A 123,442-nucleotide genomic window follows, 5' to 3' on the forward strand; every position below is an offset into this window, starting at 1 on the left:
GAGGCCTCAAAGCCTGTTCCTCACCTCCTGACTCCCAGCAATAGTCTAGGGCTACCCAGTTTGCTTGTCTCTAATTGACCCCCATTATCTACTCTCCCCCTTCTTCCTTTTAGTAACAGCAACTGCTGAGTGTCCACTGAACACGTGGCTCTCCACTACAGACTTCATTTCCCAGACTCCCTTGCAGCTGGGCGTGGCCCTCTAAGTTCCCACCAATGGGATGTGAGAGGAAGTGAGGTGTGTCCTGAGAAGGAAGCCTCTTGCCCTCCCATTTCTCCTCCCCTTCCTGAAATCTTCCAGGGGGTCTGGTGGAGTCCTTTTCAGCCAGGCAGGTAAGCACAGTAGTCTAGAGATATGGTTCAGCACTGGAGCCGCTAGCCACATGTGCCTATTTAAATTAATTAAAATTAAATAAAATGTAAAACTCAGTTCGTCAGTCACTCTAGCTCCCTTTCAAGTGCTCAACAGGCACAGGTGGCCAGTGCACACACTGAGAAGACTTTCATCATCACCGAAAGTTCTACTGGACAGCACTGTTCGGAGGATGTGGAGCAACCAGACAGAAGGAACCTGGGTCCTTGGACAACTTAGAAGAGCAGAGTCACCCTACAGGCTCCCCTCCCTGACTGCCCATCACCTTATATTTTTGCAAGAGAGAAATAAACCTGCTTTTATCTATTTGTCAATGCAGCCAAACCAATATCCTAATAAACACTTTTAAAAATCATTTAGGGGCACCTGCGTGGCTCAGTCGGTTAAGCATCCAACTCTTGCTTTCAGCTCATGTCATGATCTAAGGGTCATAGGATTGAGCCCTGAGTCAGGCTCCACATTCAGCAGAAGTCTCTTTGAGATTCTCTCTCTCCCCCTCCCCCTCCCCCTCCCCTTGCTTGGGCACTCTCTCTCTCTTTCTCTCTCTCAAATAAATAAATAAATAAATAAATAAATAAATATTTTTTTAAAAAATCATTTAAGTTACCAGAGACAGTTTCTATTGCTTGCAACTAATAATGTTGACTGTTACAAAAACAAGTAAAACAAGAAAGGAAAAAGAGGGGTTGCTGATGTGGTCTGGGGGACCAGGGAGGGTTTTCTTGGGAAAATGCTATTTATGCCAAGCGCATTGCCACTTGCTCTGTCCACAGCAATGAAACTGGGTTTAGCTCTTTGGGTCATACAGTGCCCAGGCCAAAGTGGGGTATGCAATGTGAGAGAAGATGACCCTCCCCCCAGATAGACCTAGATTTATTCACCCACAGAAAATGGCGGATCCTGGTTCTGAGGCAGAAAATGTGTAAGATGGGCCATGTTATACCAGTTAGCAAGGACTCTCCAAAGGCCACAAGGGTAGCGTCCAAAGGACTCAGGACCCAACTGAAGTGCTCCCTTTGGACAAAGATGGGACAAGTTGGGCATCAATAATAAAACTAACTGCAATACATTTGAAATGCATCAATATGTACAAATCTATACATTCATAATGATACTAAAAGCAAACATAACCAGAAAAATGGTAGGAAACTAACTTGTTCTTTTGAAGACTGGGAAATAAAAGGACAAATCCAGCCTTATTCTACCTTTTCTATATCAATCGTACTCAGTAACCAAATGGTAGACAAAGAAGTTTCTCTTTGCTAGCAAATGAAGAAGGAATGATGGTTTTTGCAGCCCCTTATGAATTTATGGATCTAGGTATTGAATATCAGTGGTCCCTGTTATCACACACACACAAAAAGACAACCAGACGTTATGTGTCTCCTGAAGGAAGACTATATCACCACAGAGTAGGGGTGCCAAAAACAAACAAAAAAACTAAAACAAAACAAAACAAAACAAAACAAAAAAACCTAAAAACCCCCCAGAAAACCCTAAATCTTATCAAACCTCTAGCTCCAACACCCAATTTATAGGAAATTCAGAGTCCAGAAGTCCAGAATTGTATGTTTGGTAAACATACAATTAGAAAATTCAGGCTACGAGAAACTCTTCTGAACAACATTCTGGTTTCTTCAACAGATCAACCCCAGGGGAAAAGAAAAAATAGAGGAGGCACTTATGGGATTGAAAAAGACTTAGAGATATATCATTACCGAATCACAATGTGCAGACCTTATTTAGATCCTGACTCTGACAAACCAGAATTTTTTTAAAAGTATGACATTAATGAGACATTTGGAAATTCGGAAAATGACCAGATATTTGATGATCTTAAGGAATTACTGTTCTTCTAGGTGTAATAATGGTATTATCAGATGAAATGATGTGATGTGTGGGATTTCCTTCAATATAATCTGTAAAGGACAGAAGTATATGGGGATGTGGATGAAATTAAACAGCCATGCATTGATAATTGTTGAAGGTGGGTGATGGGTGCACAGGGGTTCATTATACTCTTATCTTTCCGCTTGGATATGAAATTTTCTGTTTGACATCTTCTTAAAGACCCCTTTGGTATCTTTATCTGTTTGAAATTTTCTAAAAATGTATATATTCTTCAATAATTTACCACACACAAAATTGCAAGGCACAGATGAAGATGACTGGACCAAGGCAGAATTTGGTTTCTGCTGCCTTCCCCATCCCACCCAGAGCCACCCCCCTCTCTACCAGCCAGCCCACTGGTCCCAAGCCTGTCCCATGATGATTTTATCTCAGGGACCTCAATAATCTTGCCTGCCACTGGGTCTTTTTGTTGTTTTAGTAACCACCTTATTGAAATATAGTTCACACATCATACAATTCACCCATTTAAAATGTACTGTTCAGTGGTTTTTGGTATAGTCAGAGAAATGTGCAAGCATCACCACAGTCAGTTTCCGAACATTGCCACTGGGTCTTTATCATACACACATTCCAAAAGTTCTTCATACCTTCACATCTTATACAGAAAGAGTGAGAGTCTTGGTCCTTTCTCTTCCAGAAGGCTTCTGCATGTATGCCAGTTTTCCTGCAATGATACAAGTCCCATGTATCCTTTAAGTTATACACACACACACACACACACACCATGCCACCTCACTGGCCACCCCACCAAGAATGATGGTCTTCCAAGCCCAGTCTCAGGATGAGCAGAGGCCAGGAGGCATGCAGCTGTGAGCACAAGGGATCCGTAGCAACTACTAGGTCATTCGGAGGTGAAAGAAGCAAGAGATGGAGAAATCCTGGCTGGGCAGAGGAGACTAGGGTGGGCCCCTAGCCACGAAGGGCCACAGGTGTCCCTGCCTACAGGGGTGGGGGTTGCTCCCCTCTGCCCTCCTCCCAGGCAGGAAAGCCCTGTGCCCTCACCACCCCTTCCCTGCCCTCCCACCCCACTCCCAAGGCCTGCAAATCACGCAGGCCACTAAGCCTGGGCAGTCACACCTTTCAAAGCCGTGGTTTCCTTTATTTGAGGACAAGAGACATTTCCACTGTGGGCAGGCCGGCCAGGAGCCCTTTCTCCTTCCTGTCCTTCCTTCCCAAGGTATCAATCTTCTTAAACTTTATCCTCCCAGAGACCATCTGGATGAAAACCATTCAGGAAATGCGGCTGGGTACTAAGCCTAGAGCTCTCATCCATCTTGCCCTGTCAGAGCCCAGCATCCTGGCCTTAAAGAATCTTTACAGCTGAGGCCACCATCGGCCTCCTGCACTCTGGGAGCCTTCCAGACAACTCAGGACTGCAAACTGCCTTGCGTCTTCTCCAGCCCTTGCTAGACCCTTGATCCCACTCTGCTACATCACCCAGTTATAATATTCAGAGAAACAGTGTGGTAGAGTGGGAAGAAGAGAGACCTGGGGCTAGAACCTTTCTCTGCTGTGTGACCTTGGCCAAATGACCTGACCTCTCTGAGCCTCTGTGCCCTCACCAGTAATGGTAAAGATCAAATCAGATAATGTACTTTAAAATTATTCTCCTCTTCATTTATTCTGCTCGAGCCTGCTTGCTATTCCTTGAATTTGCCAAACATCCTCCTACCTCAGGGCCTTTGCACTTGTTCCCTATACTTGAAAGCTTTTTTTTCTGATAGCCATATGCACAGCCCACGGCCTGTAGGTCTCAGCTCAAAATATTACGTTGCCAGAGAGGCCTTCCTTGACCAGACTTTCTAAAACAGACTCTACTCCCACCCCCACCACCTCCATCCCTCTCTCTCCTTTACCCTGCTTTAATTTTCTTCAAAGCCCCTTAATACACCTAAGGCATTAGAGAGTAAAGTGTTTACTGACTGCCTATCCTCCTCACTAGAATGCAAGTTCAGTGAAGACAAAGACCACGTATGTTTTGCTCCCCGCTGAATCCCCAGTGCTGGGACAGTAGCAGGCACACAGAAAGCACTCAACAACTACTTAACCAGTGCAGAAAAAATGGTGGATTGCAGGGACACATTGCACAGTAGCAGGACCATCACAGGTGCTCGGTAAATAGGAGTTATTATTGTTACTAATTCAGAGGCGCTCAGAGGGGCCCCCAGGGAGCTGAATTTTTCAGAATGGGTGGAGCTAAAGAGAAGAACTCAGAAAACTCCCTGGCCTGAGGCAGACCTCGAGCTCCAATCACAGCAAGCCCTTTTCCCCAGTGTCATCTGGGAGCTTAGTCTGGGGTAGTAGGGGATTGGAATGTCCTGAGGCTGGACACCTCCCACCCACACCTGGTAGGTGTCCAGTTAGCCCCAGCAATGGGTTAATATGAGGCTCTTTGTCCCCACAGGGAACCCAAGCAACAGAAGGGACTGGCCACCAGGACCGAATTTGTGACACCCCCCCCCCCAGGCCAGGTGAGGAATTAGGCCAGGTCCAGTCAGAGGAACCAGAGAACAAAGTCGTGAATGTACCAGAAATGTACCTCCAGAAATCTGGGTTTTCCCGCTTCAGAAGAGGCTGGGCCCCAGAATTACAGAGGAAAGAGCAAATCTGTGCAGAAAGCCCAGCTCCACCACTTTGACTGTGTGACCTCGGCAAATCACTTAACCTCTCTGAGCCTCAGCTTCCCCATCTGTCAGATAGAAATAATAATATCCATCTCAAGATGCTGACCGGATGATTATTAAGAATAATACTAGATAACATTTACTTTGCTATGTGCCAGCGGCATTGCATTATCTCCTTTAAACATCCCTAATGTTAGACATTTCTATTCCTACTTTACAGAGGAAGAAACAGGTTCAGAGAGGGTAGTGACCAGCCCCAAACCACACAGCCGGGAAGAATCAGGGCAAAGCTGGACACAAGTGTGCTGGTTGGAAAGCCCTGTATTCACCACCACCTGCAGGACGCACTGAAGCACCTGGCCAGGCACAGAGTCCCAGGCAAGGTGAATTTTCTTCTTCCCTGAGCCTCAGCTCTGGGGGCAGATGAGCCCCACTCCAGGGGCTGAAGGCACCGAGAGCCAGGTGGCCCTTACTGGACTGGTTTGAGGCCGCGGCAGCAGTCCCCACCCCCAGCCAAGCACTAGCCGCCTGGGTTGGCTTCAAGCTTCCAGCAGGTGGCAAGAAGCTCCTTCCCCAACACCCCCTCCCCAGCGGGGATCAGGCTGGGCTCACCCCTGCAGAGGAAGTTCAGCTAGGTCAGGCCTGCCCCTTTCCCACAGCCCCAGAGTGACCCTCCACAGCTTTTCCACTCACCTCTGGGCTGAGAATCTCCCAAGGTCCCCCGCCCAGGGCCTGCGGGGGTTATGCTGCCATTGGTCTCGCGCCTTCCATAGGGGACAGCCTAATTCATGCATGACCCACACCAATAAATCAGGGAGGGGTGGGGGGTGGGGACATTCATAAATCCATATCAAACAGTCCCCAAATTATGACAGATGACACGGCAGTCATAAAATTGCACAAGCAAAACTCACCAAGTCATTAATTTCATGGCCATAGAAAATAAACAGACACATTTTTTCGCAGCCCTAATAAATTTTTAAAAACTCAAAGAATGGTCCATCTGCTTCGAATAATTTTTAATTTCCTATTCTGTCTCATTCCCATTAGCTATTCCACTGAGATATTTGCTAAATTCTTTCATTTACCTCCTCCCATCTGTATTCAATTACCCTATTCCCAAATAGAGTGAGTTTTTGTTTCTCCTAAGCGCGGGACAAAATACCCCCGCCTGTACCTTAAAGCAAATGTTATGTGTGTTTTATTATCTGTTAGACCGTATGAGTCATTCTAACTCGATTGCCTGTGTGGAAAGGTTTGGAGAGCAATCTGATTTTGATGTTTTTTGGCTTGGGTGGAAAACACCTGCCCGATTCTCAAAGCTAATCTATTAACGTGGTAAATGCTGGAGCAGATGTTCCTGAGTGAGCGAGGGGCCGAGCCGGGCTGTGACCAGGCCCGGAGGGTCGGGCACACAGTGGAAATGCTCGGAGATCAGAGGCCAGAAACGTCACTGCGGGCCTGAGCTGTCACAGAGTCGTATTTTCTGGCGGCCCCAGGCTCTGGCTGTGCAGTGACTCCTCGCTGCCTCCCTGGGCTCTGAGCAGCCACTCAAGATAGAAGGACATTTCAAGGTCACCTGGTCCACTCCACCACCCTCCTGTTTTTTACCTAAGGGACACCGAGGCCCAGAGAAGAAACGTGTCTTGCCCCAAACCACACAGCATCCTGAAAAAGGACAACATCCTTTTAGGCTGATCTGATGTCAGGAGACCCTGCAAGTGAGCTGAGACCCATGTTGTGGAGCTGAAATATGGACAGGAGGGGGTTCTGCGAGCACACTTTCCCCCCAGTGCCTTCTACCCAGGAAAACAAGATCACTGACGGCCTTTCCAGTCTAAAACTTTTCTATTGCAGGCGTCTGGCTGGCTCAGTCAGTTGCGCATCTGCTTTCGGCTCGGGTCATGATCTTGGGGTCCTGGGATTCAGCCCCACATTGAGCTCCCTGCTGGGCAGGGACCCTGCTTCTCCCTGTCCCTCTGCCTGCCACTCCCTCTGCTTCTGTTCTCTCCCTCTCTCTTTCTCTCTCTCTTTTTCTCTGTCAAATAAATGGACAAAATCTTCAAAAGAAAAAAAAAACATTGAACTTTTCTATTCCATCTTTCCTCATCCTGCAGGAGTTGGGCCAGGCCCGCAGGAAGCGGGGTGAGGGGCTGAAGCCTTGCTCCAGGATGGGTTAGTTTCAGCACTAAGTACACACTGGGAACTGCGGAGCTCAGGAACCTGGACTTCCAGGCCAGGCTGCAGATCTGAGGGGGAATCAGGGTCTTCCGAGATGCATGGTATCTATGTAGCTGCACTCTGGGCGCCCACATCCCCTGAGCCCCCATTAAATCCACGCTTGCTAGTGACTTCCTACTATGGGCACCTACGACACTGCCTGAGAGCCTTCTCTGGCCTGGGATCATGCTCAGTAGACCCTCACGACAGGCCAGAGGGGCCAGGGACTTGATACCCCCAAGGGCAACCCTAAAACAATGATGAATGGGAGTTGGTGTGCAAATATCCCCGCTCCCTCCCCTCTTGGATGGGACAATTCTGAGACATGTTCTATACACCTGGTTCTCAACCGGGTATGATCTTGCCCCCAAGGGACATTGACAATGTCTGGAGATATCTTGGTGGAATGGGTGCTACCTGCATCTAGTTGGTAGAGGCCAGGAGGCTGCAAACCTCCTACAGTGCACAGGACAGCCCCCCAGCCAATAATTATTCAGCCCAAAATATCAGTAGTGTGGATGTTGAGAAACGCTATTCTATACCCTCTCCCAGAGGGTCCCAATGGGATTGAGCCTCAGATGCCCATATCAGTAACCTGCTCACTAAGGCACACTCTCCTGACTTCTTTCCCTCCCCTGGCTCACTTCCCCACTCTCCTTTCAGCACTTCCTAGGACCACCTCTCACATAACTACTTTTACTCAAATCCTCATCTCAAGGTGTGCTTCTTGGGGACCCAACCTAAGATCATCCATTACTACAGTCATAGCAACAACCTTGGAAGGTTCTCAAAGACCTGGGTTCCTATTTCAGCCATCTACACTCTTACCATGCATATTCGGTCCCAGTGACACCCACACTGACGTGGCCACTTAAGGACTCACATATGGGGGCACATCAGACCAGCCTGGCCAGGAGGCCCTTTGGTCCTATTCAGGTGCACAAGGTGATTGAAGCTGTGTTTACCCTGAAAAGTGACATAAGACTTGAGTACCAATTCAATATAACCCCTACCAGAACCTCAGCTGACTTCTTTATAGAAACGGATGAGGGATGTCTGCATGACCCAGTCGGTTAAACGTCAGACTCTTGATTTTAGTTCAGGTCATGACTCAGGGTTGTGAGATTGAGCCCCCACCATCAGACTCTGCACTCAGTGGGGAGTCTGCCTGGGATTCTCTCTCTCCCTCTGCACCCCCTTTCTAAACTAAATAAATAAATCTTTTTTAAAAAATGGATGGACTGATTCTAAAATTCATATGGAATTCCAGGTGAGCAGGAACAGCCAAAACAATACTGAAAAAGAACAGAGTAGGAAGACTCATACTTCCTGACTTCAAAACTTGTCACAAAGCAACAGGAGTCAAGGTAGTGTGGTACTGACACAAAGATATGTAGATCAATAACCTAGAATTGAGAGTAAATAAATACCCATATATCTGTGGTCAACTTTTTTTTTTTTTAAACGTAGGCTCAACACTGAGCATGGAAACGAATGCAGGGCTTGAACTCACAACCCTGAGATCATGACCTGAGCCGAAACCAAGAGTCGGATGCTTAACTGACTGAGCCACCCAGGCACCCCGACACTTATCCTTAAAAGATAAATTATCATTTAAGAAATCATTTCAGTCTTATTGGGAATTCAGGTATACAATTTTTGGTTGGTATAACTTTTTAAAACCCTTTAAATCTACTTCTCTTCTTTCATTGTTACTTTTAATACTATTATAACTAATCAGCCATTAGTCTAATTTCTTCTAACTATAGCAGTTGTGACCCACAAAAATTTTTCTTTCTAGAACTTTAAAGATCTTCTCCTTGTCCTTGGCATTCCACAATTTGACTATAATGTATCTTTGTATGGACTTGTTTTTATTTATCCTGTTTGGGATTCACTGGAATTCTTTAATTTGAGGATTCACTGAGGTTTTTTTTATTATTTTTTTTACAAATATTTTGCTTATTTCAATGAAGCTGATACAATGTCCATTTAAAACCCATATCCCAGGCTAAAAAGTACAGATAAAATTAAAAAGAGCAGTGTTCTGTTGAATACACTTCTGCATGAATAACTTTATTAACTGCTAATGAAAATTAGAACTTTTCTCAATCTACTGACAAGACTTTTCTTTTATCTTGAAATGCTTTCTCTTCAGTGAAGACATCTTTGGAATTAGTCATTACTCTCACCATCTCTGTCATCTCGACTCCAGCCTGATATTTCTCATCTTTTGGTCCAGACCCTCAAATTTTATAAGTACCTTCAAGTTAAGGAAAGGTCATTTTTTCACAGTTCAGTTCTCTGAAAAACTTTCATCTCCCACTGGAAGTCATAGTCCAGGAATGAAGCAATCACATACCAGAACTTCAGGGCCAACGAGAAAGTCATTATGGACACTTGCATTGGTCAATCTTATTTATCACAAGCCTGAAAATGCAATCCTGGAAAAGGCGGCCTCTCTGTGCACACATGTAATTTTTTAAAAAGGAGAGGGCAAGGGGGCGCCTGGGTGGCTCAGTCGTTAAGCGTCTGCCTTCGGCTCAGGTCATGATCCCAGGGTTCTGGGATTGAGCCCCACATCAGGCTCCTCCACCGGGAGCCTGCTTCTTCCTCTCCCACTCCCCCTGCTTGTGTTCCCTCTCTCGCTGGTTGTCTCTATCTGTGTCAAATAAATAAATAAAATCTTTAAAAAAAAAAGTTCAATATGAAGGGGGCTGAGGTTTGACCACCAAAAACCAGCACAACGAAAACAAGTGATAATGAATAACAGGCCCGAGAATTCAAATTACCAGATGTTTTAAGGAGATGGGGTGCCAGTTTTCAAATCCGTACTGAATACCATATTACAAAAGAACTATTTTTAAAAATAAAAAAGGATTGAGGGTAAAGAAAAAAAAATAAAAAGAATAACTAAATCACCGCATGACCCCCTTTTTAATCCTGATAAACTTCAATCACATCCCTTCCTCCATTCCCGGTTTTTTGCAGTGTGATTATCAGCAGTTCTCTGACCTTCAAAGAGAAACCCGAGTGCATTCATTGGCACTCCCTGTCTTTGACAGTACGATTCTTTGAGTTTCTGGAGACGTGTCGTCATTTTCACTTGGAAGTGAATCTCACTGCTATCCTGTCCAATGACTTTGAGTTTGATGTATTCTCCTTCCTTCTTATCCCCCAGGTCCTCAGTGGAAGGTTTTGCTTCCTGGTCAAACATAGTGCTGGTGGCTTCACCCACGGTCTCTGCATGGTAGTGGGCTCGGGGAGGCAGAACCTCACTCCAGGGTTTACAAATCCGCCTCTCTTCCGCACAGCATAACACCACGGCTGGAGGGACTTCCGGGCCACCTCACTCCCCCAGGATTCATGTTTTCTTAATAAACATAGAAAATTCTCAGCTACTATCTCTTTGAACATTGCCTCTCTCCCATTATCCCTATAATTGCTTTCCAAAAAGCTGACTAGACATATCTTAGAGCTTTTCATTCCATCTTCCATGTCTCTTAACCTCTTTTCCATTTCCATTTTTCTTTCTGTGCTGAATGATGTGTGGTATTTTCAGGTCTGTCTTCCAGTGTACTAATTCCCTCTCCAGCTGTGTCTGGTCTATTTAACTGATCCATTGAGTTTTTCATTTCAAATGTGATACACTTAAATTTCTAGAGCCTCTTTTTTTTCAAACCTGCCTGGTCAGTTTTTTGAATCCCTTGCTTCTTTCTTGTGCCACAGAAGCTCAGGGTGTGGAAGCTGTCAGCTGCCCAGCGAGGTAAGTGCCCCTAGGGGGCGCAGCAGCCCCAGCAACCACTTTCTTCTCTGGGCTGACATTTCCAACTTGTTCCTGGCCTCTCAAAAATCCCGTATTTTCTTACAGGCTCTTTTGTTTACTAAAGGGAATTTCAAAACATATTTCCCAGCATCATTAGATATTTTGTAGCTGACATATTTGTAAGCCTTTAGTCCTCATACAGATTTTAAATCCCTTTGTTCCTTTTCCAACACCCATGTGTTCAGAAAACAACTATTAAGAACCTACTGTATGCCAAGCACCATGCTGGGGATTCAGAGGAGAACAAGGAAGAGACTGTCCCTGCCCTCAGGGTTACTTATGGTCTAGAGAGAAGCCAAACACTTAACCAGACATCTGCACCCCACCGTTAATCAGCGTGCTCTGATGGGGGAGGCCTTAGTAAAGAAGACCGTGCCGAGATACGCGGAGGCCAGAAATACTCTAATAATCAAGTTGATTCTCTTTAAGTAAATATTCAACACTTATTTAAGGGACTGGAAATACCTTACAAAGCAAAATCCAAGCTCTATTCCTGCATTGGAAGGCGTTAGGGAAGCTGTCTATTATTATCAAAGCACATGTTGTTACTGGAACATGCGTCTTTCGGGGAAAGGATCTAGCCCCACCCCAACCCCAACTTACTTAGAAAATCATTTCCTCCAACCACATTCCTCTTGGAAAGATGGTCTCATAATTTTTCCATCTCCTTACATGTCTACTGGTGTTTCTATTGCTTCCCCAGCCATCCCTTAATTCTGGTGTTCTGAGAACTACTGCTGTATAACGTATCACTCTAAACAGTGGCTCAAAACAACCCTATGGTATAGAGGGTTGAATTATGTCCCCAACAAAGATATGTTGAAGTCCTAACCTTCAGAATATGATGTTATTTGAGAAATAGAGTCATTGCACATGTAATCAGTTAAGATGAGGTCGTACTGAGGTAAGGTGGGCCCCTAATCAAATACGACCAGTGTCCGTATAGAAAGAGGGAAATCTGGACCAGAGACATGGGGAGAACCCAACGCAGAGATGGAGGCAGAGATTGGAGAGATGTATCTGCAAGCCAAGGAATGCCAAGCATTGCCTATAATCACCAGAGCTAGGAGAGAGGCAGGGAACAGATTCTTCCTCAGAGCCCTGGGAAGGAACCAACCCTGCCAACACCTTGATTTTGGACTCTAGCCTCCAGAACTATGAGAGTATAAGTTTCTGGTTTTTTACCTAGTCTGTGGTCATTTGTAACCTAGGCAGTCCTGGGAAACTCACACGTGATCATTTATTCTGCTCCTGAATCAGGAGGCTGTCTGGACTCCAGGCAGTTCCCACTCTGGGTCAAGCATGCGTTGGTGGCTGGGGTTGTGGCCATCTCAAGCACTGGCATCTGGGCTGGGAAGACTCAAACAGCTGGGGCTGGATGCGCTGGGGCCCCTCGGGCATTTGTGTCACCTGGCCGCCTCGGGGAGACGGACACAAGCTCAGGCACACGCCCTCCCACCCCCCAGGCCTCTGCTCTCCAGTGGAGGCCGACCAAAGGTTTGTCCAAGGTCGCGTCCCCCGCCTCTCCAATCCTGCCTCTGCCCTCAGAGCAGCAACCAAGACCGTCAGAGCAGCGCATGCCCGGCAGGAGCACCCATTCAGCTGAGCATCTGCTGCAGGTCGGTACTGCACCCTCGGTCCTCGCCAACCTCCCTACAAGGGAGTGTTCTAGACTACTCCATCACAGGATGAAGCAGCTGAAGCTGCAGGAGGAGGGAACATTCTAGTCTGTGCCTGAGTTGAGACTCATCGTCATGTTTGTCTGAACATTTATCTCTAAAACCTAGACCCTTCTCTTCTCCCTTCCTCCTGCCTTCCTCCTGCCTTCCTCCTACTCTCCCTCTCCCTCTCTCACCCTGTTCTTCCCCACCTCTATCTGTCTATTTTTGTGTCTCTAGGCTCCTTCTCTCTCTCTTTGCTGTAACCCCCCACAAGTGTCCAGGACTGGTTAGAAGCTAGAATTATCTCCAAAATGGGTTCAACCTTCTCTTCAGTCTTTGGTACCAGATTTTGGCCACACTCATTAGGGAAACTTCAGGAAGGAATGAACGGTGGCTACCTGCCACCTTCTTCCCCCCACCCCACAAGGGACCTTTCCCAGGTCTCTAAGCTGAGACCCAGGCGGGATGGATGGGGGAGGGAATGACCAAAGACCAGAATGGTAAGGGAGGGGGATTATTCCCAGGGGTCAGACTACAATAGGATACATATGGCAGAGGAGACAGGAATTAAACTCTTATCAATAATCAAAATTCCTCCAACTTGAAACCTCCAGCCCAAAAGAATGCTGCCACTTGCCAGCTACGTGACTGTCGTTGTATCACTTAACCTCTCTGAGCTAGTAGTAATCCCTAATTTGGAGGATTGTTACTATGATTTAGTGTTGATTTGTTTGGAATGCCTTGGACAGCAAATAACAGAAAAGTCAACCAAAACTTCTTGAGCAATGAAGATACTCAATTCTTTCACACACTGAGATTCTAGAGGTAGGTGTTTTCAGGTTTTATGCAATAATTGAGAACGCCATTGAAAATTAGTTTCTTTCTATATTTCTGTTCACCATCCTTATTACCCTGCTGTTTTCATTTCATGTTGTTTCCTCATGGTTCAAAGATAGCTGCTGCAGCTCCAGACATCACGTACCACATTTAAAAAGTGGGGTTGGGGGAGGGGGGTTATTAATAATAAACACCCGTTCAGGCACTGGACTCTATTGCAGATGATCTAAGGATCCCACCTTGAGAAATTCTGACCTGCAGCATGATCTCCTAATGTGAAACTCATCGTCATCTCAAGTTCAGAGAAAAGGTGACGCCCCAGTGGTAGGTAAGGCTCCATGCACATGTGGGGATAGGTATGGGCAGGAGAAGCCTTCTTAGCATCTCAAGCCATATCACAGACCTTCAGAGCTGGAAGGGACCAGAGAGAGCCTCCCCCAACCCCAAACATACAAATGAGGAAACCGAGGCCCAGGGCACAGAAGTGATTGCCTCATTGTCACACAGCAGAGCCAGGGTCAAGGCCAAGGATTCCTGGCTCTGAGCCCCTCTTAGCCCTCTGGGGGAAGCCTCAGAAGGGAGGGCTTGGAGCAGGAAATGCAGGGTGTCTTAGGTGGGTTCCCCAGGAGCAGAGCCTGAATCAGGGACCCCTATTCAGATGGTTTCCTGGGAGAGGCTCTGAGAAAGGGAGTGAGGGGAAGCAGCAGAGGGAAAGGGTAAAAGCGAAGTCAGAATGTGGTCTCAGCGGGGGTCTAGCCGCAGTCTAGTCCCACTGAGGGCTCTGCAGCCTGAGCGACCTCACAGAGTTGGTCCTACCTTGAGGCGTGGCGTGGCCTGTTGTACTGCATCGGCCAGTCACTGGCCGCAGTCCGCCCAGCTTGCGTGCGGCCTTCTTGGGGTGGGGTGGGGGCTCGTCTGCCGGAAAGTTGCTTCCAGGGAAGGGGCAGCTGGGAGCCATTAGCAGCAACGCTGCAGCACCTGGGGGATGAGCCCGCCAGCCGGCCCGAAGGAACACAAGCAGCTCTCCTCCCCAGAGCCCTAAGTCATCCCTGGCATTCCCAGCCACAGGGCACAGCGTGTGACAGAACGGGCACACCCCCTCTGCTGCCTCAGTTTCCATGTGCATAAGACGGGCATGCGGGACCGAGGGACTGCTAGACTCCTTGCTAGCTCTTCCTTCCCAGCTTCTTTGATTCCACTTCCACCCACCCCAAAGTTCCAACCGGGCAGCCCAGGCACTGGAAGGACCAGTGAGACCAAAGTAGGGCCTCCACCGAATCGGGCTTAAACCCCATGAGGCGGGCAGAGCCAACAGTTTCTTGGCATCTGTACGTCTCCAGCCTGCTGAGCGGGCCTGGGGAGTCAGTATTTCTTGAAATGTAAGTACCGAGACCACACTGGGTTGTCAGTAAATTCATTATCCCATTACGCAGGCCTGAATTATTCAGCGCTCTTGAGGCCGCCTCAGGAACGTGCCCGAGCACAGTCGATGCCGGCATTAGTGGGATGGATGGAGTCAGGCCCGGGGCAGGGTTGGTGCCAGGATGACAGATCTGGGCCCAGAGAGGCTGCCAGTGCTTGAAGGCACAAGGGAGTGTCTAGCGAGCAGGACCTGGGCCCCGGGTGTTTCTGGGGCCTAGGAAGGGGATAATGCACATATCCACTGTCCGCACACACCCCCACCCCAGGAAATTGGCAGAGTGTGTCCTCGGAGCCCTATCTGTTCCACAGGGCCCAGGGACAGAAGGTCCAGGCTTCATCTTTTTTTCTGGCTGTGTGACGTGGTCGCCTCTCAGAGCCTCAGTTTCTTTATCTGTAAAATGCAGCTAAATGTTCCCAGTACCCATTCTCCCTTTTAAGTTTAATGAACTGATTTCTCTCGGAGAATATAATGCTCTAAAAGAAAGACTATTTCTAAACTGAAGTGTGGCCATATGACTAAGTGCTGATCAAATAATGCAAGTAGGAGTATCCTGTGAAACTTTCAGGAAGTGTCCTTAAAGGAGGGAGGTGAGTCCTGTTTTGTCCCTTTCTTTCTCCTGAAAATTAGGGTGAAGATGGGATGGCTGGAGCTCAAGCAGCCATATTGCTCAATGAAGAGAAGCCACATGATGAGGATGGCAGCACAACAGGGTAGAAGCCTGAATCCCTGTTGGCCCTGGAGCCTCCTTACTAACTCCAAGTTGCACCTCTATAAAATAGAAATCAAATTCTCTCTTGGTTAAGTTGCTACCCTTTTGGATTTTTCTGTCACTCACCACAAAATCCAACCCTACCTTGTTGGGCAAGTCTCAGGGTGAAATAAGACATGATAGGAAAAGCAGCCACCTCCATAGGAATTTCCTGTAGGACACTTCAGTGATTAAGAATTGTAAGCCCTGGGCACCTGGGTGGCTCAGTTGGTTAATCATCTGCCTTCAGTTCAGTCATGATCCCAGGGTCCTGGGATCGAGTCCGACATCGGGCTCCCTGCTCAGCAGGGAGTCCACTTCTCCCTCTCCCTCTGTCCATCCTCCCTGCTCGTTCTCTCTCTCTCTCAAATAAATAAATAAAAATCTTTAAAAAAACAAAACAAAACCTGTAAGCCTTGAAATCTTAGGATCAAAGATCAAATCCCACCTCTACCACTTACAGGCTGTGCAACTTTGGGGAAGTTGCTTAACCTCTCTGTGCTTCAGCTTTCTCATCTGAAGATGGGGATAAAAAATTATACCTTGCCCCTCACAGGATTAATGTGCGGACTAAGTGAGTTAATATGATGTTACAAGAAATGGCCGGAACACAGTAAGTGCTATATAAGTATCAGCAGTTAGTATCCTATTTTTACACATCTAAAAGGGATTCCCTATGTAGCTCAGGGACCTGGGTTCCCACAGCATCTCCCAAAGCTTCATCTCAGCTTGGCTTTTCGCCTGCAGGAGACTGTGCTCTCAGGGCAGCAATGCCAACGGTGTTCCGAGCTTCGGCTGTGACATGAACAGCTTTGCTCTAAGGGAGAGGACCCGATCCGAGCCAACAGAAGCGGGTGGCAGAGACTGGGCTGCCGGTGTGGCCCCTAGAAGACGGACGCTCTCCAGGATGCAGATGAAGTTCTTAGGAAGACAGACAGAGAAAAGAGGCTCCCTTACTGGCTACGTACCCTGCACAGATGTCCCTCCTCTCTGGGCCTTCGGGGAGTGCGTTAAATCAGAGGTCACAGCTCAGGTGCCAGCAGGACGGAGACCAGTATGAAATGCAGGTGAAATGTGTTGGGTCTGAAGCAGTAGGGAGCGGTGGAGACCAGGGCAAGGGCACCAATCCACCGGGGGCAGGCATGGCCCAATGCCAGTTAACCTGCCAGGCTGCAAAACGGGCCTACTGTTCTCGAACCTTCCGCCTTTTCAAAAGACATGGAAATCAAATCTGAATTCTTGTGAAGTTTTCTGATTGTTTAGTGTGGCTCCATTCAAACACACAAAACTCTGATAAAGGCACACACACTGTCCCCGGGCCAGCTTCAGGCCGCTAGATGTACACAAGCACAGAGAGGCGTCCTATGCCACCGTCTGAACCCTTGAGTCCCAGGCTGCCTCCCTGGAGTCCCCGGAGTGGGTGGGCTGACGCCGAGCACCGAGCAGAGGCTTTAACCCCACAAGTGCGGTCGTCCTCCTGTGCCCGTGCTGTCTGCGGGGCGCCTGCCTCCCCAGGCAGCCTTGGCCTCAACGCTCTTAAGCCACAGCTGCCGCAGGAGCCCCTCAGCCGCGCTGCTGAGCCAGGGGAGAAAAGCGCATGGCTGTTTTGGAAGCCTCGGCCGCTTGGGCCTGCTACCGGCACTTCTGCCGCAGAGACCTGACTGTGAGGCCGGGAAGAAGGCGCCTTCCCCAGCCCCACCTCCAGCTCACTGCACAAAATCTCCCAGCCTGTGCGGTCATCACCCACTGCCCCAGAAGCCGCTATGCCCTTTGCCCTGAGGCAAACACAGAGAATCCCCCTGGAGTGGGGAGTCCCCCAGGTTGTGGGCTGCGAGACCTTGGATGAGTCACTTCCCCTAAGAGTCACCTGTAGGGTGTGGGTGATCACGCCTACTTCACCAGGGATTGGGAGAGCTCAGTGACACGCCACAGGTCTGAGGGGGGGGATGGGGGAGTTGGGGCGGTGGCCAGTGCTGGTGTTTGTGCTCATCAGGATGGGAGGGACTGGACCAGCCACATGGGCGGATCGCCATCTCCTATGAGAAAGCTCACCCCTGAGGAAAATGAGGGCTCACTTTTGGAGGGCATGATTTTGAGGACAGTGGGGAATGTGACACTCTACACCGAAGAAAACGCAAACAGGGTTATCTAAACCACTCCTGTGAGTGCAGGCCACACTATTTGGAGGCCTGTATCAGGAATGCTTTTGAGCCTTACGTACAATATACAGTTAATTATGGCTTAAATACAACGGGTTCCATTTTCTCTTGGAACAAGGAGTCTGGAGGGAAACAGTTGCTGGCGTTGGTTCAGTGGTTAGATAATGTCTTCAGGGACCGACATCCCATCTTTCCTCTTGCCATCTTTACTGTTTCTTTGGGTTTTTTAAATCATTAATCTTATTGCCTCACAATCACAAGAGAGCTGCTATGGTTCCAAGCATTTCATCTTTACACAACCCCATTAACAGCTAAACAAGAGAAGGGAGGGAAAAGTCCTAGAAGCCCTGCTTTACCCCTGGCCAGAAATTCACCGCAGGTGAGGGTGAAAAAGCACGAATCTTCAAAAAAGGACTGCGTTGGTCCTGACAGCCTGAGACTAATTACAATTCATCCGCCAACGTTGGGCACATTGCCTGAACAAAACCAGGCTCCTGTCGGCAAGGCACAAGGAAGCAGAGGAGCTACAAGAGAGACCAGGCAGCCCATTAACAGTGTCACTGGAGGTGGGAGAATCAGTCCCACCGAAGAGTGCGTACCAGGCAGGACTCTTGACTGCGAACCTTACACGCTGCTCTGTGACAAACAGCAGATTTCACTTAGTTGCAAATAGTAAATTGCACCCTGTTGCAAACCGCTGGCTGGCAGGACCAGAGAATCAGGCTTGGGTGCTGTACGACCCGGTCCGCCGCAGCCAGAAGGCCCACCCGCTCCCCCCATGGGACAGTTCTAGCGAAAACACAGCTGCCAGCACAGCCCACCTCTGGGTCGAGGCTCCCCCGAACCACCCCAGCAGAACAGGCGCGGCCACCGCTCTCACACTTGCTTGCCAGGGATCCACTTCCTTCACGCGGCCCACGCACACTGCCCACACGGGCGCTCAAGTCTTGGGCAGCGCCTCTGATCGGCGGAAGCTACATCCCATGCTGGCAGGGGCCTCTGGGAAGTGTGTGTGTTTGTCTTCTTTTTGGGAAGGAAGAACACACAATGTAGGCCAGTGTCTCAATGTGGAGAGGTAAGAGCTGCAAGGAGGCTCTCTGCCGGTTCTCGGAGGGCCCCATGAAGTCTTCACCATTTGAAGGCTCCTGAGGATCAGCCAAGGTGTCCCGCAGAAGCCATGACACCCAGGAGTCACCATGACCACTGTCCACCGCGGCCACCCTGGCCATCCCCACTCAGACAAGGAGCAAAGAAACGGGTGGCGCCATGAGACACACACCTAGGTCATCAGGGGCTACGGCAGGCAGAATTTTGCCCCACTACTGCCATGACCTCCACCATCGATGTGAATCCTGTGGTTCGTATCTTCAAGGGGGCTTCACAGATGTAACTAGGGTTACTAACCAGTTCACCTTAGAAGAGGGACATCGCTGTGGATTATCTGGGCAGGCCAGTGTAAGCACGTGAGCCCTGAAAAACAGAAGAGAAGGCAGAGTGACTTGAAGCCCCCAAAAGATCCAAGATGTCGTTGCAGGCCTTGCAGGTGGAGCAGTTTCCTGAGATGGGAGTGAAGTCCTCCAACAACTAGTGGGCTGAGGGAAGAGCCCAGAGACCCACAGCAGAACTACAGCCCCAGCGATACCGCGACCTTCGCCTGGTGACACCTCGAGCAGAGAATGCGGTCACACCTCGCCAGACCTCTGCCCCACGGGACTGTGAGATAGTAAATGGGGGCTGCTTTACGCCCCTCCATTTGTGGTAGCTCGGCACAGCAACAGAAACGTCAAGACAGAGGTATCACCCCCATTTTCTAGGTGCCAGACTCTGAACTCACATAGCCACAGAGTGGGGGGACTGATGACAGACCCCAAGGCCACCTGATTCTAGAGCCCATGCCATCGCGTGGCCACTCGGCCTGTCCAGGTAAGGGAGCAGGGGCACCGGAGACTGGGACCTCGCCCGCCCCCGCTCTGTAGCCTCTCAGCTCAGTGGAGGCACAAGCAGGCCGTGGCTCTCCAGCCTCCCAGCTCATCTGAAGAGCCCCAGAAGCCCCTAACTCGTGGTCTATCTGCATCCACCCACTCGGCCCAGAACACCCCCCAGAGTCCTTGGAGTCAGGCACCGCCCCCTGCCCCGAAGGCTTAGGTTAACAGGTGCGGTTCTCTCCCCCAGCTGGGGTCAGACTTCAGGCGGCAAGTTTCTGTGTGGGGAGGCCTATGGAAGCAAGACCTGGAGGGGCGCCTGGGTGGCACAGCGGTTAAGCGTCTGCCTTCGGCTCAGGGCGTGATCCCGGCGTTACGGGATCGAGCCCCACATCAGGCTCCTCCGCTATGAGCCTGCTTCTTCCTCTCCCACTCCCCCTGCTTGTGTTCCCTCTCTCGCTGGCTGTCTCTATCTCTGTCGAATAAATAAATAAAATCTTTAAAAAAAAATTAAAAAAAAAAAGACCTGGAGAGAGGGTCAAAGGTGCCTCTGGGAGAGCCCACGGAGTGTAGGAAGGGGATGGAGGGCCCACAGGTAGGAAGAGGATTCCTGAGGTGGGGGCAGGGCAGAAGCGTCAGCCAGCCCCAACAGACTCCACTCCTATGTCTTAACTTCTCTCACCCATGCTCCCAGTCAGAGGAAACAGTGGTCCCTTGGGCACAGAGATCAAAGAGTTAGTCAGTTTGGCTGATGCAGGGCTAAAAAAAAAAAAAGAAGAAAAAAAAAAGTCTAATTCAAATGTTTAAAATTATGGTTTCATATTACCGGCCAGATTTCAACCTTTCTTGAGAAATCAGCAGCTCTGGCCACACTGCACCCATCTTCCCATATGGCGGCATAGGCCACAGCCAAGCAGCTGCCATGCCTGCGGATGGGGAGTGAGCTTTGGAGCGCCACAGTCGCCACTGCCCCCTACTGTCTCCCCTCACCTACCTGTGCTGCTGGTGAACACTTCCCCATTCTAATCCCTTAGGCCTCACTGGACTCTATGACCCTAGTCTTCTCCTCCTGCCCTCAGCAGCCCTGGGGGATCCTGGGGGAGAAGACCCGGCCTCTGCGATGTTAGCAGGAAGGAGAAGTAGAATTTGGGGGTACCAGGATAGAAATCCAGGGGCCTCTTCCAGACCCATTTTGTGGCCAGCTGTTTCCAATGGCCTGTTTTGGCTAAGAATTTGCCAGGGGTCATAGCCCTCCCTTCCTGGCATGGACCTAAAGGCATGAAGGGGCTCCCATGGTCTCTGCCCCCCTGAGCCTGAGGGTTCCTCGGTGCCTAGTGGGACATTTGAGCTACATTTGACCAAAAAGGCAACTGAGAGAGGTAGAAATGGTCTTCCCTCTCCCCAGCTCCTCCTGCCCCTGGGGGAAGCTGCCCACATCCACAGGGCCCTTTGGGGAGGCCCAGCTCCCCCCTCCCCCACCCCCACAGGGCCACCTCTGAGGAAAAGAAACAGAACCGACAGTTTTCAGCCCCCTGGAAAAGGCGCTGTGGGATCCTGGGGCGACGCTTTGCTCCCTTCCTTGTGAGCGGAGACACTGGTGCTGCAGCACGAGAGACAAGAAATGAGTAGCAAACGGGGGAGGGAGGTGGAAAAATTAAATTTTGCGTGATCAGCAAGGTTTCAAACAATCGCTCGCCAACTGAAGTGGGTGCCACGTCTATAAGTCATTCTGTTTTATAGACCATTAGGATCTCCAGAGAGAACCTGCATGGAGACCACTGCTTTTTGTTGAAATTAAAATGTCAGAGAAAAAGAAATAGAACAAAACAGGGAATCTGCAATTAATTACCAGGCCATAAAAATTCAATAATCAGGAGGCAGAGCGGCCGCGGGCCCAGAGGTATCAGAGCCAGCGTAACAAGAATGGAATACATTAATCTTTTCAAATTAGTTTTTTAATCTGACGGGGATATATGGTGACATGCCTCCCCTCCCTGCCCGCCCCCACCCCCACCCCCTCTCCGGGGCTCTCGCCTGAAGCCGGGCTCGGGGAGGGAGGTTCGGGTGTGAGCTGGGGTCCGGCCCGAATCCGGACCCCCAGACAGGGGAGAAAGTGCTGGTCCGCGGCCCAAGCTGAGCCCAGGGTCCCCATGACCGCGGGCCTGGTGCAGGGAGCCCAGCAGAGCTGCCGGGAAAGCGCTGCTCGGGAGTCCGGCTCCCGCGGGGCCCGGGTGCACGGAGTCAGCGTGCAGAGGCGGCCTCTCTGAGCTTTGGTTTCCTCCTCTGGAAAATGGGAATCCTATCCCAGCCTCACAGGCAGGCTGGCTAGAACGCCGGGCGCTCAGTAGAAGGCCCCTCCGGTTACGGTGTTGACTGCACCGGCAGCTCAGGCAGCAAGGAGCCCGACGCAGCTCCAACGTACTATTCAGAGAGCAATTATTGAGCGTTTGCTGTGTGCTCAGCGCCGGGAGAGACCAGCAGCCTCAGCCCTTACTCTGGGGAATGAGACTTACAGGTCAGAGAAACATTTACTGGGCCACCCAGTGAGGAAGCAGGCGCTTCTCCTCGGAGCAGGGCGCCGGCCGGGCGGCGGGGAACTGGGAGGAGCTAGGACCGCGGCCTCTGGCCCACCCGGCGCACCCCAGCCCAACCCCGGACGGCAGGCTCCGCCCCGCGCCCCGGTCAGTCCCGCCCGTGTGTCTGACTCGAGACGTCGTCGGCTCCCGGAGACTCCGCCGGACCGGGCCTCCTCCGGCGGGCCTCCCAGCGCGGGTCAGTGCTGTGCTTCAGTTTCCGTCCAGCTCGCTCTGATCCTCAGCCTCAGCCGCGCCGCGGCCTCATACCGACCACCCCCAAACCTCGACAAACCTGTCTCCGGGCCTCGGAGTCTGGGGGCCTCGCGCGTGGCCTCCCCTGGGCAGCCCCGGGTGCACTGGTCTGGACACTAGATGGATTGTGGGAGCAGCCACGCCGGGGGAGGTGACCTTGAGCAGCAGTCGGATGACCGTCTGCCCTTTGGACTTTGACTCCTTTGCAGTGTAACAGTATAGCTCACTGAGGGCCAGCTCTGTGTAAGTCCTTCGCTTGGATTTTCTCATTTCATCCATTAATGCCCCGGGGGGAGGGGGCATTAATAACCCCATTTTGCAGAAGAGGAAATTGTGAAAGTGGAGTTGCCCCATTTTTGTGTGTGCTATGCTCCCCGAATGCAGCTTCTCTACGAATAGGCGCCAGCAGTTTCTTTCCCCTTCCGCACTTTGTGTCACAGTAAGTGTCCCACCAATGCTCACTGGATAGTGTCCCTGCGCAACAGCCCTGCGAGGGACCTCACCTACCCTTCCATCACTTTCCTTACCCAAATGTCTCCACTCCAACGCTGCCGTTTCTTGAGCACCTACTGTGTGCCAAGTTGTGGGATCTGGTGCCTTTTGCGGTAAGAATGTGGTTCCTGCTTTACACAAAGGAAACTGAGGCTGAGAACGATGGCCCCAAGAGCTCACACCCATATCTGGCTCCTTGTCTCAGGAACCTTGTCTCAGAGCCCCATCAACGAGACCAGTCTCAGGACTCCCACGCCCCACCTCTGGTTTTGTCCCCAAACCAGGTCCTTCGTTCCTTCAACCAGATACCCTTACTCACCTCCCCCCCAAAAGCCCCCCCTAATTCTCTCAGTCCCTCTCAGAGCTCCCTCTCATTTCTATCACGTTGTACTCATTACTACCTTGTTATACCAAGGGCCCAGCCACCCACCCACATACGCCCCAGGGTCCCAGCAGAAACAGCAGCGGTAAGAGGCATACCCAGGAGGGGTATCAAATTCCTCCCTGACCCAGGACCGTAGACCTCAGGAGCGGGCAGGGAAACCCCGGACACCACGTGCAGGGCTAGCGCCCCTCTCCGGGCGCAGTTCCGAGTGCAGCCACCAGATGGCGCCAGGCTCGTTCTAGCGGGGCTTGCAGTAAAGCTGTGCGGTCGCCAGATGGCGTCCGAGACCTCACCTCCGCGGGCAGCGCCGGGACAGGGCGGAGACTGGAGGGCAGGCGGGTCCCAGTGCGGGCCCAGGAGCCCCAGCCAAGTGACCTGTACGTCGCTGCCTCCTGGCCGCACCATGATCCAGCCCATACCCCGGCTCTCTGTGCCCGCCGCGCTGGCCCTGGGCTCGGCCGCGCTGGGCGCCGCCTTCGCCACCGGCCTCTTCCTGGGTGAGTAGGGCGGGGCCTGCGGTACCCCCCGCAGAGCCCCGCAGGCGGGGCAGGTGCGGGAGCCGAGCCCCGAACTCCGCGAGGCTGGGTGTGGCTGAAGCTCTGCCCTGGCGCCCCGGAGTCCCAGGCTCTGACCCATGACCCCTCCCCGGCAGGGAGACGGTGCCATCCCTGGCGATCCCGGCGAGAGAAGCGCCTGCTGCCCCCTGAAGACAGCCCCCTGTGGCAGTATCTGCTGAGCCGCTCCATGCGGGAGCACCCGGCGCTGCGGAGCCTGCGGCTGGTCAGCAGGGCCAGGGGCGGGAAAAGGCGCCCACCTCGGACCCAGCGGGTCCCACGTGGTTGTGTGACCTTGGGCTGGGCCATGGCGTTCTCGGGACTTCCGGGACACAGCTGGCTGGGAGCGGTGGGCGTTCCCTGAGGGCCTGTCCCGGAGACCACGCCCACGGCCGCGCACCTGGAGGGGGTTGTGGACCCGGGGAGGAGCTGGGTGACTGGCAGTGCTGGCGCGACCCTCTCCCCTCCACCACCGCGACACAGCTGACCCTGGAGCAGCCGCAGGGAGATTCCATGATGACCTGTGAGCAGGCCCAGCTTCTGGCCAACCTGGCGCGGCTCATTAAGGCCAAGAAGGCGCTGGACCTGGGTAGGGCGCACGGCCGGGATCACTGGGAACCAAAGTCACCGGGATGTCCCCCGACTCTGGCCTGAGCCTGTCCATGTCCCTTGCCCCCAGGTACTTTCACAGGCTACTCAGCCCTAGCATTGGCCTTGGCTCTGCCCCCGGCCGGACGCGTAGTAACCTGTGAGGTGAACCCGGGGCCCCCGGAGCTGGGGCGGCCCCTGTGGAGGCAGGTGAGTGTCCCACACAGTTGAGACCCTCATCAGGCCCTTGGAGCCTGGCCACTCTCAGCTCCAGAAGGGCCTTGCTGGCTCTGACCCCACTCCTTCCGCAGGCTGAGGAGGAGCACAAGATCGACCTTCGGTTGAAGCCCGCCCTGGAGACCCTGGGTGAGCAACGGAGTGGAAAGGGCCTTGGCGCCATTTCCAAGTGGGGCCACTGGGCGCGAGCTAGTGACCAGGTCGCTGGGTGGGCTTGAGGCAGTGATAGCCCCCTGCCTCCTGGCCATTCGGCCACATGCTGGGTGGCAGAGCACCCCTCCAGGCCAAAGTCCCTGAATGGTCACAGCGCCTGGGCGGGCCCGGGCAGGGGCTTCGGACCGCTGGGGCAGCGAACTCATGCGCATCTGCCCCCCTCCCCCGCAAGATGAGCTCCTGGCCGCGGGCGAGGCCGGCACCTTCGACATGGCGGTGGTGGACGCAGACAAGGAGAACTGCACCGCCTACTATGAGCGGTGCCTGCAGCTGCTGCGCCCCGGAGGCGTCCTCGCGGTCCTCAGGGTAAGGGAGAGACTAGGGGGAGAAGAAAAAACTCGCCAGGGCTGGGTCTCCCGTCTTTTCACTCGGCTCCTCCCTTTGCCCTGCCCCCATTCCACAAAGCCCCGCCCAGTGCACGCATGTAGTCCCCTAGGCTTTCCCCACCTGGGGTCCTTGGTCTCCAGCTCTGGCTCTGCCCCTCGCTTAGGCACCTCCCCCTCGGCCCTGCGCCCCCCCCCCCCATGATGCCCCGCCCCTCCACAGGTACTGTGGCGCGGAGAGGTGTTACAGCCTCAACCTCGGGACACCGAGGCTCAGTGCGTGCGAAACCTGAATGAGCGCATCCTGCGGGACGCCAGGGTCCACATCAGCCTCCTGCCTCTGGGCGACGGCCTCACCTTAGCCTTCAAGATCTAGGGCTGGCCCCCAGCGGATGGCCTCTAGGGAGGGGACCTGGGAACCCCAGACACCAACCCTGAGTTTTAAATTCAACAATAAAGTGGGGCCTGGGACACGATCTTCTGAGCCTCCGTATGTTGCGCTAAAGTGAGGTAGGGAGGGAAGGCCCTGCACTGGTAGATTCTAAAGCAGAAGGGGGCCTTGAGGTCACAGATGTCATCCCCTCCCTGGCACAGTCCTAAGGGCCACTTGGCACCAGGTCTATAGCCCGAGTAGGAGCCTCCAGCTAACTGGAGGCAGGATACAGTTTTCATTGACCTGGCCACATACAGGACCCCAGCTCCTCAGGTTTGCCTCCACTCCACAGGATCTGAGGGCTGGCTGCTGCATAGAGCGCCCACCCCTTGGTCTCCCTCCTACTTCACTTCCTAGGAGGGGCAAGTGAGTGAAGGTCTTGTTTGGTGAAGCTATGACTGGAAACCCTATCTGGGGTCTGAGAGGAAACCGGCCTTGCAGCAGACCAGGCTTGCCACTGGGCACTTTCATAGGTTATGACAGTTCTATTTGCCCATATTTTCACAGAACTGTCAGCTCAACCTCACCTCTGCAGTGGAGGCTCTGCTCAGTGGACATCACCTCTGAGAACCAGGCCACTTGACTTAAGACCTGAGGACCTCAAGGTTGGAGTGTATATCCTGTCCTCCCCTGAAGTCCTGGAGGAAGGTGAGGGACTGGGTGCGATCACTGGCCAGAAACGTGTGAAATGGGCCTAGAGGTAGAAGACCATCAGTATGGCACTTTTTAAAAGTTCTGCACAGGAAGAGGAATATAAAATTAGGCTTTCCCACATCAGCATCTATGGGAGGTGGTAGACAGGGAGCCGAGTGCTTCAATTCTCTCATTTATTTGGGCCTCCCTAATCCCAATCCCACAGGAAGATCCTATCGCTGCGCCACAGATGAAGATCAGGTGCAAATATTGTGTTTTTCCGCTAACTGCATGAGCCTAGAATACAATTAGGTTTCCACCACTGGGCTAGGCCTGGGTGCTAGAAGGCTGGAAACTATCAGAAACAAGGCCAGAGGAGGCCACAACTGGCAACTTCCACATTCCTACACCTCCTGAAACATACCTGTCATTTTATGCAACCCTCTGGGCCCTGGTTTGAACCAACCTTCTCTCCTCCACATGTTTAAAACGTTATTAGGATGCACCTGGGTAAATACATCGTTTACTCTTAAATATATCTTTGACCAACTGGTAAGTCACTTGTGCCACACCCCAGTCCTGAGAACATGACCAGGTAATCTCCAGCCACACTGAGGGAAGGCCACCTGTTAGCTGTGGGGCAGGTCATCCAGGGGGCTTCAGGAATCACAGGCCTATGACCAGTTGCTCCCCACCAAGCAGAGTTTCAGAGATGTCTGCTGGTCTACTTCACACCTCTCTTGAGTATCCTAAAAGCAGATGTGCTTTCACACCTAACTTGCAGACATCTTTCCCTGTTTGACCTAGCAAAAGATCCTGACTCAAGCAAATCGGCTCAAATTCCAACTGTCTGCCATTAAATCACGTGTGTCTTATTCACATAGGCCATTCCTGCCAGTCCCCTTAGCACAAACAGATCATAAGGAGCCTTTTATCGCCACAGTGTGGAAAGCTTGCTTTTCTGATCTCTCATCAGATTCTTTCTGACCTGGAAATTTTCAGCATGTTTCACTTTTTTGGGTGCTGAGTCTCAAAGTACTAGATTTCCTTCTCTTAGGCTTCAAACGGTACCTCAGGTCTAGTAGTATAAATGTGTTGAACAAGGCTCTCCCTTCTCTAACCTTTGATCACATCCTTCAAACTATCTTCTCCCATCAGAAACACTTGCTCTTTCCTACTTTTCCAACCAGAATCATCTATTAATTTCTGTCATTCAGCCCAAATGCAGATGAAGGCCAGTGGCCACAAAGCCTGAAGGCACTGCTCTGGTCTCACACTTAAACCCAACCCTTTCAGCCAGTGTCTGCCTAGAAAGGAAAGACTAATGACCTCTCACGGAGGCACACACACTCCCTTCTCACAGTCCCTCTGGTTCCTGACACCTCACTCCATTTGCCTACACCTCGTCCCATCCCACCTAGGGCCTCGTTCACTTCCTGCAGCAACAGCTCACAAGGGTATGGTGTATGTGTATACAGCCGTCAGCATCACCCCTTCATTTTCCTTTCTTCATTACTTCCTCTCCAGCCCCTCTTGGGATCAACAATGATCCAATGGAATTCTGGACAAATTTACAAACTGAAGATATAAAGGCATATATCCTCTTTATTGTAGTCCAAAAAGTTCACGGAGTTACTTTAGGGACACAGAGGACTTTATGGCACAGATTTAGGTAAAAAGCAAAATGCTCACCAGAAAAATAATGTACTAGCTAGATACAAGGGAGATCTGACCCTGGCAAATGTTTAAACTCTGCAAATACTTGGAGTCATTAGTTATGTACACTTGTTTTTATTCATAATCTGTAATGTTTGGTGATACCAAAAGTAATTCTAATGATGGCTGAATTTAACAAAAAAATTTTAACCTCATCCTAAAACTTCCACTGATCCATCTCACTCAATGGCAATTTTCCATGTTAATAGGAACATAAAAACAAACATGCACACAATTGCACAGTTTTCATAAAGGTCTATTTCATTATTGGTGGGTAGCGCATTTAACAGTTAAATACATTTAAATAATGTATAGGTGACTGCATGACTGCAGCATTGGTAACTAGATAGATAACCAATTCAACTAGAAACCAGCTAACAAGTAACTGTCTAAATATTTAAAATACAGCTCTTGTTTAGATCATCCTGTTTTGATCACCTTCTTGGGGGGGAAAAAGCCTGCTGGTCACACTGGAAATATATTAAGGCCAAATCTTCTGATATCCATTCCCAGAGGTTTCTTTCAGCTGGATTAAGCCTCCAACTCCAGGGCAAGCCCAAGTTTGTGGCCTCCAGCATTAATGCTCTTCCCGTCTACCAGAGCAGACAGTGTAAGCTTGACACCTGTAAACAAAAGCAGGCAACCGTGATTTGCCTGAAACACCTCAAGAGTCTGCAGTCTTAATAATCACCCCAGAGCCTGCCTGTCCCTCCCTCAGCGTGTCAGGTGACCTACTAGTGCCAGCCACCAGAGGGCACTTGGGAGTCCCAGAGATACCAGAGAGAACTCAAGTAGTCCCATCCTAGATTAAGGGATCAAGTCACAGAGCATTAAAAATGTTACTGATAAAGTTCAAAGTGCTCTAGAAAATATAGCAACGTTCAAAACACTACCCAGACTATAAGACACTAAAAGACAATCATAATTGGACCAGGACAACTACAATGAGGAGACAAGTGGGGGAAACTGAACAGACTACATATTCGTATTGCTCAACTAATGGTAATTTCCTTAGCTGTGACAGTGCTATAGTTATGAAGAAAAATGTCTTACTCTTGGGACATGTGTGTTAGGTAGATATGTTTACATGTCCGCAAAACATACATTTAAATAACTGAAAAGGGAATATGGAAAAAGGAATTATGCATGCAGACATGGAGAGAGTTTCAAACAAATGTGGAAGATGTTAGTGAATGTGGGGAAGGGTATACAGGTGTTCTTCATACCAGTCTTTTCTTTAGGTTTCAAAAAGGCCAAAACAGAAGTCTGGGGGAATATCCCTATTTGAAGGGGGAGGGAGTTCCAAGTGCTTTAGAACTTGCTATTCAAATGGTGGCAAGAACCAGTGATGCTGGCATCACCTAAGAGCTTGTTAGAAAGACAGAACTCTTCACCCCAGATCTGCTGGATCAGAATGTGCACTTTAGCAAGAATTCCCAGCTGATTCACACACACTGAACTCTGATCAGTACTGCTCCAGAAAATACAAGGCTCAAAATACACATAAAATAAATGAGACTATAGAGACCAAACAATGAAAGCAGTGAACCTTGATTAGAGAAATAAACACTACTACAAGGCATTTCAGGTACAAGTGAGGAAAGTGACGACAGAATGGACAGTAAATAATATGGAGTAAGTTATTAACTTTCTTAGGTGTGATAATGTTATTATGGTTATGCAGGAGATCAGAACGTTCTTATTTCCGCGCAGACACACGCTGAAGCATTTAAGGAAGTATCAGGATAGCTGCAACTTCCAAACAGCCCAGCAAAAGAAAAAAAGAATTTAAAAAATTGTGGCAGAAGGTAAACGTGTTCATTGTACTCTCTGAAAGGTTTACAAAGTAAGAAGCTGACAAATGAAAAATAATTTTTAAAACACCAATCCTACTTATTAAGAATACTCACCAGGCCTCAGAGTCTGAGTGTAGCCCACTCCAATTAAACTAGAGTTGTTGACTTTTGCCTAAAATAAAATGCAATAACAGCTGTAAAAAATTTTTTTGAATGCAGAGTCAAAGCCCCTGCAGGTTTCCCTATTATGCTGTCAGTAGGACACAATGTTCTTGGTAGTATAAAGGTGACAGCCTCTGGGATCAAAACAGATTTGGGATCAAAACAGATTTGGAAATTATTTGATGCCTTCGCTCTTTTACAATGTGTAACATCGAAACAGTCCAGAGAGAGAAATACGTAACTACAGGCAGAAGTCACATAAACAGCACCTGTGTTCACATGGCAGTAGAGCCAAGTCTTCAGAAGCCACCAATGACCACGTGAGCTATTAGTCTAAGGAAGAAATGCCCCACTAGTGAACACGTTGTGCCCAACAAATTAAGAACCTGAAACAACTGGATACAAGTTTCTCCTATTTTAGAACAGAAATAAACCACAAAACTGATGGGACATTAAGCAATACTTTGGGGGCGATGCTTAATTGGGGGCATAGCAGCACTACTTAGATGGGAAATGCAAGATACACTTCCAAACACATCCTCAGAAGTCACTCAATGAGGGGCGCCTGGGTGGCACAGCGGTTAAGCGTCTGCCTTCGGCTCAGGGCGTGATCCCGGCGTTATGGGATCGAGCCCCACATCAGGCTCCTCTGCTGAGAGCCTGCTTCTTCCTCTCCCACTCCCCCTGCTTGTGTTCCCTCTCTCGCTGGCTGTCTCTATCTCTGTCAAATAAATAAATAAAATCTTTAAAAAAAAAAAAAAAAGAAGAAGAAGTCACTCAATGGCACACAGATACAAAGTTGCCTTCCCATTTTAGGCTATGAGAGCACTACACTGGCTGGCATGAAATCCGCGCTGCTGCCGTAAACATACACTTGAAGAGAACAGCGATGTAGCTACCAGGGAGTAATGTACTACGTGAATCCTAAGGTTTTCACTGCAACAATGCAGTCAGAAACAGAGAAGGGAAAATAAATTAATCACTGCCTTGCCAATGGGAAAAGCATTCCGGATGCCTCTCGTGCTCTCTGATTACAGCTGCTAACATAAAATAAGAATGGGGCTAAAAGCTTAACTGCCCAAATTATCAAAAACATTGTTCTCAGGAATGAATATCACTTTATGTAACAGAAATAACTCTTGTGGAAGGTTTAACTTTTTCATTCCCAGTACATACAGTACAGGCAGTGCCTGACCTGTAAGACTGACACACAAAACAGCTGCAGCTATGCCTGAAACTAGAGCCAGTGCCTCACACTGTCAGACGCTGCGCTCCCTCCTACCCCAAACCCACTATGACTGAAGGAAGAAGTAGCAAAAAAACCCAAGGACAGGAGTAGAGTGTCCATCCACCCCCAACGAACCCAGGATAGGTGGGAGGGAGTCCCTGGGGTGCAGGACTTGTAATGCTAAGGCTGGAATAGTCCCAGGCAAAGCAGGATGAACTCGCTGGTCACCCTAGACAGGAGGGAAATCAAAAGACATGCAAGCCCAATCCTGGCTCTCCCCCATTTCCCCCGCTCTCCTTCCCTAGCAGAGATCCAAGTCCTTTTTCTTCCAAGTTCTGGTATCTACACCTGCAAAATGGCATTTGCACCACCAACCTCTAAGATCAAATCTAAAAGATATTTTGTAAACCTTAAAGACAAAGTCAAAGTAACAAAGTATTATTATTCCACACAGAAAGACAAAGTAACAATTAAAATACTATTACTCCTGGCCTAGGGCCTGAAACAATGGCTTCCCTGGGCTTAGACAGGCTTGGAGCTCAGGGTTATTATCTACACTAATTGAGTAGCTTTTGAGGTTAAACAAACTGTTGTGCCCTGGATATCAAACACTGCCTCCACAGAAAATGCACGCAGCCTTACAAATTCTCATCTCCATCTGTGAGTAAACTAGGGAATGGGTGAGCCAAAGTTCAAATTTTCAGCACAATTCAATATACCAAAAGATGAATTCCCACAACGAAAGACCCCATTGTAAGCCCACAGTAGTACTCACAGAAATGGAAGCAGTGGGATCCAACTGGTATTTGGCTGCAATGCCAAAGCGAGTGCTGTTGGTACCTGATGTCCAAGCAAGGTTTACTGAAGTGTCAAGATCTTCACATACTTTTTGATAAATTGACCCTCCAAATTCTGTCCCATCATTCCTATAAGATATTTTAAATTTGTAAATCTAGAACAAACAATGTAATGTCTATGGCACTAGGTTGATATTGTAGCATTATAGTTAAATAAAAGGCATTGCTCACATGGGGCCGTAGTATTCCACTGAAAACTTTTAAAAGGTCTTTATATCCCAACCTATGCCCCAAAATAAGAGGTCATATAAATCATGATACATCCATCCAATAGAATTACCATACAGCCACTAACAATCATGTTGTAGAATACATAATGCTATAGTAAAATTATTAAAATGTATTAAGGTAGGAAAGAGTTATAAACCAGCCTGGTATGTATTTTATTTATACACACACACGATGAAACTCCCAAACATTAACAACAAAGAGTATATATCTAGGTGGTGGGATCATGAGAAATTTTGGTTTTCTTCTTTGTACTTCTGTTATTTACCAATCCTTTATTTTATAAGGGAAAAAAATTCTTAAGTCATTTTCACAGATACATCTAATTTGGGTTAGGTAAAAACACCAGACACTTTAGGCAATCCCACCAACTCAGTACCTCACATATCACAATTAAGTCAAATAAACACACTGGTAATTTGGTAACATCTTAGCCTTTACTAAAAATCTAAAGCACATCAAGCCTCATATAAAACAAACATCTACTCTCTCAGCACCAAAAGTCAGACTAACATTTTTTACTATATACTTTGAGAGGTGCCCAGAAATGCCCAAGGATGATGATCTATTTGTGTTAAGAGAAATCCTTTAGATTGTACCTAGATTCCTAAGAGATGACAGGTGACATCAGTATCATCCCCAGGTCATACATCACAATAATCCCAGAAAAGAAATACTCACACATTAGTGTGTAGTTGGAAGTCCCCAGTCCTGTAGCCCACTGCAAAGTTATTTCTTGTCAGCTTTGATTTGGCACTGTCAAAAGTCATCTGGTACCCGGCAAGCCAGCCCTCGTAACCAAAGACAGCTGAACCATGGATTGCAGGTCCAGCAAAATCAAAGTCAACATCACAACCAAGGTTTATACACTCCCTCTTGTAAGAAGACTTGATTTTACCACTTTTCTTTCTGGAAAAAGAACAAACTGACTTAAAACTGATGCCAGTGGGAAAGATTTACATACATAACTTCTGCACAAAGGGCACAAAACAGATTTATTAACAGCAGTATAACTGGGGGAGTAAAAGCAGTAGCATAATCCTAAAAAGTAAAGAAAACATAGCTCAATGAGCTAAAAAACAAGGGCACGGGGGGGGGGTTACTGGACTTTTACCACCACGAGAAGACTGCTTTTGCAGGACTGACAATCAGTCACAAAAGCCTATTAGAGACATGTTAATTACCCAAGTTAGTCCACAATGAAAAAAGACAAATATCTGAAGGGAAGCCAACAATAGCAACCACAGTACTCATGATGCTCCAAAGGCAGAAAGAGAAATTCACCACCACAAGGCAGTTAAGTAAGCTATCAAACAGTAAATGTGCATCTTTCCTAAAGAAACAAGAGAGAAATGCTTTTAAATTTAAAACAGATAAAGGGGCACCTGGCTGGCTCAGTTGGCAGAGCATGTGGCTCTTGATCTCAGGGTCCTGAGTTCAAGCCGCATATTGGGTATAGAGATTACTTAAAGATAAAAATGAAATTTAAAGCAAACAAAAATGTCTGTCCATGCTTACCCCGTGTTTGGTGAAAAGGTGGTATCAAATGTCAGTTTCAAACCTTGACAAATCTATTTTGAAAGAAAAAGAATTTGTTTTCAGCTTTATTTCCTTTCTGAAATACAAAAACAAACTCATACTAGAACACATGTTCAAAAGGTACCTGGTCTTCAATTGCGATTTCTGTTCCCAGGGTGTTATCAGTGTTCCATTTTTCTGTGAAAGTCAGACCATACTCACACCATTTATATTTGGTCTCCAAGGTTCCAGTAACTTTACCAGTGTCCGTATTAGATGAACCAGACGTTGAGAATTCCTAATAAGACAATAAATGACTTCATGAACTTTCTTGTAAGCCTAGAAGAATCACTGCCTAGCTTACACAAAAAACCCACTGAAACAGTAATTTTACTAATCCTTTTTTCTAGTTTCCCAAATACTTCTACACTCTGCTACTGTATGTACAAGAACAAATTAGCCTGTCAGTTACTACTAGCTGCTGCCTTATTTACACATACTTACATTTTCAACCAATCAATGACAAGTTAATCTGTATCTAATTCTCAACAAACTGTTTTAAGGGAACTTCCTTAAAAGGTGATTTTATTTGGAATTCCAGAATCAGGATGGGAGAGGGGAGGAACGAACATTTTAGCACTGTATCCAATCTGCCTGATATTAAATAAAACACTGTTAAAGGTCAGTATTGTTAATCACAGACCCCCATCACTAAAATGAGCACTCATAATAACTGACACACTATTAGGAAATGTTTCCTGAAAATTCTTTTTTTTTTTTTTTTTAGACTTTATTTATTTATCTATCTATCTATCTGAGAGCAAGACAGAGCACGAGTGGGGAGCGGGAAGAGGAAGAGGCAGGCTTCCCTGCCCAGGACCCGAGGATCATGACCTGAGCCAAAGGCAGATGCTCAACCCACTGAGCCACCCAGGCATCCATTTCCTGAAAATTCTTGAAAGGGAAAGCACCCCACTATAGGAGTTCATGTCATGAAAAAAGACTTAAAAACTTTGGTAACCCCAATATTCTGTTTTTCTGAGATAAAGAGTCTTCACCAGATTTCATACCTCCCCAACCATCTTTCACATTCTCATTTAAAAAGAAAAAAAGTAGGGAAAGGGAATTATAGGAGATTTACTCTACAGCTGATTTATATGATACATAATGTAAACTATATTCAGTACAACAGATAATATCAGTAGAAAAAAATCTATTTAATACAGGTATCAATTTGAAGTGCATTATATAATCTTATGTTTATAGCAAATACAAGTAACTTGCCAGTCCCTAATTGCACAGCAAGTGAAAAAGGCATAATATGGAGGGCTTACTGAAATTTAAAATCTGCTACAGAACATCTAGAAATCTAATAACCTTTCAGAGCTTGGTAGATAGATAGGCAAACTTCCAAGACGAAAGAGTAAAATACCATTTGAACATTCTGATTCACAATTTGTCTGCTAATGATGGCTACATACTTTGGCCCACTGACAAGGCAAATCTAAATAGACAGCTGATCCGAACTAATAGAGAAGAGAACTCGACCTCAAATTGTGATGCCTACAAGAGTGAAAAAAATATCAAAAACTGTATTAATAGGAGAAAAGGCCAATCATCCTTCACTTAGAAAATAGAACATTTGAATAACTATTGCTCTGCAGTGAGACAGACTCAATCTCCTGAAATAAGACACTTAAACAGGAATTTCAAGTCAAAGCTTGGCATTCAATGCCCATATTAAAAAGCACCGGATTATGTTAGGAAAAAATGCTGGATATAAAATTAGAGGAGTCCTGGCATCCAGTTCTGGCTGTCATTTGCTAAATGAATAACACTGAAAAAGACGCTTAACTCTTCTGGGTCTGTTTCCTCAAGTGTAATAACAAAATCTACCTCTGGAGGATTAAACTGGACTGGCACTGTGAAAGCTCTGCACATTTTCCTGTGCTCTATACAAAAGAAAAGCATTATTAAAACAATACATATGGAGCATGTTCTTCTAGCAGATACTTGGAATGGGAAATGTGTAGAAGTAGGTATTTTTAATCCTGAATGACAATGATTAATGACTCTTGAGGCCCAACCCCCTACCACCTATAGATTACGAGCCAGCCTATATACACCCAAGGAATCCTCAAGACACAAAATCAAGATCACACAGTGGGACCAGAATTGGGCCAGATGACACCACTGGCCAAGCTTACACCCTTCACTCCATCACCAAATACTCTGGCTTCTACATTCTGGAATGAACTGGACAACTCTGCAGTTTAGGTGAGAAAACAGAACCGGCTGTTAATAGGACTTATTTGGGGCCAGGCACATACTACAAGATCAGTACCACGCTGAGGTATACATTAAACAGAAATCAAAAAAACTATATGGAATCCAGATCATATACATCCTTCATGATCTTAAACCTAATTCCAAAAAACTTTTAACCATGTCCACAAAAAAAAAGTCTTTTCTCTCCAAAAAAAGACTTTGATTAACCAAACTAGTACTAGATATGCTTCTCTCAGTGTTCCCCAGTTTAAAATTTATTTTGTATCTCCAACCAGCAAGTAATAAGCTTTTTAAACACAATGATTGAGTCTCCCTTTTTTGGGAAGGCCTTTCGTGTCTCAACTAGTGCAGAGCGAGTGTTTATAAGGGACCTCAAGAGGGTAAGAGTGGGAACACAAAAAACAAACACTAAGTCACTGCTCTGTACCTTGTACAAGTAAGTCGCTCAACCACAGTGAATATACTCAGGCTTCCTTCCAGACCAAAGAAGCCAAACGACAGATATGACCAATATAAAACCCCAGAAATCCAAGTCTGGGCATTAAAAAACTACAACATGAATAATTTTAATAAGTATCAGTTATATGCACTGAGGGAGTTAACAACAAGAACCAAAATATAACCAGCAATATTCAATATTCACACACTATACCCAGTCTCAAAAAATTTTTGAAGAAAAAAATTACACAAAATTAAATTTTATTTTACTTCCTTTGAGTTAGGCAGAATTAAGACATCCAAATATCAAAATATTAACATCTTTAAAAATACTCAAATCAGGACTCTCTAAATTCACAAAATTCACATGGAAATCTTCCAGAGAAAGCAGCTAGAATATGCCCTTTCTATAAATGATTAGGACACTCCAATTAAGACTTACTGAGTATTTTTATGCCAAGAACTCACAATGCTTAATAGCATAAAAAGTAACGATTACAAAAGAGTGTAACAGGTTCCCTTATTTCAAGCTTGTAATCTTACAGAGTAAACAATCCAAACAACCAATCTTTTCTGAGTTCCTTGTGTGTACACAGTAATATGGCAAAAGACCACCTGAAAATCAGAAATTATATTCAAAGCCCAAGTAAATCAAGTTTCATGCAAATCCCTTAAAATAAAATTAACTTCTGCCTCTTCTTCAAGATAAAATGGGTAGACATTTTTCAGTGGTGACTCTTTTATGGGTTGAAAAATCATATAAAGGCTCATCAGAATTTATGAGATATCTAACACTCACCACACCACTGCATGACTTTGTTTTCACATCCAGTTTCACCAACCCAAAACCTTCAAGTAGAGAGCAAAAAATAACAGAATGATTCCTTTGTATAAAAGACGCATACCAATAGCTGACAACACATTAAAAAAAAAACACAAAAAACAGTAAGACTTCATATGTTCAGAGGGGCATAAAAATGTGGATTGATAAACATTTAAATGAAAAAAAATTTAATTATCCTATATAAACTAACATACACAGCATAGAACATCTCTATGCAGCTTTGCCTAGTGTTCTGGTGTTTATCTGGCACAAAAAATTTTGCTTTCAAGCCATTTTAAAAACCTAAATATCAGATCAGAAAATCAACTCAACTTAAATCTCAGAACAGCCAATAGTTTATTATAATACAGCCATTTAAAACAATTATCCCACAAAGGTAACTTCCTTTGGGATTAATAATCTAAATAACTAGGGAAATAACCTAAAGTGGAGGAGGTTTATGTGGAATAAAACCTGCAAGAAGAAAACCCAAATTCATTTTAAAAAAACTCATAACCCACTAGGAGTCACCACAAAAGCAAAACAGTAATACATAATTCTAATCAACCAAGGCCTAAGCTATATCCAAAGGAAATGAAAGCACAGTTGTTTTTTTCTTACAGGTAAAATCCTTAAAATACAGTTTGAAAAAACTGGAGGAAACTGAGCTAGAGGGAGATGTGGATTATTACAGTACTATTTTAAGAGAAATTCTATCTAAAATGTATCTCATAAATGAATACACCAAGATATTTACAATTTGAAAAAAATTATTAATTTCCCCCAAGCAATCCAAACACATTTCACTTTTGATATGAAAGAAAAAAAAATTCTTACCAAATCCTTTGTTGAAAATATCTCTGGCAGCTTTGCCAAGGTCAGCATACGATGGAGGAATACACATTGCTAGCGAGAAGAAACATTCCAGCGTTAACCTTCCTGTTCTTCCACTTTCTGTCCAGGAACTAGATTATGACCCACTACTATCCTTAAATTCAAGCAGTCCAACTTGTTGAAGACACTTTTGATACTACCAGGAGCTACAGTGAAACTATACTTTAATGATCCGTGAGATATCACCAATAAAGATTTATTTCTAAACCATAGGTGGCTACACAAACTTGGGAGATTCCTTCCAAAACACAAAAAACAGACTTTCTATTCCTAAATTTACCAACAGCCTCTCACTTCTTAGGACCCAACTAGTACAAAGGATCAAACACATACACATAAATATATCTATACACACATATCACAGATAATATCCCAAATTCACTGTAATGGGCTGATTTAACCAAATGACATAAAAGCAACACCTAAGACAAGGCCCTCTCCCCTAATATCTCTCTTAGTATCCTCAATGAGTTCTTAAACCAACATTCTGGAGTGGAAAGAGAAAGGTAATTAACACTCTGGTCGTTTAAATGCTGGAACTTAGAAAAAACACGATCATCTAGGTTTCACTAGTGTCTACATCAACTAAAAATCAAATGGCACTTCGAGCATATTAATATGACACTCAAGTCCTCGGCCAATGCTACTCGGCTTAAGGGCAAGCAATCTGAGGTGGTTACACCAGCTCATTCATTCTACAGAGCACGTCCACGCCCTTAGGAGCACATGTAATGACCTTGCGCTCTCACAAAGGGGGTTACTACTTCCTCTAAAAGAGTGACCCAATCCTCCAAAGGCCGAGGTAACTTTTTGCTTCTGAGTTCGTCAAAGGCACGTCCTGGAACTAAAGGTGAATGAGGCCAAAGACCAACTCCCCTTGCCTAGACCCTCCATCCGAAAACCCGCAGTCCAGCCCCTCCTCCGCAGAGGGAGAGGATCAGACCCTAGAGTGGCTACCGAAAGGGGGGAACTTCCAAGTCCCTGGCAGATTAGGGGAAAGAAGTTGCGGTTTTCTGGTCGACAGTCTTCGACTGTCCAGCCAACCCCGCCCCATCCCGCAAAGATCTCGGCTCTACTTACGCCGCGCGCAGCTCTGTCCGTAGGTCGCCATGGCGAGGCCACAGGAAGAGGTGATCTGCGGGAGGGACAAGAAGTGCGGTCAGCGGGGTTCAGAAGCAGGTCAAGGGGCCAGAAGGGGGTCTCACACACAGACAGGCGAGGAGCCACGGGGCAGCGCGGCCATCTTAGGGAGCCAGGGCCGACCCCGAGTCTGGTTCAGGCGTCCTGCTTGGCCGTCGGGGCCTAGGCAGTCAAGTGATGCGGACGCAGCGTACCTGGTGGTCTCCTGAGAGGGGCCGCTACCGCCGCTGGGCTCGCAGCTGAGGCCGCTGGGCTCGCTCACGGTCGGGCGGTAGCTACCCCGGCTGGAGGGCGAAGTGAAGGAGACACCGTTCCGCCCGCCGCAACCCTGTCCTCCCCCCGCCAGGACCCCGCCGATGCCCCCGCGGCTGTCCGCCGCGCCGGCCCCCGCAACGCCGCCCGCTGCCCACCCCAACCTGCTCCAGAACGGCCACGAGGACCGAAGACACCCCCGCCCCCGGTGTGGGCTGCTATTCTTCTTCGGCGGGGGCCGGAAAGGCAGAAGCTGCTGGACCTCGGGTCAGGCAGCGACGAGGGCAGCCCCAGAGGCGAGGGGGCGGGGAACGGCGGAGGCAGCGCGGTAGGGACTGCGCGTGCGGGGGATGGGGCGGAGGCCCCGCGCGCGCTCCTCACGGGTGGGGTGGGGCGTCAGGCGCGTGCCCGAGCGGGGCCCGGCGCCACTGGGCGCGGCTGCGCACCACAGGGGTCACGTACAACTCTCCAGCTACCCTTCTCAGCTGTGGCTATCGTGCTCTGCGGAGACAGTCTCCGTACGGGGCATCTGGAAGGAGTCAGCTGAGCGTTACCCGGTGTACACTGAGCACGCGCAGCGTGCGCTTCTGAAAGACTCTCTCTCCAGGCCCAGGGAGAGCGAATGCGGCACGGGGGCGCCACCTCCAGCCCCACGCGCACTCGCTTTCTTCGTCCACCTCCTACCGAGTTGTAATTGCCAGGCTGAGCCGGACTCCGCCGGAGAGGCTTTCCTGGGGTGACTCTCCCAGAGCAAACTTGAGCCTGCCTCGGGGTGCCCCGCCCCTTTTCCTCGCTTCTCGCCTTAGGGTTCCTCTTCTGCCGCCTCCGGGTTTAGAGGATCGTGCCGCTTTGCACACTCGCACAACCGGAGTTGTCTTGATGAGTCAAGCCTGCTAGAAAATTTAGGAGTCTTGCTGACCAGGCATTAGAATGTTGCACTCGAGTTCCTTGAGTGTGCGCGAAGAGTGAGGAAGCTAAGGGGGCGGGGGGGGGGGGGCGGAGGACGAGCCGTCTAATGAGAAATAGGATCAACTGAAGCTCTGGAATCAATCTCCAATCTCAGCATTTTATCTTCACAGTATCGCAGTTCCCTCATCAATAAAACAACACGTTTAAGTGAGACGAAGTGGTCTTTAATAGCCATTCAGCCACACACAATGAGCAAAACCTACCCCAACCCCCATCTCCTCTGGCTCAGAAATCCACCTCTACTCAAATGCTGCCGAGGTTCCACCTTCCTCCTAAACCAAACGATAGCTATATAGACTTCCACAAGGCGAACCCAGATTAAAGGTGCATCCTAGTGGACTACCTCCCATGTGCAAGCCCAGCCAGCAATCTTGCCTGGTCATGGTAGGAACTACTCCTGCAAGGGATTAGCAAAGGAAGAGTCTCTGCTCTGGCAACAGAAACACTGATTAATTCCTTCATTCAAGCTCAGACAGGTTGAGCTGAAAGCAGCCCAGCTGCACTAGAACTGGTTGTGTTCTCTTTTGTGAACCTGATGGCAGAGACCAAAGTCTCCTCCGAGATACAGCATAACACACCACCTTCCTGGAAAACCCAGTCTGTGCTCAGTTACCTCCATTACCTGCCTAGCGCTTATTCACACTGTGAACTATCTGTAGCATTTTTAACCCCCAGAGAATTTTACTTTGCCACAAAACACAGATTTGAGGCTTTCGCCTCTAGGAACACAAGGAATGTACACAATACCTAATAACCAGGAGAATGATGGCAATTTATTTCAAAGTTGGATTCAGTAAATATATTCTAGTGCTTTCATTCAAAGCTCTTTTGAGGTGCCTAGGTGGCTCAGTTAAGCAGCCCTTTTGGGGCACCTGGGTGGCCACTTGGTTAAGCGTCAGACTCTTGATTTTGGCTCAGGTCATGATCTCAGGGTGGTGAGATCGAGCCCCACATCAGACTCCGGACTCCGTGTTGGGCATGGAGCCTGCTTAGGATTCTCTCTCGTCCTCTCCCTCTCCCTCACCCTCTGCCCCTGCCCTGCTCGCATGTGCGCTGGCTTGCGCGCACTCTCTCTCTCTCAAAAACAAAAACACAACAACAACAAAACCCCCCAAAACATCAAAGCCCTTCAGAACAACATCAGTAGCAGCCAACACTTACAGAGCAACTAACTACCCTGTGTCACCCATGGGGAAAGCAGAGTTCACTCAACCACACTTGCTTCTCTCAAGGCACTTACGGTCCAGTGTGTGTAGAGGTGTCAAGAACTCTGAAGGGTCCAAGATTTTACCTTCTTCCAAGTTAATCTAACAAGTTAGTCTGCCATAATTTCATAGGTTCATAAATGCGGGTAGAAGACATGAGACTCGAAGGCCAGAGACAAAGGACTCTATTATTTGTAGCATGGCAGGCAACATAAGGTTCATGTTTGAATTAGTTCCCCTTGCCCTCTCTGTCCACAGGGGTGATTCAGAGCATCCTGTACAGAAGCTGTGCATACTATGTGTGTATGTATGAGACATACTTCTCAGTAAATAAAATCTGTCCTCTGCCCCCAGAGAAAGACATTTCCTCTACCTTCCAAGGCTGTTGGCTATGCAGACATCTTGAAAAGAGAGTTTGGGATAAAAGCAGTCACAAGACACATAGAAACTCCATGGAAAACTGTCCCACAACAAAGGATGGGGAATTCAGGAATTGCAAATACAATGCTAAATGCAAGCACAGAGATTTGTGGGCATTGTCAGACTGAGAAGACACTTGCCCTAAAGTCTGAAAGAAGGACTTACAAAATTAAAAAGCCAATAGGTCAAGGGCTGGAAAAGCAAAACTCTAGAAAAAGGCATATGCAAAGCCATACATGGTTCAAGGGGCAAGAATCATTTGGAAACTTCAAGTAATTAAGTAAAGCTAGAAAAACCTGTAGGAAAAGTTGAGAGATTAGTCTAAAGATATTGGGTGGAGTCAAATTCTGAAGGTCCTAAAAGCAGCAAGTGAAGAGGACTCTAGGATGGCTGGAAACAACATTTCTGACCTGAGCAACTGGAAGTTCAGAGGTTCTACCCAATGTTTTAAGGACTACAGGAAGAGGGACAGGTGTGAGGATGGAGGATGAGGAAGTGAGAGGAAAGAGTATGATTCCATTTCAGATAAGTATGAGGAGCCAGGAGCCACATCTAAATGGAGTTGTGCGGTGGACAATTATAAAGCCTAGGGGAAAGGGTAGGAGACACTGGTATGAAATTTTAAGTTTTAATTATGACTATCCATGGGTGTGATTAAAGTCAATAAAAGATGAGATAGCAGTAAAAATAGTAGAAGCCTTTAGGAGTATTGGTATTCCAGGGGCAAGCCAACTGGCCAGGAGACTAAAAGCAAATTCAGGAGGAAGTACCTTCCTGGAAGCCAAAGGGGGAAAGCGTGAGTGGAAGGTTTTCATATCTTAAAACAACAAACATTTTATTATCTGAAAGTTTCTGTGGATTAAAAATTGGCCTAGCTGGGTGGCTCTAGCTCAGGGCCTCCCACCAAGGTTGCAGTCAAGATAATTAGCTGGGGCGACAGTCATCTGAAGGGTTGGCTGTGCTATAGGATCTGCTTCCAAGATGGCTCCCTCATGTGGCTCTTGGCAAGAGGCCTCAGTTCTTCATCATGTGCATCTCTCCCTATGGCTGCTTGAGTGTCCTCGTGACATGGCAGTTGGTTTCTCCCAGAGCAGGTGATCCGAGAGAGAGAGACCAAAGCCTCAATTTCTTATATGATCCAGCCTCAGAAATCACAATGTCGGGGCACCTGGGTGGCTCATTTGTTAAGCATCTGCCTTCGGCTCAGGTCATGATCCCAGGGTCCTGGGATCGAGCCCCACATTGGGCTCCCCGCTTCTCTTCTCCCTCTGCCTGCTGCTCCCCCTCCTTGTGCTCTCTCTCTGTCAAATAAAAAAATAAAATCTTAAAAAAAAAAGAAAGAAAGAAATCACACTGTCATTTCTGCCCTATTCTGTTTGTTAGGAGTTATTAAAACCAGACCATGCTCAAGAGGAAAGAAATCAGGCTCCATGTTTTGAAAGGAATGTCAAAGAATTTGTGGATATATTTTAAATTACCACAATCTGGTCACATTATTTGCATTTATCCTACATGGAAAATATATTAACTCCCTCCCAAGACTCCCTCCCCCTCAACCCTCCAGCCTTTATAGCATCAGCAAGAGGCTTCTCAGGTCGATTTCTGGAAGTACAGCAACTCCAGTACAGTTCCTCTTGATCTGAAGACCTGTGAACTAAACAGACAAGCTGTCTGCCCCCGACACATACATACATCCAACACGCATGGCATAGGATAGGCACAGGATAACTGCTAAAGACACCCCTGGGCAAAAAGGGGGAAACAGGACATACACCATCATCCATAGCAGTTCTGAAATCCAGCCAGGCAAATTTTGAAGGTTTCCTTATTAGGACTCAGTCCTCTTGCTGCCTGTGCCAGATGAGGTCACATAGGGCAAGACAGCCCGAGATTCACATTCCCTCTTTTCCTGCCCCAGGCTCTGTCCCACAATGCAAGGGGTACATCCCAACCCACACGTCCACTCCATCCCCCCTCACATACACATACTCCTTGACCACTGCGTGGGCTTAGGGGTGTGTCACTGGCAGTTCAACCCATGCTCAAGAGAAAGGACTCTGGGAAGGAAATCTATGCAGGCCCCAGAAGCAAGCTCAGAACTGTTTCAGTGGGGAAGACGGATCTTCTATATCGAGCGTTTGGTCCAGGTATGGAGAGGGTGAGCGTGTGGGCATGTTTCTTTGGCCCTGCAGACTCCTCACCCCATTGGAACAGGCACAATCTGAGAAGGGTTTGGGTGGGGCCCTCTTAAGTATGAGGCCCAGGGTGGGAGGGCCCCCTTGCCCAGGTCTAAGGACAGTGCTGGGGCTAAGGACTAGGAATCTTCATGTGATTGAAACAAACACATATTGAGATGAGAGAGAGAGGACTGTAAGCTGTGGTTATAGTTAGAATGTGGGACATTGAGATGCGAGGTATAGCAGTTGAGCATTCTGGGCGGTGAGTATCCATGGAAGGGTGGAGTGGAAGTGAAGTTCACTGGAGTTGAGGAGGTCAAAGATGACAGGTGAGGCTAGGTTGTTGGAGCTAACTGCCCCGCACATATTCAATACACAATGGTGGGATAGGCACAAGTTACTGGCAGGGATACTGAAGTCACCAGGACATTGCTACGATAAGAGGTAGAGAGGAAAACTGGGAGTCAGGTGCCAAAGTCCTCAGGGAATACGGGGGAGTAACCAGGAAGCTGGTCATAAAGGATAACAAGTAGAGGATGGTAGAACTGATGATGGAAGTAATTTTATAGGAGGGTGATTTTATAGGAGGGTGGAGGAGTAAGAAAAGTGATCACCTTCCCATCCCCAGGTCCAGCCCTTGAGTGCAAAAGGGCATGGGAGAATGAGCAGGCTTCCCTCTGGGAAGACGGAACATCTGTGGGTAAAGGTCCTTGTTTGCTAAGGTGAGAAGAGTGAAAGAGCATTCAGCGGTGAAGCTGAAGACTTAGGGTAGTTTATTTACATTAGAACAAGATTCTAGAGGGCATCAAGGGAGAGGGTGGCAGGAAGGGCAGCAGTGAGAGGACAAAACAGAAAGAAGGACATGCAGATAGGACTGGGGTGAAAACTAAGGAGGGTACAAGTGAATAGAGGGACTTAAAATATTTGGGGGAATTAAGATCCATGGCTGGAGGTGAGGGGCATCCTAGGATTAACTGGGCTCAAAAGTAGAGCCAGCACCTGTGAAAAATCCCTGAAATGGTGCATAAAGGACAGTGGGCCTGGTTTTGTGCACACAACTTTGGGCTATCATTCTCAGGTACACCAAAGCATGAAAATCACTGATCTGAACTGCCTATCAAAGCTGAGCAGTGACTAGGGGAAAGGAGAAGGATTCTACAGCTCTCCGGATCACATGCAGTGTGGTCTCGATTGCGATTTCGTATTTAATATAAGATGGGATGATTAAAGAAAATAGTGGAGCTACAGCTTAATAATCAGAACACAAAGTAAGTGCAAGTTTCATAAGGTTCCTCCCAGTTACTATTCTGGTGGAATGATCCTGGTTTGATGCAGAGAGTGAGATAAAAGAACTTTGCTATGTATCATGCAGTCAGCAACCTGTGCTCTTGCTCAGAGCTCCAACTAGAACACTGGCGAAACATTGTTTGTTCCTTGGAAAAGTTCACACCTTCCTTATGGAAAAGCTTCGCCCAAAGTGACAGGGAAAATGAAAAGAGGCTTCTGCCCAAGAAATGTCAGTGACTCCCTTTGCCCGTGGCATCAGGTCCCTGGTTTAAGGAATAGGACCATGACTCTACTCTGCCTTCCATCACAGTCATGTTACCTACCTGCCACCGGCGCTAATTCAGGTCACAGACTATTCCCAAACCACAGTGTTTTCAGTCTCACTCCCTTTGCTTACGCTGCTCATCCCACCTAGAATCTTCCCCATCCCCACCATTTTGAGTTAAACCCTCCGTATCCCTTTAAGCCTGAATCCAATGTTCTCCCACCGCAGTGTTTTCTGACTTACCAGCTTTTACTTTCTCTGAATTTCTATGGCGTTTGTTACTTTATGGCATTTATTACATAGTTTCCCAATATTCTATTATGAAAATTTTCAAACATACAGAAAAGTTGAAAGGATTGCATAATGGGTGCCATATATCTACTATCCAGAGTCTACAACTGCCATTTTGTTTTTATGCCATATCCATCCATCTATTCATCAATCCATCTTACCTTTTTGATGCGTTTCAAAGTTAGTTGCAGACATCAATACACTTTACCTGTAAATATTTCATTATGCATATCATTAACTAGAGTTTAATATTTGGTTTTTTAAAAGATTTATTTATTTATTTGAGAGAGAGAGAGAATGAGTGGGGGAAGGGCAGTGGGAGAGGGAGAGGGAGAGAGAAAAATCTCAAGCAGACTCCCCACTAAGTGTGGAGTCCGACTCAAGGCTCAATTTCACGACCCTGAAATCATGACATGAGCCGAGATCATGACCTGAGCCAAAATCAAGATACGGACGCTTAACTGACTGAGCCACCCAGGTGCCCCTACATATTTTTTTTTTAAGTAAAATTTACTTACATATCATGTCAAGTTTTTTTAAAAAGTACTCTGCCGTCTGCCTTCCCTCTGAACCTCTTTAATGGTGAGAACTATTTCTTACTCAACTCTATCCCCGCCCACCCAGTATCTAATAATGATGACACTAGTAATCAAAATAATCATGGCTAACACGCATCAGGAACTTTCTCTGTGCCAGGCACTGTTCTAAACACTCCATATGCTTTTTAAAATTCTTTTAACAACCCCATGAAACACGTAGTATAAGGAGATCTGTTGTAGATAAGAAACATAAACGTACAGAGGTTAGGTAACTGGTCCAGGATGCATAGCTAGTTATTTCAGTGAGTGGAGACAGAATTTAAACCCAGCTCCATCTAAGTCCAGGGCATACGCTCTTAACCACCATTCACATTGCCACCCTATGGTCAAAACCTTACCCGTTGAGGGAAATTAATCGTATTTATGGAACATTCAAAAAGTCCACTGCTTTGGACCATCCTTGTCACGGTGCATTGACAGAGATAGTTGGCTTCAGAAATTTTCCCTGGTAAATTTATAGTAGGGGCACGAACCTCCACAATGAAGAGAGAAGAAAGCTGGCTTCTCCAAAGACTTGTCACTGGGTCACTGCTGAGACTGTCTCGTGACTCAGATCCCACGGCGGCCTGCATCTACCGTGTGGCTGCCCTGTATCTTTTGGACCGGTGTGGGAGGCAGTGGAAGGAGGGTGAGGGAGAGTCCTGAAGCCAGGGAAAGTCACGAGGACAGTTTGGCTGGCAGCCTCCTGGACACTCAGAACAGAGCGAAGCTGATGAGGAAGCCAGAGGCACAATAGGCCATTATTTCTGGCTGTAGGAGGTCAGTCAGTTTGCTACTGGGTGACCCACCATCCTCCCACCAGTTGAGTTCTCCTAGACCTTCGGTTGGAATTAAAGCAATTATATTTCAAGTGATTCACAGGCTATGTCTGGAGACTGGGGGAAATCCTGAGGGTCATGATGGCTGTAAATAATCAGGGATCAACTTTGAGGACCACCCTCTTGCTCCGATCCTCACCACACAGCACCTCCAGAGAACACAACTGAGAGCATGACTGCCCTCTTCAGAGCCCCTCCATAAAGCTACCAGTGCACCAGGTTAAACAGGCTAACGCCCTCCACAATATGGCCTAACCTAACTTTCTAAGCAAGCACAGAGTTTTGTTGGCCACTATTTACACAGTGCAGTAATAGAATTTACATATATATAGAAAGAACTCTGTAATCAAATGGATTTGGGAGCTGTTGGATTAGTGACCCCATTCTTTAAGTGGAACTTCTCAGAACCTTGAAGTAATGTGCACCATGAGTCTCTGAAAGGAGAATGCAATATGTTCCCGGTTTAGCTTTTTCAAGAAGTATCACAAGAGACCAGTGTTCTATAGAAAGTGTGCTGTCTCGAATGTCATTCTCAACATAGCTATCCCCGAACTTTACCCAGTTCTCTTCAGCGGCCGCCGTGAAAACGTACAGTGCAGTCTGCCGCAGTGCCCAGCACAGACTCCCGGCTCCCGCTGCGGCCCTGGTGGATCCAGCGCGGTTACGCAGTCACGCAGTCATCCCTGGCTTGAGACCGAGCTTAACGATGAGCAGGGGTCCTCATCCAGATCCCTCCGCACAACGTGGGACTCCTCTGATAGGTGACTTTCGCTTAAGGATGTCCCTTTGGTCTGGCTGAAACTTTCCCAGAACTGTGTTGCCATCCGAGACTTCCTACCCAATCCTCTTTTTTTTTTTTTTTTTTTTAATGACAGAGATAGAGACAGCCAGCGAGAGAGGGAACACAAGCAGGGGGAGTGGGAGAGGAAGAAGCAGATTCATAGCAGAGGAGCCTGACGTGGGGCTCGATCCCATAACGCCAGGATCACGCCCTGAGCCGAAGGCAGACGCTTAACCGCTGTGCCACCCAGGCGCCCCTTCCTACCCAATCTTCTTTCCTGTGTTGAACTCTGAAGCTTCTCCAGCTTTTTCTCCTGTCTGTCACAGGCGTGTCCCTCAGTAGATCTCCTGCACATTTAATTCTACCTCAGCAGCCGCTGCTCAGGAGATGTAAACAAGCACACCTATCTCGAACGTGTTTCTAAAGCCTTCCCAGATTCAGCTGGCATCTGCCTTTACGATCTGCACCGGGACAGTAGTGCAGCTCCTGGAAGACGCAGGTTTGAGTACCAACTTTGCACTTACTAGCAGCATAACCTTAAGGAAATTCCTCCACAAGCTGTAAATGGGGGACGATACGACTATCTTACAAGGTTTGCAAGGATTAAATGAAACGTTACCATTTAAAGCACCAGACATATAGCGGGTGCTCAAAAATAGAACAATGATCGTTTATAGTCATTTGTGTTTTTTCTACTTTCCCCTATCAAATTATAAGGACTTGAGGGTGGGCAGTGTGATTTTCATCTTTAACTCCCCCGAAGGGCCTGAGACATAGGTGTTATTCACATGGATCAACAAACAGCTGTTAAACGAAGTGGGAAGAAATGCAGAAGGAAAGGGGTATCTCAGAGAAGAGGGGCAGAAGAGCCGATCAGGAGAGTCAGCCAATGGTATAGGAATGCAAATAATCAAAATATATAATACACGTATAAAATAGAAAATGTTTACACATACATGTATAGCATATATATTTCATATATATGTTTTAACGTATATTTACATTTAAATATATGAAAGAACCATTATTTCAGAAATAACTGCTCAGAAGAGGGCCAGGAAGACTAAAGTTGTGCTTCCAGACCCCTTTGCAGAGGTTTGCACTCTAAGCCCTGTGAACACAATCTGGAAGGAGAGTTTAGCAGTGAAATCCTCATACCTAAGCTCAGTGCAACGAGGAAAACCCGGCAGGAATGCAAAGCAAGGAAATTGCAAAGATGGATGAGAAACAGTGTGTCAATGAAGAGACACAAATCGAATATACAGAACCAGGGGTTTCCATCCAAGTTCAGAGTATTGCCTTCCTGTTCAGGGTATCAGGCCACCCTGATTTTGGCCTGGCTCGGGGGGGAAACCACAGTAGTGGTAGCCCCCAGAATAATCTTCTGTGGGTCTTTGCAGGAGGAAACTACTGGAATTCCTAGATCTTATGTCTATATGCCCAGCTATGGCTCCACCTCTGGGGAAGCTCAGGAAAGGACATCATCTGTCTCGGGAGCCCAACATTGCTCTCTGATGGGAGGGGAGGCTTTCATACTCACCTCAGCTTTTCCCAAAGCCTCACTAATTCCTTGAAACACCAGCTCCAGGAAATTTTTAGTAGAGTACAAAAATCATAGCTGGAAGAAATGCTTAAGGCCCTGTTTGTGGAGAACAGCCCTGCATTAATGGCCTCTTTGCTTTCCCAATAGACGTGTGTTTATGCATAGCAAGATTCCCTCCCCAGGTAACACCCTTCTGTTCTAACAGCATGACCTTCCATGACTGGCCTTATGCTTCCTTTATTTAAATCCCTTATGCCACAGGAAAGCTCTATGGGTATATGTGTATAGAAGTTGGATTTTTTTTTTTTTTTTTTTTTTTTTGGAGGACAAGGAGGAGGGGCAGGGGCAAGTTGGGAGCGGTTGCCTGCTGAAAGTCAGGGCTGTTGCTACAGGTCCCCTACAAGTAGTAAGTCACCAAGCTCACTAAGGTTCAAATCTAGAGGCCAAAGTGTATTAGGGACATCTCCTTTATCTCCTTCAGAACAGCATCAGTTTTCTCTGTTTCCAGCAATTTTATGAGACAAGCTACAAAGACACACCATTTGAATGAATCACTCTGCTCTCAATCTGTAATGCCAAGACTTCAAACATAGTTAATTCAGATTAACTAGGTCCCGCTGACAAGAGTTGGCTTGACTGAATCATAAAGCATTTTAAAAGAAATTCAGTTTTATTGCCTTCAGGAATCTAGTGGAACTATGCTAATAAATTGCTCCTCAGTATAGATCTTAAGGGAAGTCTGTTTTAATGAACAGACGAGAATATCTTCTAATTCAGTCCATCAATTGTTTATATAGAAAGGGTTCCTTGGCAAGTGTATAATGGTTACCTGAAATGCTTGGTCTTGTTTATATCACGTATTTAAGTTGAACAAACTGTTGATAAGGGGTATAAAATAAAAGATCCAATTTATTATTCCTTCAAAATTAGCAAAGTCCCAATTAATGCCACAATGGCTCTGTTAGCCATGAAATCAAGCGAGTGCATTCATCACTGAGAAGGAACACTCAGCTTTTGCGTAAGCTATTCTTCCAGCTCCGGGGACATCCCTGTCCTTTCAGATTTTGTGACACACATTCCTTCCTCTCACACTTCCTTCTGTAAGTGTTTATTAAGCAACTAGTGTGTGTCAGACATTGTAGTAGAGACTAATCTCAAGTCTAGAAAGGGAGACAAACATGAACAAATATTGTAAAGTGCCGTAGGCACAAGGATTGTGATATCAACAGAGGACCATGGATTATGAAGGAGTCAGTTCACCCTGAGAGCATCAGGAAGGCCTCAGATTTAAGCAGATTCTTCAAAATGGAGGACATGTTTATGCGGCCAGCTAGGAGGGAAAGGGCCGCATGCAAGGAAAGATGCCTATGCATGATAGAGCATGGCATGTTGAACAAACTGCAAATAATACGGCAAGAAAGGTACAACAGATGGGATGTCAGCGGAGGAAATAGTAGGAAGAGGGGTTACTCAACAAGGTCAGGCTGGAGAGGTCAGCGGAGGCCAGATCAAGGGAAGTATGGACTGGCTGTCCTCCGTACTAGGCCCACATCACATCTGGAGTATATTTAGGATGATGGTGACAAATTAAGGGGCAACAATGAAGTGAGAGGTTAAATTTGATCCCTATACTCCATCTTGGCCACAGGCAAAAGTCTAAATTTGTGATTTCTTAATAGAAAATTTTTGAAAGCATATGTGTTGGTCTATTTAATTCCAGGCCAAGTCAACTGAAAATGCATCAGTGACTCACCCATGAGATTGCATTTAAGATATACAGCCTCAGAGCTGAGACCAGCCTTGTGAGAGCAGACTTCAGGACAATATGGGACTGGATATTGGCCAAGAAGCCTGGAAAAACACATTCTGACCTCTTAAAGAAAGCCAGGCCTTTCAAAATATAGAAGACCAGTGGGAAGGGGGATTAGAAGGAAAATGTTAGGTCTATCAGTTATCTATTGCAACCTAACAAATACACTAAAACTTAGTGGCTTAAAATAATTTATGTCCAGGATTCTGCACATCAACTAGATAGTTCTCCTGAGCTCTATCGGGCTTACTCATGCAGCTGTCTCCGCTGATGGGTCAGCTAGAGGCTGGGCTCAGCTGGGATAGTTTGGTCTGCTGCACCTCTCTCTCTCCTTACAGATCTTTTTTTTTTTTTTTTTTTAAGATTTTATTTATTTATTTGACAGAGAGAGAGAGACAGCCAGCGAGAGAGGGAACACAACCAGGGGGAGTGGGAGAGGAAGAAGCAGGCTCCTAGCACAGGAGCCCGATGTGGGCCTCGATCCCAGAACTCCGGGATCACGCCCTGAGCCGAAGGCAGAAGCTTAACGACTGCGCCACCCAGGCGCCCCTCCTTACAGATCTTTCATTCCAGGTTCCTTTATGGCATGGCTATGTCAGGCCGGCATCCCAAGAGGGTGAAAGTGGTAGCCTCATGAGTTACATATCAACACTTCCACCACATTTTATTAGTCACAAAGACAGCTTCTGTAGAGGGGTGGGGAAATAGACTTTGTCTCTTGTTGGAGGGAGCCGTAAAGTCATATTACAGAAGAGTGTGAGTCTACCACAGAGGGCTTGATCCCTACTGCTAAAACACCTGTATGATGTGGGGGAGTGCCAAAGGGCTGCCAAGCAAAGAGAGCCTGACCACACTGGAAAAGCTGAGTGGCAGAGGGGCCAAACTTTGACCAAAGCCTTCAATGAGTAACACTTAGAGGGTCATCTAGCAGAAAAGGCTAATCGGGGCAAACATAAAGGTCAGCAAAAGAGCCCTATGTCAAAAGAGGGCATACTGCTTGGTGTTGCAACTTAACTAAACAAAAAATGAATGGGGGGCGCTTGGGTGGCTCAGTCGGTTAAGTGTCTGCCTTCGGCTCAGGTCATGATCCCAGGGGTCCTGGGATGGGGAGTCGCCTTCTCCCTCTTCCTCTGCCACTCCCCCCTGCTCGTGCTCTCTCTCTCTCTGTTAAATAAATAAAATCTTTAAAAAACGAAAAAACCCCAAACTGATGGTTGCCAGAGGGGAGTGGGGGGGATGGGAAAAATGGATGAAGGGGAGTGGGAGGTATAGGCTTCCAGTTATGAAATGCATAAGTCACAGACATGAAAGGTACAGCACAGGGAATATAGTCAGTGGTACTGTAATAGAGATGTGTGGTGACAGATGGCAGCCACACTGGTGGTGAGCACAGCATAACATACAGAATTGTGGAATCAGTATGTTCTACTCTGAAACATTATGTCACATTATGTGTCAACTATACTTCAATAAAACAAACAACCAAACTCCCCCCCCCCCCCCAATAACAGCCCTCCTCAATCTGTAGGCCAAGCACAACTAATTCGACTCTTAAACAGCTTTGGTAAGGTAATAGTCAGAGAGTGGATATCACTTTTCAGTTTCAAAGTACTTTCACACTATGAGCTCAACAGATCCTTATCATGTGATAATGATACCCTATACTTCTGATGTTCCAGATACTATTTTATATCCTTTGCATGTATTAACTCATTAATCCTCATAATAGCCCTATGAACTTAAGTATGATTAGCAACTCAAAACTGAGAGACAAAAAGCCTATACAGCTAGTAAGTAGAGGGGTCGAGATTTAAGTCTGGTCACCTGGCTTCAGAGTCTATGCCCTTAAACCACGATACTATACTGCCTTCCAAATATTATCATCCTATCACATCAAATAAGGAAACTGAGGCAGTGATTTGGTGACTTGCACAAACTCAGGCACAGTACCATTGTATCACATGTAGGAGACGGAAGCCAGGCTTTCCCCATCAGCCAAGCCCTATTACAGTGTAACAGTTGAGGTTATCAGCCATTTCTATTTGAAATGGTTTTCCTAACAGGAAGGATTATATGGGGGGAGAGAGGTGGAGCCCAGAGCGGGAGGCCAAAGGCAGTACAAATTTTTAATCTATTCCAAAACATGCTATACTACAGCTAGGGAAATGAAAACATAATGCATTTTAGACATGCTATTTTCCTTGAGAAGACAACGGCTACCTTTAAGTTTTGAAGCAAAGGAAGGATGAAGCTGTGAAAATGGGAGCTACTTAGTGAATAGACCCTAGAAGCTAGTCCCCAGGAAAAGGAGCTTGACAAAGGGAAGGCCGAGGAAGGTCATGCTCCCAGTGCCAATGTATGAAGGCACCAGGCAGTGTACAGGGAGAGACAACCAACGAATTACATTGCTCCCCGATGCCCTTTATCCCCATTCAACTACTACGCAAGAAATGGCAAACTTCCTCTAGTCTGCTGCCAAGGTTAGAAGCCCAATCTGTTGCTTTCCTTTTGGAGCCCTCCATGAGCATGCAGTTACCAATTCCCATGACCTATCAAATGGGCTGAGGTCTACCTTCACCTCTGCCAAGCCCTGGTCCAGCCCAAGGCTTAACCCAAGAGTCCCCTTGGATGCCGCAACTCAGATACCTGACCCACACAGGAACTCCTGGCTTAGAGTGGCAGGACTGTGCTAACGGCTAGACTCTTCCCACTCCTGGCTAGAGCCTAACCTCCCCACTGTAGGAAGGTAGGGTTCTACTCTTTAGCTCTGGCCAATGAGAACTATTTCGAGGCTAGGTCTCTCTCATCTCAGGGCCAACACCCTCACCATTATTTCAGATGTCTTTCCCCTAAGCGTCCTCAGTAGTCACGTAGAATTCAGAATACTGTCAATTGCTTTGTGACTTGGTGTGTTAACTGCTCCTGAATATCATGACAGAATGGGGTCAGCAGATCTAGTTCTGGCCACGAGAGAAACAAGAATTCAAGATGGAATGGGGGAAGGATAAAATGTCACTATTCATTGGTGGATGAGATTGTCTATGACTATGTGCAAAATCCTAAGAAATCTACAAAAGAACTTCTAGAACTAATACAGTACATGAATTTGGCTGTGTCACAGGATAAAAGGCCAACATCCGGAGCCAATTGTGTTTCTGTACACTTCCAAAACTGGAAACCAAAATTAAAAGATGGAATGAGAGAACAAAAAAGCTAAGCGTGATGCTTATGGCAACTACTTGTATAGAGCCTCAGGGGACAGAGTACTTTCACAACCTAGAGGAGGGAGGAAGGAACTCAAGCCAGAACTCTTGCATTCTCACTCCACCCCCTTCTGAAATGCCCTTAGGGGAGGGCGCCTCAGACTGTTGAAAGGCTCTTCAGGGGATTCTTATCACCGCCAGAAAGAGAAATAAACTCACCGGGAGTATCAGCATCTAACGTCTGCACCTGCATCTAACCTGGGAACCTGTTAGAAACAGGAAGGGGGAGGGAAAGCCAGGGGATGGTGATGCAATTTCTATACTTCATTCTGTGCCTGAGACCAAAGCATCCAGGCTGCTGAGGTTTATAGCACCCTCTGCTGGTGCCTGTCTGCAAAGGCCAAACTCTGAACCAAAAACAAGGCTCTCATAACTAATTTGCCCGCCTGTGAATTTTTTATTCAAGTGAAGGAATGTTAAGAAAAATCCTGTTTCCTATTACATCCACTGACGCCTCATTATACCATAGAATTTCTGAGATCATGGTGTATTTTCCTTTGGTTCTGCTGTGGCTTTCACTGCCTTGTGCTTCCTTCCTTCTTTCGGACTTCTAATAAAGGACCCAGAAGAGTTTGATGAAATGTTCACAGACAACGGTCTGCAAGAGGCCAGGCAAGTCACCCGCATAGGAGGTCTTCTCTGTCTTAGCCTAAGGGCAGTGTCACTCTGGCTACAACGGAGTTGTGAGTCACTCGTACACCAACCCAAATTTCTCAATGGCTTCCTCTAACTTGAAACAAAATCTATCTGGTCTTCACCAGGACCTTCAAGGCTTGCATGACTGGAGCCCTGGCTACTTCTTTCTAAGTTCACTTCCAATCATTCTTTCCCTTCCTCACTCTTAAGCTAAGTTGGCCTCTTAATTGTTTGGAGAACATACCAAGCCTATTCTAGAGGTCAGTGCACTCCCTTTGCCCTCAGTCCCTAGATATCCACATGGTTCCTCCCCCATTTCATTCAGGCCTCTGCTCAAATGTCACCTCTGCAGAAGGCCTTTCAGTGCTGTCAGATGGCAAGTGCTCCCATTCTCTCTCTATCCTTTTATGTTTTCTTTCTTTTTAAAAATATTTTATTTATTTGACAGAGAGAGAGTGTGAGCACAAAGCAGGAGGAGTGGCAGGCACAAGGAGAGGGAGAAGCAGGCTCCCCACTGAGCAGGGAGCCTGATGTGGGGCTCGATCTCAGCACCCTGGAATCATAACCTGAACCAAAGGCAGATGCTTTAACTGAATGAGCCACCTAGGCGCCCCTCCTTTTACCTGTTTTATTGTGTGTGTGTGTGTGTGTGTGTGTGTGTGTGTGTATCCACTTTTGGCTACCAAAAGTTCAATTCCCACCAAGCAAAGATCATGGCGGGGGGCGGGGCGCATTAGTCAAAGTTTTTTAAAATTCACTTAGCAAGAGAGACAAAACACTACTGAAAAGTATAGGAAAACTCAGTAAGAGGGTGTTAGGAGGGGCTTACACAGGATTTGGGCTTGAGTTAGGAGATGCTACGGAGGGTTCAAGGAAACACGGAGGTGGGATGCTATTGTGGGTTGAGTGTTTTTAGAAAGCTGGGACAATTCAGTATCTTAGTTACTTACATTAATAGGGAGGGGGTATCTGGTTATTTTTGTGTTGCATATGTCTATCCAGGCCTGTTTATGAGTGAAGATGGTCCATCACAATCATGCAGAGCCCTCATCTGCTGTGATATTCTGTAACACTGTCCGTGTTCGGGGACACCACTGCCAGTTACTACTTGACACCTGTCACATGCTTCTTTCTTTCTCATATGTTATTATTATTTTTTAAGATTTTTATTTATTTATTTGACAGAGAGACAGCCAGTGAGAGAGGGAACACAAGCAGGGAGAGTGGAAGAGGATGAAGCAGGCTCCTAGAGGAGCAGGGAGCCCGATGCGGGGCTCGATGCCAGGACTTGGGGATCACGTCCTGAGCCGAAGGCAGACGCTTAAAGACTGAGCCACCCAGGCGCCCCTCTTTCTCATATGTTATTGTTTAGAAAGTAAGCTTCCTGAGGGCAAGGACTTTGTTTCATTTACCACTGAAGCACCAGTCCTTAAATAGTGCCTGGCATATGGTAGGTGCACAATAAATGATAAATATTCATTTAAAACATCTTCCATACTTCAGGTCCTACATATCTAAAATGGTACCCTCTATCTGGGACAGGGTAAATTCAGATCCTTGGAATGGCTCATAGGTCGTGGCAGAGCAAATAGTAGCTGCTGGTGGGCAGGCAGGTATTAACATTTACCTTTATAGAACTTTAAAATGGAAAGCAACTGAGTCGTCCAGACTCTCCCTTAGACTAGACAGGACTTAGCTTCCTTCGGGTGCTTGGGAAAACAATTATCACCCCCCCTCCCCTATGCAATGACAAGAGATGGACAAGGTAAAGACTATGCTATAAATAAAACGGGAGAAACCCTTCTAAATCTGTTAAATCATCTTCCTTTTCCCTTTCGATATTTTATAGTCATATGGGCTTTTAACAAAATATATGACACAGTCTGCAATGCAGTTAGTCCTCCAGAAAGATGTGCACCCCAATAAAGCTGTCACGTTCCCTTACTATATTACTATTTAAAAATACCTCTGCAGCTTATGTAGAAAGGAAATTAAGGTATCATTTTTAAACCTATCAGATTGGCAAAAATGATAAAGTTCAGTAATACATTATTTTGGCAATGGTGTGGATTAACTGGCAAAGTCATACATTGCTAGTGGAAGAATAAATTGGTACAACTTCTATTAAGGTCAATCTGACAATATCTAACAAAATTTAAAATGTACAAATGCTTGGACCCAACAACTTCACTTTCAGCAATTTATTCTACAGATGAACTCGCACACATGCAAAGTAATATTTATTGCAGCATTGTTTGTTTTTTGATTTTTTATTTTATTTATTTGACAGAGAGAGAGACAACCAGCGAGAGAGGGAACACAAGCAGGGGGAGTGGGAGAGGAAGAAGCAGGCTTCCAGCGGAGGAGCCTGATGTGGGGCTCGATCCCAGAACGCCGGGATCACGCCCTGAGCCAAAGGCAGACGCTTAACGACTGCGTCACCCAGGCGCCCCTGCAGCATTGTTTGAATAGTAAACAATCTAGAAGTCCATCTTTCAGGAAATGAGTAATATATTATGAATGACATCTATACAATGGAATATCATGTTGCCATTAACAAGAATGAAGCAGATTGCATTCTTTATGTACTTATGTGGAAAGAACACTAATATATCACGTGGGGAAGAGAAAAGCAGTTCTTGACATTGGGGAGCTGGCCCGGTACCATAAGCTAGAACTTGGATATTGCTAGAAGCTGGCCTGGCACCCACAGCTAGGACTATTGTTTTCTTGTTGAGCATAAAAAATTTCATGGAACACCAACATATGACAAGGAGACCTGTGACCACGATAGAGTAAGATAAAGCAAGGCTATCAATAATCATGTCTGAACACAGATAAAAACATGAACATTATTGAAACCACAAAAACGACCAAATATTCCTCTATCCTAATATGAGTGATTTTTATTTCTTTACCAACTATAACATTTGCTTCAATTCATTCTTCCTGCCTTAAGATTTATAAAGATACCCAATCATAGAATTGCCCCAGCATCCTGAAAGCATCCAATCCAGAGCAAATCCACGCTTTCTTAAATCTTTCCTCCCAAACCACCGAATCCAAACCCACATTCTTTAAGTCCTTTCCCAACACCCTCCCGCTGAGATGCCCTACAATTCACAATGGTGTGCATTCTCCCTCACTGCATTGAACAATAAATCTAACTTATTCAATTAAGGTGTGTCCTTGGAGGGGAAGGCATTGGCATATGTTACGTGAAATAAATAAGGCACAAAACCATGTATATATGCGCATATAGGTATATATGCTACAGTTTGTTTAAATGATATAAATAGAAAAAATATGTATTTGTTTGAATACGCATGGAATGCCTCTGGAAAAACATACTAGTTAAAAGTGATTGCCTCTTGGGGCGCCTGGGTGGCACAGCGGTTGGGCGTCTGCCTTCGGCTCAGGGCGTGATCCCGGCGTTATGGGATCGAGCCCCGCATCAGGCTCCTCCCCTAAGAGCCTGCTTCTTCCTCTCCCACTCCCCCTGCTTGTGTTCCCTCTCTCGCTGGCTGTCTCTGTCAAATAAATAAATAGTCTTAAAAAAAAAATAAAAGTGATTGCCTCTTGGAAGGAGAACTAAACGCTGGGGCACAGGGGTGGGAAGAAAAGATTTCAGTTTATATAGTTTGTTACCATGCTCATTAATTACTCACAATTAATAACTTTTTAAAAAGATACTAAGAATCTTGGCGCCTGGGTGGCTCAGTTGGTTGAGCATCCAGCTCTTGGTTTTGGCTCAGGTCATGATCTCAGGGTCATGGGACTGAGCCCTCCGTCAGGCTCTTGGCTCAGTGTGGAGTCTGCTTCTGTTGCTTGGCCCTTCCCTTTCACCACCTGCATGCGTGCGAGCGCGCTCTCTCTCTCAAATGAGTAAATAAATCTTAAAAAAAAAAAAAAGATAGTAAGAATCACAGGTACCCCTATGACCAACAGTGACAAATCATAACCTTGCCTGGACAGTTAGGCTTATCAAACTTCTGCAGATGTGATTTCCACCAGGTTGGAGTCCCTCAAATCACATCACTACTGCCAACTGCTCTCCAGCTAGGCCTAGAAAATCAGTCTTTGTGGAAAAAGAGGATCAAATTTCAGGTACAGTGACATCTTATTGATGAAGGCTGCTAATCTGATCAGTCTGTACTGAAAAGCCATTAGGGGGTGTCTGGGTGGTTCAGTTGATTGGGCATCTGCCTTCGGCTCAGGTCATGGTCCCAGGGTCCTGGGATGGAGCCCCGAGTCTAGGCTCCTTGCTCGGTGGGGAGCCTGCTTCTCTCTCTCCCTCTGCCTGCTGCTCCCCCAGCTTGTGCTCTCTCAAATAAATTATTAAAAAAAAAAAAAGGGAAAAAAGAAAAACCATTAGGTACACGTGTTTTCTTTAGAGTAGGAACCAAGACTCTTAAGGCTGGAATATGAACAGTTCGTGGTGGTTTTATACTTCTAGCTCTCATAGGGGCCCTGTCAGCTGAGAACATACAGCATTTAAATACCATGCTGCTCTAGCAAGGCCTTACAGCTATCAAGTGGTCTTCAAAGTTACAGCTGATGGTGGTCACTGAGCTCCTCTGAGGCATTCTCTTGCCCCAGCACTCATCTCAAGTCTCTGCCAGAGCTGCTCCCACTCCAATTCATGCTGGCTGCCCAGCACTTAGATGGGTGGGTGAGCTACTTGACCATAAAATAGACCATTTTGGATACAGGGTATATTATATCCTACAGTCATATTACACAATCCAGTAGCACTTGGCATTTCATTTCTGGGGGTCTTGATCTTCCTTCGCTAGGTGCAGAGGCTTCCTACAAGCTGTGCCCAGGCCTGGTCCCGTGACCTATTATATTGGGGTCTGTAGCCTTTCCTTTATCTCCAGTTTGATCTTTTGTGTACTTTCCATCATCCTACCTCTCTCTTTTTTACTTATATTTGTGCCCTTAACTAACCCGTTTCATAAAACTACGTATACCTGTCCCAACAATTCACATCCTGGCAACAGGCATTCCAATGCTCGTATTAAAAACACATACCCTGTCAGGGCACCTGGGTGGCCCAGTCAGTTAAGCATCTGACTCTTGATTTCAGCTCAGGTCATGATCTCAGAGTTGTGAGACTAAGGCTCTGCACTCAGCAGGGAGTCTGCTTGAGATTCTCTCCCTCTGCTCCCCCCCACCTCTGCTCGCTCTCTTTCAGATAATAAAGTAAATCTTAAAAAAAAAAAAAAAATTAAAAAACACATACCCTGTCCACAGTTCCCTAATACATACACAAATCCAATTTTTTGCATGACAATAAGTTTTCTAAACCTTTCATCATGTTCTTATGAATTTTTCCTTCAGGGAAGGCTCAGTTTAAGTTTTACATGCTTAGTAAATTCTGCTTGGACCCTCAGTACCCACTGAGCCCAAGCTATCATTAAATGAAGACAGTAAAATTATCTATTGACTCAGCTGTTTGCCAACATATCCTTCCACTATCCTCAACTCTTTTTTCAAAGGAAAATCAAATATGTAAAACACCAACTCTGCATGAAAATGGTACAAACTCCCTACCTCCCTTTCCCCTATCCCTGAAGATGTTTAACCAGGCAGCTTTAAAACTGCAGGTTTATTCTACCAATGAATGTTGTTGGCTACCTTTTCATGTCAACTTCCCAGCTAGATTATTAATTTCCTGGGGGGCATAGGCCCTTTATTATTGACCTAAATTCAACTAATATTTCAGCATTATGTACCAGCTACTAAGCCAGGAAGGGTAGAGTTCTTTTATATATGGCCTTTAATACAACCTATGAGAAAGGCATTTTTTTCTCCCCTTTTTACACATAAAGTGGAGCTGGAAGAAAAGACCCAGTTTAACCAGTGGCAGAGATGCAACTCATACCCAGGCCTTCAGAGTCTAAATCGGTGCATTTTCTGTCCCACCAAGTAGCCTCTAGGTCTGTCCTGGACTATTCTTTCCCAGAGTTCCCGAGAGACACTAGCTGGGGCCACCACCAGAGAGGCTACAATTAGTAGTGGTCATGAAAATAAGTTCAGTCATGGATTCAGTTCATCTGGCACTATGACAATGCTTAATGTTTCAATTACTCCATGGTTCTGGGCTACTGAGCTACCTTGAACAGCTGTTTTCCCTTCTTTCCCTGTTCATCATTATTTCCAAAGCTGACCTGCCAGGATGATGGCATCTTCCCATATAATCTACAATTAAATCAAAACCAACCAACCAAACAAAAACTTTAATGTGTTTAGGAATAATTAGCTATTTGCTTCTTTTCCCTCCCTCTCATCTTAAACTACAGTCATTCTAATGCCCTTAGGAAGATTACTTTTCTTTCCTCGTTTACACAAATGAAAGGAGAAAGGGCAAACGGCTTATCTGATAGACAACTAAGAAATTAGCCAATGCCAGGAACTAGATACTGTGTTAAAATTTAAAGTTGCTGGGCCCAATCATTTGCAAAAATAAAAATTTACTGTATAAAAAATAGATGAGCTGCATTAGTAATGCAAAGACATTCAAATAAGAGACTGCAATTCAACTTTCAAATGTTTTATTTTTAGTGTTTTTAAACATTTTAATACAACAAAGATATAAATAATATATAGTTAAATCTGGATTTAATTTAGAATCAAGATATTTACTTATATACAACACTGTGCTTCAAGGTATGGCTACCACAGGAACGTTCACATCTTCAAGTAATACTAGTTTCTCTGTGGACAGAGTTACATTTAAGTAGAGTTCTTTAAACAAAACACGCCCACTTTAGTCCAAGCTAATTTTGCTTCCCCCACTAAGTACCAGTTTCCACTTCCTTTGTTCCGTATCAGAAATATTTCAATTGTCCTAACAATCATAGATTCTCTGAATAAAAAAGTATTAAAATTCAGCATTCTTAAGACGACATTAATAACATGGCTTGGCTACCATTCAGACAACCCAGCAGTTCATATTGAAACCGCCCTGAAATAACAATGAAATTATCATAGTATTCCCTCTCCCTTCCTATCAGGCACAAACCTTCCTTATGCTTAAACATGGAATGCACTGAATAAAAAGTTCTTTGGCTAATTTAGGGTAGAACATATTCTAAAATCAACTTTACTGGTAGCTGAATTATGGTTTACAGATTTCATAGATATTTTTATTGAACTTGATGTAAAGTAATAGGCCATTTTAGTTACTTGAAATTGGTGGCATTCACTGGGTGTAAGGGGTAGGTGAGAGGGGAGACCAAAACCTACTTTCATAGTAATTTCAGTCATTCAGAGCCACTCAAACACCAAGAGGGAAAAACCCTCAACCTCTTTCCATTCTCATTGGTCACCTGAAACAGTCTGACTTTTGATGTTACTAACAAGTCTCTGTAGAGGTACAGGGGTAATTCAACCTACACTTTCTACAAATGCAAACCATCTTAACCGGCCAGTGAAGATGGCATTAAAACTGACATGCTTTGTTGGCTTTGAAACTATCTAAGAGAAACCACTACTGTTTAAGAAAGCTATTGGACTATTCTAAAAGAGAACTTTCTTGTCTCAAATGCCTGTATACCTTAAAGAACTGACACAGGACGATTACTGTCACTACTCTTTGTAAGGGATAACTTAAGTCTACAAAAAGATTATCGAAGAATACATTTATTAGATCACGGAGTTTAAAACAAGAATATGGTTAACGTTCTCAAGCATTTTGGAACAAGAATCTTTAAAAAATGTTTACTATAAAACTCATGATGAAACTGCCTTTTGCTGAATACAATCAAAGCAGGTTAGTGTTACATGACTTTGAATATATAAATAACACTTTCCAAACAGATGACTCTAAAACAGACTGTTTCATATCAGCTATAAAAGGATTTGGCTTCTCTGTTCTCTGTTTACAAATTGTAAGATTTTTGGAATTCTAAGTAACAACACCCCGGCAGGTACAGGGTCAGAAAGAACACTACTTGCAGTGTCAGAGTTACACAACCAGCAGGTCTTCAGTCAATGGATTTTTTTCTCGTGAACAGTCCACATTTCTTTAGCTGACTGGTTCTAAGGCTACTCTCATTACTTTCCGATTAAAAAAAAAAAAAAAAAAAGACTAGTAAACAGACCCAGCATGTGGAAGTTGTATTTTTACTCTAGCAATTCTAGCCACTGAGAACTATGGAGAGGGTAACCATTTGAGAATTCTGGATCATAGCCAAGAAAGGTTTCTCCCAAATTATTCAGTGGTAACAGCACACTTGCCTTCTACAAAACCTCCTACTCTCTATGAACTTCAATTACCCTTTAGTAATAATGCTGGGCATAGACTTAAAAAAAAAGAAGAGAAGAGAAGAAAGGAGAGGAGAGGAGAGGAGAGGAGAGGAGAGGAGAGGAGAGAAAAGAAAAAAGAAAAGAAAAGAAAAGAAAAGAAAAGAAAAAGGAAAAAGAAAGGCTACACTACCCCCAGGAATATAGAGAAATGCATTGAGGACTTTCAATACAACCTCCAGTTTGTAACCCCAATCAAAAACCTTCTTGGTTCCTTCTATACTAAGGTCTCAGTATTTAAGAATATAAGCCTCTCATAAATCTGCAACTGTAGACAGGATCAAAAAATATGTACGTAACTTCTCCACCTAGGCACATTCACAACCAAAATGTGAATATAAATACCACCCTTCCAATGGTTTACACTTTAACAAGATAAAAAAATACAAAGACAAAATCTGGAAATTTCTGTACAAAACAAAAAAACAACTAAAACATAGGTTTCATATTAAAAAAAGAAAAGAATTTTGTGTTAAAGTTTTTCAAGAAAGAGACTTGGAGATGATGAATTTATGTAAACACTGCCTTGTATTAGTTATAACAATAAATTATAAATCTAGCTTACCTTTTTCTCAAATCAGATATGATAAATGCAAGGCTGAAAACTTATTTTACAATCCTCACTGCAGTCTGCTATTAGGACTCAATATCAACAGTTCTGCAAAGTTACTTGCATTTTTTTTTCTATTTTGTTCTGGAATTGAATCCATATGAAGGAAAGAAGACTGATGCTAGGAAGTTTACCATTAAGTAGCTATCTAACATTCTTGAATTAATGTTGCCACAGATTTGCTGTGTCACTTGGAAAGAATGGCAGTTACAGGGCTTTGACCTCGAGGGTCAAAGTACTCTAAGTGGTATAGGTATAGGAAACATCCCTTATCCTTCATGATTATGCAATTTCCTTAGATGAAATGTTGACATTTTTGTTCCTAGCATGTATTAGAATCAACAATTTAGGATATTATAAGATTCTGAAGTATGAGATTTAAAAGCATAATAAAACTTGAATTGCCTTGTGCCATTTCACAGGTGAGAAATAGAAAACAATATTCAGAGTAGACTCAAATTGGGGTGATTTAGCCCTGGCTGAAATTTGTTTGCATAATATTCTTCTCCTGCGCAATCCATTCAAGCTCTTCTATAGCTTATACAGGGGTAGGAATATGACTCAAAGTGCAAAAATAAATATTTCACCCACATTCGGAGCGAGTTTCTGCTAAGTGGCCTAATTTTGGACCTCAATATGCCAGCACTTTTTCTAACTCCTTGCTTTAAAATGGAATGTAAAAACTACACAATTAATATTCCAAGTAGCTAAGCTCAATTAGTTGGGGCTCAAAATCCAATCCCATAACTATTCTACCATCATTACTATTAACCAAAATCATTAAAAGTAAAGTGACAAATGTTATCACAAAGGTCAAATACTTAAGGTACTAAACTTCTGGTGTTGTAAACAGCAGCTAAGTTATATCACTTCCTGACTGCCAAATTAAGACTAAATAGAAAGAATGTATGTACACAATTGTAATTAAAAATGAGAAACAACAAAACCTTTTTTCATATCCAAATATGTCTGAGACTGTTTACTTCTGATGGCCAAGAATGACAAATTTCAAAATCCAAAAAGTTGTATTATGCCTGCAACCATTATAAATTTCTTTTCAAAAATAGAAAAAATATTCTTTGCATGCATACCTCCCTACTTACGGACATAAGAACTTTATTTAACATTTGGTAAAACACTCCACTATTTTGCTCATTAAGTAACATCATTTAAAGGCATAAAATTGGGCTGTCATATGTTTAACTAACAACTATAGCACAACATTGTTCCAGGTACCTACCTCACTAAAATTAAGCCAATTTTATTTTTATGGACGCAGCCATTTTCCCCTCATAAACACTTACTGACAGTCATACTGAATCCTTAGAACAAAACAGGAACCGCATCTTTTGTCGCAACTTTGGTAAAAAATGCCAGTACTATATTTGTACCTTGTCACCTCATGTATGGCCCCTTTCATCCTGGGATGTTCAGTATACTTTTCTTAAAGATGGTTCAGAAGGCAAAAATTATTTGTTAGTAACACAGATCACTTTTCTAGAGTAGCATTTTTTAAAAAGACAGAGATTAGTTCAAAGAACAAGTACTGCTCATCTGGTAGGGGTTTTTCCTTTGAAGATAATAAGGACCTTAAAAAAATTATTTCTTGACTAGTGTCCTAATGAAGTTAAAAAACAAAACAAAACAAAAACACTTTCAATCAGCAAACTGCTTAAGTTCAATAAGCAAGTACTGAACAGGTGAGGGTGACAGCCTGACTTCAATTACAACATTAAGTCTGCCAAAAGAGAAGGGTAAAAAACATCTACTTAAGCTTCCTATTCAAATGGATGTGTAAGGACTCTTGATTGCTCTTTCTTGATTTCTATAATCACAGCCTTACTCAGAACATGGAAACTCACTTTGTCAACATATAAGCCAAAAAGCAAGGCATCCAGGAACAGCTTAGGGGGAGAAACAAAGTTATTCACTTTCAACAACTACTGTATATTTAATCAGGAACCCATTACAACGATAGACTTTATCCAATTAATCTTTTCATTATTGCTGGTTTTGAAAATGGCCAACAATATTCATTAGGTACTGTACCATTCACATTGCATTCAAAGAAAGAAAACATCGGAAACCAAATTCTTGCTCTCCTACTCTGCTGATACGCTCTAGTATTGGCTAGAGTATGGTAGTACAAAAAGAGTCTTGTTGTGATATAAAAGGCAATAAACACATCAATGGAATAATGTTCATGAGCAGCCAAAATGAAGAAGATTCCAAAGAGGTTGAGAACCCAGGATAAAGTGTGCAAGAAATTCCAGCTTCTTGGTGTATCTGGGAAAAGGACAGAAAGCTCGTTTTAAAACCACATTCTTTCCAATGCTTCTAAGTCACATGTTTCTTAGGTCAGTCTATTACTCTCATTCTTCACAGAACTTGACACCCTTCCCACAGCCTCCTCTGCAGCCAGTCATCTAATATGCATGGAAGCACTAAAGAGATACTTACATTCAGTGACAAAGAAATTCAGCATAGTTAGGACGACTGTGTGGCCACTGAACATGTAATCTCCACAAGTGTGAACACCAGTTAGGGTCATACCAAAGCCACTCCAAATGGCAAAGGCCCGGTGCAGTTTCTCCCATACACTGCCATATATCTATAAAGAAAGCTACAAATTAGTGCTTCAAGAGCTTAGAGAGGTCGGGGCTTCCAAACATCCACTCACATTGAAACTGAAATGCTGAATGACTTAGAAATAAGATCTAAACAAAAGCAACCAGACTCCCAGTCTAATTAATTCCAGACATCAAGAAAGGATGGTCAGAAATATTCTGGTAATGACATGAAATCAATGTTATTCAAATTTCTCTATTAAGAGTTCCTTTACAATGAAAAGGTCACTATTACACAAAATATTTTCAAGTTTTTAATCCAATAATACAGTAGTATTTATTTGCTGGTTGTTCTTGCCAATAAGAAATAGGCTATGACAGAGACAATAGCTACTTTCAATATCTATTCTCCCCTTCTTCACTGGTAACAGAATGTCAAATTTATTTGAGGTAGCAACGAACTCAACCAAAACACTGCATTTCCTAGCCTTCCTTGCAGCTTGGTGTGGTTTTGTGACTAAGTTCTACACAATTAAGATGTAAGTGGAAGTGTAAAAGAGTTCTGGGAGGGCTACTTACAAAAGAAAGAGATAACAACTAGGAGGAAGTCTTTCACCTTTCCTTCTTTGAGCCTACAACTCAGACATGATAGTTGAAGCTTCAGCAGCCATCTTGGACCACTAAATGGCCTTGAGGATGCAAGCCAAGTGTTAGGACAGGAGAGCAGAAAGAAGAATCATGGGTTTTGGTAACTCCATACAGAAGTGTTAGGATAGGAGAGGAGAAAGAAGAATCATGGGTTTTTGATAAGTCCGTACAGTTACACATGACCTAATTTCAGATTTCTCTTATGAGAGAGAGTAAACCATTGTTTGTTTATTAAACCATGCCATCTGGAATTTCCTGTTATTAACAGCCAAACCCAATCCCAACTCCCAAACGTAAGCTTAAAAAAGCAATCCATTTTGAAGAAGAGTTTGAGTAATGGTCCTTCTTTTTAAAAAAGACATTTAACATGTAATAACAGGACAAAGAATTCCTAAAATTTTACATGCATTTACTATGTGTAAGACACGCTAAGTGCTTTATGTGCTCCTGTATTTAATTTCCACAACAATCCTATGAAGTGATTCAATTATGCAGCTGAGGAAACCGGCTTAGAGAGATCACACAGCTGGTAAGTAACATAACCAGGATGTGAATCCAGGAAGTCCAATTCCAAAGTCCTATGTCTTAGAGGGCCTCTCTACTTGCTAGATGGGGTGCTGCCCAGTTCATGAATCATTTAATAAAGTCAGATCTTAAAAACAAAACAAAACAAAACAAAAAACAAAACAAAACAAAAAAAACACTTCACTAAACAAAACAAAAAAAACAACCAAACAAAAAACCAAAGTCCTATGTTTTAAAGATCCTACTATGGCTAATTAACAGGAACAACCTCATTGGATAACACAATTTCATTAGAAATCTCACCTGCTGATTATATGCTACCTAGCTTTCCCTTTCTGCCTCAGTGAAGGGGAGGACAGGAAGAGGGATTTATTATTAGAGAAAAGGAAAGAAAAGTTACTAAAATACACATGGTTTGATTCTATTCTATTCTTTGATTCTTCCAAGACCTCTAATAAGAATACGGCAGTGAAGAACAGAGACTGCTAGGAAAATCTCTCTCAGACAAGGGCAGGAAACAAGTGATGCCAGTCAAAAGAAAACAATCATTGCTCTGTTACTCAAATATCCTTGTCCCTTCCAATTTTAAATGTCTCAAATATTCTGTATTTTCTTTCCTTAAGGTGGGCCCATTGCTACATTTCAAAAATAGGTAGGTTCTTGGTTCTGTCCCTAAACCTCCTACTTCTGGGAATGAGATTTCAAGCAATTACTTTATTTCAATGAAAATGCCCTACGGAGTTTACTGTAAGGGACTTGATTGCTAGTTACTATCACCTTAACTTTCTATTTTTAACAACTGCTACAAATAATACAGGTCAATAAGTAGGTTATATTGTAATGTAAAGCAATTAACAGTATTTAGGGCAGATTTGAATAGAAATGTCCATATATAACTAACTGATGATGAAAAACAGTCATTAGCGACAGAAAAAGGGCTATCCATACTGTAGAGGAATGGTATCTAATTTAATTTTGTAGCACACATTACAGGCCTATGCACATATAACATTCTTTTTAGTGGCTGACCCACAATTAAATTCCTCAGCTACAGGAAATTCTCTTTTCAGTGTAATAAGCTTATATTTTTATTCTTTAAAACCTAATCAATTACCATACTACTTGGGGGGAAATTGTTCTATCCCTACTTCACACCATGTGCAGAAATAAATTCAAAACAGTAAATATTTAAATATAAAACATAAGACTGTAGGGGCACCTGGGCAGCTCAGTGGCTTAAACTTCTATCTTCAGCTAAGGTCATGATCTCAGGGTCCTGGGATCAAGCCCAGAGTTGGGCTCTCTCCTTCTGCCATTCTCCCTCTACCCCTCTCCCTCAGCCCCTCCCTCTGCTCATGATCTCTAATAAATAAATAAATAAAAATCTTTAAAACATAAAACTGTATAAGTCTCATATCATCACCTTTCATTAATCAGAATGGCAATGACTCCAATAATTGATAGTAAGTAGTGCTGGCACGGGAGTGGGAAAACTGACATGCATACAGTGTTGGTAGTAGTGAAAAATTTGTTTTTTCTACTGGACATTTGTGCAATGTGTATTTAATGTGCATATTCTTTGATTTCATAATTCTACTTCCAGGAATTTATCTTAAGTAGATGATTAAATAATGAAAAATGCATAAATGCATAAGAACATTTACAATGGCACAATTTATAAATAGTAAGATTTGAAAACAACACAAATGTACATGATTTGGAAACTGGTAAATCATACAATGTAACACTGGTAAATCATACAATGTAACATATGGCTACATATGGCTATATGTATTTCTTCAGAAAAAAGTAAACTACATACTATTAAAAAAATATAAACCAAAGAATCATGTCAGCAATATAATCTTATCTTTTATTTAAAAAGTATCTATTATAGGGGCGCCTGGGTGGCACAGCGGTTAAGCGTCTGCCTTCAACTCAGGGCGTGATCCTGGCGTTCTGGGATTGAGCCCCACATCAGGCTCCTCCGCTAGGAGCCTGCTTCTTCCTCTCCCACTCCCCCTGCTTGTGTTCCCTCTCTCGCTGGCTGTCTCTATCTCTGTCAAATAAATAAATAAAATCTTTAAAAAAAAAGTATCTATTATATAAACTTATGTGAGTGTGTAAACATGCTTAAAAACAGTCTATGTGGGGGCACCTGGGTGGCTCAGTCAAACGGGCAGCTGCCTTCAGCTCAGGTCATGATCCCAGTCAGGGTCCTGGGATCGAGCCCTGCATCAGGTTCCCTGCTCAGCCGGGAGTCTACTTCTCCCTTTCCCTCTGACCCTCCTCCTTGCTTGTGCTCTCTGTCTCAAATAAAATCTTAAAAAAAAAAAAAAAAAAAAAAGTCTATGTGGCTATATACCCAACTGTTAACAGGATTATTTATGGGATGGGTGAAAGAAGAGGGGATGATGTGAGCTTTTACTTTTTAATTTATATATTTTCAAAAACATTGCCTTCACAATAAATCCTAAGTGTCATATTGACCCTTCTCCCTTGCTTACTGTCAGTCTCCTGTTCCTAATACCTGGAGAAAGTTTTGTCACCCTTCAGCTCAGGCTATATTTTTAGTTATTGATCTCCCTTTGGCTGTTTCATCTTCCCTTGTTGGCATTTCAGCTGTTTATACTGCAACAAAACGGACATGTAATTTTGTTTTACACATATACAAACGATATTAAAATAACAACAAAGGTGCTAACACATATACTTGAATATTTGGCAATACATAACTAAAGCATGGAAGGTTAGAAAAGTAGGATAATAAATTCTTTTGTCCAAATTTAATGAGTCAACAAAGGCCAATTCTGTATATAAAGTACAGGTGATTTTCAGGTTTTTAAATGTATTTGTTTTTTTTTTGTTCCCATCTGCATAATCTCCACTCTCTCAATTTAATCAGAAGAGAAGATATTGTCTATAATATACCAAAACAAGCTACAAAATTTAAAACAAAAATAATAAGTAGCCATTATTTAGTATATCCCAACAAAGAGTCAAGTTTAGAATAGTGGGTACTTTATTTTAAATGGAATATGGTCAAACTGAAATAAAAAGGAGTATCATGATAAGGACATTGAAGGGACCACAGTCATGTCATATTGATGTGGAGAACAAAGGCAAAAGAAAAAAAGTTAAATTTCCTTGCAACTTAACAGCCCATTGACAAGTCCTTGAGAGAGGCAGAGTGACCTTCCTCTAGGAACTCAGGGGCCTTGATGTTAACACTTTGCTAAGGGCAAAAGGCAATTTTAGTTTAACATTATCCTGACCTCCAAGATCTTTTAAGTCTCCTTTAATATATAAAAATTCCTTTGGAAACTTCCTTCCTTTATCTCTATCCCCCAAGATACATGTTAGTGGCCATCCTCCAAGATAATGGACCCCTGATATGCATATGAAGGGTCTCATGACTAAGGTTTTACTAGACAGTAATAAATGACCTTTCCCTAACAACAGCTAGCCCCCTCAATGCCCTGGGAACCTTGCTTCCAAAATTCCCTAGAGACTTAACACTATCCCCTAACCCCCTCTCAACTTGAAAGCATATAATCAGTCACCCATGACAACCCCAGTGCAGCTCTTTCTGCCCATGGGTCCTGTCCCTGTGCTTTAATAAAACCACCTAACTACACCCAAGATGTTTCAATAATTCTTTCTTAATCATGTTCTTCGAACCCCAACACTTCCACATCAATATGAGGAACTAAAGATGCTCAGGATGGTGGGAAAGGGAAAACGATAATTGAAAGAAACTTGTTTACTGCAGCTCCACAGCAAAGAACCAGTATCAATGGACAGATGTAACAGGGGGGTAGATTCTGGCTTAAGATTTCTACCAAATTATTTCTAGAGGTTTATTACAGGTATTGAAAATACTAAAAACGCACATTTTCAACATTTCATTCATTCATTCACTCATTCCTTAGAAAGAAGAGAGAGGCAGAGGGAGAGGGAGAGAGACAATCTTAAGCAGGCTCCATGGCCAGCTTATGAGCCTGACGCAGGGGGCTCAATCTCACAGCCCTGAGATCATGACCTGAGCCGAGATCAAGAGTTGGACACTTAACCAACTGAGCCACGCAGGCACCCCTAAAAAACATTTTAGTATTAAAAGCAAAGTCTTAGCCCTATTACATATATGGTGCCATCAACCCACCAAGAATAAGAAAGAATGATAAAGAAGGTAGCAGGCTACCTTTCCAGTACACTGCAGGTGCTGTCCTGGCACGGAGAGGGAGGTCACAAACATGGTAAAGCAGCGAAGCAAGAATACAGTGCCCATCAGACTACAGAGCCTTCGGAGAAGTATTGACCTGTGAACAGAGCGACCAAAAAGAGAGAAAGATCACAAGAAAGCAAACCAAAAAACTCCAGGCATCAAGTGTTTATGTAAAAGGAGAGCATGCAGGAAAACCACTAGAACTAGATTCTCTGAAGAAGACAGAAATCTTAGAGAAATCTTAGATCTGAAGCATCACTGTCCAAGAGAACTTTCTGTAATGAAGGAAATGTTCTATAACTGCACTGTCCAATCAGGTATCTACATGTGGCTCTTGAGCACTTAAAATGTGACTAATACATCCAAGGAACTGAATTTTAATCTTATTTCATTTTCATTAATTTAAATAGCCACATGTGGCTAGTATCTGCCATGTCAGACAATGCTGACCTAAGAGCGTCATTTTCTTGATAAGAAAATATGGCTAAAGAGAAAGTAAAAGAAATATGCAAGAAAGAAGTAAGACTAGTACCTATCTTGACTCTTAATGTTAGTGCTGTTATTCATATATTGCCCATAAATTATTTACTTTACGAGAGGTAAAATTAAACATGATTCTAGGGAATTTCTGCTCATAAATAACATTGTAAATTGATTACTGATAGTAGCTATCCTAAACATTCTCTAACTTGTCCTAACTTAAAGTATAAAAATATTGTTTTTTTAAATACCAAGTTTTATATTAAGTATACCTAGCAAAAATTTTGAACTGCATTGTATTATCACTTGTGCTGTCATATTAATTTTTTAAGATGTCCAAACCAAAACAGACTATAATCATCTTAAGCACAGGGACTATGCTTTACATGTTTTCAAAATGCTCTTTCCACCCTCAAAAAAGCATTGAACACAAGTTAAGAGATCTCATATTTTAGTGTGTATACCTGGGATGGAGCCTAGGAATCTACATTTTAACAAGAAGCCCGGGGATTCTAATGAAAGCAGTACAAAGGCCACATTAGAAAGAAACACTTTCTTCGACCAATTAAACACCAAAACTTGTATTTAACTGGCCACAGCTATGCTTTGCTAGACCTACCGGGTAAATTCTTCCTTGGTTTGAAGAGTGGATAAACTCAAATTCAAGGGGTCTTGTGAGCCAAAATTAAACCAGAAAGCAGCAGTGATGTTACATGTTTTTAAACCACCTCTGGTTTTAAGCAATCCAGAGTTAAAAATATTGCTGGAAAATGGGAAAGAATGAAACACAATACAGCCTAAAAGTGTGACAACAATAATGATCGACCTTTCTTTTCACCTTCAAAGCAATGAAATAACTGCTGCTTAGGACCTAAAGCACATCGCTGGTTTACCTCAAATACCTCCTGGTGAGGAGAAAGGATAAAAAATTCAAGAAAGTGTCCCTATTCCTCATCAGTGTCCACAGACAATGGAGAGCAGATCCACAAACTTTACAGTTCTTCAAATTTTTTCATTATGCCTGATTTTTTTTTACTTAAATCAAGTAATTTCCCCTTACTAAAGTAGGAAAGAAGCCTCCCCTTACATTCTTTCCTTTATATTTCTTAGTGAAAGTGCCAAAGAAGCACTTTCCCTATTCAGCAATTTCCTGTATCATCTTAAGCAAGCCACCTAACTAGATGTATATGGTAGGCAAAATAATCCCTTTTCTAATGGGCCTCCTCCAAGCAGAGAATTTCTTTCATCCAAACATTGCCCTTGGCCAAAGACTGTTCTTGGAGTAGTTTCTATCCTTCTACAGAAAATGACATTTTTGATTTGTTTTCAAAGAAAGTTACGGCTAGACTATTTGTGGTTGGCTCATGGCTGAACATCACCATCTCTGATCTTTGCCTGCAGAATATATTCAGAATACTACTAAACATGTAGGTATTACCTCACAGTGATTTTCTTGTTGATCAAACCCAAAACATTTTCCATAATGACTAAAGAAGGAAATTAACAGGGTAACTACAAAGGAAGAGACAAGGTTTGATGAACTTTATCCAAGACAGTCAAAATACTTTGTCTTTTAATGGAATAACTGAGGTACCTGTGTTTGTGAAGAAGAAGAACCAGGAGCCAAATATAGCACAAAATCATGCCACATACTTCTGTCATGGCAAAGGCCCATGGGATTCTAGGAACACTGGAACAGAAAAAAATTACATTTTGGACTGACAAGAAGTGTATGTACGTAAATGACACCCTTTGCAGTAAGATACTCTTCTAAATTGCTTCCTATAACTTTTATCTCTTTTAGGAGATGGTATTTAAAGAAACTGGGGGGAAAAACTGTTTCATAAAGTATTCCATTTATCAAAACCTCTTTGCTGTCTGTGATTCCCAATTAATGGTTGTCTGTGAAGAGGTAACAACCCTTTTCTTCCTCCCTGTAGCACGGTAGACCTGGGTACAGAACTGCCCACAAACACCAATGGGAAAAGTTTCACTTCTTGCATGATGCGCTAATTGAAGAATCAGGGCTTGAACTTGACTCTTTTTTTTTTTCTTATAATAAACTTGGTTTTGTTTTAGAGGCAGTAAATAGTTTTTGTTTTGTTTTACTCCTTTATTTCTCTCTGCTCTCCTTTGTTTTATATCCCTGTTTTCTTCTCTTTTCCATTGATTCCTCTTTCTTCACCAACTCCACAACTCCAGTGGTTATTCATTAGCCAAATACATGTCACATTTCTTAATTTAGAAAGAAAGAGAGAGGGCGACCGGCAGGCTCAGTCGGTGGAGCACGCAACTCCTGATCTCAGGGTTGTAAGTTTGAGCCCCACATTGGGTGTAGAGATTACTTAAAAATAAAATCTTAATAAATAAATATATACATAAAAAGAGAAGGAGGAGGAAAAGGAGACAGAGGAGGGAAGGGAGTAAAGATGAAAATGAGTTAGTGCAAACAGGTCATCTGGTAGGATTATTGTCTTATTTTTATTCTTTGTACATTTCCACTAAAAATTCTTGTACAATAATGTGTTAATTTTATAACTAAGGAAATAAAGGTATTTATTAAAAAGAAAACATGAAATCTGAAAGAATGATATTAATAGTCTACTTCAAACCTTATTCAGAGTTAAGTGAAGAGAATCAATCATCTTTAGTCAGGGACTTATCTTTTATTTATTACCTCAGAAAAAAAGACTCCTCTTCTGTATTTTTAATCTATTGGTGCCTTATTTATCTGGCATTACTGGGGAAAGGGTTATTTCACATATCAAATTTTCAGATAAAAGAAAGATTCCTGAGGCGCCTGGGTGGCTCAGTCGGTTGAGCATCTGACTCTTGGTTTCAGCTCAGGTCATGGTCATGGTCATGGTCATGTCTCGGGCTCTGTGCTCAGTGTGGAGTTTGCTTGAGATTTTTTCTCTCTCCTTCTCCCTTTGCCCCTCCCCCCTCAAATAAATACATCTTTAAAAGAACGATTCCTTTAAGTGACTTTTAACTATATACACTTTTAAAATGAACATTTAAAAAAACTCTATGTGTATAATACATACATACATACATACATATATATATATATATGCATGTCCATATGTGTGTGTATGTGTATATATAAATGTATACAAATGTTTCACAATGTTTAGGATGAAAATAAATTTTCTGCCCCAACCCTACCTAATTCTTGCTCCCCAGAGGCAATCACTTTCACTCTTCTGTTTTATTTAGCATTATATCTTTTAGTTAGTCCCCCTGCCACCCACTCCCACCATTTTTCCTCCCCTATTCTCAATATTGTTTCACAATTTTTTAAAAAATAATTTCTGGCTTTTACTTAACATATGTTGTAAATATCATTTGCAGCTGAGTCAGTAGAGAACAATGATTAAATCCCTTTCTTGTAGTAGACATTCTTAGAATTCTCTAAAGCTAAAATACAACTTTTTTTTTAAGGTTGCTCTGTTTTTTGTGTGCCATCACATTTCATCTTCAAACTATTCTACAATTCCAATTTTTCTTTTTGGGGAAATTTCTCCTAGAGCTCTTCTTTTTTTTCCAACTTAGTATGGTTACATTTTTTAGTCCTCCTATATGGCTCTTTTCTGAAATAAAACTTGACCCTCATCTTGGAAATTCCTCTTTTCTGTATTAGATTCTTTGTTTCCTGAATCCATGTTCTCCTCTTTTTCAGTTTACTCCTTAGTTTTGATGGTGTGTAACCTCCAGTTATTTTCTGAGAAACACAGGCGAAGGATAAACTTGGTTGTTGTTGTTTGTTGTTTGGGTTTTTTTTTGCGGGGCGGGGCGGGAAGGGCAGAGAAAGAATCTTAAGCAGGCTCCGGGTCCAGCTCGGAGCCCCATGCAGTGTTTCATCTCACAACCCTGAGATCATGACCCAAACAGAAACCAATAGTCGGGACGCTCAACTGACGAGCCACCCAGGCACCCCCTAAACTTGTTTTTACTGTTAGTTTTATTGAGGTTTAATTAACAACCAGAAAAAAACCACCCCTGTTGGTGTACAGTTCAATGAGTTTTGACAAACGTATTCAGTCATATAACCACCACCACAATAAAGATTTATTTTCATCACTCCAAAAAGTTGCCCTGTGTCCCTTTGTAATCAATCCCCTCTCTCATTTCTAGCCCTGGGGCAATCATTCAACTGATTTCTGTCCTATAGAGGTTTGCCTTTCCCAGAATGGCATATAAATGGAATCACACAGTATTTATTTACATACCTTTTGGATCTGGCTATTTTCACTTGGCATAATATATTTCAAATTTACCCATGTTATTCCATGTATAAGTCTTTATCCATTCTTATCTATAATTTCTTTGGTTGATGGATATTTTGGATATTTGATGGATATTTGGATATATCCAGTTTTGGGTGGTTTTGAATTAAGACCATGAGCCATGAAACTGTTGTGTCCTATGTTAAGGGTATGTTTAACTTTTTAAGAAACTGTCAAACTGTTTTAAAAGCCGTTCTGGGGATGCCTGGGTGGCTTAGCCATTAAACGTCTGCTTTCAGCTCAGGTCATGATCCCAGGGTCCTGGGATCGAACCCTGCATCGGGCTCCCTGATCGGCGGGAAGCCTGCTTCTCTCTCTCATACTCCCCTTGCTTGTGTTCCTCCTCTCGCTGTCTCTGTCAAATAAATAAATAAAATCCTAAAAAAAAAAAAAAAAAAAAAAAAAGGCAGTTCTGTCATTTTGCATCTCTACCAGCAATATATGAAGACTATCAGGTGCTCTGGATCCTCATCAGGTGTTGTTACCGATTTTTTTCATTTTAGCAATTCTAGTAGCTGTGGGGTTGGAAAGTAAATATTTTAAGAATTGCAAACTTAAAAATTTCCTTGGGTCTAGCCTTGTAACTAATTGATAGTTTGCCTGGACAGAGAATTCTAGGTTAGACCTTATTTCCTCTCAGAAAGTTAAAGATAATTGCTCTTGTCTTCTAGCTTCCACTGTTGTAAAGTCTGATGCTATGTGGATTTCTAATCTTCGTATGTTACTTGTTCTGCCTCTTAAGAAGCTTTTAGGATCTTCAGTCTATACCCAGTGTTCTGAAATTCTCCATTTCTGGGTGCTTAGTGGGCCCTCCATTCTCCATTTCTCCTCCAATTCTCCATTCTGGGTGCTCCGTGGGCCCTTTCAATCTGTAAAGTCACATTCTTTGAATTTGGGAAATTTCCTTGTAGTATATCCTAAGTAATATCTTCCCTTTCTCTCTGTTTTCTTTCTAGAACCCATATTTGTTTACTGTTGGGCCAACTGGACTAATCTTACTTTTTCTCCTCTACTTTTTTTTAAGATTTTTTTTTTTTTAAAGTAATCTCTATGCCCAATGTGGGGCCCCAAACCCACAACTCCGAGATCAAGAGTCAAATGCTCCACTGACTGAGCCAGCCAGGAGCCCCTCTCTGTTACTTTTCATCTGTTCTACATACTAGGCAATTTCATCAAATCTATGTTCCAATTATTCTGCTGGATTTTAAATTTCTACTTTTTTTATTTTCCAAAAGCTTTTTTTCCTCTGAGTTTTCCTTTTTTATAGCCTACTGTGACTGTCTCATAAAATGTAACATCTCTTATCTGTGAGAACATGCTTATTTTTTTGAAGTGTTCTTCTGATCCCTATTTTGTGTTTCCTACTTTGCTTTTTTCTGTTTGCGTTGGTCTGTTTTCCTTAAATATCTGGTCATTCTTGACTGACCATTCATATTTAACAGTGAAGTACTAAAAAACCAATTTGATGCTCTGTGTGCATAGATTGAGTTTGTCATGTTGTGGGTTCCACTGTAGAGTGATAGAGATGAGATAGGGATATCTCCCCTACCACAATACCTACAGTACTTTTCTCTTGTGCAGGTTTTCCAAGGTGAGGAATCTGTTCTCCTGCTTAGAGAACTGGCACTGGGTAGGAGTGGGGATGGGAAGTCTGGCTACTTAAGGAAGGGAGCTAGAAGTCTCAGTGATCAGTATGTAAATTTACAGTAATCACCTTGAAAACATACTGAAAACAAGCACCTCTGTTTTCATTCGAGCATGGTATCCCAGAGACCCTCACATTTAACTAGTCTGGAGAATATACCACCTATCTTCCGTTGGAATCGAGAAGGTCTAAAAGCTTCATAAATTGCTTTTCAACCAATTCTCCCATATTTATCTGTACCTGGTCACGAAAGATGCTTGGTGCCACCTGTTTTGAGAGTTTTTCTGGAGCTCTGAAATACAAACAAACTCACCTCTTGGACACTGCTAGTCCCCATTCCCAATCTTTTTTTTTTTTTTTTTTAATTTTATTTATTTATCCGACAGAAATAGAGACAGTCAGCGAGAGAGGGAACACAAGCAGGGGGAGTGGGAGAGGAAGAAGCAGGCTCATAGTGGAAGAGCCGGATGTGGGGCTCGATCCCATAACGCTGGGATCACGCCCTGAGCCGAAGGCAGATGCTTAACCGCTGTGCCACCCAGGCGCCCCCCCCTTCCCAATCTTAAAACAGGCATTCAGCATTCTACTTTCCAAATTTTCATCATTATCATTGTTTTTGCCTTCATGGGATTATAGAGTTCCCCCTCATCTCCTTTTACTGTCATTTTAGTGAAGTGTTGTGAGGAAATGTTTACTCAATATCTCATATTTATTTTGATGCAAAGTTTTCTAAAATGCATTACACATGGATACGCCTCTTTTTTCTGGATAAAAATTTAATTTTCTTTGGTAATTTAGTCATGATTGTGAACACTGATTATTGCATTGAACATGGTAATGACCTCAGGGACTATTGAGAAGTGAAGGTTAAGCTCCTGACTGGAGTAGTTTCTCCTTTATTTATGTTTGCTTTTTATAGTGCTTCTGGTTCTTCCCTTGCTATTATGGCTATCAGCCATCTTCTCACTGTTGTAAGTGGGATGCCTATAGAGGCATCCCTTTCTCCTTCTAATTTTCTATTTATGATATGCTGAAGGTTTTGGAATTGTGTGACACAAGTTTAGAAAACAAACTCTGAAACAAAGATGGGTGTTAAAGTGAGTAGCAGTGTTCCCAAGAGAAACCTTAGTATAGTGAGGAAATGAGATCAGGAAGGCGAGTAAGCAAGGCAAGAGTGAAACATTAAACAAAGCCTTGTGGAGTAAGTATGGCAAGGGTTAACTATGCTTCAGTCCTGTGTGGAATTTTCGAAACAGTGTAGGTCCGACCTAAAAGTTGTCCCAATTAGAGTGAAGAAAAAGAAAATATTTATACCCCATCTCATCAGTCATTGGTTAAGGGCTGTTGCGGGTGGGATGTAAAGTCCTAAGTATGTTTGCCTCTCTTTCCAAGCAGGCAAAATGTGTTCAACGGCCCAGATGTAGCTCTCCAACAGAGACACATTTGCTGGATATTGGGAGTATCCGTGTGCAAGAAAATGAAAAAGAGATCTGACAGTATACAGGAAGAACACTGACAGTACCTGCTACCATTCTCTTATGAATAAAGCATACTTGCTCAAGTGCATGAAGATTTGTAGTGGGAGGCACAATAGAGATGGAAAATTTGGCTTCAAATCCCCATTGCAAACTGAAAATCACATATAGGTCTACACAAAACTTTGTACATAAATGTTCATATGCACCATTATTAACTGTAGCCAAAAAGTGAACAACCATTCATCAACTGATGAACAGATACACAAAATGTAGTATATCCATACAATGGAATATTATTTTGTAATAAAGAAGAATAAAGTAGTGATACATACTACTATATGGATGAATCTTGAAGATATTATGCTAAATCAAAGAAGCCAATCACAAAAAAGGCCACATATTGTATGATTCCATTTATATGAAATGTCCAGAATAGACAAATCCACAGATACAGAAAGTAGATTAGTGGTTGCCAGGGAATAGAGGGAGGGGGGAATGGAATGGGACTGATAATGGATAGGAGTTTCTTTCTAGGGTGATGAAAATGTCCTGGAATTAGTGGTGATGGTTATGCAACTGTAAATACACTAAAAACCACTGAATTGTACGCTTTAAAAATAAGATCCTAATTTTTCTTCCAGGCCAGTTTTCCTCTTTTCTCCCACTATGCCTTGGTTATAGTCTATATAAAACCTCAGCCTCAGAACTGTTCCATGTTCTGGATTTGTCTTATAATTTCCTCATGATCAGATTTAGGTTATATTTTTGGAGGGGGCAAGATTATTATATAGGTGATGTTGTGAACATCACATCCAATGCACATAATGTCACTTTGTCCCACAGCAATGCTGCATTTGATCATTTAGTTAAAATGATGCATGTCAGATCATGCCATTGTAAAGGTACCTTATTCTCCCTGTAATTAAGTAATATGTGAGATATATTCAGATTATGTGAATATCCTTGACCTTTCACTTAATGATTTTAGCATCTACTGATGACTTGCCTGAATCAATTACTGTGTTGGATGTTGCGAAACAGGCCATCTATGTTTATTCGTATTATTCTTGAAGAATTTCCCCTCTCACCCCACCACTTTTCATTTATCACTATGGATTCACAGATTCTCTTACTCAAAATATTAGAATCCATTACCATCATTATGCTTTTTGATGTTCCAACGGTCCCAGTTTGATCAGTGCAAGCACCTTCAAACCAACTCGAATGCTCTTTTGACATGCTTTCATTGGTTGTGTGCTCTCCCTTGCTTTACGGAACAAGAGCTGTTTTACTCATTTTATACTTTCCTTGCCCCACACTTAAAACCAGCTCACATCAGTTCTTAGAAATCTTCCTCACTCTTCTTTATGATTAAATAGTACTCTGCTATACAGATGTACTAGTATATTCAACCAGTTTTCCATGGATAAGCATTTAGATTATTTCCAATATTTACAATTACTACAAATAATGTCACAATGAATAACTTTATACATATGTTGTTTCATATTTGTGGATATATATCTTCAGGTAAATTCCAGTAAGTCTCCTATTCTCTTTTGAACCCATAACAATCAGCTTTTGTTCTTATTAACTCTTATGAAGGTCACAGATGACCAACATGTTGCTAAATCCAGTGGTCAATTACCCACATTTTACCTGATTCCTCAGCAGAACTTGACACAGCTAATTATTAATTATTCCTGCCCTCTTAAAATACTTTTTTTTTTTTAACTGGCTTCCAGGATACTACTTTCTCTTTCTGCCCTGACATCTTCAGTTCTCTTTGCTTGTTTTGCCTTTACTTCTCAGACTTCTGTTATTATGTTCTTGGGCTTCATCTTCAATCTTTCCTCTTCCAAACTCATTCCCTGGAAGACCTTATCTCATACCATGTCTTTACCTATTCTGGCAACTTCCAAATTTCAGCCTGTATCTCTCTGAACTCCAGCTCATCTTTGCATCTCTTATGTGACATCTGATTTTGTGTAAAAGATATCTCAAATTTGACACGTCCAAAACCAAATCCTTCTTTTTCTCTCCAGCTCAGCTCCTTCCACAATCTTCCCATCTCTGTAAAGGGCAACTCCATCCTTCCAGATGCTCAGGTCAAAAATCTTAGAGTAATCCTTGACTTTTCTTTGTCTTACACCTTACATGAAAATCTATCAGCAAATCTTGTTGGCTGTGTTTTCTAAATATATGACTAGAATTTGACTCTTTCACACCATCTCTCCCACTACTATCCTCATCCAATTCACCTCATTTCTGTCTAGATGAATTCAATAATTTAATCCCTGCTTTCCCATACCCACATCCACACCCAGGCTATTCTCAATACAACAACTACAGTTACCTTTTAAAATGGAAGTTAGATCACTGTATTCTTCTCCTAAATACTTTCCAATGGCTTCCCTTCTCATTCAGAATGAAAGCTAAAGTCCATAAATGGTCTACAAGTCTCTACACAATCTGGATTCCTGTCTCCTCTCAGACTTCATCTCCAACTGTTCTCCCCATTTCTCACTTGCTGTTTCTTGAACATGCTAAGTATACTACCAATTCAGGATTTCTGCACCTTGCTGTTTCCTCTGCCTAGAATACTCTTTCCTCAAATAGCCACATGCTTTCTTCCTTACTTCCTTGGGTTCTTCTGTTTATAGTTGGGAAAACTGTATAGAATAGGCGAGGAGATTTAGGGATCTAACAGCTTTCTTAAACAGTTCTCACTCTATTCTTATTTTAGCACCACCCTTTCTTTCACCTGCAGTATCCAGAACTTTTGAGAAATCTGCAACATAGACTGATTGGTTTTGTTTTCCTAACTGCTGTACTAGAATTATGTTATTTTAGGTCTGTTGGTTGCCACTCATCCATCTACTTTCAAACTTCTGAAAATGTATGACTGTTTTATCCTCTCTTATCTGCCCCATCCTTGTAGGCTTACAACTTAAGCAAACAAAAACCTCTTTACTATACTTTTAGTCAGGGTTTAAGAGGAACAAAATGTGATATGTATGCCATTCTACCATCTTAACATGGATACTTTGATTCATTTCATTTTAAAAAATATATACTATAAGGCACTTTCAGAAGGGTAAAACATTTTATAAAAACAAACAAGAAAGCTCTACAAACTTTAAAACTTAAAAAACCACAAATATAAAAACTAATAGTTTATAATTTTGTTCTATTCTTATTTTTTATATGCATATACTATATTCTTTTTCATGCACTCAGCATTTCATAAAAATAAGAAGACACTACCAACGAATCAGTTTGTACTATTCGTGATAATTGCAATTTATGTGGTGATACAGGAGCCCTCCCCCTACTTTTAGAAAAGCTAAACCCCATTCATCATTAAAAAAAGTAACCAAATTTCATTTATTACAGACAATATTCCATGAAACCCTTTTATAATCTCAAGTGCCCAAGGAGCTGTAATATAGCTATAAAAAAAATAAACTAAGCAGCGGCCTTTCCCACTCACATAGGCTTAAGATCTAATTTACACTAGGACAAAAAGGCAATTTCAAAGCGTATCTTCATATATTACCAGATAAAGTAAACAGAAAGTGTATATCAACCAAAATAATAATAAACAACATAATTACAATACATTATTATCATCGCTGTTATAGCAACATTCTACAAACTTGGCAACTACAAACAAAACTTACCTGTCTAAGAAGATATCTGGGAGTGGTGGGTAGGTCTGCATATCAGGCACTCGCTCGTGGACTATAACCATAATGAAAGATGTAAACCCAAATACTATAAAAACATATATACAACTCAATATGGTCTTCCAGTACTCTGGGTCCAATCTTCGAATAGAATGTTTGTTTTTACCATTCATGTACTGGTACTGATCAGAATTCAAATCAGTGATGGGTCCATCACAGTCATGTGAAGGCTCCCCATTACAGAGCCACTCTGTGCTCTGAAGAGCACTGATGAAAGGTGTCATGGAACCCATGGGACTGTCACTGTTGTATCCCATCTCTTCTAAAACATCAATATGTATTTTCTGCAATTTTCGAACTGAAAGCATTAACCTTTTAATGTCCCCTAAGATTTTGATTTCCAGAGGAGGAGACCGGAGATCATATTCAGTCAATGTTAATAATGTGATTCCATCAAGTCGATGCTTATTACATAAAATGTCCACATATTCAAAAAAGCCTTCATCCTTCAGCCAAACAGCTACATGCTTGGTAGTCCAGCGACGAATGCAGAGGTGATTAGGAACAGCCATTTCCTCCTCCACTGCCTGTCCAGGGAAAACAGGAAAACAAAACAAAAACTCAGTGTGTCCTAACAACTCCTTTAAGACCAAATACATATAAACATACCAGAAACAATAATTTATTTACATTGATCTATTGGCTTCTAGAAGAGAGTAAAAGGAACAAAAATTACTCAGTGATTGGTTTTCAGTAGATTAACATTCTAATAATTTTATGCATATAAACCCAAGAGCAGAAGGAAGGCTAACTAAACATTTTTACAAAAAATTACTCTACAAATGGCTTCTCCACACCACAGCAACCATAACTTAATTTAAAAAAGCCTACTGTTGAGAATAATTGAGAAAAATCCTCTATTAAGGCTTTTCATAAAATGAGATATAGAAAGATATGTAATACATAAAAATAAATCAAATTTCAGAAATCTTCATGTTTGATCAAATAAGTATCTCCCACTTCGTCAAGATTAGAAAAAAAAACCAACACAAAGGCAGATAACTACTTTTAGGAAACTCCTTAAACATATTTCTATCTACTATACAAATAATGATTTCTATAACAGATATAAAAACCGTAAACTAGATATAAATATCTATAAATATCTTAATAGCTCGTTCTTTCTATACCTTGAATATACCATTATAGAACTGAGTAAGCAATTTCCTTCTTAAACTATCACTGAGATTTCAGTGACAAATTTTTTTTTAAAGATTTTATTTATTTATTTATTTGACAGAGAGAGAGAGAGAGAGGGAGAGAGGAGGCAGTGAGAGAGGGAACACAAGCAGGGGGAGTGGGAGAGAGAGAGGGAGAAGCAGGCTTTCCGCTGAGCAGGGAGCCCGATGCAGGCTCGCAGGCTCGATCCCAGAATGCTGGGATCATGACCTAAGCAGAAGGCAGATCTGACTGAGCCACCCAGGTGCCCCTCAGTGACAAAATTTTTAAAAGGAAGCTGTCATTTCGATGTACTTAAAATTTGAGGACCCAAACTTTATATTGGCTTATATAAGGCCAATAACGTACTGTTTCAAAAAGCACTAATGATTTTTACTACTTTGATCCACACAGTTCTGTTTATGTTCTTTTTCCATTTTAAAACTTTCAGTATCTTGGGCCTCCACCAGGTTATAAGATACACAGGAGACAAAGGCCTACATTAAAAAAAACCCTATTTCCCTGAAGTACTTTTCTCAATTACTAAAGCATGTGGGTTTTCTGGCATTTTCCAGATGATTTTTTAAAAAACACAGCAGGCAAACTTTAAAGCATAACAACAACAAAGAATCATACAAGAAATACTCATATGCTCATTACCCAGCTTGAAAAAATATAAAATACTCCCAATACAGATGTTCTGTTTCTTAATCTGGGTATTAGTTATACAAGTATGTTCACATTGTAAAAATTCAAGAAGCTGTATACTTATGATCTACACTTTTCTCTACATGTGTTAAACTATGTTTTAAAAACATAGTTTTGGCTTTAAAAAGCCAAAAACTAAAGATCAATACATGTGAATGTCCCTCTCTGATATCGCCCCCTTCCCCCCCTTCCCAGATGAAATAATTATTGATTTTGGTACTTATCATTTATAACATGTATATTTGGCTATGAAAAACCTTCTATGCTTACTTATGCTGAGAAAAGTAAAAAACTGCTACTGTCCTACATTCTGTCCTATCCACACAAACTCTTGCCATGAAGACTCATAATCACTTGAAAAAGGCAGACACTTAACTACATGAGCACCACTTACACCATCAGAAATATTCAGTCAGCAAGAAACACTCACTAAATATTTCTCAATTGCTAAAAAGCAATCCCAGTTTTTGGAAGCCTTAAATCATATTTTGTTTCCAAACAGAGTTTTTCATATTATCAATCCACAACAGCTTTTCAGTTTTAGGAAATTAACAGCACATCCACCTGTAAGGATCTGTATGTTTTAAAAGGCTAATTCTTTTATACTGTATAGCTACAAGAACTCTTACTCAGCTCTTTTTAGCTACATTGCCATCCCTAAGGCCAAGGAATTACACATCTTATGCAGTTTAACACTGAATTTTATACATGCTAATGTATATCATTTTATGTTATTACATATATATAAAATTCCATTAAAATATGATTTTGCTATTTTAGTTCATATATATACCCAGATGGTTTCATCCCACCCACTACATAAATCTTTTCCCCGAGATATGCTCTGAATAAATTACTTCATCTTTGAATATCCAACAAGCACATGCTACAAACTCTGTAGCAGTTGCAATGTAGCAAATTTTGGAAGCTCATCTCACACACAAAAAGGCCAGATTTCTTCTGTCATTTTTCTATTCTGTTGCCTTTCTCCTTTCTCCAACAGCTTACCACCAATGGGTTCCAAGTCACTCCCATCCTTGTAGTATTATCCTTCAGTATGGTTTTGTCTCAGACACTGCTCAAAATGATCATCTCTCTCATGGTAGTTTTTTTTTTTTTAACCCTGTCTTATATCACCAGTTCTCCATGCCCTCAATCAGGCTAACAAAGAGGCTTTGAAACTGGTGTTTCAGCTGCTAGAAAATATGAGTTACACAAGGAAGCCTTCTGGAAGTCTTTGAGCCTGCTGTGGCAATGCCCTAAAAACATGACACACTCCACTAATGTGCTTCATCAGGTCAGGACATGTCCTTTAATTGGATGCTACTACATATATTTAGAGACCTGTATTTTGCTAACACTGTGAAAACCTGCTCTAAAGAGGTATATTAAAAAGATAATAAAAGGCTTTAGGGCCAATTTAATATTTATGTTGTGCCACAGAAACTACATGAAACAGGAGACCTTGAACAAACATATGACAGCTATACGTTTCATACAAATCCAAAAAATGAAGAAATTAGGTTAGTAAGTTTTTAAGAACACTTCTGGCTTTTTTTTTTTTTTTTGAGGGGGAGGGGCAGAGGGAGAGGGAAAGAGAATCCCAAGCAAGCTCCATGCCCAGCATACAGCCTGATGCAGGACTCTATCTCATGACCCTGAGATCATAACCTGAGCCAAAATCAAGGGCCAGACACTTAAACAACTGAGCCACCCAGGAGCCCCAGGACACTTTCAACTTTAATCTATAATATGAATAAAGTATCAGTTAAAAGGACTCTGTTTCTGACCAAGACATAATAAGAGGGACCAAATTTATCCTCCCATCTCTAACAACCAAACAAGAGACAAAATATATGGGGGGAGAAAAACCAGCTTCAAAACATTGGGCATCAGACAAAAAAGATCCCCGAGAGACGGGAAACAAAGTGAGCCCTACTGCCCCAGCTTACTGCCTTGAGAGTTTCCAAGTGATGTGTGGCACAGGGCACAAAATGGGTGAGGCCTGGAAGACTTATTGAGGGGAGAAGATGGAGCTGAGAGTCTGGGGAGATCCAGGTGGCTAGTGCTCACGAAATAGAATACTGGAGAGGAGAAGGATGCACAGAGAGACTTGTTATGGACTAAATGTTTGTGTCTCCCCAAAATTCATATGTTGAAATCCTAGCCCACAATTAGAAGGTGATTAGGTCATGAGACAGAACCCCCATAAATGGGATTAATTCCCTTATGACAGATATCCCAGAGAGTTTTATCACTCCTTCCACCACCTTCCAGTCAGCTACAAGATGAAGCAGGAGGCAGGCCCTCACTAGACACCAAATCTGCTGGGCTTTGATCTTGGACTCCTCAGCCTCCAGGACCGTGAGAAATAAGTGTGTTTTGTTTAAGCGACTTAGTCTACAGTAAGTTTGTTACAGCAACCCAAAAAGACTAAAACGGAACCCCAGAGACCTGCAGAGACTCTCCCTTGAATATGCAGCTAAATACCGATCATCACATATATATGAGGAAACAAGACAGGACAGAAAAAGAACCATCCAGCAAGATTAGGGGAAATAACATCCAGTATATAAATAAGACCAATAAACGTGCCTACCCCAAACAGCCAGACTGAAAAAAAAAAAACCCTCAAAATCCATGGGGCATTGGGTAAGGCACACAGGAAGATCTTGCCATAGTAGTGAGACAAAATTAATCCTAAAGCAGTAGTTATTCAACTGGGGGCAATTTGCCACCCCTCCCCACATTTGGCAACTTCTGGAGACATTTTTGGTTGTCACAACTGGGGGGTCACCTGAAGGGTAGAGGCTAGGGATGCTGTTAAATATTTTACAAAGCACAGCATAGCCCTTCACAACAAAAGAATTAACCGATCCAAAATGTTATAGTGCTGATATTGAGAAACCCCGCCCTAGAATGAACATGTCTCTGGTCCAGCCAAACAAATCTTAAAAGCAACATCCAAAAGGATCAAATTGTTTTCCAGTAATTTAACTACCTCCCACAACAAAGTTCAAGAATATTTCTAGGAATACAAAAAGTATTCAGTACCCAACAGATAAAATCCATAATGTCTGGCAGCCAACCAAAGATTGCCAGACATGTAAAGTAGGAAAATTCACCTATAATGAACAGAAAACCAATCAGTCAAAATTGACCCAAACTGATACAAATAATAGAATTAGCAAACAAGGAAATTAAGTTATAAGAACTCTATTACATATGTTCAAAAAAGTTAGAGACATGGACAAAAAGAACATCCAATTCAAACTTCTAAAAATGTAATGAAAAATACGCTGGATGGGATTAACAGCTGATTCTTATCTGTAAGAAGGTAAGAATAATAAACTTGAAGATATAACAATAGGAATTATTCTAAATGAAACACAAGAAAAGATTATTTTTCCCTTTCTTTTAGAAAAGGAGAAAACCAATCTCTCTTTCTTCCTCCCTCCCTCGCTTCCTTCCTTTCCTTTCCTCCCTCTCTCCCTTTCTCTCTCTTTTTTTGGGGGGAGGAGGATAGAAGGAGAGGGAAAGAGAGAATCCTACCATGGGGCTTAATCTTACCACCCTGAGACTATATGACCTGAGCCAATATCAAGAGTCAGATTTTTAACCGACTGAGCCACCCAGGTGACCCAAGGAGTCACCTTCATGAATTCATTCCATGAGGCCAGTGTTACCCTGATACCAAAACCAGGCAAAGACACCACAAGAAAATAAAACTACAGCCTGATAGCCCTTTAAGAACATAGATGCAAAAATTTTAAACAAATCTTAGGCAATCAAATCCAACAATATTTAAAAAGGAATTAATACATCATAACCAAGTGGTTATTTATCCCAGGAATGCAAATTTAGCTTAACACTTGAAAACTGAAATAATTCACCATATTAATAAGCTAAAACAGGGAAACCACAAGATTATCACAAAAGACACTAAAAAAGTTGGGGTGCCTGGTTGGCTCAGTTGGAAGAGCATGTGACTCTTGATCTCAGGGCCGTGAGTTTCAGCCCCATGTTGGAGATAGAGATTACCTAAAAATAAAATCCTAAAAAAAAAAACAAAACACTAAAAAAGCATTTGACAAAAACCAATATTCATTCCTGATAAAAACTCTCATCAAACTAAAAAATACAGGGAAGCTTCATCAATTTGATACAGGGCATCTTTGAAAAACCTATAGCTAACATCATCGTACTTAATGATGAAAGACTGAATGCTTCCCTCTAATATGAGTCACAAGGCAAGACTATCCATTCTTGGGTGCCTGGGTGGCTCAGTCTTTTAGCGTCTGCTTTTGGCTCAGGGCGTGATCCCAGGGTCCTGGGATCGAGCCCCACATCGGGCTCCCTGCTCCACTGGGAGCCTGCTCCTTCGTCTCCCACTCCCCCTGCTTGTGTTCCCTCTTTCGCTGGATGTCTCTCTCTCTGTCAAATAAATAAAATCTTAAGAAAAAAAAAAAAAAGACTATCCACTCTCACCATTAGTATAAAACATTGGACATTCTGGTTAATAGGATAAGGCAAGAAAAAGAAATAAAAGCCATACAGATTAGAAAGTAAGAAATAAAACTCACGATTTGCAGAATTTACAAACAATATGATTATTTATGTAAGAAATTCAATGGAATTCACACATACACACGAAAACTGACTAGAACTAGTAAGTTAGTTTAGCGAGATTGATGGATATAAAATCAACATACAAAAATCAATTGTATTTCTATATACTAGTAATAAAAAATAAAAAACTGAAATTTATAAAATACCATTTATAATAGCATCAAAAAATATCAAATACTTACAGATAAATCTGACCAAACATGGGAAAGACCTGTACACTACTTAAGAGAAATTAAAGATCTAAATAAACAATGAGAGATGGGTTGGTCAGAAGATTCAATATTGTTAAGATGTCAATGCAATGCCGATCAAAATCCCAGCAGACTTTTTTTGTAGATATTGACAAACTTATTTCACAAAAGCTCATATGGAAATGCAGAAGATTCAGAATACTGAAAAAGAACAAAATTTGGGGCACCTTGGTGGTGCCTGACTCTTGATTTCAGCTTAAGTCATGATCTCAGGGTCCTGAGATCAAGCCCCAAGTCAGCTCTGTGCTCAGCTGGGAGTCTACTTGAGACTCTCTCTCCTCTCTCTCTCCTTCTCCCTCTGCCCCTCTTCCTGTGCAGGTGCACGTATGTGCACGCTCTCTCTCTCTCCCAAATAAATGAATAACTCTTTTTTAAAAAGAACAAAATTAGACAGCTGATTTCAAGAATTATCATACAATAATTTTTTTCTACTGATATGTAGCAAATTTCCATAAACTTAGTAGCCACCCATATTTCTTGCTATGTGGCCTCTTCTTATTTTGAAAACCAGCAGCTTCTCCTGTGTTGAATTCCCCTTGTGCCTGGAATCTCTCCAAGAAAAGCACATTCCTTCTTAAGGTCTTGCCTGATTAAGTCAGGTCCACCAAGAATAATCTGTTTCTTAGTCAACTGCGCCATATAACATAACCTAATTACAGCACTGATAGCCCATCATATTCACAGATCCCTTCCATTATTATACAACAGTCACTGGAGGTCATTTTAGAATTGTCTATCATACTACACTAAATCAAGACAAAGTGGTAGCAGCATAAAGATAAACAAATGTGACAGAATGGGGAATCTGGAAACAGACTTACATAGAAAGAAAGATATTTAATTTTCTATAAAGGTGCAAAGGCAATTTAATGAAGAAAGAATAGTCTTCATCAAATAGAATTGGAAAAAATGGATATCCATATGCAAAAAAAATCCATCTCTCACTACATATAAAAATTAACTCCAAATGGATCACAGACCAAATGTAAAATCTAAAACTAGAAAACATCTAGAAGAAAACATAAGAGAAAATCTTTCTGATCTTAGGTTAGGTCAAGATTTTCTTAGCTATGATACCAAAAGCAAATCCATAAAAGAACAAGTTGATAAACTGGTAGGTAGGAGACTGAAGGACTTTTATGGATTTTAGTCTGCAAATTTCTTCATTGTTTGAATCTTTTATAGCAAAGTATTTCTATAATAAAAAGAGAAAATACATAAAAGCAATATATTCATTGAAGAACATTTAAAATATAATTTTAAAATTACCTTTGAGAACTATTATTTGTAATTTGTTATATACCTCTCTCACACAGAATTTTCTATAAAGAGAAATCATGCCATAGATAAATCTGTCTCATTTTACTTAACATTATGACAAGAATCCTACCTAGCATTATTAAATTATCTTTTGAAAAGGACATTCCATTCTATGGCTATACAATAGTTTGCTCATCTCTCCATTGTTGGCAATTGTTCACAATATTATTACTATTACAAATAGTACTGCAGAGCTTGAGATAAGATTTCTAGGAGTGGAATAACTGTATCAAAGAATCTGAAGTGTTTACATACTAATGTCATTAAAGTTTGATTCACATTAAAAAGCACTGCATGCAAAGCTAGTACTTGTCCCAAATGTTAATTAGTATGTATAAAGGAAACATTCCAATTTGAGATAAAATTTTAAAGTTTATTCTGAAATCACGAGCTATTAAGAAATTAATTATCAAAGTACTTTACTATCAAGGCAGTGAGAGAATAAATAGTCCACCCCTGCAGAAAGAACCTCACTATCAATAAGCTTTAGTCAAAACAGTTTCAAGTCCTAGATAACAGATAAACAAAAAGAGCTGATTGGTCTGTACAGAGTGGAACAAAAGATATCTTACGGGTGGACTCTGGTTAGAAATTTTTGAAAACTATAAAAAATGCTACTTTCAGCACACCAACTCTTTTGTTTACTAGCATGTTTATTTCTTTTCTCTCTAAATATAGTTCCTACTAATTAGCGATTTCACCACCCCCAGAGCAAAAGAGGTCAGTACATTTCCTCTGACGACCTTATCTCCATACTTAAGAAAATGAAAAAAGCTTATAAGAACTTTAAATCTGATATTTCTTAATAGAAGCATAGCTATTCTTTAATAAATGAGCCTTTAAGGCATGCCATTAGAGTGACCCAAATATCTTCACAGTAATAACTCAGTTGTCTTCTACTATATTAAAATTGCAAATACTGTATGTTAGTTCTGACGAACTGAGTACAAACGGTCCAGAACAACAAAAGGAGATAATGAATTATCAATAAACTCCTTCCCTACTCCTCCTGTTGAAGCTATTTGTTGTGCTCCACCCTAGCTCCCTATCACCAGCTGCAGGACAGTCTGGCCACCACTGAAAACCACTCAACTAATACTTTTAGAGCATTATCTTCTGTGAATCACCAGTGACTCAGTATCCGTGACAAATATGATATATTTGGCACTCAGTATCTTTTCCAATCTCCCTCTAGTTGTTTTCTGCTACTACAGAGTTTGAAAAGCTAAGAGTTAATCCCCAGGATCCCCTGCAACTAGGGTTCTAAATGTGAATTAGGTTCGGCCAACTAGACCCTCTGATGTGAGATACAGAAAGCAGAAAGTGAAATAGGAGCCGTTTTCCTAAAGTTTTGGCTATTCACAAGACTATGTAACTGTTGATTTTGTGTGTATGTGTGTGTGTGTGTGTGTGTGTACACATGTAATTCTCCAGCTTTCAGTCACTAACAGTTGAGTGTAAGGAAGCAGTTGCAGTTGTGGAGAAGCGATACTGGCTTTCTAACACCTGCATCACAGAAATGATGGTATGTTCTTTGTTTTGTTTGTGTGTGTTACACTATACACAAAACTTATGATTTTAACCATTTTTAAGTATACAGTTCAGTGGTATTAAGTACATTCACATGGATGTGCAACCACCACCACCATCCACTTCCAGAACTTTTCACCATCCTAAATGAAAACTTTGTATTCATTAAACAATAACTCCCCTCTATCCCCTCTTCCCTCACCCCACAACAACCACCAGTTTACTTTCTGTCTCTATAGACTTGATTATACTAGGTACCTCACATAAGTGGAATTATACAATATTTGTCTTTTTGTGTCTGGCTTATTTTCCTTAGCATAATGTCTTTGAGGTTTGCCCATGTTGTAACATGTGACAGAATTTCCTTCCTTTTTTAAGGCTGAATAGTATTTTGTTGTATGCATTTATCAAATTTTGTTTATCCATTCATCCATCAACAGACATGGGTTGCTTTCAACTTTTGGCCATTGCAAATAATGCTCCTACAAAAGTGGGTGTACAATATCTGTTCAAGTCCTATTTTTCCTTCTTTGGGGTATATACCCAGAAGCAGTCATCTGGGTCACTTGGTTATTCTGTTCACTTTTTTCAGGAACCACCATAACATTTTTCAAAGCAGCTGTACCATTTTACATTTCCATTTCCAATATGATCTTTAAAAAAAAAAGTATATTCTTAAAAAATTTTACATTTTCCCTTTGTTTAAGTATATTTTAAATTATACAACTTTATTACAAATTCTTCAGGGCTTCAGACAGTTTTACATCAACAAATTTATAATGTCTAATTACCAAGAGATAACCCCTGGTCACTAATTTGATAAATTCATAAGGAATTAGAATCTGGTACTCAGCCTCAAAGATTCAAAACTTGATCTTGTCATTACCCCAGAGTTGATAAAACCAAGGGAGACTAAGAGAAAACTTATAAGGTACTGATAAATAAACTAGAATGCCTCTTAAGTGACTATGAAGGATAGTCAAGAACCTTGTCCCAGGCAGACTCTTTCAAATCTCTGAAGTACCTACGAGGCTGATTTAATAATCAGAATGTTACTTATAGAATAAGTAATCAAAGCGAAGAAAAGCAGATGATTTTCTAAAAAAGATTTTATTTATTTGACAGAGTGAGAGAGAGAAAGCGCATGAGCAGGGAGGGGCAGAGGAAGAGGGAGAAGCAAGCTCCCAAATGGGGCTTGATCCCAGCACCCTGGGATCATGACTGAGACTAAAGCAGACACTTAACCGACTGAGCCACCCAGGCACCCGACAAGCAGATGATTTTAAGCAAAATTTAATCCAGATTCTTGTGAGACTTAATGTATAATGTCTGTGCCTCACAGAGTATCTTTCTAGAAAAAGTTGTTCACATCTCCCAGTTTCTCTATCTCCTACACAGAGTAGGATATAAAAGCCTTTGACTCTGGGACACCTGGGTGGGTTGGTCGGGTAAGCAACTGCCTTCGGCTCAGGTAGTGATCCCGGATCCTGGGATTGAGTCCCTGTCGGGCTCCTTGCTCAGCGGGGAGCCTGCTTCTCCCTCTGCCTGCCACGCCCCCTGCTCATGCTCTTTCTCTAACAAATATATAAATCTTAAAAACAAAACAAAACAAAACAAAACAAAACACCTTTGACTCCTCCTTTGCCTACGCGCCAAGGAATTGATATATACAACGGTTTTCAACCTGACTACATGTTAGAATAATCTGAAGTTTAAAAACATGCCTGTTCCACTGCCCATGCCCCACCCCAGAACAACTGGATCAGAATCTCTAAGGGGACAAAAGCTTGACATCTGCATTTTTTTTAAAAGTTCCCCAAGTGATTCTGAAGCACAGTATTACACCATCCAATCTAATTCTGCTTGTTCTTCTATTTCTGGCTTGGCTAACATTTAATCTTTCAAGTCCTTTCACACACATCTTATTTCATCAATTGTATGCTGATTTTGTGTTGAGTAGCTGTCTCTCCTATAATATAATCTACATGACACAACTGAATAAAACAGCTAAACATATACATAGAACTGCTGGTAAAGAAGTATCACACTCTAGGGTTGACTGCTGGTATGTATTAAGAAAAACTGCATTTATTTTACGTTAATTCTTTAGAGTCTATAGTACCAAAACCTAATACCCAGAAAACCCAGAATTTTTATTATTTTATCTTTTTTTTTTTTTTAAGATTTATTTATTCATTTGAGAGAGAGAATGTGGAAGAGTGAGTGGGGGAGCAGCAGAGGGAGAGAATCTTTAAGCAGACTCCTTGCTGAGCAGGGAGCCCACAGGGCTTGATCTCATGACCCATGAGACCATGACCCGAGCCAAAACCAAGAGTCAGATGCTTAACCACTGAGCCACCCAGGTGTCCAGAGAATTTTTATTATTTTTAAATAACTGATCAAATTTATCCACAATTTATGTATTTCTGATAATTATAAGAATAAGGAAATAAGTCTTCAAAATATAGTAAGAATGCTAAAAAATATATCTATAATAAATATTTTTAAATCTGTAAGTCCCTGGTAGGATTTAATAGTTTATTTTCAACCTGTCCTTTGGCTTTAAGGAAAAGCAGCATGATATCGTGAAGAGCAGTGAACTGGTTGTCAAAATTCTTGGAGCTTAAGTTAATTAATATTAACATTTTGAGTGACTTAAAATAGTCTAAACTTTTTGGCATCTAAATACCTTATCTGTAAAATGAGGAGGGAAAGAGCAAGCTAATAGAGGGAAAGCCAGGAAGTGTTCTAAGTGTCTTACTTGCATGCTCAAATAATTTTCACAACCATATAAAGCAGGTATTGTGATCGTCCTCATTTTACAGATGAGATAACTCAAGCAGATGGATTAAATAACTTGCCAAGATAAATGTATACTAGTAACTACCACAGACAAAATTTTCAACCCAGGCAATCTCATTTCAAAGTCCATGTTCTTACTATACCACACCATCTCACATAAGCTGAAGGCTCTTGTACTTCTGTAGGGACTGAATCTCATAAATATTAAATATTTTCTAGTTATCAGCAGAGGAATTTATCAAAGGTTTTCAGTTATATGACATAAAGATTACATAAATGAGACTGCCTAATGATGAAGGCTTTTTTTTTTTTTTGATGGAAGCTTTCTGAATCACAAATTTTGCACTGTTCAGTCTCAAACATTTACTGCTATATGCGGGTGTCAGGTAATAAGGCACTGGGGATACAGACAGTATTAAAATGCCCTCATGTTATGTTTGTTCACCTATTAAATATTTATTGTGCACACACCATGTGAAGGGTATTGCACTAGGCACGTGGCACTTACCTAGATGAATCTGAAATAGATCCTGCCCTCAATGATTTTAATCTAGAAAGGGATATTAAAGAAAGTCATTTTTTAAAAAAAGGTAAAATGAATTACAGCCGCTAGTTCTTTATATACATTAGATCACTTAATCCATAAAACATTAACAAAGCAGTTTACTTATGAAACGTGCTTAAAAAATTAGAAGGTTAAGGGAGTTGGAAAAGAGGTTATTTCCAGTTGGTGAGATCAGAAGAGTTCCTGGAAGTGACATCTGAGCTGAGTCTTTAGGGAGAGATGAAACTGTGGATAGAGATGGAGAAATAAAAGTATACTAGAAGAAGAAAACTGCATGAGCAAGGGTATGAAGACAAAACAATGGAGAACCATTAGTTTTCACGGGACATAAGGGAGTACTGGGATATTAAGTTGAAAATATGAACTGGGGGCGCCTGGGTGGCTCAGTTGGTTAAGCGACTGCTTCAGCTCAGGTCATGATCCCAGGATCCTAGGATCGAGTCTCACATTGGGCTCCCTGCTCAGCGGGGAGCCTGCTTCTCCCTCTCCCTCTGCTTGCCGCTCCCCCCGCTTGTGTGCGCTCGCGTGTGCTCTCGTTCTCGATCTGACAAATAAATAAATAAACTCTTACAAAAAAAAAAAAGGATATATGAATGGCAGAGAAGTACATGAAAAGATGTTCAGCATCACTAGCTGCTAGGGAAATGCAAATTAAGACCATGGTGAGGTATTACTACACACCTGTTGAACAGGAAAAATAAGCTGTGCCAATGTGGAATGCTATCAAGGATGCAGAGAAAAAGGTCCTCTCACACACTGCTGGTAGAAAGTAAAACTGTACAGCCATGCTGGATGATAGTTTGGCAATTTCTTTAAAAACTGAGCACGCACTTACTATACAGCCTAGCAACTGTACTCCTACTCCCAGGCATTTATCCCAGAGAAATGAAAACTAAGGTTCACACAAAAACCTGTATACAAATGTTCCCAGCTTCATTACTTGTCATAGCTGAAATGTGTATAAAAACAAAGTATCTCACAATATATGAACAGTTAAGATGTGGAACTGTGGTACATCCATAACATGGACTACTACTCAACAATAAAAATTAAACTATGGATACACACAATCGATGGGTCTCAAGGGCACTGTGCTAAGTGAAAAAAGTTGATCTCAAATTGTCACATACAGTATGATTCCTTTTATAATCTCAAATGATAAAATTATACAGGTAGAAAATAGGTTAGAGGTTGCCAGAAGTTAGAAAGAAGCATGTATCAGGGGTGTGTAGGTTAACCCGAGATCTTTATAGCAATGAAATAATTCTATATGTTTTTAAAAATTTTTTTAGGCTTTTTAAGTTTTTAAATTTATTTAAGTAATCTCTACACCCAGCGTGGGACGAATTCACAACCCAGAGATCAAGAGTCACATGCTCTTCCAACTGAGCCAGTCAGGCGCCCCTCTGTATCTCGACTGGTGAAATGGTTAAACAAATCTACTCATGATAAATGACATACACACATTTTGAACCAATGTCAATTTCCTGGTCTTGATACTGACTGTACTCTAACTATATAAGATATAACTAGCAAGCTGCACCACATTCTATACCACATCCAGAACCGTCTCAGCTCAAAGAGTAAGAATCTAATAGATAACAATAGATAACAATGCCCAGTTTAAACCCTCAGTTACAGTAGAAGTTTTTACACAATGATGAAAATTTAGTAAATCTGATGAAGGGTTCTTGATCTGGCTGCATGCCAGTACAAAGAAATACACCAGCAAAGAAGCATATAAAGTTCCAATTCTTATTCTAATCACTAAAATGATATTTAGAAAGGCTAGTGGTTTGACATATTGATTAGTAAAATTTTTATTTTTAAATATGCTATACCTCCAAATCAAAACAACATAATGGAAAATGAGAAACTGGCTCAAGATTTCAAAATCTATTACAATATTGTGAAAATATACTGGACTTGGACCCCAAATTTAATGTATGGTTTTGGCGGTGTTTGACTTTTATGACAATATTTTATTGATGAAACTAACATTGATTTAATTCAATCTCAAAGTTCCAACTAAATCTCATTTGCAGGCATTTTCAGTAACTCGGTGATACAGTTTCACTTATAAGAAGACCCGAAATTAGTAGAATTCGTGGTTCTCATCTCCTACTAGAATGTCTTACAGGTCACGAATTTTAAGAGAACAAAGGGTCAAGATAATAGATACATTACTACCTCTCTTGACCTCTGGCACAATTCAAATGCTTAACTAAACCCACAATAAAAATTTGAGACAAATATAAACATAGGTCACTGACTTCACAACATCCTTTTTAAGGACAAATGATAAAAAACAGTTCTATGGTGAAACACTGTGATTAAACTATTGTAACAAAGTTTTCCCAGTTTCTACTATCCTAAGCAAGAGACAAGACAGACTCATGTTACATTCTGCATTGAAGTGATTTTATTACTGGGAGGACCCAATGTGTAGTGAAGTAACAGAACAATTCAATATGGAGGCATGAAATCTAGAGTCAGCTAGAAGGGGTCAGGCTTAAGATTCAGTGATGATGGTGCTGTGTGTATGGGGGGAGGAATATTGACACCACAAGTCTGTCACAAATCCATATCCCATACTCATATGACAAATTATGAACCAGTGACAGAGGCAGCATGTAAACACTGAATTGATCTCCAAGCAAGTCTGGCTCACACTCTCCAATTTTTGTTAACTTCTGGATTTCTCAAAGCTAAGACGACAGTAAGACCTAAAGTAAGAATCACTGTCATGATTAATGGTCATGTTAGAATCACACTACTATTAACGTCATATATTACATCAGGCCTAGAGGTAAGAATTTTCAAAGAATATCTAATTAATATGGAAATTCTATAAGAGAAAATAACAATAATATTCATTAGAACATCTGTGATACAACAACTTCTCAAAAACAATGTTCAAATTTCAATTCTCAAAAAAGCAATGAAAATGTCTCTAAATCAGCTATGGCAAAGTTTTGAAAAAGCAGTGAAGATCTGGTGGTTAACAAAATAAGAATGTTTACAAGCAGTTGTGCAATGTGAATTAGAGTCTTTACAGAATGGACAGTACTACTGAAATCAAAACTGATTTATCTAAGTATCTGCATGTTCTGCCATGTGGTTATGATGGCTTCTTCTTGTCTTAGGGAAACTGCTCAAGCACAAAACTGATTTTCTTTACGACTAAGTGTGAGAACTGTCAAAGGGAAACAAAAATAACTGTTAGACATGCTAATATATTAACTGTAAACTCCATTTGATGGTTTATTTAATTTCATAGTAATATTAAGATGTAACCTTAATAGAGAGTTCTATTTCAGTTCAATTCCATACATTTTTAAATGCTGACTTTTATTTAGAGCTAAGTATGAAGACATGGTCTTTAGAGAATCTCAGTCTGGTGTCGGTAAGCAGAAACATAAATAATAGTAATACTATCTTCCAACTAAAGATCATCTGTATTAAGTTAAAGAAAAGGGAGTTAATCTTTTGACAACAGTTAAAGAAAAGAGAATTTATCTCTTCTTTGAAGAAATAATTAATGGAGTCCACTGAGCATCTGAACATATGACACAGTCTATACACATAAACTAATATTGAAAAGATTTTGCAATCCATACATTTTCACTGCATTAAGATTAAACAGTAAATACCCGTTTAGAGAAGAAACACTTGATTAAAAGTTTGTTTTGAAATGGCCAACAAATTTGCAAAATGTATAATCAAATAAAAAGCTGAAAAAGTAGGGGCGCCTGGGTGGCACAGCGGTTAAGCGTCTGCCTTCGGCTCAGGCCGTGATCCCGGCATTATGGGATCAAGCCCCACATCAGGCTCCTCCGCTAGGAGCCTGCTTCTTCCTCTCCCACTCCCCCTGCTTGTGTTCCCTCTCTCGCTGGCTGTCTCTATCTCTGTCAAATAAATAAATAAAATCTTAAAAAAAAAAAGCTGTAAAAGTAATTTTATGAAACATAGCTAAAGTTAAAGCCATGTTGTAATTTAACAATTACAAAAGGAAATTAACTTATTTCTACTAAAATGAATATAAGTATTGCAATCATTTTTCTGGTACAATTATTGTTCCGGTACTATGTCTTCTATAAAAAGTATCTATGTACCCACCTATCCCAGTTCTGTTTATTGCCTACAAGCATCCTCTATTCTTATTTTTCTAGATCACTCTATTAAAAATATTACTCATACAATATATGCAAAATTGCATTAATATTCGTCCCGCAACTTTGTCAAAAGTACCCCCTCCAATTTTCAAGACACCCCAATCCAAGACACTTATGAGTGAGTGAAAGAGCTGGTACACCTGGACTGTGGTGATTTCACATATAGCTGACCCTTGAACAACAAGGTTTGAATTGTACAGGTCCACTTACATGCAGATTTTTTTCAATAAATACAGCACATTCTGTAAATTTATTTTCTCTTCCATATGATTTTCTTAGCATTTTCTTTGTTCCAGGTTACTTTATTATAAGAATATAATACATAATACACATAAAATGTGTTAACTGTTTATGTTATCGGTAAGGCGCCTGGTCAACAGGCTATTAGCTAAGTTTTTGGAGAGTCCAAAGTTATAGGGGATTACGACTGCATGCTTCTGAACTCCTGTTGTTCAAGGGTCACTGTAGTTCTATAAATTCTTTTAACCCAGACACCTGCACCGACCATATTTTTACCCTGTAGGAAATATGTGTCAACTCAAGTTGTCAAAGTGTAACCAGTCAATACTGAGTATCTGTAAAACCTAAGTGTCCAAATACTCGTTTTAATTTTTTTAATTTAAAGGTAACATATTAAATCTTTTCTTTCTTAAAGATCTAAACTTGTCTGGTATTTAAAGTAAACTTTAAGAAAAAAAAAAAACCCACACTATTACTGATAGAAGAAACCCAAATGATATCTTTATTGTCAGAATATCTTTTCCGAACATCACTTCCTTTTTACTACTTCCCCCAGCCGTTCCGGCAAATCAGTGTTCAACACCGCCCCATATTCTTAAAAGGATCCACAGAAAGCCCCACAATCCAAGCATATTACCCTAGCGATCTTCGGTGCTTTCAAAGACACCTGTGAAAATGCGAAAGCCTTGAATTAGATCCCCAAGGGCTCCTTTTCTTTCTTGACCCCATTTCTCTTTTTTTCCCCTAGCCCTTCAGGTCAGACGACTTCCTAACCGACAGCCCCTCCCTCTTCCAATCAAACCTAAACCTTCTCCTAATTAGCAACCCCCCACCCCCACCCTTCGGTCAGCTACCTCGTCATTCACAACACACGGTCCCGTCTCTCTCGCCAGGCCGTAATACCGACCTTGGTCCTGGCTGCTCGGATCCCTCACCCCCACCGCCACATCCCAGAGCATCCCTTCCTCCGGCCCGGCATTCTCGCAGGACCCCTTCAATCCGCTTCCCTCACTACTCGGCTTCCAAACCCCTCCAAGCCCTTGCCTCTTCAAAGCCGCCTCTCCTTCAGGTCTCCCACTACCGTCGCCCCTCCGCCTCCTGCCATCGCACCCCCCCCCCCAGGCCCTCGGCTCAACAGCCTCCATTTCCCACAGATTCCATTCTAGAGCAGACTCTCCCCGCTCCCTCAACTGTCTCCTGTGGCACCTCCGGATCCCAGTCCTCCGCAGTCCGGCTCCGCCCCTGACTCCCAACTCATCCTCGGCTGCCGGCGCCCCCCAAACTCCCCTCTCCTCAGGCACTGCTTCCGCTCACCTCCGAGGTCCGAGTCGGGCTCCCCCGACCCACCTCCGAGTCGGCGTCCGAACCGCCGTCGGAGTCCCGGGCCCTCCGGGCCTCGCCGGAGTGAAGCGCCTCGGGCGGCGGAGGCGGAGCCCGGGGAGGCGAGCCCGAGTGGAGGCGGGGGCGGTGGCGGCTGCGCGCAGGCATCGCTTCAGCTCGTCTCTGCCGCCCCGGCAGCCGCTGGAATCCGAACCGGAACTGCTTCGGGAGGAGGGGCCCTACGGGCGTGAGGCGGAGCCCTACGGGCTTGAGGCGGAGCCCTACGGGCGGGGGCGGGGCCCAAACCGGAAGGGACGCGGCATTCAAGATGGGCGGGGGAAGGAAAAACCGCAGCGAGGAAACCCGAGAGCGCATGCGTCAGCCCCAACGCGAAAGTGGGAGAAAATAAGGTGCTGGTGAAGATGGAGGGGGGCCTATGGTAGATGAGGGGGAGCAAGAGGAGGTCACCTAATTCCTTTGGAGGGAGCCAGATACTCCGCAAGAGCCAGCATCCAATGATCACCGTTACAATTTATTGCCCCTTTAGTTTCTGACAGCCCTTATTCCAAATGCTATATAAATATCTCACTTACTCTTTGTGCCAACTCTGCAGGGTGGTATAACACAGAAGGGCCAAGAAACCTGCTTGAGGTGCAGCAGTTAATATGTCCTAAAGCCAGTCTGCCTACTTAAATCTGTCTAACTTCAGAACGTGTGCTCTTCTCCATTATCGGAAAGTCCCCAACACAGGCTTAGAATTGGCATAGACCAAATCCAAAACCACCTGCGACCTGGCTCCAACCCCTCCTTGACCTTCTTCCTCATCAAGTGCAGGGCAGATTTCAGGGGCTCTGATGGGGTGGAGGCAGGTTCTAGGGTGGACATGAGTGCATACTTCTCCCACCGGGTCCCCTGGTGTAGCCTTTACTCTCAGGCTGGACTACTCTCTTTACACTGCAGCTTATACTCCTTCCAGCCCGTCTGGACCTTCACAAAGTCGCCTGAGAACAGGCAAAGCATCTTACCTCTTCTGCTGGTAACTGGCTCTGACAGAAGGACAGATATAGACCTTTCTCAGTTTCTGTTGTGGGGACAAAAGCCCTTGTAAGCAGGGGAATCTCCCTCCCACCTCAAAAATGTTTCTAATGACAGTTAGTCCTTTGGGTCTAGGGCAACATTCACTTCCCTTCTCCCCACTTTGGTATACATGGCTCATTTCAGCCTCTCTTTTGAGAAATCAGCTATTTTCATTATAGAACCATTGTTCAAACCTTCCCCCACAAACCCCGTGGGAACCCTTTAGATGAAGTCCTCCATGCTTCCTCTCCACATTTCTCTGACTCTACAATGCAGGAAACTTCCCTTGAGCCACATAATCCAGAGGCTCACTCAGCAGCCATATGGTTCCCCCCCAGTTTGTGGCCCACCCAGACCTGCAGAGCTTTTTTAACATCATTCATTGTTGGAACCAACCACCCCCCTCCACCCTGGATCTCCACTTTAACTCAGTCCTCAGAACTAAATAGCCTTATTCAGGGCCCTAAGCCTCTTAGTTCAACAAATGTTTCTTAAGCATCTACTACAGTGTTAAACACAGAATATCCTTTGTTTTATTTAATCCTCATAATTCTTTGAGATAGGTATAATTACCCTTACTTCACGGATGAAGAAACTGAAGTAGAGAGGTAAAGTGACTTGCAGAGATATGACTGATTCCATGTTGTCACGGAGTTTGGGATTAGGGGGGTGACTTGGGGAGAAAAATGTTCTGTTCTTTCTGGAGGCCTCTGTAACTTGCTGAGTCACTTGCTTCTGTCCCACCTGTCCCTGCCAATCTCTGGGAAGGAGAAACGACACTGGAGAGGCAGAGAGGAGTGACCGCAGAGACAGAGGGGTGGGTGGGCTGGCCCATGGCTGAAGCCTCGGTCCCAGAGCTGAGGGGAGATGCCGAAACCACGCCTTGTCCCAGCGTTCTGGAACTGGAGGAGCTCCTGAGGGCAGGGAAAGTTTCTTGCAGCCACGTGGATGAAGTTTGGCCCAACCTTTACATAGGAGATGCGTGAGTGGTAGCTGGTTGAAGGGGTGCGGGGAAGGGGACAAGGTGAGACAGTTCTTGGGCTCTTTACCAGAGATGGGAGCTGGGTGGATAAAGGAGAAATAGTTCTGCTCTGCACATCCCAGGCGGGGGACTTACTCCAGGACCCCAGTGCGCTGGGGACCATGCAGTGATCAGGTGTGACCACCAGGGGGAGCAGGGCTCCTGCCTGCCTGGATGACTGGAGCTCCCAGAGGATCCTGAAGTCTTCTTATATATCCAGGACAATTGGCGAGTCTGGGGGACAGAGGCCTGGGGAATGGTGCTTTCAGGTAGGACACGGGATGGACAGAGAGCTCCCCTTCCTGGTCCCAGCCTCCCTCCTCTGGACACAGAGTGGGTGAGAAAGGTGAATCAGGGAAGGTGTCACCATTAAACATTTGTAAATTAGAAGCAGGTATGAGGTAGTGACCAGGAGACGCCAGATGTGGGTGGGAAGGCATGGGGCAGGAAAGGAGGGGCAGCTGGATTCCAGGGCTGAAGCAATTCTTTCCTTCCTGTCTTGGCCAAGGCAGGAGCAGATGGTGTCAGGAAGTGAAGAGAGTCTAAAGATAACTCCCTATACCACCAACTCTTCCACCAGAAAGCTCTGAGGGTGGGGCTCAAGCTTACTGGGTTCCTTGTGGCTCCTTTTGGACCTGTGTGGCTCTGTCCCTCTGAAGCAGGGGGCCAGAAAAAACCTCCTTCCTGGACCCCGTGGCTCAGCCAGCATCCAGCCCTATTCCTCCCCTTCCTAGGGCCACGGCAAATAACCGCTTTGAGCTATGGAAGCTGGGCATTACCCACGTGCTGAACGCAGCCCACGGGGGACTCTACTGTCAGGGCGGCCCTGACTTCTACGGCAGCAGTGTGAGCTACCTGGGGGTACCAGCTCACGACCTCCCCGATTTCGACATCAGTGCCTACTTCTCCTCAGCAGCCGACTTCATCCACCGTGCCCTCAGCACACCCGGGGGTAGGACTTGGGTCTGAGCCCACATCCCATCATGCTCACTCATGGGGGGCAATGTCTAGTTTCCCCTCAAATATCAGTGCCTTCCCATCTCTACTTTGTTAAAAAGCCTTCACGTTTTTAAAAATCCTCTGCTCAGTGTTCCAACAATTTAGCCAACCTTCTTCCTTCACAGACAGGGAAACTGAGGCCTAGAATCCAAGGTCATGTCGTGAGTTAGGAGCAGTCCCGGGACTGGAAGCCAAGTGTCCCAAACAGCAAAACAGTTCTTTCTCTTCATCATTCAGCCTTGAGAAATTGTCATTTAGTACCTAGATGTCTGGCTTCCATCCCAAAGTATTTTCGAATGGAAAAAAATAAAAAAAACCCAACCCAAACAAACAAACAAAACCCCTTCTACTACCCAGGGTAGAACAGAGGAGCCTGGGGAAGCTGGAGCCCCTGCTTTGTGTTCAACCTGCTTTGTGAGCGCCGTGGCCCTTGTTGCCTGCCCCTGGGTTAGCCAGTATCCCTCTCTGGACTTCAGTTTCTCATCTACGTGACAGGAAAGACAAGACTATGGCTCACAGCACGTTTTACTGTCCAGAGCACTGGACAGTCAGTTGTTCGTGATCCATTCGTTTACCAGCTGTTTATTATCTTCTCTGTGCCAGGCGCTGGGCTAGATACTGAGCTGCACTTAGACAAGGCAAAGTCCCTGCTCTCATGGAACTCGTCCTTCTATGCTTCGTGGAGAGACAGTCAAAATTATGAGTACTAGGCATATGAATGGGTACATGTGAAGAGATCTAGGAGAACAGGAATAGGGCAAGGGTGCTCAATCCAGAGGACCAGGGAAGTGAGGGGCCCACCCTCTAAAACAGTATTCACTGGGCCACATGCAGAAAGGATGAGCTGCTCTGTGATTCAAGTGATACCATGAGTGGTCAGGAAAGACTATACAAGGAAACCATGTCTTAGCTGAAACCGGACAGATGAGTAACAGACATTAGTCAGACCAAGAGCAGGGGAAGTTTTACAGGTAGTTGGAATAGCATGTGCTAAGGCTGGAGGCCAGAGTCCAGAAGAACTTTAAAGAACTGAAAGTTACCAAGTGATCCTCAGGGTAAAGGTCAGGGTGGGGCGGCCTAAGATGAAGCTGTAGGGTCAGCAGGGGTCAGCTCACGGAGGGTCTTGTAAGCCACGTTGAGGAGTTTGGACCCTATCCCAAGGGTAGGCTAAATAGGTGTTGGTTACCCATTTGACAGATCAGGAAACTGAGAACCATAAAGGCTAAACAGTTTGCCCAGGGTTACAGAGTATACCTTGGGTCCCTACCCCTGCCCCTGGGTGGGCCAGCAGGTGGGAAAGGGTCTTTCACCAGGATGTCTTCCTCAGCCAAGGTCCTGGTGCACTGTGTGGTAGGGGTGAGCCGCTCCGCCACGCTGGTCCTGGCCTATCTCATGCTGCACCATAGGCTGTCCCTGCGCCAGGCAGTGGTCACCGTGAGGCAACACCGATGGGTCTTCCCCAACCGAGGCTTCCTTCATCAGCTCTGCCAGCTGGACCAGCAGCTGCGGGGTGCAGGCCGGAACTGAGGGGCCAGGTGAGGGCTGGGCAGGGCATGAGGGGGTGAGGGGGCAAGGCTGGGTGCAATTAGAAGTGAGAGGTCAGGTAAGAACTGCGCAGGGAACACGGCAGGGAAGGCCAGTGAGGGCTGGCAGGGGATGTGGAATGGAATCAGTTCAGAGGTGGGTTGCCAGGGTTGTGTGGGGCCAGAAGTGAGGGGTGAAGGGGGCTTGGCCCACTCCTCAAGCTGCTGGGCTCCCTCACCAGCTCAAGGCCTCAACAGGGCCTGGCAGAGGCAACCTTCCAGAAGGACCTGCTCTCCCCAGCCCATCCACATGCTTCAGACCCCAGAGAGGATGGAAAGGCCAGGGAGGAAAGAGGTGGAAGGCATAAAATGGAAGAGGGGAGGCTTTCTTACCTGGTCCTGATGCGGCGCTGCCCCGAACCCCACCACGGCAGCAGCACAGCCCGTCCTGACACCCGTGGGCTGCCTGGACCCTCCCACAGCCCTGCATCCCTTCCCCTCGGGTCCGGACCCCAGCTACAGCTCTGGGGGGACAGCATGGCTGCAGCTGTCACTCCACGCTCAGTTATTTTCAGGTCAGCCCTGCGTCTCCTTCTCACAATGGGGAAGGAGAACAGGGGCTCCTGCCACCAGCCACGGCCTCCTCTTGATACACAGTTCTCCTGTCATCGTGTCATTCCATTCCCTGCCTTGGACCCAGCGCCCCACTCCTTACCTGCCCTCCCCCAGTCAGTCTGATCTCAGAGTTCCAAAGAAGGAGCCTCCCTAACTTTGCTCCCTCTCTGGTTCTGGGGAATCCCTGTGGGACATAAAAGTCCTCCGGAAGTCTACCCAGCTCCTCTCTGCTTCCGTTTACCCCCTGCCCTGCTGCTCTTTGTTCGGGGCATTGGAGCATTAGGAGACGTCCCTAAGTTGCACATGAGGAACAGACCCTCAACACCTCCTCCCCTAGGTCTCCCCATTCCTGCTGGAGGCCCCAGTGTCCCCAGCTGCCTAGGAGAAGGAGTTGCTCCCCCTGCCCCGAACCACACTGCTGCTCAGGCTTCCAGACCGCAAATGGTCACCGAGTGCTGCTTCAGTTTCCTTGGCATCAGCCCTATGAAAAGTGTTCCTCCAGCTCCTACCCATGCTGCCCCTCCCCTCATCTCTCCTCAGCCCTGACTTGGGCTGTGTGTCCCACTGCCCCCTGGCTCAGAGGGGCTGCCCGCTAGGGGTGGGTGACTGGCCTAGGCTCTCTTGGGAGTTGGAAAAGTGGCAGCTTTCTCCTGCCAAGAGCTTCCCAGGGTGTGGATGGAATTTCCCCCAGCCCGATCCCCCACCAAAAGCTGTTTTTGTCTCTGAATACATAACCAGTGCCGCCAAGGGAGAGCACTTTAGCACCCCGCCCTTCTTCCTGATGCTGTCAGGAGGGATGGGGATTAGGGCAGGACAGAGAGCCAGGTTTAGAGTTTGGGGGTGAATGTAATGGAAGAAAATCAGGGTTATAGCTGGGTTTGCGATTAGGCCCAGGGCTGAGCTGGGTGGGAAACTGTTGTGGGGAGCTCTGCAGGTATGGGGAGCCAAGAGGGAGACAGGAATGGCATGTTGGTTTCAGGAAACTGGTAGAACAGCAGATCTCTGATTATGCCCAACTGCCCCACTTCCTTGGCCTGCAGCCCTTAAATACCCTGACCTCTGGCCTCCACATCTTTCCCATCAGGCAGCTGGGTTTGGGGAAATCAGTTGGGCTGCAGCATTGCAAAATTCCTGGAGGTGCCATCCACCAAACATCCTGTGCAACTGGAACCCCCCGGGAATTATGCAGTGTGCAGCCTATGCGGCTGTACAGAGCAGCCCTTGGGACTCTGAAAGATGATGGGGAGAGGTCATTTCTCTCTATGAGCCCTGGACCCCAAACCTGCCTTATCTCTCTCAGCACCCATACCCACATGACCTTACACAGAGGGCTCAAGGCAGAGGCAGGTTTAGGTGGCCATTCTTGCCCCTGTCCTAACAAGTCCCAACCAGTGTGGGCCTTGGGTTGCCAGCCTATAACATGGAGCTCATCTCTCCCCCAGAGCTGGTCCTTCCTCCTGGCCACAGAGCTGTGCCATTTTGTTTCGCTGGCATTGGCCCTGTTGGTGCTGTGGGAGGCTCTGGCCCAGGTGGATACCAAGAAGATGGTGAGAACCCGGTGTGCCGTCCGCCCTAGAGCCCGCTACCCCATCTGCTTCCTCCTGCTGCCTGCGTTCCCTGTCGGCCACTGTCTTCAGTCCCCACAGGTGGGAATGGGCTGCCTTCTTAGCCAATCCCAGAGGCTCCTCAGTCTGGGATTTCAATTTCCCTGGGGTGGGAGGATGGGAGGAGAGTCGGGGGCGGTGGGGGATTCTAAGTGTTCATGAGAGCCCTTGGCCCCAGCTGCCTCCACCAGCTCTCCCCAGAGCTCAGGGAATTCCAGCAGGGGTGAGCCCGGCTCCCTGGATTTCAGACTTCAGAGACCCTGTGTGGTGTGGTTGCAGGTATGCGTATGTCTCTGTGTGTGTCAGTCATTGGGGAGTATGAGTGGAGAAGAATACTGAAGTATATGAGTATATGAGGAGGGTCTCTGGGGAGCAGGAAGGGTTCTTAACAGGCCCAAATCCAAGGTCCCGAACTGACCCCAGTGGCCTTGGGAAGGACCTAAAAGACCATTTTGGTGGCCTCAAGGGACAGTGATGTCTGGGTTAGGAATGCCTTCTAGAGGAGGGAGGAGCCTGGCAGAAGGCACAGTGGCTTCTGGACACACAGCTTCTGACTGCAGGCCAGGGCAGGTCTAAAGTCCTGCTCTGAACCTCACCTACACCTTTGTAAGTGTACCCCCACTTTTCTCAGCCTGGGTCTTCTAGATCTGAATCCTGGGCTAGTCCTATAATTGTCAGCTCCCAGCTAAGCACCCCTGGACCTGGGTTCTGATGTTGGCATTGCTGCCAGTTTGCGTGTGGTTTTGGCTAGTCTCTTTTCTGTCCTCCTCCATGGAAGATCGTTCCAGCTCCAACCTTCTGCCCATGCTTCGCACCACCCTTGAAGGCCAAGGGAGCTTTGAAAATGGCTTATTGGCCCTTCCTTCTCCCTGCCCCACAATCAACATATGCATACACACAGACCACAAGCAGACCCCTGTGGGCTGCCTCCACTCCCAGCAAGGCCAGGTGCCTGGCTGGGCTTGGCACTGACCATGCCAGGGACCAGTGGGTGAGTTGGGAGTGTCAGGGGGAGGCCAGAAGAGGGGAGCAGCACATCATCCTTTATAATTAAACTCAAATCAAAAAATAGAAACAGCATCAAGTGTGCGGAGACAGGGAGCCAGAAGCAGACAGCACAAAGTGCCCGTCAGAGAAGACCACAGCCTGGGCCAGATACCCCCACAGGTGGGTGAGTGCCCCTATTTCAGGGGGGCCACGGAGCATGCTGGGTCATGAGGGCCAGGGCTCCTGGGCCTGTGTGTGTTGTGGATGGACTGGGTTAGATTGGAGGACAGACTGGATTAGACACAGAGGCACAGACAAGGCAGAGTAGTCAGAAAGACGTGGTCTTGAATCCTGGATCCCGTGCTAATTGGCTGTGTGACCTTAAACATATTGGTTAATCTCTCTGAGCCTCAGTTTCCTCATCTATAAAATGGGAATGATAATATTATCTGCTTCATAAGGGTACTGTGAGGATCCAATGAGAAAATGTAAGCATTTAGCTCTGTCTAGTACATAGTACATCCTTAGTAAGTGGTGAATATAATTACAATTATTGTTGAACAGAGAAAGAAACCTTGAGAAACACAAAGAGGTAGAGACTAAGCCTCACTGTCCTGTGGGGAGGTTATTCTCCAGCCAGGATATGGCTGAGGCTTGAAAGGATAAGAGTAATAATAATAGTAATGATAATAATAGTTAAGATGCACCCTTGGGGGGCATCTACCATAAGACAGTCCCTGTGGAAGGGGCCTTGCATTTAGTATCTCATGAAATTCTCGCAGCAGCCCCATGAAGGAACTGGGTCAGCAAAAACCATACAAATACCAGACCTGAGAACTCTGCCCAGATCTGTCCTCCTCCAAGGCCTGCATGCTGAGTGCAGAGCCCCACTGGCAGTCCACCGTTGGCTGCCCACCTGCCACCTGCCCCAAGGCGTCCTTTGCCAGACTCCTCATGTGTCGTGCCCTGAGATCTCTGGCCTCCACTGTCCTGTGGCCACAGTCCCATCTGCGTGGGGAGGGGGGGAAGCAGAGAGACTGGGTAGGAGGGAAGACCAGCGGGAACATCTGGAGCTTTAGCTGAGGGGGTGGATGGCCACAGCTGCCCCCTTGCCCTGAGGAGGCCTGTGCCTTGGCCTGAGGCCCCGGGCATGCAGGGTGGTGTGGAGGGAGCATGAGTGCCAGGAGAGGCTGGGGAGAGCCACATGGAGAGGAGAAGGGACACACACAAAGACAGAAAACCAGCACGTAAACCTGTAAACAACAGCAGCACAAGAGCAGAGACGCCTTGCCTATGGAGGCCACTGCTGGGTTAGGGAGAAGACACAGGAAGGAGGCAGAATGAGGGCTGGAGTGAATGAGGAGAAGAGCCAGGCCTGGCCTGTCCCTACGACAGGCGCATGCATGCTTCACTCTACGGTGGCCAAGGAGATGTGGGGGAGGAGTCAGGCCAGCTCTGGGGGCAGCAGAAACCAGGGGAGCTGCTGTAGCCACCGACTTCTCCTCCTTGAAGGATGAGTCCTTGGGAAGGGGGCTGGACCCAGTGGGATAAAGCAGACACTGTGGGGGTACATCTGTGAGCATCAGGTGTGAGGCTCTAGGTAGGACCAGACAAGGAGTACCCCTAAGTCCAAGGAAAAGGCCCCATTCTCCAGACTTGGACCTAAGGCCCCTCAGGGGTTGAAACATGGACTGTGGCCTACCAGCCCCCAATCCTTGACGCCTATGCTGTTTCCTCCTCTTCCCTGGAGTCCCCTGGGGCCAGCTCTGTCTCAGACCCTGGCTGCTTACTCCCTGGCACAGCTGGGCTGCAATGCACCCACTGGCCACAGGGTGGCGGCCATACCCCATGTCAAGCTCAAAGGCCGGGGTGGGCCTGCCCAGCTTCGCAGAGCTCCATTTCAACCCCACCTGTGGCTCGCTCATCCCCAGCTTTTGGCTCCACACCAGTGTGGCTGTTGGACAAGTCTGGGGCCAGGAGCTTTCCCCACCCCAACACACGACGCTGCTCCCTAACCTGTGGTTCCCACAAACGCAGCCACTGCTCTCTATTGCAGGTCAGAACCCCCCCACCCAGGGAACCCTAAATTCAGGCAAGGCCAGGATCTAGCACACAAGAAAGACAGACCATGGCCCAGACGGCAGCAAAGACTTGCTGGAGGCCATAGAATGAGTTACGGCCACGCTCTCCTCCCTCCCTCCAAAGTTGTCTTTTCACAATTTCTGGTAGCCTCCCATGTCCATGGGGAGTTCCAGGGCCAAGAGACTTTCGTCCCAAAGAGATGCCAAGCAGAGAGCAGCCTGGGGGTTTGGAAGGACTGCACTTCAGTCCACAGCAGCCTAGGTCTGCTGTCGGACCCCACCCCCACCAGCTCCAAGGGAAGGACCTGGAATTCTAGCCACTTCACAGCATTTGTGTTCTGGGCGGAACCTGCCCTGGTTCCGCTCGAGGGCTGAGTCCTGTCCCTGTACCCACTCCCCCATTCCCGGCCTCAGGCCATGCCCTAGGTAGGTGGCAGGCCACTCAGCCTGCCCTGAGAGGTCAGAGTGGGGGATGAGGGGGAAAGCCGGGTCTTCACTTCCACCCTGCCCACCAGCTGCCCACTGGGTGAGCTTGGCCAAGCCGGTGGCCTCCTGGGTACCCATTTCTCTTCCTGGGCCCATCACTGCCTACCCAAGAGAAAAGATGTTCTTTCCAGTTTGTACCTTCCCTAGTTACTGGTTGAGGGGGCCAGGGACAATTAGCCAAGATAGGCACTCCTTCCCAGCACCTCACCAGGCCCAGGTTCTGGTGCCGCTGACCTCCCAGCTCTGCAGGGGCCTGGACACCCCCAGAAAACCGACTCCTGACACAAGCCACCCCACCTGGGTGAGGCCTGACCTGCAGCACTGGCCTGAGTCATGGGGGTAAGGAGGAAAATCCTAGGGCCTAGAGATAGAGGTGTGACAGCAGCACCAGGCTCCCCGTAGAGACAGATGGGTTAATGACCACTCCCTGGAGTCCCCAAAGGTGGCAACTGGAAGGCTTGGAGACAGAACCGAAGGGGCACAACTGGACTGAAACCCCAGCCTTGCTCCCTATCAGCCAGACAGCTTTGGGCATCACTTAAAACATTCTGTCTGACCTCTGGCTTTCTCCTATGTAAAATTAGGGACTTATTCCAAGTGAGGTCTCAGGCCCTTAAGAGGCATCTGCTTACTTTGTATGGAGATGCTAACAAATGCCATTTCTTGGCCCAGGCCCCCTCATTCTTGAGATGTGCTCTGTCCTTCAAGCACTGGAAACTGGAAGGGAACGGGGACCTGGGGATCAGCCCTGGAAGTAGCAGAGGCGGGGGCCTGAGATGAGCTGCCAGGTTGTGGGGGCCTTCCTAGGTGTACTCTGGGGTCCCCATCCCTAAAAAGTCCCAAGTACCAGTGACTTCAGGAAGGCTGGGGAGTCTGTACTGACTAGTTGCTACAGAAAGGGCACTCCAAGGGCCCCTTGGCCAAAGCTTCCAACATCAGGGACCTCTGGAAAGGGCAGAGGAGACATTCCCAGCTCCAGAGCAGCAACAAGAGATTGATTCCCTTGTTCCCTGGGAAAAGGATCTAGGCCTTAGCCCCAGCTGAGCTGGTTAATAATCTCATCCGAAATAGCTGAGGCCTTTCCTGCTGCATCCTGATGGCCCCTGGGCACTGCACCGTGCCTGGGCGCCCCCATTAGCTGGACTCACCAGTGGGGATCCTGCCCCCAACCACCACAGTGTCCACTCTGTTTCAGGATGGACTCGCTGCCGAAGCAGGATCTCCGGAGGCCCAAGATCCACGGGGCAGCCCGGGGGTCCCCCTACCAGCCGCCCACGCTGGCCCACCTCCAGCGCTTGCTGTGGGTCCGTCGGGCCGCCATGCTGAGCCACGTCAATGAGGTCTGGCCCAACCTCTTCCTAGGAGATGCGTAAGTACAACCCACAGGGGGAGGTGGAGGCAAAAGAAGGGGAGCCTCTCTCAGGGTCCTGCAGGGGCAGAGTTGGCACCACCTCTTTCCACACATCCCTATCCTTCTATGTTATTAATTTTAACTGTGGAAATAGAACACACATAAGAAAAGCGCATACAGCACATATGGACAGTTTCACCATCCACGTCAAGAAACAGGACATTCCTTATCCCAGAAGTCACTGGACCCTTCTGAACATAACCCCTTTCCCTGTAGATAACTACTAAGCGTTGAAATAATTATCTCCTTGCTTTTCTTTATAGATTTAACATCTACGTCCTTAACAATGAAGTTAGTTTTGCTTGTCTTTTAAAGTTACATAAGTGGAATCATATTGTGTGCGTCTTGCCCCTGGCATGATGTGCTCAATATTGTCAGATTCGCCCACGTTCTATGCAGCTGTGGCTCATGCGTTTTTCATCGCTGTGCACTAGTCAGTTGTAGGACTTTACCATGGTTTCTCCATTCAATTGTATGTGGACTCTGAGTTGTTCTGACTTTTTGGCTTTTATGAACAGTGATCCTAGGAACAGTCTGGTACATGGATCCTGGGAGCACACACACGAGTTTCTCCAGGGTGTACAGTTATAAAGAAAGTAGAATGGCGAGTCATTTTCCCAAAAGTTTTCCTAAAATTTGAAACATATGAATCAATATATGTGGATTTTAGAAATTTTCCTTAATATTTAGAAAATATGGTTCAGTGTCTTGTTAAGAATATGGCAAATATGCTGTCCCCCCACCAGATAACCAGTAATAAAATCCTTGCTGACTTTTAAAAACTGCATGCACACATACGTACATAAATGCTTTTTCACATTTTTTTTTACAAAAATGATACCTCTTTCTAGTCCCATTTTGTAATCTACCTTACATAGAAAGCTTTTTAAATGGAACCACATAACGTCTTTTGAAAACAGTTTTAAACAACATGCCGTATTGTATCCTGCATTTTTCACAGGTTCTCAATATAGCACAGACGCCTTTCCTCCTTTACGTGCAGCCACAACTTTTAGTGGTTGCATAGTATTTCATTTAGCTATACCATACTTGGTCTCTTGTTACAGGATATTTAGTGATTTTTTCCCAATTTTTCGCTATCTTGAATGTCATTAGATCCACTTTATACACATCTGTAGGCACGTTTTGGATTTTTTTCTTTAAATTCCTCGGAGGGGACTTGCTAAGGCAAAGTATGTATATATTTTGTATATTTTTAAGGCTTTTGATGCATGTGGCCAAACTGCCAGAGTGAAAGGGAGTCTTGAACTCCAACTAGAGGAGCCCCTTCACTCAGGCCTGTGCACTCTTTCCAGTCTCGCACTTGGAGGGGGATGGCAGAGGAGGGAAGGGCATAAGTTCCAGCCCAGCCAGAGGGGACCCAATGAGACCTGCTCCACCTCTCAACTCCCCCATGCCTTCCCTTCAGGTACGCAGCCCGGGACAAGAGCAAGCTGATCCAGCTGGGCATCACCCATGTTGTGAATGTTGCTGCGGGCAAGTTTCAGGTGGACACAGGTGCCAAGTTTTACCGTGGAATGCCCCTGGAGTACTATGGCATTGAGGCTGATGACAACCCCTTCTTCGACCTCAGTGTCTACTTTCTACCTGTTGCTCGATACATCCGAACTGCCCTCAGTGTTCCCCAAGGTGAACTGCTGGCGAAGGCACTGGGGTGGGGGTTGGGGGTGTGTGTGGGGTGGGATCTGGGGCACTTTTTCCAGTAGCACTGGTGGGTTGGGTGTCCAGAGTTATAAACCTCTTCAACAACCTTCCCACCCCATGGAGCAATGAGCTGCTACCATTTAGTGAGTGTCCCCTTCAGGGGACCAACGATCACAGACATAGCTAAGGTCCAGTGTGGTCGTCACTGTAACCATATCCCTCAGTAAGTGTATTGGGCAGAGGGTACAGGGCCTAGCAAAGGCTGAGCAGGCCCTTCTAAGATGAGGCCTTGGCATAGGGCAGCAGGGACAGAGGAAGGGGCAGAACGGGGGGAAGGAGAGGTAGGTGGACACCCCCTGTCATCTGCCTCAAATCCAGGGGACTCTGGAAATACTCTACCCCCTCCCACCCTGCCAGAGTTACAGAGGATGCCAGAGGAAGCGCCTTGGACCTGGAGAAGGGAATCCCAGCTGGTAACCTTGGCTCAGCCACTAACTTGCTGGTGACCTCGAGCCAGTCCCCTTCCCTCTCTGGGCCTCAGTTGCCTCATCTGACTGTGAGAACATTGTCAGTATTCCAGGGTGCTGTGACAGGGGGGCTGAAGGATGGCCAGAAGGATCTCCAATTCCCAGTGGGGTGGTCAGTGCGAGGGCAGGTAGCTGACGCTAGGTTGGGTCTTCCCACAGGCCGTGTGCTGGTACACTGTGCTATGGGGGTGAGCCGCTCTGCTACAGTTGTCCTGGCATTCCTCATGATCTGCGAGAACATGACCCTGGTGGAGGCCATCCAGACGGTGCAGGCCCACCGTGATATCTGCCCCAACTCGGGCTTCCTCCGGCAGCTCCAGGTTCTGGACAACCGACTGGGGCGGGAGACGGGGCGGCTCTGACTTGGTGAGCAGCCGGGAGCCCTGACCCTCTGGCCGGCATGGCCCAACCCAACCAGCCTGGCCCTGGGGACAGCTGCTGTTTCCAATGACCTTGAGGTATAAATAGCAAGTGGGGGCTTAGCTGAGGCAGAAGCAGGGAGAGTCGAGTGGTGACCTTTGGCAGGTGGATTTCCCTGACCCAATCCAGAGATTCTTTATACAGAAGAGAGTTCAGTCTGTCTCTATAATAAAAGGTTCATCATAATAAAGACAGGAGATCTTCTGGTGGTTTGTGGGGTAGGGTCTTGCTCCCAGGATGGCCATGAGGGTCCAGAAGTCTTGCCAGCTCTGAGTCAGCATGATGGCAGCCTACAGAAGGAGTCTGTCAGTTTCCATGAAGACAGAGGGCAGGTGAGGATTAATCAGCGGTATCTGCCTCAGGTGCAAAAGGGAGGAGCGAGGGTACAGGTGCTGAGAATTTGCTGGCCCTTTCCTCATCTTGTCCTCCCTCATACCTTCACCCAAGAGCTAGGCTGTCGGAATCGAGCCCGATGTTCAGTGCGTCAGCATCCTCTCCTTGCCCACCCTAGCAAAACGCGATCGTCAAAAACTGGCTGTGCAAGTAGCAGCTCTTGAATCTTTTCATCAACGCTGTACTTTCAAAAGGACTGACTCAAACGAGAGGCATCTGGAAAACACAAGCATGAACCGAGACGATCGGGTCTGGGGAGGAGACAGCCCAGAAATCCCAGGCAAAGGATGGTTATATGATGGAGCAAAAGATTTTGTTCTGAGTTTCTTCGTATTTGTGCCCTAATAAAACAATGTAAAAAGCCCCCAGGTTCCTCAGGGTTCTGGCAGCTGCCTCTTTTCTCCTGCAGAGTTCCCACCCTGCTTGGGGGGAGGGGTGGTCCCCTAGCCCCCACAGCCTCAGTTCCCATCTCCGGGCTGATGATTCTTGGACCCCTCTCGGCAGCCCAGTTCCCCCCGCCCCCAGCTTCAAACCTCTGTATCCCACTGCCCACCTCTATTTGAACATTGCACTTGAATTTCAAACTCAGCTGCACTTTGCATCAGCCCCGCCCCACAGGCTGAATTCTTCCTGCTTCTTCCTTTGAGTGAAGAGTTCCAACAGCCATTGTAGCTCAAGTCAGTGATGGGCGTTACCTTGGACTCCCGCCTCTCAGAAAACTAGCCTGTAATTCTGCCTCCTCAGTCCCACCCGAATCTGCATGCTCAGCTTCATCTTTGGTGTGAGTACCCAAGTTCGAGGCACCCTCACCTCTTCCCTGGCCCCTGGATCACGAGTAGCAGCCCACTATTGGTCTCTCTGCCTCCAGCTTTGCCCAGACAAGTCTCCATGTAGACTTCTTACTAAAATGGAAATCTGATCACGTCACTACTCTGCTTACAACCCCCTAAGTACAAATACCTTGACAAAATATAAAGATGCTTCATTATCTGAGAACCTTCTCGTATCTCTAGCCTTATTTCTTGTAATTCTGTTCCCATACACACCCTGTAATTAAGAAATGCTAAATGCCCTTGCAGTTTCCAGAATGCACCACATTCTCTTACCTCTGGTACTTTGCACAAGCTTCAGATTGTACCACCTGAATGCATCACCCTCACCCATTCTCACCGGGGTCTCTAGGAGTCTCGGTTTAGCTCTTACTTCTGGGAAGCCCTTCTGGACCCTCCAAACCTGAGAGAAGCGCTCTTCCTTGGGCTCCCAAAATGTCCATCCACCTTTTGTGATGTCACCCGTCACTCTGAATCGTAATTTACTGGTGCCTCGTCATTCTCTTTCAAGTGGCTAGCTCTGATCAGCTTCCCATGGTCTCAAGGTCCCCGTGGCTCCCACACTCTGGCTATGATCCTCCCCCCAGGGGGAGCTCTGTGGTCGTGTGGACCACAACGACAGGTTGTCCCCACGGCGGCCATAAGGTCTTCTCTACAGAGGTCACCACGGGGAGTGGACTCCTGCTGGCCCCAGGAGCGGGCCTGCCTCCAGAGGGCACCTCCTCTTCCCCGAGCACCCCGACACCCTCTTCCCAGTGCATCTTGTTCTTCTCTGGCCACCTTGGACACTTCCTACTCACTCCTCACCAGCGCTCTCTGGGGCCAGCTCTGCCTCCTGCGCAGAGGGGTCCTTGCCCTTCTCCGCCATCTGGTCTATTTCCAGAGGGCAGGTGCTTTTCCCTTGCATGAATCAAAAAAGGTGCCCTCTTGAAGCAAATCAGCCTTTCAGGCTTCATCACTCTTGGGCTTGGTTGAGGAAAGCTGTCCCTTTCTCCCAAGCGGACGCAGCTCCGTGTCAGGGTGCCCATCTGAGTGAGCTGAGCACAGGCTGTGTTTTAGTCCCCAGTTCTCCTTCTGCAACTCAAAAACCGCACAAACGTACGCTGCCTCGTCTGATACATAGTGATGAACACCCCGTTTTATCACTGAAGATAAAATGCAGATGGCGTGTTGCCTCAGGTATACAGGGTCTCTGGGCTCCGGCCTCCAAAGGCAAGTAGTGCCCAGCCAGCTCCCTGCTCTCCTCCCTACAGCACTTGGTCCTAATCCCTGGTTGTTGACTACCTGAGGTGCTCTCAGAGCCTTTTCCAAAGGGTAAATGTACATCCTCGCTGGAGGACTGCAGAAGGGCTGCCACTGCGGTGCCCAACCCGCAGGGCCCCTCTCCAATCTGGGGATGGAAAACGGTTCTCAATTCATCCTCAGGTTGGTGGCGCCTATTCTCCAGAACAGACAAAGCTAGTCCCTGCTCAAGAGACCCATCTGCCCACCCCCAATTCCTGTGGATTCCTCCCTGTGCCTGACAACTCAGCCCTTGTTGCTATTTCTTGCTCATGCACTGTCAGCGGGACCCAAAATAGTGGTTCGAAAAGTCAGTCTCTAAACATCCTGGTCTAGGAGTGTGGGCAGCCTGTCCCGGCTGGCTGGGCTGGAGTGCCCAGAATCTAGGTCAGAGCCACACCCTGGGGCTTGAGTTTCAGCAGGTGACCTTCTTGGGGCTTTGAGGTTTGGGCTCAGAACCGGAGGCTGCAGGGAAAAGAGGGAGGGAAGCCTAAGAAGGCACGTGGTAGGAAGGCCAAACATTCCCCGGAGCATCTGAGGAAACAGGTTGAGCTGGGGGTTGGCATCTCCATCGGGAAGAATTCCTGCCCGCCACGCTTGCCCTGGGATGTCCGCCATGATGCGTCTGCTCCCTTTCTTCTCTAGAGCAGCCTCGTGAAAGAAGTGGGGGTATGGTTAAGAGGATGACTTTGGAGCCAGATTACCTGGGTTCAAGTTTTACCTGTGCCCTTTACCTGAGGCGTGTGACCTCAGTGAATCTGTCCATAACTCAGTTTCCTCATCTGTAATGTGGGAGTCATGATAGCCAACATACACGATTGTTGGAAGGATTATGTGGGGAATATAGGAAGTGCTTTGTGCAACATGTGGAGAGCTCCCCAAAATGAGAGCTGTGATTATTGTCACAGTACATAGTCCATGGGCCCCTGGCGTCAGACGAGGCACAGAATCCCATCTTGGACTAAAAGTTGGCTGTGCTCTCAGAGTGTTGAACGAATGATTAAAAATTAGCTGACCTAAATGCAACATCGTAGTTTGGATTAGATTCTGGAACAGAAGAAGGATATAAGTAGAAAAACTGGTGAAATCCGGAAAAAACTTGTGGTTTAGTTAATAGTGTGATACCAATTTTGATCTCTTTGATAAATATGCCACGGTTACGTAAGAGGCTAACATTAGAGGTAGCTGGGTGGCAGGTATACAAGAAATGTCTCTGTTAGTGTTGTAACTCTGTAAATGTAAAATTATTTCAAAATAAAAAGTTACAAAAACTTGCTGATGATTACGGGCTGTTTTGCACATGCCAAGCACTATGCGGAGTGCCTCAGATACATCTTTTTTTTTTTTTCCAGTTTTATTTCTTTAGGGAAGAAAACACAAATCAAATATAGCAAAATATTAAGATTTGACCATATTGAGTTGTAGGAATATAGGTGGTTGTTACATCTTTTCTTTTGTGTTCTTTTTCTTTTAAAAAAAAGATTTCTTATTTATTTATTTGAGAGAGAGAGTGTGCGTTAGAAGAGGGCAGAGGGGCAGGGGGAGAGGGCGAGGGAGAGAGAGGATCTCAAGCAGACTCCCTGCTGAGTGCAGAGCCTGACACAGGGCTCGATCTTACGACCCTGAGATCATGACCTGAGCCAAAACCAGGAGTTGGATGCTCAGGTGACTGAGCCACGCAGGGGCCCCTTCTTGAAATATTTCCCAATTTTGAAAGTAAAAAATAGATTATCTTCTAAAATTAGAAACATCCTATTCTATATACTTAGGTTTTTGAAACCCATATCAAATGGATTTTAGGAAATACTATGAATTTAAATGGTACCATTTTTACTGGCTTTAGGCCTAAAATACTGCAAATTCACATGTTATCCTTTTAAAACTTTCAAAAAGCTTTATTACGGATATTTTGTTTGAAGAAAAATGTAATGATGACCTGGTTTATAGTGTTAGATGAAATAATTGTAATCAAGGAGGAGCTAAGCCATTAAGTCAAGCTACATATTATTTTATCCCATCCTCCCATCCTCACAGCCCAATGGGATAGGTTCCTAACATCACCCTCATCTTATAGATGAGAACACAAGTGTAGAGAGGTTAGGCCAGAAAGTCCCTCACTTCAATTGAGAGTTTATTATGTACCAGTGCCCTAGTCAGGGTAGGCTAATGGCTCCGACAAGCAAAGCTTTACTTTTCCCTCGCAACACAGGTTGGTGGGGGCATGAAGGGTAGGGGAAACAAGCACGGAGGATGTAGAGGCCAGATGTGTCATGTCCCCTCCAGTTCCACGGGCCGAACTCAGTCACATGGTCACACCCAACTGCAGGGGAGCCTGGGACATGTAGTCCATCAGAGTGCCCAAGAAGGAGAAGAAACTGCAGATACTGGTGATCAGGAATAGGCTTTTATACAGCAGTTGTTGATGACACATGTACAATTATTTAATTCTCATAGGCCATAAGAGGTTGATACTATTGCATTCTTCCCATCTTATGGTTGTGAAAACTGAGGCTCAAAGAGTTTAAGTAAGCTTTCTCAAGGTTGCTTAGCTAGCAGTGGTAGAATCATAATATACATCCTGAACCTTCTTCATTCTGTGTTGGCCTTAGTGACTTGCTTGCCCCTAGGATTTGGAGCAAAAGTGGCATTCTGGGATTTCTGAAGCTAGGTCAGAAGATGCCTTATAACTTCTGCCTGGGTTTCTGGGAACACTCTGGGAGCCCTGAACACCATACACGAAGTCCTACTGCCCTAAGACCACCATGCTAGAGAGTCCGTGTGTAGATAAACTAGTCAACATTCTCAGCGGAGTCTAGCCTTTCAGCCTCCCTTCCAAGGTGCTAGATATTTAAATGAATCCATCTTGGACTCTCCAGACCAACATGTCTCGCGGCTAAATACCACTGAGTGACCTCCATCCAAGCCACATGGAACAGAAGAATAGTCCATCCAAGCCTGCCTGAATTAAGGACCCATAAAATCATGTGATATAAGGAAATGCTCCTGTTTTACGATGCTAAATTTTGTGGTTCTTCATTATGTATGAATCCATAACCAGCACAGCAGCAGAGCCAACTCTGACCAAGAGCCCTGGCTTTTAAACACCCAGTTTGCCTCTGGAGGCATGGGTGAGTGAGGGAAGGCCAGAGCAGCCACATCCATCCTCTCCACTGCTGGCAGAGTGTGTGGCGATGAGCTCCCACATCTACAGAGGAATACGGAGGACAAGAGGGCCCTGGCTCATATCTGCTCAGAGCCCCACTCAAGATTGGAAGATAGTTAAGGGCTCTGGGGGAATATTGGTGGCAAAGGTCTTGAGGTGGGCAGGGTGGAGAGGCTGCAGGAAAGGGAACATCTCCCTCCTCACCTCTTTCTGTTCTAAGCTCCAACCAGCCCACCTTCTAGGCCAACAGACTCCTGCTGAGCAGCCCAAGACTTCCTGGCTACCAGGGGCCCCTGTGGATCTGCTGGCCTCCAGCTCCCAGCCTGGTCTTGACAGCTGCC

The 123,442-nt window shown here is 44.5% G+C and overlaps 5 protein-coding genes and 1 pseudogene across 13 annotated transcripts; 3 read left to right on the forward strand and 3 right to left on the reverse strand.

Annotated features, from left to right (window-relative positions):
• Positions 1-9,172: 9,172 nt before the first annotated feature.
• LOC113259208 (small ubiquitin-related modifier 1-like) lies at positions 9,173-23,329 on the reverse strand (annotated as a pseudogene).
• A 347-nt stretch (positions 23,330-23,676) lies between these two features.
• COMTD1 (catechol-O-methyltransferase domain containing 1) lies at positions 23,677-36,850 on the forward strand. Of its 4 annotated transcripts, none has more exons than XR_008958099.1 (8): positions 23,677-23,905; positions 24,061-24,188; positions 24,446-24,551; positions 24,642-24,760; positions 24,862-24,916; positions 25,173-25,306; positions 26,264-26,404; positions 34,682-36,850. XR_008958099.1 is itself a non-coding variant. In XM_026504519.3 (7 exons), the coding sequence occupies exons 1-7, from the start codon at positions 23,683-23,685 to the stop codon at positions 26,321-26,323; spliced, it is 825 nt and encodes a 274-aa protein (XP_026360304.3). In that variant the 5' UTR covers positions 23,677-23,682; the 3' UTR covers positions 26,324-28,528. The 4 variants fall into 4 exon arrangements, 2 of the variants coding, with proteins under 2 accessions (XP_026360304.3, XP_026360303.3); XR_008958098.1 differs by lacking the exon at positions 34,682-36,850 and adding an exon at positions 26,616-28,528; XM_026504519.3 differs by lacking the exon at positions 34,682-36,850 and having other exon boundaries at positions 26,264-28,528.
• Positions 27,977-39,836, reverse strand: VDAC2 (voltage dependent anion channel 2). Its single transcript, XM_026504521.2, has 10 exons — positions 39,673-39,836; positions 39,419-39,473; positions 38,282-38,350; positions 37,421-37,470; positions 34,040-34,192; positions 33,895-33,947; positions 33,058-33,285; positions 32,067-32,217; positions 30,016-30,073; positions 27,977-28,728 (listed from the first exon to the last, which is right to left on the reverse strand). Exons 2-10 carry the CDS (start codon positions 39,447-39,449, stop codon positions 28,637-28,639), a joined length of 885 nt encoding a protein of 294 aa, XP_026360306.1. The 5' UTR covers positions 39,450-39,473; positions 39,673-39,836; the 3' UTR covers positions 27,977-28,636.
• Positions 39,837-62,334: 22,498 nt separating this feature from the next.
• On the reverse strand, positions 62,335-103,253 carry SAMD8 (sterile alpha motif domain containing 8). 4 transcript variants are annotated; one of them, XM_048218667.2, is made up of 7 exons: positions 103,013-103,235; positions 102,336-102,365; positions 84,255-84,847; positions 74,754-74,849; positions 72,656-72,773; positions 67,175-67,325; positions 62,335-67,000 (listed from the first exon to the last, which is right to left on the reverse strand). In XM_048218667.2, the coding sequence occupies exons 1-7, from the start codon at positions 103,184-103,186 to the stop codon at positions 66,696-66,698; spliced, it is 1,467 nt and encodes a 488-aa protein (XP_048074624.1). In that variant the 5' UTR covers positions 103,187-103,235; the 3' UTR covers positions 62,335-66,695. The 4 variants fall into 4 exon arrangements, with proteins under 4 accessions (XP_048074624.1, XP_044242150.1, XP_026360300.1 ...); XM_044386215.3 differs by lacking the exon at positions 102,336-102,365 and adding an exon at positions 97,227-97,268 and having other exon boundaries at positions 103,013-103,042; XM_026504515.4 differs by lacking the exon at positions 102,336-102,365 and having other exon boundaries at positions 103,013-103,253.
• A 1,675-nt stretch (positions 103,254-104,928) lies between these two features.
• Positions 104,929-106,085, forward strand: DUSP13A (dual specificity phosphatase 13A). Its single transcript, XM_048219025.1, has 2 exons — positions 104,929-105,077; positions 105,851-106,085. Exons 1-2 carry the CDS (start codon positions 104,929-104,931, stop codon positions 106,083-106,085), a joined length of 384 nt encoding a protein of 127 aa, XP_048074982.1.
• DUSP13B (dual specificity phosphatase 13B) lies at positions 104,968-121,209 on the forward strand. 3 transcript variants are annotated; one of them, XM_044386212.3, is made up of 7 exons: positions 104,968-105,077; positions 107,443-107,650; positions 109,696-109,899; positions 110,930-111,024; positions 114,607-114,780; positions 116,252-116,472; positions 117,174-121,209. In XM_044386212.3, the coding sequence occupies exons 2-7, from the start codon at positions 107,564-107,566 to the stop codon at positions 117,374-117,376; spliced, it is 984 nt and encodes a 327-aa protein (XP_044242147.2). In that variant the 5' UTR covers positions 104,968-105,077; positions 107,443-107,563; the 3' UTR covers positions 117,377-121,209. The 3 variants fall into 3 exon arrangements, with proteins under 3 accessions (XP_044242147.2, XP_026360299.2, XP_026360297.1); XM_026504514.4 differs by lacking the exon at positions 104,968-105,077 and adding an exon at positions 105,979-106,068 and having other exon boundaries at positions 107,470-107,650; XM_026504512.4 differs by lacking the exons at positions 104,968-105,077; positions 107,443-107,650; positions 110,930-111,024 and having other exon boundaries at positions 109,790-109,899.
• Positions 121,210-123,442: the final 2,233 nt, after the last annotated feature.

Source organism: Ursus arctos, unplaced genomic scaffold (assembly GCF_023065955.2).
Source record: "Ursus arctos isolate Adak ecotype North America unplaced genomic scaffold, UrsArc2.0 scaffold_7, whole genome shotgun sequence".
In the NCBI taxonomy this organism is placed as follows: Eukaryota; Metazoa; Chordata; class Mammalia; order Carnivora; family Ursidae; genus Ursus; species Ursus arctos.

What these genes read in the sequence shown, in the direction of transcription:
- DUSP13B (XM_044386212.3), top strand. Translation starts at nt 107,564, where the DNA reads ATGGGTCTTCCCCAACCGAGGCTTCCTTCATCAGCTCTGCCAGCTGGA. An exon ending in GGCCGGAACTGAGGGGCCAG is followed by an intron (nt 107,651 to 109,695) that starts GTGAGGGCTGGG and finishes TCTCTCCCCCAG; the next exon opens with AGCTGGTCCTTCCTCCTGGC. An exon ending in TGGGCCAGATACCCCCACAG is followed by an intron (nt 111,025 to 114,606) that starts GTGGGTGAGTGC and finishes ACTCTGTTTCAG; the next exon opens with GATGGACTCGCTGCCGAAGC.
- SAMD8 (XM_048218667.2), bottom strand. Translation starts at nt 103,186, where the DNA reads ATGCCTGCGCGCAGCCGCCACCGCCCCCGCCTCCACTCGGGCTCGCCT. An exon ending in AAGCACCGAAGATCGCTAGG is followed by an intron (nt 84,848 to 102,335) that starts GTAATATGCTTG and finishes TTCCCTGGACAG; the next exon opens with GCAGTGGAGGAGGAAATGGC. An exon ending in GAATTTCTTTGTCACTGAAT is followed by an intron (nt 67,001 to 67,174) that starts GTAAGTATCTCT and finishes TCCTTTTCCCAG; the next exon opens with ATACACCAAGAAGCTGGAAT.
- COMTD1 (XM_026504519.3), top strand. Translation starts at nt 23,683, where the DNA reads ATGGCGTCCGAGACCTCACCTCCGCGGGCAGCGCCGGGACAGGGCGGA. An exon ending in CGCCACCGGCCTCTTCCTGG is followed by an intron (nt 23,906 to 24,060) that starts GTGAGTAGGGCG and finishes CCTCCCCGGCAG; the next exon opens with GGAGACGGTGCCATCCCTGG. An exon ending in CGCTGCGGAGCCTGCGGCTG is followed by an intron (nt 24,189 to 24,445) that starts GTCAGCAGGGCC and finishes ACCGCGACACAG; the next exon opens with CTGACCCTGGAGCAGCCGCA.
- VDAC2 (XM_026504521.2), bottom strand. Translation starts at nt 39,449, where the DNA reads ATGGCGACCTACGGACAGAGCTGCGCGCGGC. An exon ending in TATTTTCAACAAAGGATTTG is followed by an intron (nt 37,471 to 38,281) that starts GTAAGAATTTTT and finishes CTCTACTTGAAG; the next exon opens with GTTTTGGGTTGGTGAAACTG. An exon ending in ATCCCACTGCTTCCATTTCT is followed by an intron (nt 30,074 to 32,066) that starts GTGAGTACTACT and finishes ATTTTATTTTAG; the next exon opens with GCAAAAGTCAACAACTCTAG.
- DUSP13A (XM_048219025.1), top strand. Translation starts at nt 104,929, where the DNA reads ATGGCTGAAGCCTCGGTCCCAGAGCTGAGGGGAGATGCCGAAACCACG. An exon ending in AACCTTTACATAGGAGATGC is followed by an intron (nt 105,078 to 105,850) that starts GTGAGTGGTAGC and finishes TCCCCTTCCTAG; the next exon opens with GGCCACGGCAAATAACCGCT.